The sequence below is a fragment of the Lampetra fluviatilis genome, chromosome 36 (genome assembly GCF_964198595.1).
Source record: "Lampetra fluviatilis chromosome 36, kcLamFluv1.1, whole genome shotgun sequence".
In the NCBI taxonomy this organism is placed as follows: domain Eukaryota; kingdom Metazoa; phylum Chordata; class Hyperoartia; order Petromyzontiformes; family Petromyzontidae; genus Lampetra; species Lampetra fluviatilis.
Window position 1 is genome coordinate 11,514,850 of NC_136310.1, and position 109,849 is coordinate 11,624,698.

Genomic DNA, 109,849 nt, shown 5'->3' on the forward strand with positions numbered 1-109,849 from the left:
ACTCGGTCTGCTGTTGTTGTCGTTGTCATATCCTCAAATCTTGAACTCAATTTAAACCCACTTCCAAATGTGGTATCGACTGCAAACTTGGTATACTTGTCATACTGATGACAATACTATAGTCTATCGTTAAAAATGTAAACATATTTTTAAACATTCATTTTTATATGTTATGCTTCAGCTTTGGTCTAATTGTCCACACCCCTTACGTTATGGAAAGCTTCGCGGCCACTTCCTGGAGTCGTGGAGTTCTGCCATTAAGAGTACGGTACATTTCATTAAAGCGTGTTTTTAAAAACGTATTTTTAAATATTACTTATTAAAAGCATTTCTCGAGCCGTAAAAAAATACCTACATCGATACCCAACACGCAGACACACGCGTACCCAAATCGCGTACAAATACTCTCCCACACACTGAAACCCACTGTTCACAAATAGACGAAATCAGAAATCCTTTTTTAATACTGTTAAGCAAGCAATTATTAAGGCCGGCATGGCACACGCTTCACATGCGCACGCGAATAAATTACACTTTCTCAGAAACATTAACATCGCCAAGCAAGGCAAACGCACTCAAACAATTACCTACACGCACTCTCAACACGTTCGCAAAAATAAATGCGTGCAAAGATCACACTCGCATCACTTTATCAAACATTCGTCAGCATTAATAACGTAAATATCCAACTTCAGCCCTGCAGGAGACTCGGCGTTGTGCAACGGCGGCATCCACGTTGGGTCAGGGTCGTTGTCCTGGCAGCCGATTGGCTGGCGGAGCGGGACGCGCAACGGATTGCAAATCGCGATGCCCGGTGGGATTGAACGCAGAGTTCATATCATCATGGCACGGCGTTGAAGTAGAAAGCCATCGGAACAACAAAAACAAAATAAATACCATCCCACGTTCGGCAGGCCATTCTCTAGCAGTCGATGTCCAGCTTCCTTGCTGAGTTGTCTGATGGTGAGACGGCTCGCGCACAGACGCGTGGCCACGGGGGTTGTGCATTTGTCGCTTGTTGCAGAGGTCCACGGCTCGAATCCAGCGGTCGCCCCCGGTTACTACTACGGTTGTGTACTAACCGTAAGGACACCCCGCGCCGTCGAAGAGCACGACGACGACAAGGACAAAGATACTCGGCGGCGCGTGCTTCACAGTGGACGCGAGAGGAGGATGACGTTTGTTGTGTGCCTGTGCAGAGTCCAAATTTACCAAATTCGAAAATGGCTCGCAAATTGTACGCACATCAGCAATCGTCGCTACCACGTCCCGGGTCAGCCTTGCGAATGAGGCTCATCCTGGCCCCCTGAGATCTCACCCAGTTAAAGAAACGTTTACTTGCGAAACTTGATCCATTAAAGTCTCCAATAGATATTGCTTCCAATCTCGTGACAAGATTTTGCCAAGTACAATTGAAAATAGCAATAAATATTAATAGAACAGGGGCCGGTACAAACTGGTAACGAATAAAACCTTAAATGCTCGAAAAAATAATAATTGTTCACATTTGATTTTTGGGGTTAGACCACGTAAAGGATCTGGCAAATGTGTCGTCAAGTCCCTCCACCACCCGAAGGCCAAACAAATGAAGTTGTCCCCTATAGTGGGAGAATTTTTAACGCCACACCGATTACGATTGTCTCAGCTCACTCACCGATCAGACACACGACGTTTCAATTGAAGCCACGTCCAGTATCATCGGACAGGACCCAGGAAGTCAGCATTTGACACCCGGGCAAGTCAGACCCCCCCATGCGCAAAGATGACAATGATGTGGACAATGGCGGTGATAATGTTGACACGACGATGATTATGATCAGAATGACGATCGTGAAAACATTTTAATGGGCGGCAATGATAGTGACAATGATTAAACTGTTGACGACGGTGGCGGTGCTGGTGACAGTAATTTATGGTGGTGATGATGATGATGTAAATAATGGTGATGAAGATAATGACAACCCAGACGATGACAACAGCATGGGGTTAGTTACGTTGATGAGCACGCTGGACTCGCAATACAGAGGTCGCCGATTCCATTTGATCTCCCGGGGCGGCAGTCGAAACAATTGCCAAGTTTTTTTAATCCCACCCAACCGCCACTGCCTCTGCTCACCCAGCAGTTTGCCGACGCATGGGTCCGTGTGGCGGTGGCGTAAAATGTGGGTACTTCTACCTATTCCAAGGAGTCTGGCGAGTGTGGAAGAGGAGGCCCAATACACCCTCCTCTGTAATAGTGGTGGGGCAGTCCGGGACAGGCCTGCAATAAACGCGTCGTGGAAGCGAATTCACCGAAACTCCTCAAGCACTGGCCCGGGTGAGGTTCCCCAAACACATCTGCTACCGACAAAGCAGCCGGATGGACCGAATGGGGGGCCCCTCGCTCCCCCCACCCCCCTCTCATTTGTTAACATATCGCTCGTGTCCCTAGAACGCCCTCTGGTGGGGAAGCCCCTTCTCCCAGCAGGGTGACGAGATCAAGCGATTGCGGGGCTGCGCCTCATTACCCCCAACATACTCATCAGGAGGACATCGTCATATCGGGGGGGAGGGGGGGGCGGGGTAGGAGTCCAGTGATGAAATTACTCCGGGTCAATCTGTGATGAGCCACAGCAGCCCCCAACCCCACCAGTGTTTCAGTTTCTAGCGAGAGCGCTTTTTTCCAAAGCACGCTCCCTCAACGCCGACACGTCACTCGCTGCCACCGATCAAGTGGCTGGTGGCATTGACGACGTTGATGATGATGGTGACAATGATGGTGGCGGTGATGATGGCGGTGATGATGATGGCGGTGATGATGAAGGCGACGACGATGATGGCGATGCTGACGATACAGACGATAACGCAGGGCTACACCTCTCCCCCAGTCGTCACCCACCCCGCCCACATCCGTCATCGCGGCTCACGACTGCATCAGCACGAACACGTCCCCCGGGTTCTGCTCGGCCAGCTTAAGCAGCAGCGCCACTCCCGGGTCTTCCCCACCGGCCACAGTCGCCACGTCCGCCACCTGCTGCTCCTCCTCCTCCTGCTGCTGCTGGTGCTGCTGAAACTGCTGCTGCAGCTGAAGCAGCTGCTGCTCGTGCTCGTGCTGCTCATGGCCCATCTCCTCCACCTCCTCCACGGCCACCTCGCCACCCTCGCCGCTCACGTCGTTGAGCAGGTCCACGGCGAGCGCCAGGCTCTGGCTGGCACTCAGTGCAGACGGAGTGATGGTGTAGGTCAGCAGCGACGGCTGCCCGGCGACGGGGACGGTGAGCGCCGTGCCGGGCGGGAGATGCTGCTGCAGCTGGAGCTGCAACTGCTGCTGCTGCAAGGAGTCGGCGGTGGCGGCGTTCTCCTGGTCACCGGCAGCGGTGGTGCGCAGCCGCCGCAACTGAGGGCAGTAGTCGGTGACACGGCCGTGGACCTCCATGTGCCGCCGCAGGTGGGCCTGGTGCGGGGGAGAAGACGGGGAAGACAGGGCTGTGAAAATGTGTTCATCAGCTGACACCGCGGCGAGTGGACAGGACAGGGATTGTTGACAGGGTAAGAATTGTTGTTGACAGGGACTGTTGACGGGGCAGGGATTGATGTTGACAGGGATTGTTGACGGGGCAGGGATTGATGACGGGACAACACCGTGGCGCTCCTGATTGATGTTGAATCTAACGATGATGGCAATGGTAATAGCAACAATGGTGATGATGAAGCTGAAGATAATGATGCTAACGAAGATGATGGTGACAACAACAGTGATGCCAATGAAGCCGACGAGAATATTGATTACACTGACGAAGCTGATGATGATGATGCTACTGCCGATAACGATGTTTCCGATGGCAACGTTAGTGGCGAGACTACTGACGATGGTGATGACGATGATGCCAATCGCGAAGTGACGATGAAGATGGCTGTGACATTGTTACCCCCCTCATCATCGCCCCCCCCTCGCACACACCCACCCCCGCCCCCCCCCCACACCTGACGAGTGAACTTGTATTCGCACAGAGAGCAGTTGAACTTGCGCTGCCCCGTGTGCCGGCGGAGGTGAGCACGCAGCTGGTCGCTCGCTGACGCATGGAGAGACGCAACAGGTGGGGAGAGAAGGGGCAGGGAAAGAGAGTGGAGGGAGATGAGAGAGAGAGTGGAGGGAGATGAGAGTGAAAGACAGAAGGGAGATGAAAGATGGAAAGGGCAGAGAGAGGAGAGAAGGGGAAAAGGAGGTGGGGGGGAGATAGGGGAGAGACATGCGAGAGGAGATTGAAGAGAGGGGGAAGATGGGAGAGAGAGTGTGGAGAGACTTGAGAGAGAGACGAAAGAGACAAAACAGAATGTAAACGGGGAGAGAGGAAATACAAGAGGGACGAGAGAAGGGGGGGGGGAGGGTGAGAGAAGAGAAATAAAAAATGAGGGAGAGAGATGGGAAAGAGAGTGGGAAAAGTGGTGAGTGGAGTGGAGAGAGAGGGGGGTGGATAGGAGATATAGGAGAATGGAGAGAGAGGGTGCAGAGGGAGCGGACAGTTCAGAGGACAGGAGAGAAAGAGGGGAGAGTGTGAAGAGTGATAACTCAAAGGAGAGAATGGAGAGCGGAGGAGAGAGAGAAACACACAAGTGAAGTTGACATCCAAACTTGTGGCACCATACTCATAGCTTCTCACAGTATCATTACCACCACCATCACCACGACCTGGCTGGTGGACTGTCCTTTAAGCAGGCAAGTCTCAACGTCATCAGCCATGATCCACTGCTGGGTGAAGGCCTCCCCAAGCCGCTGCTATCTCTCAAAGTCCTGAGAAGTATTCATAGATTTGGTACGGAGGTGGGGAACTCGTTCCTTAACACAGGAGTAAGGAACGAGTTCAGATTAATCCGACAATGGGGAAGCACATTTACAACTGGATGTGGTGTGCCGTGGCGGGTGGGTGAGGAGGGGGTGAGGAGGAGGTGAGGAGGGGGTGGGGAGGGGGTGAGGAGGGGGTGGGGAGGGAGTGCAGAGCTGGTGGGTGAGGGCGGTGGGGTGCGTACACTTGAAGGGCTTGAAGCAGAGTGTGCAGGAGAGCAGCGGCCCGTCCGAGTGCACGCTCTGCATGTGACGCACAAGCGAGCCGCGGTCAGCGAAGCCTCGGCCGCAGCGCTCACACGGGACCGGGCGCTCGCCCGTGTGCGTGCGCTCGTGCTTCGCCATCGTTCCTGCACGCGGCAACGGGGGGTTGGGGGGGGGGGGGTCGTGGAGGGAACGGGGAGTGCGGGGAGGAGGGAGAGGAGCGGGATTGGGAGGAGGATAGGAGCTCGGTGATTGTTTGGTATTGTATTGGGCCAGGAAATCACCGGAACAGGGTTGGTAGTGCGCTGGTTTGTGTGTACGTTTTGTACATTGAACTTCTTTCGTAGCCAACCGTACTCATCGGAGGTGCAGGGCTAATCGGTGGTGCGGTTCATGGCAACGACAGGGCCATCACTTGGCTGATACCGGGCCGGTATCAGAATCTTTGATAATTTTTAGACTTAAAGAGGAATCCGATGAGCTATGAAGCTCTTTTATCACAAATGTCCCCGTACAGGGCAACAAAAACACGACGAAAGGAGCACGAAACAGAGAAAATGGCGGGCAATTAACTAAATATGAATGGTAAAATCATTCAATACGTCAGATTTATCAAGGTAGAGCAAGGCAGCAAAAACAACTAAATAATCCCAAACCACACCAAGATAAAACGCAGTAGACCCTCAATAATAAGGCACATTTACATTGAACAATCAAGACATGGGTAATGACTGCTCCTGGGTTAGTACGGAGCCAGTAGAAAGCCGGTACTCGAGTGGAAGACGGCCGATACTGTGCTGGAAGTGGGCAGATACTGGGCTGGTAGAGGGCCGGTACTGGTCTATTTAAAGACCTGCACGTACCACGTGACATAAAGTCCTTGCCACAGATGGAGCAGGAGAAGGGGCGCTCCCCCGTGTGCTTGCGCCGGTGAATCATGAGCCCCGTGCGCTGCCCGTAGCGCTGCCCGCAGAACTCGCACACAAATGTGCGCTCGTCCCTGTTGGGGTACAACACACGCGTACACAATACACACAGAGATACACACACACACAGAGATACACACAGAGATACACACACACACAGATACACACAGAGATACACACACGCAGGTAGACACTCATAGGTGTACATACAATAATAATGGCCGCCATTCGCCACCAAATGACGGGGACACATCACCATAGTACGTGTGCCAGGCTATGTGCACTTTGTGGCGAGTGTCGAAGGCTCGCCGATAGGAGGTCACGGGACTGCCTCCAACTGCCCAGTAGCAGCCTCCTCCACAAAGGCCGATCTCAACACTGCTGGTACCGGTCGTCGTCCAGTCCACTCGGCTCCACCTCCTCCCCCTGCACCGCATCAGCCCACCTGTTCTCCAGCCCGAGCCGTGCCCGTTTGCTGCTGGCACGAGGTCACGGGAACAGGTCCAGGTGTTGTGGGTTACCTGCCCGAGATGACCCGACAGACGCACACGCCACCAAGAGCACGCCGCTCACTTGTGCTGGGTCTTGATGTGCATGTGGAGACCCTGCCGGGTGCCCAGCGTCACGCCGCACATGTCGCACATGCACAGCCCCTCGTTCCGGTGCTTCAACGACTTGTGCATCTCCAGCTGCCTCTGGCTCGCGTAGCTCTTGCTGCACTCGGTGCACTGGCGCACACAAGACGAAAGGATCCCCCGTGTAGCCTTGAACAGACCGTTGGGTCAAGTGCTGTTACGCGGGCGCCTACGAAGACTGGTAAGAGCACGCGAGGTGGTGAGTGTGTGTGCGCACGTGTGTGTGTTGAACTTCTTTCGCACCGTACGTAGCCAACCGTGCTGTAATCGGAGGTGCGGGGGAAGGACACTAAACACAAAAATTCATAAGACGTTTGAAAAATAATACAATAGGTGTTAAGATATTCAAACACCAAATAGGAACCTTTTGCAAGGAATCATGTCTGTATTAACCACACAGTACTTGTGAACATGCAAACAAACATGCTCTGATAATTATACACGCATTGTCTTTGAAACTGATTGGCCGACACCAGATAGGGCCTTCTTTAAGGCCCAGTCTCACCACGAGCTATACATGCTCTGCTACGTGCATCGCCTTGGCGTGGTGTTGGCCACCCACCCCCTCGTGTGCCGTGCCGGCCTTCATCGGTGCACGCTAACATCACTTGTTCCCGAGTCTGTTAAGGCTATATGGGTGATCTTTGCTAATGCATGTGTGCGTGTATTTAAGTGTTCGAGTAGCGCACGACACGGATACTTCACGTACGCGCGCATGCTTATGAGCGTGTGCAGCACATGCTGACTGCAAGACACTGGGGGGCAGCACAAGACCTCGTGTAGAAAGCGTTCGCTCAAAGCACACAAGAAGGCGTTCCCTGACCATGCAGTCCCATCCCTCACCACCGCACTCTCGCCCGCTCATATAGCTTGGCGATGGTTCATATAAACCCCCGCTGAGGTGCCAAATATACAACCAACATCGACCCGGGCCTCCCATGAATCGTGCTACTTGTGTGCGCCCACCACCACTCCGAATCCCTCCCGCCTCTCCCCGCCCACTGTGAAGACAAACGCCGCCCCCTCCTCCACGCAGCAGCGTCGAGGCCCCGACGTCGCCTCTCCCTCCCGATCCTCATCTCTCCAGACCACTCTGCTCCCCCGTTCCTCCGTTCCTCCTCATATAATTCCCATACCTCGACCCTCCTCGCGCAACTGTAGTGACTGGGAATGTCACTGTGTGGTGCCGGCCTGCGAGGCCACGGCGGGATGTATACTGCTGTGTGTACACCTCGGACACGGGGTGTAGTACCAGCCCTAGTTGGGGCTTGGGTGAACGCTGGTTCAGCGTGGTGGCACCACGCACAGCGTGCGGTGCGGGCGCCCGTTGAGAGAGCGTCAGCCAGCTGGGATTACATTGGGGGCACGATACTTTGGCTGACCTGGGGACATGTTACCGGATGATACTGGAGGGGGGCCACCGGTGGAGGGGGTCAATGGGTGGTCACATGGTCCGAGAAGAACTCTCGAGAGCCTTCGGGCAAGGGAGCGAGAGAGATTGAGAAGGTGGGCGGGGCGAGAGGCGGAGCCAGCCCCCGCCCGATCCCATATAAGGGGGGGGGCCCTGTGAGGGGCTCGGGGTTCTTACTGTTGGAGAGGCAGGAGATCCACGTCAAGCTTGAAGAAGCCTCCAGCCACGTGGTCCAGGACCCAGCTTGTGGTCCGGACTGGGATGGTGGAACCGTGTCTAGTTCCGCCGTAGCGTGGTGAGTTGGGTGGTCACCACCACGAGAATACGTTGTGTCAATAGCCTGGAGTATGTTGTGTTAATAGCCTGGAGTGTGTTGTGTTAATAGCCTGGAGTATGTTGTGCTAAGAGTTTAATAAAACGTGTTGCTCCCAATACAACGTCTGCGACTCAGTCGTGCCTCGCAGCTGAAAGGGCCTGGGTTCGATTGCTGACTCAAGGGCCGCGTTTCTCCGTGTGGAGTTGGTACGCTCTCCCCCTGTTCAGCAACGGCTTTCCCCTCCAGGTGATCCCCAGCGGGTTTCCTCCAACAGCCCAACGCAAAAAAAACCTCCGATACCTCCCCACCCACCCCCCTTTCATCACCTGATGCCGTTTCTCTTCGGCCTTGCCGGGGGGCGAGGAGGCCACGGGAGGCCACGCGGTCTCTTCGGCGCCGCTGGGGTCCGACTTTGGCCACTTCTGTCGCAAAGGGGGGGGCGGAGGGGGGTGGGGATGGGGTGGGGGGGATCACTCATGGGACAAGCGCTGCCGCCCCCACACCGCCGAGCACCACGCGGCCAGCCCCGGCGCGTTCACAGTCGAAGCAGTTTAACGACAGATCGTTACGTGCCGTACGCGGCTCATGATCGGCTCACTGTGGGGGACCCATTTACGTGGCTGAGTGGGTGAAGGCGATGGGGGGGGGGGTAGGGAGGGGGAAGAGGGGTAGACTGAACTGGCAGACAGATACACAGAGATACACAGACACTCAGAGAGATACACACACACAGAGAGATACACAGACGCACAAAGAGATACACACACACAAAGAGATACACAGATGCACAAAGAGATACACAGACACACACAGAGATACACAGACACAGATACCGTATTTTCCCGCATATAACCCGCGGGGTATACCACTTTTTACAAACAAAACAAGACCCTGCGGGGTATATGGAGGTGCGGGCTATCCCAAAAATATTTTACACGTGTGACATGTCATAACTCGTTAAGTTTTTTCATGGTAGGACTATCCACTATGCAACACTTACCTTTTACTAAAGCACTGCTGCATAAACCACTCACACTAAAATTGCACATGTTATTACGTTTTAAATGTTTCGAATTGTTTGTACAATGAAACGACAATGTTTGAAGTGGGCGCACTTTGTTTACCGTAATACTTTCAGTGGCTGTAGGGGGGTGCGAAAGTTTCAGCTGAGGCTATGTATTGCACAATGGGAAGGGCCTGAACAAGCGTCTACCAGTCGCGGAGTCCCTTAGGCCGCTGCTATTGGCTGAGCACTATACAGTCGCGACCATGAGCTTTGTTTCAAACTTCCAATGGCTTTGTTGCCAGGAGGCAATGGCGTTGCCGGAGTGCCGCTATTGTCTGCGCAGTGCGCAATCTACCAGTGCTGAAACTGTACAGGGGTAGCAGTCTGAAACAAAACTGTACTTATCTACCAGTTATGTGTTACTTATTTATTGGATATTTACTTTTGTTACTTATTTACTGTTTTAAGTTCACTGTTTTCCGGTTAGTTTGTTTTCTTTGTGCACGTTATGATTTTAATGTTAACAATTGATAGTGGAATGTATTACAAATGTAAACTTTGTATTAATGATGGAATTAAGCTGCGGTAACGACATTAAAGATATGAATGCATGCAGGGTATATGGAGGTGCGGGCTATCTGAAATTTGTTTTACACAAAACGCAATTTTTGCGGGGTATATGCGTCTGCGGGTTACATGCGTATGCGGGCTATATGCGGGAAAATACGGTACACACACAGATAAATACACGGAAGCACACAGAGATACACAGACACACAGAGGCAGAGAGATACACAGACACAACACCAACTGCCATTTGCCACGAAGTGGCGGTGACGTCACCATGGCCCTCGTGCCAGACTATGTGCAAGGACCGCTGCCAGGAGGGCACGGGACAGACCCAGGTGCCATGGGTTGACTGATTGAAACCATTGGCCGATGCACCACCTGTGCCCCCTACTGTGCCAGCTTGCTGTGTTTTAATCTCCTGGCGCTCCGCTCGTTGTTGTGAGCGTCGCTCCTCCGCCCTCCGTTTTTTCTGGAGGGCATCTGCCTCTACCTGCCCAGTAACCTCCTCCACAGTGGTACCAGTTATTTGCAAGTCAACCGAGCTCCATATCCTCTCGTACCACATCATTCCATCTGACACAGTCATACACACAAACACACAGATACACAGACACACAGAGAGATAAACAAGCAACCACAGAGAGATACACACACAAAGACAGATACACACACACGGAGATATAGACACACAGAGAAATACACAGACTACACCGAGACATCTACGCAGACACAAACATGGGCCAACACGCAGAGAGACACACACAAGGACATGTGGATGACCGGCCCCCGTGAAAGCCTCACCTCTTCTTCCCCCACGGCAGGCTCCTCGCCGCCAGGGGTCCTCGCTCTGGGGCGTCTGGGCCTCTGCCCGCTTGACCGTTTGCTTCCCGCGGCGGCTGCCGATTCCGCCGCCTTCTTCCGCGAAGTCGTCCTCTTCCTGCATCCCGCGTCCGCCGCAGCCGCGTGCGCTTCCACCGCCGCCGAAGCCGCTGAAAAAGCCGCCAAGGCCGCCTCCGTGTCGACCATGGCCCCGCACCCGTTGGCGAACGCAAAGGCGGCTGCCCCGTCCGCGTCCGGCGTAGCCGCAGCGACGTTCATCGTGGCGCCATCGTTTTCATCGCTCAGATCTAGTAGGCGACGCGCGGGGCAGGCAGAGGAGGCGGGGGTCAGCGGCGGTTGGGGGGGTGAGGGATAGGCTAGGGGTGAGGCTAGGGGGATGGTTCACGTTTCAAGATTATTTTGTTTAAACGGGGATCTCGAGAGAGCAGAATGTGGCTTCTCGTTTGCGAGCGCTAGTGACCTGGGTCAACAAAATTGACGACAGCAGAATGAGAAAGATAAAGTGCAGGAATGAAGCAAAATAGAAACCGGCACAAATACAACCGCGTCACGTGAGAACATCGAGAATATTGCACAAACGTCAAAGTAATAAATTCCCTGCAGTGCAAGTGGGCTCCTGCTGTCGATTATCCGCAGACTAACCATAACTACAATTACAAAATTAAGTTATGGCAAACATCAAACAGATATATGATGACCATCGCACCGATATATAAACAGACAAGGAGAGGTGTCCAATACGATTGCAAGTGAAGTTATCAGAAAGAATGGACATCAAACTGTGACTTGCATCGGATTCAAACAGGAGGGGTTTGGTCGAGGTGTAGATTCAGAGCTAGAGTTTGTTGTTATGTTAGCTGCAAGCTTTGGTTTAGGCTAGCGTTAGGTCAGTGGCATGCATGGCTAGGGTTGGGGTTATGCTTAAGGTGAGGGTTATAATCAGTGCCAGAGTTATCATCCGTACGAGTGTCAGTATTTTAGAGTCAGTGCGCGTGTAAAGGTTAGACGATTGTTGGTGTTAGTTTTATGTCAGGACTATGGTCAGTGTCAAGTTAGTGTTGGTGTCAGTCCTAGTGATAGAGGAAGAGTTCGTGTCAGTGCGAGTGTGAGGTTAGGCTCAGAGCTAGGGTTGTGTTGCTGGTACCTTGAGGATTCTGCAAGGAGACATTTGGAGCTGTGGGTCCAGGCAGCTTCAGGAAAACAAGACAACAACACCAATGTACGCGCACACACACAAAGATCCCCCATATCGCCTTTAACAGTCTGTTGGGGTAGGTGCTGTTAGTGAGCATCCATTAAGGCAAACACGCACATGATGGGTAACGTGACCTTGGATCACGTCTGGCCACATTTGTCTCACTAGACATTCATAAACGGCACCAGGTACTCATGTCTCAGTCAACTTAGGAGAGGTCCAGGACAGGTTCACACCCCCACTTGCCACCGATATTGTCCACAGCAGGGAATCAAACCCCGGTGACTGGAATTGTGTGCAGTTCTGCACGTAATTAAATACTTAATTTTCTCACCATTATTCTCTCTGGCAAAGGCCACATCGTTTTTCTTAAACTCAACTGCCCTTCATCAGCCCCGCCCACTTTTACAGCCACGCCCACTAAACCAATAGCACCACCCACTGTCCAAGTAGCACCACCCACTGTCCAAGTAGCACCACCCACTGTTCAAGTAGCACCATCCACTGTCCAAGTGGCACCACCCACTGTCCAAGTGGCTCCGCCCACTGTCCAAGTAGCTCCGCCCACTGTCCAAGTAGCTCCGCCCACTGTCCAAGTAGCTCCGCCCACTGTCCAAGTGACTCCGCCCACTGTCCAAGTAGCTCCGCCCACTGTCCAAGTAGCACCACCCACTGTCCAAGTAGCTCCGCCCACTGTCAAGTGACTCCGCCCACTGTCCAAGTAGCACCACCCACTGTCCAAGTAGCTCCGCCCACTGTCCAAGTGACTCCGCCCACTGTCCAAGTAGCTCCGCCCACTGTCCAAGTAGCTCCACCCACTGTCCAAGTAGCACCACACACTGTCCAAGTGGCTCCGCCCACTGTCTAAGTAGCTCCGCCCACTGTCCAAGTAGCACCACCCACTGTCCAAGTGACTCTGCCCACTGTCCAAGTGACTCCGCCCACTGTCCAAGTAGCTCCGCCCACTGTCCAAGTAGCTCCGCCCACTGTCCAAGTAGCTCCGCCCACTGTCCAAGTAGCTCCGCCCACTGTCCAAGTGACTCCACCCACTGTCCAAGTGACTCCGCCCACTGTCCAAGTGACTCCGCCCACTGTCCAAGTGACTCCGCCCACTGTCCAAGTGACTCCGCCCACTGTCCAAGTAACTCCACCCACTGTCCAAGTGACTCCGCCCACTGTTCAAGTAACTCCGCCCACTGTTCAAGTAACTCCGCCCACTGTCCAAGTGACTCCGCCCACTGTCCAAGTGACTCCGCCCACTGTCCAAGTGACTCCGCCCACTGTCCAAGTGACTCCACCCACTGTCCAAGTAACTCCACCCACTGTCCAAGTGACTCCGCCCACTGTCCAAGTGACTCCGCCCACTGTCCAAGTAGCTCCGCCCACTGTCCAAGTGACTCCGCCCACTGTTCAAGTGACTCCACCCACTGTCCAAGTGACTCCGCCCACTGTTCAAGTAACTCCGCCCACTGTCCAAGTGACTCCGCCCACTGTTCAAGTAGCTCCACCCACTGTCCAAGTGACTCCGCCCACTGTTCAAGTAGCTCCACCCACTGTCCAAGTGACTCCGCCCACTGTTCAAGTAACTCCGCCCACTGTCCAAGTAACTCCACCCACTGTCCAAGTGACTCCGCCCACTGTCCAAGTAGCTCCGCCCACTGTCCAAGTAACTCCGCCCACTGTCCAAGTAACTCCGCCCACTGTCCAAGTAACTCCGCCCACTGTCCAAGTGACTCCGCCCACTGTCCAAGTAACTCCACCCACTGTTCAAGTAACTCCGCCCACTGTTCAAGTAGCTCCACCCACTGTCCAAGTGACTCCGCCCACTGTTCAAGTAACTCCGCCCACTGTTCAAGTAGCTCCACCCACTGTTCAAGTGACTCAGCCCACTGTTCAAGTGACTCCGCCCACTGTTCAAGTAACTCCACCCACTGTTCAAGTGACTCAGCCCACTGTTCAAGTAACTCCACCCACTGTCCAAGAAACTCCGCCCACTGTCCAAGTAACTCCACCCACTGTTCAAGTGACTCCGCGCACTGTCCAAGTGACTCCGCCCACTGTCCAAGTAGCTCCGCCCACTGTCCAAGTGACTCCGCCCACTGTTCAAGTACTCCGCCCACTGTCCAAGTAACTCCACCCACTGTCCAAGTAGCTCCGCCCACTGTCCAAGTGACTCCGCCCACTGTCCAAGTAACTCCACCCACTGTCCAAGTGACTCCGCCCACTGTCCAAGTAACTCCACCCACTGTGCAAGTGACTCCGCCCACTGTCCAAGTGACTCCGCCCACTGTCCAAGTAGCTCCGCCCACTGTCTAAGTGACCCCAACCACTGTCCAAGTGACTCCGCCCACTGTCCAAGTAACTCCGCCCACTAAGTGACCCCACCCACTGTCCAAGTGACTCCGCCCACTGTCCAAGTAGCTCCACCCACTGTCCAAGTGACTCCGCCCACTGTTCAAGTAACTCCGCCCACTGTTCAAGTAGCTCCACCCACTGTTCAAGTGACTCAGCCCACTGTTCAAGTAACTCCACCCACTGTTCAAGTAACTCCACCCACTGTCCAAGTGACTCCGCCCACTGTTCAAGTAACTCCGCCCACTGTCCAAGTAACTCCACCCACTGTCCAAGTGACTCCGCCCACTGTCCAAGTAGCTCCGCCCACTGTCCAAGTAACTCCGCCCACTGTCCAAGTAACTCCGCCCACTGTCCAAGTAACTCCGCCCACTGTCCAAGTGACTCCGCCCACTGTCCAAGTAACTCCACCCACTGTTCAAGTAACTCCGCCCACTGTTCAAGTAGCTCCACCCACTGTCCAAGTGACTCCGCCCACTGTTCAAGTGACTCAGCCCACTGTTCAAGTGACTCCGCCCACTGTTCAAGTAACTCCACCCACTGTTCAAGTGACTCAGCCCACTGTTCAAGTAACTCCACCCACTGTCCAAGAAACTCCGCCCACTGTCCAAGTAACTCCACCCACTGTTCAAGTGACTCCGCGCACTGTCCAAGTGACTCCGCCCACTGTCCAAGTAGCTCCGCCCACTGTCCAAGTGACTCCGCCCACTGTTCAAGTACTCCGCCCACTGTCCAAGTAACTCCACCCACTGTCCAAGTAGCTCCGCCCACTGTCCAAGTGACTCCGCCCACTGTCCAAGTAACTCCACCCACTGTCCAAGTGACTCCGCCCACTGTCCAAGTAACTCCACCCACTGTCCAAGTGACTCCGCCCACTGTCCAAGTGACTCCGCCCACTGTCCAAGTAGCTCCGCCCACTGTCTAAGTGACCCCAACCACTGTCCAAGTGACTCCGCCCACTGTCCAAGTAACTCCGCCCACTAAGTGACCCCACCCACTGTCCAAGTGACTCCGCCCACTGTCCAAGTAGCTCCACCCACTGTCCAAGTGACTCCGCCCACTGTTCAAGTAACTCCGCCCACTGTTCAAGTAGCTCCACCCACTGTTCAAGTGACTCAGCCCACTGTTCAAGTAACTCCACCCACTGTTCAAGTAACTCCACCCACTGTTCAAGTGACTCCGCCCACTGTTCAAGTAACTCCACCCACTGTTCAAGTGACTCAGCCCACTGTTCAAGTAACTCCACCCACTGTCCAAGAAACTCTGCCCACTGTCCAAGTAACTCCACCCACTGTTCAAGTGACTCCGCGCACTGTCCAAGTGACTCCGCCCACTGTCCAAGTAGCTCCGCCCACTGTCCAAGTGACTCCGCCCACTGTTCAAGTACTCCGCCCACTGTCCAAGTAACTCCACCCACTGTCCAAGTAGCTCCGCCCACTGTCCAAGTGACTCCGCCCACTGTCCAAGTAACTCCACCCACTGTCCAAGTGACTCCGCCCACTGTCCAAGTAACTCCACCCACTGTCCAAGTGACTCCGCCCACTGTCCAAGTGACTCCGCCCACTGTCCAAGTAGCTCCGCCCACTGTCTAAGTGACCCCAACCACTGTCCAAGTGACTCCGCCCACTGTCCAAGTAACTCCACCCACTGTCCAAGTAACTCCGCCCACTGTTCAAGTAACTCCACCCACTGTCCAAGTAACTCCACCCACTGTCCAAGTAACTCCACCCCCTGTCCAAGTAACTCCACCCCCTGTCCAAGTAACTCCACCCCCTGTCCAAGTAACTCCACCCCCTGTCCAAGTAACTCCACCCCCTGTCCAAGTAACTCCACCCACTGTTCAAGTAACTCCACCCACTGTTCAAGTAACTCCACCCCCTGTCCAAGTAACTCCGCCCACTGTTCAAGTAACTCCACCCACTGTCCAAGTAACTCCACCCACTGTCCAAGTAACTCCACCCACTGTCCAAGTAACTCCACCCACTGTTCAAGTAACTCCACCCCCTGTCCAAGTAACTCCGCCCACTGTTCAAGTAACTCCACCCCCTGTCCAAGTAACTCCGCCCACTGTCCAAGTAACTCCACCCCCTGTCCAAGTAACTCCACCCACTGTCCAAGTAACTCCACCCACTGTTCAAGTAGCTCCGCCCACTGTCCAAGTAACTCCACCCACTGTCCAAGTAACTCCACCCACTGTCCAAGTAACTCCGCCCACTGTTCAAGTAACTCCACCCACTGTTCAAGTGACTCCACCCACTGTCCAAGTAACTCCACCCCCTGTCCAAGTAACTCCACCCCCTGTCCAAGTAACTCCACCCACTGTCCAAGTAACTCCACCCACTGTCCAAGTAACTCCACCCACTGTCCAAGTAACTCCGCCCACTGTCCAAGTAACTCCGCCCACTGTTCAAGTAACTCCACCCACTGTCCAAGTCCCTCCGCCCACTGTTCAAGTAACTCCACCCACTGTTCAAGTAACTTCGCCCACTGTCCAAGTAACTCCACCCACTGTCCAAGTGACTCCGCCCACTGTTCAAGTGACTCCGCCCACTGTTCAAGTGACTCCACCCACTGTCCAAGTAACTCCACCCACTGTTCAAGTAGCTCCACCCACTGTTCAAGTAGCTCCACCCACTGTTCAAGTGACTCCGCCCACTGTCCAAGTAACTCCGCCCACTGTTCAAGTAGCTCCACCCACTGTCCAAGTAACTCCACCCACTGTCCAAGTAACTCCACCCACTGTTCAAGTGACTCCGCCCACTGTCCAAGTAGCTCCACCCACTGTCCAAGTAACTCCACCCACTGTCCAAGTAACTCCACCCACTGTTCAAGTAGCTCCACCCACTGTCCAAGTAACTCCACCCACTGTCCAAGTAGCTCCACCCACTGTTCAAGTAACTCCACCCACTGTCCAAGTAACTCCACCCACTGTTCAAGTGACTCCGCCCACTGTCCAAGTAGCTCCACCCACTGTTCAAGTAACTCCACCCACTGTTCAAGTAACTCCACCCACTGTCCAAGTAACTCCGCCCACTGTTCAAGTAGCTCCACCCACTGTCCAAGTAACTCCACCCACTGTCCAAGTAACTCCACCCACTGTTCAAGTGACTCCACCCACTGTCCAAGTAACTCCGCCCACTGTTCAAGTAACTCCACCCACTGTTCAAGTAACTCCACCCACTGTCCAAGTAACTCCGCCCACTGTTCAAGTAGCTCCACCCACTGTCCAAGTAACTCCACCCACTGTCCAAGTAACTCCACCCACTGTTCAAGTGACTCCACCCACTGTCCAAGTAACTCCGCCCACTGTTCAAGTAACTCCGCCCACTGTTCAAGTAACTCCACCCACTGTTCAAGTGACTCCACCCACTGTCCAAGTAACTCCGCCCACTGTTCAAGTAACTCCACCCACTGTTCAAGTGACTCCGCCCACTGTCCAAGTAGCTCCACCCACTGTCCAAGAAACTCCACCCACTGTCCAAGTAACTCCGCCCACTGTTCAAGTAGCTCCACCCACTGTCCAAGTAACTCCACCCACTGTCCAAGTAACTCCACCCACTGTTCAAGTGACTCCACCCACTGTCCAAGTAACTCCACCCACTGTTCAAGTAGCTCCACCCACTGTTCAAGTGACTCCGCCCACTGTTCAAGTAACTCCACCCACTGTTCAAGTGACTCCACCCACTGTCCAAGTAACTCCACCCACTGTTCAAGTAGCTCCACCCACTGTTCAAGTGACTCCGCCCACTGTCCAAGTAACTCCACCCACTGTCCAAGTAACTCCGCCCACTGTTCAAGTAGCTCCACCCACTGTCCAAGTAACTCCACCCACTGTCCAAGTAACTCCACCCACTGTTCAAGTGACTCCACCCACTGTCCAAGTAACTCCACCCACTGTTCAAGTAGCTCCACCCACTGTTCAAGTGACTCCACCCACTGTTCAAGTAACTCCACCCACTGTTCAAGTAACTCCACCCACTGTCCAAGTAGCTCCGCCCACTGTCCAAGTGACTCCACCCACTGTCCAAGTGACTCCGCCCACTGTCCAAGTGACTCCGCCCACTGTCCAAGTGACTCCGCCCACTGTCCAAGTGACTCCGCCCACTGTCCAAGTAGCTCCGCCCATTGTCCAAGTAACTCCACCCACTGTCCAAGTGACTCCGCCCACTGTTCAAGTAACTCCGCCCACTGTTCAAGTAACTCCGCCCACTGTCCAAGTGACTCCGCCCACTGTCCAAGTGACTCCGCCCACTGTCCAAGTGACTCCACCCACTGTCCAAGTAACTCCACCCACTGTCCAAGTGACTCCGCCCACTGTCCAAGTGACTCCGCCCACTGTCCAAGTACCTCCGCCCACTGTCCAAGTGACTCCGCCCACTGTTCAAGTGACTCCACCCACTGTCCAAGTGACTCCGCCCACTGTTCAAGTAACTCCGCCCACTGTCCAAGTGACTCCGCCCACTGTTCAAGTAGCTCCACCCACTGTCCAAGTGACTCCGCCCACTGTTCAAGTAGCTCCACCCACTGTCCAAGTGACTCCGCCCACTGTTCAAGTAACTCCGCCCACTGTCCAAGTATCTCCACCCACTGTCCAAGTGACTCCGCCCACTGTCCAAGTAGCTCCGCCCACTGTCCAAGTAACTCCGCCCACTGTCCAAGTAACTCCGCCCACTGTCCAAGTAACTCCGCCCACTGTCCAAGTGACTCCGCCCACTGTCCAAGTAACTCCACCCACTGTTCAAGTAACTCCGCCCACTGTTCAAGTAGCTCCACCCACTGTCCAAGTGACTCCGCCCACTGTTCAAGTAACTCCGCCCACTGTTCAAGTAGCTCCACCCACTGTTCAAGTGACTCAGCCCACTGTTCAAGTAACTCCACCCACTGTCCAAGAAACTCCGCCCACTGTCCAAGTAACTCCACCCACTGTTCAAGTGACTCCGCGCACTGTCCAAGTGACTCCGCCCACTGTCCAAGTAGCTCCGCCCACTGTCCAAGTGACTCCGCCCACTGTTCAAGTACTCCGCCCACTGTCCAAGTAACTCCACCCACTGTCCAAGTAGCTCCGCCCACTGTCCAAGTGACTCCGCCCACTGTCCAAGTAACTCCACCCACTGTCCAAGTGACTCCGCCCACTGTCCAAGTAACTCCACCCACTGTCCAAGTGACTCCGCCCACTGTCCAAGTGACTCCGCCCACTGTCCAAGTAGCTCCGCCCACTGTCTAAGTGACCCCAACCACTGTCCAAGTGACTCCGCCCACTGTCCAAGTAACTCCGCCCACTAAGTGACCCCACCCACTGTCCAAGTGACTCCGCCCACTGTCCAAGTAACTCCACCCACTGTCCAAGTGACTCCGCCCACTGTCCAAGTAGCTCCGCCCACTGTCTAAGTAACTCCACCCCCTGTCCAAGTAACTCCACCCACTGTCCAAGTAACTCCACCCACTGTTCAAGTAGCTCCGCCCACTGTCCAAGTGACTCCGCCCACTGTCCAAGTGACTCCGCCCACTGTCCAAGTAGCTCCACCCACTGTCCAAGTAACTCCACCCCCTGTCCAAGTAACTCCACCCACTGTCCAAGTAACTCCACCCACTGTTCAAGTAGCTCCGCCCACTGTTCAAGTAACTCCACCCACTGTCCAAGTAACTCCACCCACTGTTCAAGTAACTCCACCCACTGTCCAAGTAACTCCACCCCCTGTCCAAGTAACTCCACCCACTGTCCAAGTAACTCCACCCACTGTCCAAGTAGCTCCGCCCACTGTCCAAGTAACTCCACCCACTGTCCAAGTAACTCCGCCCACTCTTCAAGTAGCTCCGCCCACTGTCCAAGTAACTCCACCCACTGTCCAAGTAACTCCACCCACTGTTCAAGTAGCTCCGCCCACTGTCCAAGTAACTCCACCCACTGTCCAAGTAACTCCGCCCACTGTTCAAGTAGCTCCGCCCACTGTCCAAGTAACTCCACCCACTGTCCAAGTAACTCCACCCACTGTTCAAGTAGCTCCGCCCACTGTCCAAGTAACTCCACCCCCTGTCCAAGTAACTCCACCCACTGTCCAAGTAACTCCACCCACTGTCCAAGTAACTCCGCCCACTGTTCAAGTAACTCCACCCACTGTTCAAGTGACTCCACCCACTGTCCAAGTAACTCCACCCCCTGTCCAAGTAACTCCACCCCCTGTCCAAGTAACTCCACCCCCTGTCCAAGTAACTCCACCCCCTGTCCAAGTAACTCCACCCACTGTCCAAGTAACTCCACCCACTGTCCAAGTAACTCCGCCCACTGTTCAAGTAACTCCACCCACTGTTCAAGTGACTCCACCCACTGTCCAAGTAACTCCACCCCCTGTCCAAGTAACTCCACCCCCTGTCCAAGTAACTCCACCCCCTGTCCAAGTAACTCCACCCCCTGTCCAAGTAACTCCACCCCCTGTCCAAGTAACTCCACCCACTGTTCAAGTAACTCCACCCACTGTTCAAGTAACTCCACCCCCTGTCCAAGTAACTCCGCCCACTGTTCAAGTAACTCCACCCCCTGTCCAAGTAACTCCGCCCACTGTCCAAGTAACTCCACCCCCTGTCCAAGTAACTCCACCCACTGTCCAAGTAACTCCACCCACTGTTCAAGTAGCTCCGCCCACTGTCCAAGTAACTCCACCCACTGTTCAAGTAACTCCACCCACTGTTCAAGTGACTCCACCCACTGTCCAAGTAACTCCACCCCCTGTCCAAGTAACTCCACCCCCTGTCCAAGTAACTCCACCCCCTGTCCAAGTAACTCCACCCACTGTCCAAGTAACTCCACCCACTGTCCAAGTAACTCCGCCCACTGTTCAAGTAACTCCACCCACTGTTCAAGTGACTCCACCCACTGTCCAAGTAACTCCACCCCCTGTCCAAGTAACTCCACCCCCTGTCCAAGTAACTCCACCCACTGTCCAAGTAACTCCACCCACTGTCCAAGTAACTCCACCCACTGTCCAAGTAACTCCGCCCACTGTCCAAGTAACTCCGCCCACTGTTCAAGTAACTCCACCCACTGTCCAAGTCCCTCCGCCCACTGTTCAAGTAACTCCACCCACTGTTCAAGTAACTTCGCCCACTGTCCAAGTAACTCCACCCACTGTCCAAGTGACTCCGCCCACTGTTCAAGTAGCTCCGCCCACTGTTCAAGTGACTCCACCCACTGTCCAAGTAACTCCACCCACTGTTCAAGTAGCTCCACCCACTGTTCAAGTAGCTCCACCCACTGTTCAAGTGACTCCGCCCACTGTCCAAGTAACTCGGCCCACTGTTCAAGTAGCTCCACCCACTGTCCAAGTAACTCCACCCACTGTCCAAGTAACTCCACCCACTGTTCAAGTGACTCCGCCCACTGTCCAAGTAGCTCCACCCACTGTCCAAGTAACTCCACCCACTGTCCAAGTAACTCCGCCCACTGTTCAAGTAGCTCCACCCACTGTCCAAGTAACTCCACCCACTGTCCAAGTAGCTCCACCCACTGTTCAAGTAACTCCACCCACTGTCCAAGTAACTCCACCCACTGTTCAAGTGACTCCGCCCACTGTCCAAGTAGCTCCACCCACTGTTCAAGTAACTCCACCCACTGTCCAAGTAACTCCGCCCACTGTTCAAGTAGCTCCACCCACTGTCCAAGTAACTCCACCCACTGTCCAAGTAACTCCACCCACTGTTCAAGTGACTCCACCCACTGTCCAAGTAACTCCGCCCACTGTTCAAGTAACTCCACCCACTGTCCAAGTAACTCCACCCACTGTCCAAGTAACTCCGCCCACTGTTCAAGTAGCTCCACCCACTGTCCAAGTAACTCCACCCACTGTCCAAGTAACTCCACCCACTGTTCAAGTGACTCCACCCACTGTCCAAGTAACTCCGCCCACTGTTCAAGTAACTCCGCCCACTGTTCAAGTAACTCCACCCACTGTTCAAGTGACTCCACCCACTGTCCAAGTAACTCCGCCCACTGTTCAAGTAACTCCACCCACTGTTCAAGTGACTCCGCCCACTGTCCAAGTAGCTCCACCCACTGTCCAAGAAACTCCACCCACTGTCCAAGTAACTCCGCCCACTGTTCAAGTAGCTCCACCCACTGTCCAAGTAACTCCACCCACTGTCCAAGTAACTCCACCCACTGTTCAAGTGACTCCACCCACTGTCCAAGTAACTCCACCCACTGTTCAAGTAGCTCCACCCACTGTTCAAGTGACTCCGCCCACTGTTCAAGTAACTCCACCCACTGTTCAAGTGACTCCACCCACTGTCCAAGTAACTCCACCCACTGTTCAAGTAGCTCCACCCACTGTTCAAGTGACTCCGCCCACTGTCCAAGTAACTCCACCCACTGTCCAAGTAACTCCGCCCACTGTTCAAGTAGCTCCACCCACTGTTCAAGTAACTCCACCCACTGTCCAAGTAACTCCACCCACTGTTCAAGTGACTCCACCCACTGTCCAAGTAACTCCACCCACTGTTCAAGTAGCTCCACCCACTGTTCAAGTGACTCCACCCACTGTTCAAGTAACTCCACCCACTGTTCAAGTAGCTCCACCCACTGTTCAAGTGACTCCGCCCACTGTCCAAGTAACTCCGCCCACTGTTCATGTAGCTCCACCCACTGTTCAAGTAACTCCGCCCACTGTCCAAGTAACTCCACCCACTGTTCAAGTAGCTCCACCCACTGTTCAAGTAGCTCCACCCACTGTTCAAGTAACTCCGCCCACTGTTCAAGTAGCTCCACCCACTGTCCAAGTGACTCCGCCCAATGTCCAAGTAACTCCGCCCACTGTTCAAGTAGCTCCACCCACTGTTCAAGTGACTCCGCCCACTGTCCAAGTAACTCCGCCCACTGTCCAAGTAACTCCGCCCACTGTTCAAGTAGCTCCACCCACTGTTCAAGTAACTCCGCCCACTGTTCAAGTAGCTCCACCCACTGTTCAAGTAGCTCCACCCACTGTTCAAGTGACTCCACCCACTGTTCAAGTAGCTCCACCCACTGTTCATGTAACTCCGCCCACTGTCCAAGTGACTCCGCCCACTGTCCAAGTGACTCCGCCCACTGTCCAAGTAACTCCACCCACTGTCCAAGTGACTCCGCCCACTGTCCAAGTGACTCCGCCCACTGTTCAAGTAACTCCGCCCACTGTCCAAGTGACTCCGCCCACTGTTCAAGTGACTCCGCCCACTGTTCAAGTGACTCCGCCCACTGTCCAAGTAACTCCACCCACTGTTCATGTAACTCCGCCCACTGTCCAAGTAGCTCCGCCCACTGTCCAAGTAACTCCACCCACTGTCCAAGTAACTCCACCCACTGTCCAAGTAGCTCCGCCCACTGTCCAAGTAACTCCGCCCACTGTCCAAGTAACTCCACCCACTGTCCAAGTAGCTCCGCCCACTGTCCAAGTAACTCCGCCCACTGTCCAAGTAACTCCACCCACTGTCCAAGTAACTCCACCCACTGTCCAAGTGACTCCGCCCACTGTCCAAGTAGCTCCGCCCACTGTCCAAGTAACTCCGCCCACTGTCCAAGTAACTCCGCCCACTGTCCAAGTAACTTCGCCCACTGTCTAAGTGACCCCACCCACTGTCCAAGTGACTCCGCCCACTGTCCAAGTAACTCCGCCCACTGTCCAAGTAACTTCGCCCACTGTCCAAGTAACTCCACCCACTGTCCAAGTAACTCCGCCCACTGTCCAAGTAACTTCGCCCACTGTCTAAGTGACCCCACCCACTGTCCAAGTGACTCCGCCCACTGTCCAAGTAGCTCCGCCCACTGTCCAAGTGACTCCGCCCACTGTCCAAGTGACTCCACCCACTGTCCAAGTAGCTCCACCCACTGTCCAAGTAACTCCACCCACTGTCCAAGTAACTCCACCCACTGTTCAAGTAGCTCCACCCACTGTCCAAGTAACTCCACCCACTGTCCAAGTGACTCCGCCCACTGTTCAAGTAACTCCGCCCACTGTCCAAGTAACTCCGCCCACTGTCCAAGTAACTCCACCCACTGTCCAAGTCCCTCCGCCCACTGTTGAAGTAACTCCGCCCACTGTCCAAGTAACTCCACCCACTGTCCAAGTGACTCCGCCCACTGTTCAAGTAACTCCGCCCACTGTCCAAGTAACTCCACCCACTGTCCAAGTGACTCCGCCCACTGTCCAAGTAGCTCCGCCCACTGTCCAAGTAGCTCCGCCCACTGTCCAAGTGACTCCGCCCACTGTTCAAGTGACTCCGCCCACTGTTCAAGTGACTCCGCCCACTGTCCAAGTAACTCCACCCACTGTCCAAGTAGCTCCGCCCACTGTCCAAGTAACTCCACCCACTGTCCAAGTGACTCCGCCCACTGTTCAAGTGACTCCGCCCACTGTCCAAGTAGCTCCGCCCACTGTCCAAGTGACTCCGCCCACTGTTCAAGTGACTCCACCCACTGTCCAAGTAACTCCACCCACTGTCCAAGTGACTCCGCCCACTGTCCAAGCAGCTCCACCCACTGTCCAAGTAACTCCGCCCACTGTCCAAGCAGCTCCACCCACTGTCCAAGTAACTCCGCCCACTGTCCAAGTTGCTCCGCCCACTGTCCAAGTGACTCCGCCCACTATTACTTATGGCCAGCTAGTCTATTGTTTTGCATAGCAAGTTGTGTTAAAAAAATAAAAACACTCACGGCAAGCGAAACCTCATCGTGGCACACACGCTTCACCAACTGGGCTTCGCCAGCAATTTCCTCGGACGCCCGCGGGACCTCCCGTGATTCCCCGGAAACCGCTACTTTCCAGGCCATCCGTGTGGTCTTAGCAGGGGGCACCTCGAGTTCATCCACGGGCGCCGGCGCTTTCCTGGCTGGCCGCGGGGTCTCGGCAGGCAGCGGTGATTCTTCCCTTGGGTCCTCGGATTCTGGCACTTGCTTGACTGCAGGTGGTGCCACCTTGGCCGGGCAGGCCTCCTTTGGTTCCGCCAACACGGACACTTTCCTGGACGCCCTTGGGGTCTTCCGTAGGTCTTCTGCCGACTCCACCGGCATCGGCACTTTTCTGGCCACCTGTGGGGTCTCGGGCGAGTCGTCCGTGGACTTTGCCGTCGCTGGAACTTTCCTGGACAACCTTTGGAGCTTCGATCGGTCCTCTTTCGGCTCTGCCAGCACGGGCATTTTCTTGGACGCCTGTAGGGTCCTAGCCGGTGGGGGGTCCCCCTTCGATTCTGCCGGCGCGGGCACGTTATTGGCCGGCCATGGGTCCTCAGCAGCCGAGGAGTCCTTGTAGGGCGCCGGGATAGTCCTCGGACGTTTCTGGGGACGCCCGTGCCGAGGTGCCGGAACTCCGCGCGCTCGAGGCGGAGCCAAGCTACTCCTCGTGCCGTTACCGTCGTCGTCGTCGGTGGTGTCGTTGAATTCGCTAGGGGTAGCCCCACCTCTGTCGGACCCAACTGTGGAGTCATAAGAGCAGAATTCCGAACGAATTGGCGCTCGTGACAAATTAAACCGCGCCAACAGAGTTACCGCGTTGTATACGCACGTCTCGACTCGTTCGTCGTGCGTGACATCGGTCAGCATGCCGTAAGGACGCGGCTCCGCCGCTTCATTGCGTCCGACGTCAGCGGCTCGGCTTCTGCAGTGGAAAAGCAACCTGGCGCCTGCCGAGCCGTGTCAGGCTGACTCGGCACGGCCCTGGCACGTCTCAGTTGCTTCCAGTGGAAAACGTGTACGAGTACTAAAGAGGAGCATTGTGGGTATAGGAAGTGCAGGCAGGGCACCGTGGGCACAGGGAGTGTGGGTGGGGCACTGTGGGTGTGGGAGTGTGGGTGGGGCACTGTGGGTGTGGGAGTGTGGGTGGGGCACTGTGGGTAGAGGGAGTGTGGGTGGGGCACTGTGGGTGTAGGATGTGTGGGTGGGGCACTGTGGGTGTGGGAGTGTGGGTGGGGCACTGTGGGTGTGGGAGTGTGGGTGGGGCACTGTGGGTGTAGAAGTGTGGGTGGGGCACTGTGGGTGGGGCACTGTGGGTGTGGGATGTGTGGGTGGGGCACTGTGGGTGTGGGAGTGTGGGTGGGGCACTGTGGGTGTAGGAGTGTGGGTGGGGCACTGTGGGTGTAGGAGTGTGGGTGGGGCACTGTGGGTGTGGGAGTGTGGGTGGGGCACTGTGGGTAGAGGGAGTGTGGGTGGGGCACTGTGGGTGTAGGATGTGTGGGTGGGGCACTGTGGGTGTGGGAGTGTGGGTGGGGCACTGTGGGTGTGGGAGTGTGGGTGGGGCACTGTGGGTGTAGGAGTGTGGGTGGGGCACTGTGGGTGTAGGAGTGTGGGTGGGGCACTGTGGGTGTGGGAGTGTGGGTGGGGCACTGTGGGTAGAGGGAGTGTGGGTGGGGCACTGTGGGTGTAGGATGTGTGGGTGGGGCACTGTGGGTGTGGGAGGGGCACTGTGGGTGTGGGAGTGTGGGTGGGGCACTGTGGGTGTAGGAGTGTGGGTGGGGCACTGTGGGTGGGGCACTGTGGGTGTGGGATGTGTGGGTGGGGCACTGTGGGTGTGGGAGTGTGGGTGGGGCACTGTGGATGTAGGAGTGTGGGTGGGGCACTGTGGGTGTAGGAGTGTGGGTGGGGCACTGTGGGTGTAGGGAGTGTGGGTGGGGCACTGTGGGTGTAGGGAGTGTGGGTGGGGCACTGTGGGTGTGGGAGTGTGGGTGGGGCACTGTGGGTGTGGGAGTGTGGGTGGGGCACTGTGGGTGTGGGAGTGTGGGTGGGGCACTGTGGGTGTAGGAGTGTTGGTGGGGCACTGTGGGTGGGGCACTGTGGGTGTGGGATGTGTGGGTGGGGCACTGTGGGTGTGGGAGTGTGGCTGGGGCACTGTGGGTGTAGGGAGTGTGGGTGGGGCACTGTGGGTGTGGGAGTGTGGGTGGGGCACTGTGGGTGTGGGAGTGTGGGTGGGGCACTGTGGGTGTAGGGAGTGTGGGTGGGGCACTGTGGGTGTGGGAGTGTGGGTGGGGCACTGTGGGTGTGGGAGTGTGGGTGGGGCACTGTGGGTGTAGGAGTGTGGGTGGGGCACTGTGGGTGTAGGGAGTGTGGGTGGGGCACTGTGGGTGTAGGGAGTGTGGGTGGGGCACTGTGGGTGTGGGAGTGTGGGTGGGGCACTGTGGGTGTAGGATGTGTGGGTGGGGCACTGTGGGTAGAGGATGTGTGGGTGGGGCACCGTGTCACGGCCCTGGTACAGCTCGGTTGTTTCCAGTGGCAAGGACATAAGAATGCCAAAGAGGAGGAGCACTGTGGGTCGAGGAAGTGCGGGCAGGGGAGGGACTGTGGGCATATGGAGTGCGAGGAGGGCGGCACCGTTCACGGGCTCCATGAAGGCGGCGATGGCTCCGGTCATGCGGAGCACCTGCGCGGCGTGCAAAGTCAAGCGGTCGCGGGCAGCGTGCGCGTCGAGCCGACCCCGGTAGGCAAAGTCCAGGAGCCGGGACACGGCCAGAGGGCCCAGCGTGGGGGGCAGCTCGCACAGCCAGTGCCCGGGCACAGCTGCGCACAAAAGACAGAGGCAAAGATCCCACCCCCCGTATAGGCTTATCAGATTGTTGGAGGCCGAGCCGACCTAGGGGAGGCCCAGGACCGGTTGAGCTAATCGTCACTGGTGTTGGTTGTGAACGGGAATCGAACCCGGGTGGCCGCACACACAACACATGCACACACGCGGGTCGCCGGGTTTGTAACGCAGCATGCAAACCGCTACACTCCCGCTTCCCACGGACGCACGCACAGGCACATTCGAAGGTATGAAAAAGACATTAAAGATCCTCCGTATAGCCTTAACAGACTGTTAGGGCAAGTACTGTTAGCGAGCACCTGTGAAGGCCGGTTACAGCACACGAGGAGGTGGGTGGCCAGCACCACGCCCAGTGGCGATGTTGTTTACATACCGCACCAGGTACTCATTTGAGGAAGAGTCGTCCTAGGGGTGGCCCAGCACCGATTCAAATATTCGTCACTCGAGTTGGTGGCACTTGGGTCACTGGGTTCGTAGCGTAATGTCTAACCGTTGTGCCACCACTCCTCCAGCCGTGGACACACATACAGGCATGCATGCACAGGGAGGCAAAGTGAAAAACACATGGACAGGCACAAATACAACACGTGGGGTGAACACAAACGTGCAAGGAACACAGATTAACACAAGGCATGCCTCAACCATTACAAGCTCATGTTCATGACGCATGGCCATAATCTTGAGAAACATTTTTGCAATTAAAATTAATTATATTCTGTAAGCACTTTTTTTCAGTGCGATTTGATCAATTGCAGTGTAAAGGGGCCAAATTAAAACGGTGATTGTAATGTAATTGTAGTTTTCAGCTAACGATGCTGCATTAACTGTATTTAAAATTGAACAAGTCTGCCCAGTATTCACGTGCAATTATTTCACCATATTTCTTTTTCTGCACATGACAAGAGCTGCGAGCTATTTGAAAGTTTTCCGCATTTGAACCCAGCTCAGCGCTTTGATTGACCTCCGAGCCACCGAGCCACATCGCAAAAAGATTGACTTAACTTGACGGTCGTGTTTACTTGTGTATTGCTAGGGGCAGACCAATGCGTTGTGACATGGCGAGGGAAACCTGGTCGGAGGCGAGGAATCCACTGTCCCAGTGAGCTGGGATGAATCGTTGGCGTCTCATTCCTCGTGGCCATCTCCGCATCCCTTACAGGTTCCTCCTCTTCTGCCACAGCTGTCTCCGGGTCACTTCTCTCAGTTAATGCACTGCTGCTGTGCTCCTCAGCCGTCTGATAGCAACTTAAAACTGTCTCTCCAATCACTATCTCCACAATCTTCAGGACCGCCTGCTCTTCCTTGAGAGCGGCATCTCCCTCTTTCCACAGAACCTCCTCTCCTTCCTTCACATTCGTTTGCTCATCCCTCGTCATCGTCTCCCCTTCTTCCAGAGCTGTCGCCCCTTCCGTCGCGGCTGCGCCCCCACCGTCGTTTCCGATGGCTGCGCCAAGGCTGTCCTTCTCAGCCGACGTCTGGTCTCTCGCATCGGCCGCATCTGCCGCCTCCTCCTCCTCCTCTGTCCTCACGGCCATATCAACGCCACTTCCTTCGCTCACCGCGTGGCCATTGCTCCCGGCCGAGGTCCCCTCGTTCCCGACCATCTCCCCGTCCTCCCACGCGCGTTCCCACCGGTCTGCCCCCCCGTCGTTAGCATCGCCGCCGGCGCCACCGCCGCCGCCATCCTGCACGTCCCCACACGTCTCGATGACGGCGTCTCGAAAGAGAGGGCTGCACGCGGCCAGCACGGCGCGATGGCACGGCATCAGAACCACGAGCTCCCCGGCACCACCTCCCGTTCCCTCCGCTCCCCCACCAGCTCCCCCACTAGCTCTCCCACCAGCTCCCTCCGCTCCCCCAGCTCTCCCTCGGCCGAGCTCCCTCCCCACGCCCCTCCTCCGCCTGGTTGTGCCGCATCCCGATGATGCTGCGGTAGCAGCAGCAGGAGGAGGAGCAGGAGGAGGGACGTGGACGATGAGCGCCAGGTCGCAGAGCGAGGAGCCCGAGAGGCGTTGGGCGCTCAGCGTCGTCATGATGGAGACGCAGTGGTCGGGGCACGGGCGAACCGTCATGGTGTCGGTGGAGGGGAGGAGGAGGTGGTGAAAATGGTAGTGGTAGGGAGGAGGTGAGAATGGTGGGGGTAAGAGGAGGATATAGAGGAGCTGGAGGAAGAGGTCAGCAGAAGAGGAAGGAGAGTAAACCGCGAGTTAGTGGAGATGCAGGATAATTGGATGAAAGATTGAGGTGGAGTAGAAAGCAGAGGGGGCTTAGAGATGGAGGATAAGCGAGGGCAAGGAGGGCAGAAAGGAGAGATGTGGTGAAGGTCGAGAGGAGATGGGGAGCGTGGAGGAGATTGGGAGGGTGGAGGCGGGGGGGGTGAGGTGACTGCGAACGAGGTGGACGAGGAGAGGTGATGATGACGTTAGCAGAACGGGCAGAGTCACGCCATTCGACTGGAAGACGAGTGGACTCCAATTACCTGCAAAATCAATTGTCACAGTGTCAATCTCACAGTGCTGGTGTCACAATGTCGATGTCACAGTGCCGGTGTAACATCATCACAGTGCCGGTGTAACATCATCACAGCACGGGCACGCACACACTGTTCGTGCAACGTTGTCCCAGTGTCGAGTGCTGGTATCGCGGAACGAGAAGGCGCGCCGTGAGCGTCAGACACCGCGCGTTGTGGGGGGGGGGGGTGACAGCTCGCGGCGACCACATCCAGTGCTTAACCACCGCATTGCCACAGTGACACAGTGCCTCAGTGCCAGTGTCACAGTGACCAGTGTCACAGTGACGCTGGTGTCACAGTCTCAGTGACTCCGTGACAGACGCGTCAACGCCATTCGCGTCGCGTTTGTCACAGAGTCGGTGCCGGTCACAGAACGCTCGTGCCACGACGAACTGGCTATTGACACTTCCACGTTCGCGTGACGAGTGCGCGTCCATCCGCATTGTGTATGTCACGTCAACGTGATGCATTGCGCAACAGGAGGACAAGTCTGGCTGCTGTCCCCCTGATGGTGGCGCTTGTAATTACTGGCGAAACGTCGGGCTCAGATTGTAAATGTTGCGGCTTGGCTCTCCAACACACAACCGGTGTTGCTGTACCAGTCACGAATTGACACGTTCTATTTACGTGACAAACCTTGCTAATTGCCCCATGGCGTCGGGTGGTGGCGGGTTTCACGACACATTTATATATTTACGCGATCAAACCCCATAAATACACCTATTATCGATGATATTGGTCGCGCGAGCCGCCGCCTCCAACACCACCACCAATGTGGGTGCTAGACTCGCGTTAGGGCGGCGCGCGTTCTCACCTCGGCCACGAATCGGGCGACGCTTTCCCTTCACTCAATCACTTCGCGGCGCAACATCTCACCTCGCCGTCTAAACTACAACACTTATAAAACGTTAAGTTTATCATTTACAACGGGGGAGGGAGGGGGGTGGTGGGGGTTAAGTTCACCGCGGTCCCTGGAGCCTCCCGGCCGCCTCGGGTGCCGTTCCCTCGCTCAGCGCTCAGAGTTTAAGACGCTCGAGGTGAGAATTCAACTTGGACGTGAAGACGGAGCGGAGGGTTAAGAGAGTTTTTGTTAATCTGTTTTACACCGGAGGCGCTCTACTAGGAGGCGGGAGCCTGTGGCGCGAGGAGCCGCGAGGCCGCGGAGGAAGACTAGGCCGCATGTCCCAACAGAAAATCGTCCGGGCTGCCAGGAGGAAACGCAGCCCGGTTTTTTTAGTTCCGGTGGTGGGTGGAGCTGTGGCTGAGCTCCAGAAAAAAACAAAACCCACATAATTGCCAGCGAGCGGAGTCCAACGGGAGGGATAAACACGCGCTTCGATGATTTAGCTGCAATACATTTCCACGTGACAAGCCACTTGGTTGAGCTATTATCTGTGGCCAAGTTGCTTCTTAAAAATAAGTTAATAGTTCAGTGGGCTTCAGCTAGTAAGAAAGAATTTGTTTTTCAAGGTTATTTGTTTACCTCTCCTATACTTTGCACTCCTATCGTGTTATTGTATTGTTTGTTGTGGTAACTTTCTGACCAATCCCTACAGGATAATCTGTGAAAAAATATATATAGCCCATTGGATTCCTCCTGTATTAATACAGATTCAGATTCTAACATAATATGCCATTTCGTTGAGCTATCATTTGTGATAGCCATGTCGCTTCTGAACACTGAGTTAATCGTTCTGTGGGCTTTAGCTGGTAAGATTAAAAATAATATTTTGTTTGTATTTTTTAAAGTGATGTGTTTATCTTTGCTATATTGTGCACACCTATCGTGTTTTTGTACTGTTATTGGAACTTTCTGACCAACCCCTACTGGACAATATGTGGAAAAAAGAGCTTTATAGCTCATCGGATTTCTCCAGGATAAATAAATATTCTGATTCTGACATGATAAGCCACTTCGTTGAGCTATCATTTGTGATAGCCAGGTCGATTCTGAAAAAAATAGCTCTACAGCTCAGCGGGCCTTACCTGATAAAAATAAAAACACAGTTTAGTTTATAGTGTAGTTGTCCATGGACTACAGTATTCTATTATTGCCTTAGGCAACAATATATTCAGGAGCTACAGGCCAAAGTCGAGACCTGCTGCTGGGCACGACGGGAGGGCTTCGACAGAGAGAGAGTTGCGTCGTTGTGGCTCTTCCTCCTCCGTTGGGGGAGCGCAGACCGCATTGGGTTCACCGGCGGTGTTCACCATACCTGTCAACCCACGCGGTTTACCCAGTATTGTTTCATTGGGAAATTGGACTTTCAGGTCCATACGGCGTACAGCCGTTTCAATATGGGCAACAAAACAAATATTGTCTCTTTTTTCGTGTTTTCCCTTGTGATGGGACTTTTTAGGATGAACGTTGAGATTTTTAAAGGCAAGGGGTGACCAATACGGTCTGAATCTTTGAAGCAAGAGCACTTGCAAGTACATTAAAACCATCTTTTTGGTTTAGATATGTATTTGACACTTTGGTTGTCTGGCCACATGGTAAAGATACACTTAATGAATTTATAAATCATCTCAATTCACAAAATCCGGCCATCCAGTTCACCATGGAAATGGATTTGAATAACACGCTCCCTTTCCTAGATATTTTGCTCGGATGCGGCCTAAATGGTAAAATAAGTAATATATATTTTAAAAATGTAAACACGTTTTAATGAAATGTACCGTACACATAATGGCATAACTCCACGACTCCAGGAAGTGGCCGTGGTGATTTACAACCAACGTGAGTTGAGCGTGGACAATGAGACCCAAGGCGAAACATAACATATAAAAAAGATGGTTTAACAATATTTATTATTATTTTTAATGATATAATATAGTATTGTCATCAGTAAGACATAAGTATACCAAGTTTGCAGTCGATACCACATTGGGAAGTAGGTTAAAATTGAGTTACAAGATTTGAGGATACGACAACAACAACAGACAGAGTGAGTTAAATAAAAGCGTGCAAAAAAATAACACCGTTTACCGAAAGGGAACCCACACTGATGCCTATATGAATGCAGATTCACATCATCACCTCGCACTGAAATCCTCTCTCATCAAGATGCTCATACATCGGGCTAAAACAGTGTCAGATGGTGAAAGTCTGAGGAGAGAGATTAAACATGTTAAAGAAGCGCTACAAATGATTGGCTACACCAATGCTCAAATTAACAGAGCATTGAATGCCAAACCAAGATCGAACAGCAATACTGCTGAAAGCAATCAGGTTATTAAAACGATTAAAATACCATATATATCACTGACAAATTTGCAAGAGTTTTGCAAAAGCTAAACATCTAAGTAAGATTTGGCACGGTGCACAAAATTCCAAAACTAGTATCTTGTACTAAAGATGAATTGTCTAAGTTATCAACAGAAGGTGGCATATCGGATTAAATGCTTATGTGGCAAATGCTATATTGGACAGACGGGACGTAACATGAGCATAAGACTAAAAGAACACCAAAGAAACATTAAATACTCTCAAACACAACTGTCAGCAGTTGCAGAACATGCTTGCCAACAAGGACACTCAATTGATTTTGATAACGTTGAAGTGTTGTGTAAAACGAATTATTACTGGCCAGGACTAATTCGAGAATCCATTGAAATTGAGTGAAATACAAATAATTTTAACCGCTCTGACAGCTACAGGCTTAGTGCGGCCTGGAAGCGTATTTTTAAATAATCTTACAATTACAATTCCTTCTAGAGAAAACACATACTAATTAACTGATTACTAATCTAAAAATTACAATACCCCCCTCCTCTACTTCTGATCTCTGCACCTGATAGGTTCAGTGATGACGTCGTCCTGATGCTGCTCTATTTAAGACCGGAAGCAGGTGGATGGCTTCACTATTCTGGCAAATCGCCCGATGATGCTGGATGTAATTACCAGCGAAACGTCGTACTACTCAAATTGTAATTGTTGTGACCGGTGGGTTGAAGTTGTAACTAATTGGCGTTTTATTTACGTGACAAATCCCTTACTAATTGGTGGTGGAGGGTTACGACACATTTATACTAGCGCGATCGAACACACAATAACCTTTATTATGAATAATATTGTTCGCCAAATCCTACGTGTTAAACCAAATAAGGTTTGAATTCGTCTGTAATAGGGTAGGCACGGATATGGTATACACTACACTATAGTAGTGTTGTGTATAGTGTAGTATATAGTACACTACTATACCATAGCTTTCAACCCATGCTATTTACCCCGTATTCTTGTACAGGAAAATTTATTTTTCAGATCCATACGGCGTACAGCCGTTTAAATACAGGCAAAAACTTATTTTTTTGTCGATTTGTTTGTGTTTCTCTCTTGTGATGGGACTTTGTAGGATGAACGTTTAGATTTATAAGGGCACGGGGTGACCAATAAGGTCTGAATTGGTCTGTAATAATGTAGGGCACTGATAAGGGGTTGACAGGTGGTGTTGATGGTCCTACAGTTTGGGTTGCATGGCCACAGTCGCATTCCTGTCGATTGTTTGTCATGCATCTCTTTGAGCATGTATCTCTACGTGCCACTGTGTGCATCTATGAGTATCACTACGCGTAGATTTGTATCTACGAGTATGTATCTATTCGTGTATCTATGAGTATGTATCTCTACATGTCGCTGTGTATCTATGAGTATGTATCTCTACATGCCACTGTATATCTCGTAGTATCTCTACGTGTAGCTTTGTATCTACGAGTATGTATCTATTCGTGTATCTATGAGTATGTATCTCTACGTGTCGCTGTGTATCTATGAGTATCTCTACGTGTCGCTGTGTATCTACAGTGAGGGAAAAAAGTATTTGATCCCCTGCTGATTTTGTACGTTTGCCCATTGACAAAGAAATGATCAGTCTTTAATTTTAATGGTATGTTTATTTGAACAGTGAGAGACAAAATAACAACAACAAAATCCAGAAAAACGCATGTCAAAAATGTTATAAATTGATTTGCATTTTAATGAGGGAAATAAGTATTTGACCCCTCTGCAAAACATGACTTAGTACTTGGTGGCAAAATCCTTGTTGGCAATCACAGAGGTCAGACGTTTCTTGTAGTTGGCCACCAGGTTTGCACACATCTCAGGACGGATTTTGTCCCACTCCTCTTTGCAGATCTTCTCCAAGTCATTAAGGTTTCGAGGCTGATGTTTGGCAACTCAAACCTTCAGCTCCCTCCACAGTGGCGCCTCTACATTGACAGCTCATCCAGGAGCCTCAAAGCCGTGCTGCTCCATAATGGTAACAAGTACCCGTCTCTTCCCCTGGCTCACTCGGTGCACGTCAAAGAAGATTACAACAGCATCAAGACCTTGCTGGACGCCTTGAAGTATGATGCGTATGGCTGGGAGGTCATCGGAGACTTCAAAATGGTGGCATTCCTGATGGGTCTCCAAGGCGGTTTTACCAAGTTTCCCTGCTATCTCTGCCTTTGGGACAGCAGGGACACCAAGGCACACTACCACAGGTAGGACTGGCCACAGCGGACAGAGTTCTCTGTGGGGAAGAACGTCAAGTGGGAGCCACTGGTGAACCCCCGGAAGGTGCTGATGCCACCACTGCACATCAAATTGGGCCTTATGAAACAATTTGTCCGAGCTGTAGATAACGAGTCGGCAGCCTTCAAGTACCTTCAATACTTATTCCCAGAGGTGTGGACTCGAGTCATGTGACTTGGACTCGAGTCAGACTCGAGTCATGAATTTGATGACTTGCGACTCGACTTGGACTTGCATAACAATGACTTTGTCCCACCTATGAGATGTGGACTCGAGTCATGTGACTTGGACTCGAGTCAGACTCGAGTCATGAATTTGATGACTTGCGACTCGACTTGGACTTGCATAACAATGACTTTGTCCCACCTCTGCTTATTCCCTAAGCTGTCTGAGGCAAAGGTCAAAGCCGATGTCTTCGTCGGACCACAGATAAAGAAGATCCTGGAGTGCAATACATTTCCCAAGAAGCTCACTAGGAAGGAGAAAGCGGCTTGGAACAGCTTTGTTGCAGTGGTTCGTGGCTTCCTGGTTGAGACTCTGGTGAAGAACTACGGCACAATGGGCTGTAGGATGTCCCTCAAAGTCCATATCCTTGATGCTCATCTTGATAGATTCAAGGAGAACATGGGAGCATACTCGGAGGAGCAAGGCGAGCGCTTCCACCAGGATATACTGGACTTTGAACGCCGCTACCAAGGACAGTATAACGAGAACATGATGGGAAACTACATTTGGGGGCTGATTCGTGAAAGTGATCGACAGTATAATCGTAAATCTCGAAAAAAGATTCACTTCTAAATCTTTTGTAGTCATTTTTGCATTACTTTAGTATAAATAAAAGTTAATTTTCATTAATATGTTGTTGTTTTCTGACTTTGTGAACGAAAAGACAAAAATTCGCCCGTTTTCTCATTGAAAATAGGTAAAATTTAAAATATCACTGTCGTGGTCACAAAAGCAAAATTTGTGGGGAATAATATACATTTTCTATACTTTTTAGGAATAAGCAATTAGGAAATAACACTTACTACCCAGGAACAAAAATTGTGTTACATAGTGTAATCGTCACCGGTGTTGGTGGCCGTGAGCGGGAATCGAACTCAGGTCGTCGGGTTCATATCGCTAACCGCTGCACCACCGCTCCCCCATTCGGTCCTTCACGAGCCTCCACGCAAGCTCAGGTGCGTATCGCAGCCATCATCGCGCCCCGACTGGCAGGGCTGATGCCACCCAAGGTCACTCATGCCAAAGAGACTCATCCTGGTCTCTTGGATTCTCTCCTACTGAAAGAAAATCACACTCAATCGCTCGCTTGCTCGCTCACTCATCAACTCAATCAAACTGCACACTTACCCGCAATCTCATTCACTCACTCACCCACTCATTCACTCACTCACCCACTCATTCACTCACTCATTCACTCACTCACTCGCCCATTCATTCAATCACTCACTCACCCACTCATTCACTCACTCGCTTATTCACCCAATCCACAGAGTCTTGCGAATGAGACTGTGATGCCGCCGCCACGAAGCCGTTCAGCAGGCGCCCCATCTACGACCTCACCACCACCAAGCGACAGAGCCGACCCCGCGTCCCCCTCACCTCACATGAACACACCCGCACGCATTTTCCCCCCACCCATAGAGCTCCGAGGGGAGGTCACCTGACCGACCGGTTTTTATCCGAGAAACCCTTATCGGGATTAACTTTCACGGATTCCGGCGACCAGGGAATTGGACGACCTCCCCCGACGCTACTTTAAACCGCGGCGCTGCGACTGGCCTTAAGATGGTATGGTCGCGGCGAAGGGCACTCGACCACCGCGGTTGAAACGCATCCCCCCACACACACCCCCACGGGTCAACGAGACAGGCAGAGGAGGGACGGGGCGGCATAGTTTAGGGTGCGCAATTGATGGGGCAGGTGGTGGGGACATGCGGAGGCTCCGCGCTTAACTTCCACAGCAGGCCGTGGTGATGGAGGCCGCTGCATAATGCGCAAGAGCATGGCGCCATGCATCAGAAAGAGATTAATTAGAAGAAACGCCGCAACACGCAGCGCATCCGATTAGCATATCAAAGGTGCCCGGAACCGCCGTACGTGTGCTGATGGGCGAGCGCCCATTGTTAAAGAAAAACTGGAAGGGGAGCGACGACAGGCGGAGCAACATCCCTTTGATGTAGGGACGATAAAAAGGGGGCGAAAACGAGAGATCTGGCTCTTTTTACTCCAGCACCAGGCGACAAGCCGCTCTCCAGCCCAGCGACCCGGACGTCCGTGAGACGCATCGAGGTACGCTGCGAGCACGGGATCAACGGACCGCCGTGAGCACCTAACAGTGAGTAAGAAGGTGAAGTAGGATCATAGCCGATAAATAGGGAATAGGTCCAGGGGTAGTAGAATAGGCCAGCCTCATCGATTCATACTGATTTAACATCAATTCCCAGGTAGCAGACAATACATCATTAATAGCTGACCGTGGCCTCGTGTGATCTCGTTGAGAGGTGTGAACGTGTGTGGTGCTGTGTACACAGTGGTTCCCCACGTGTGTGAGTGCTGCGCGGAGCTGCGCATGTGGGTGCGCGTGTGTTCACTACGTGTATGATACAGGTGCGCGATCACAACGTGAGTGTTCAGTGGTGAGTGAGTGCCGCGGGGAGCTGTGTGCGTGAGTGCGCGTACGTTCGCTACGTGTCGGATACGGGTGCGCATTGGTAACGTGGTTATTCGACGTGGAGGTGAGTGCCGCACAGGGCTGTAGACGGGCACACGCTCGCAGCGTGCGAGAGCTGTACGTAGCGGTGTAAAGAGGGGGAGTATGGCGTTTGATTGATGATGCTGTGCGCACGTATGCTTGCAGCGTGGGAGCGCTGCGTGAGGCCATATGGGTAGGGGCGTCGCGTTCGAAGGCCGGCGAAACCCTAGCGGGTATTAGAGTGGTGGGGTAACGTAAACGGAATAGGGAATGCAGGCGGGGGAGACCCCGGGGGCCAACGGCCCCCACATATTGGTGTCAGAAACGGGACGATTCCCTGCGCCCCCAAGGGAGAGAGGCCCCCCAACCCAAGTTAAAATCAAATGCACATTTACGGGCAAAGGAATTCCATCATGGAAATCTTTTGCCCGCAGCATCAGGGGGGCTAAAAAGGTTAATGGGTGGTCAGATGAGGAGGCGTTGCAGCAGTTAGAGCTACATTTAGATGGGCGGGCAGCTGACTTTGTGGAAGCTTTGCCCGCAAGCGCACAAACTCAGTGGGAAGAATTAATATGCCAACTCGAACAGCGCTTCGGCACCTATGACAAAGAGGAGGCGCAGGCGGCCTTAGAGGCACGCCACCGCCAACCCGGCGAGGATCTGCGAGATTACGCCGAGGACGTACGCACGCTGACCCAGCTCGCGTACCCGGAGTACGAGGCAAAAATAATTGAGGGCCTCGCCGCCGGTAAAATCCAGCGATATTTGGCACGCACCCCGTGGTGGCAGCCAAATGTAGACGGTGCACGCCTCTCCTTTAACACCCTCGTCGAGCGCGCGCGCAAATGCGAGAAACTCTCGGATGAGCGCGCGCAGCCTCGAGGGAGGGGACGAGAGTGCGCCGTAGCGAGCCTATTCTCCGACGAGGAGGAAGAGCTCGTCATCGCAGTAAGGGGACGGGCAAGGGAGCCCCAGAGACCCAGCGAGACAACCCCGGGGTGGGTAGCCGGGTTACAGACCGGCATGGGAGATATTAACGGTAATATAACCCAAGTACGCGAGGAAGCGAATAAAAATGTGAAGACCATCCAGCCTGAGATGGGTGAACTACACTCCACAGTAGGGGGGCTGGCCGGGAAGGTATCCCAATTAGAGTCCGAGTTAGAACAACTGCGTACAGGGAGAGGGAGCGGGCAGGGGGCCCACTACGGAGCCGCCACCCCTCCCCGGACGTGATATGTGTGCGACCGTGGAGGGCATCTCATGAGGGACTGCCCTCAGCTCGCCCGTGCGAGGCAGATGCATAGGTCAAACACTAAGGGCCCCCTAGAGAGGGGACCACCGGGGGGTGAAATCGACGTAGCCCCGACACAAACAATCTGTAGTGATAATGGCGAGCGAGTGATCTCCACACAGGTTCCAGCAACAACGCCCGCGGAAACGGTGACTCCGGGCGACTGGCTACGGGAATTGGTGGCGGGGACCACGGGGGCCACGTCGCTGGTGGAAGGGGAGGTAAACGGAATGCGTACCCGAATCCTGCTGGACATGGGGGCGGTGGCCTCGCTCGTGAGCGCAGCGCACTGCAGCACGATCGGGGTCGACGTGCGTCACCTGCAGGCCCCGGACCGCGCGCTGCACACGGCGAGCGGAGCCGGAATGGGGTTGCTGGGGAGAGCCACCCTAGAGGTCCGCATAGGCAGCCAGGTGTGCACCCAGGAGTTCTACGTGTCGAGTGCGTTGTGTCACGAGTGTATCGCAGGTACCGACCTCCTAGAACAGCTGGGACTCAACGTGCAACCCCGCCAGCGATGCGCCACCATGGAGAGCAAAGGCGAGCGGATTCCGTTCCTGGGACGAGAACCGACGCGCCCCCGCTTCGCACCTGTGGCCGCTATCCTGGCGACGGCAGTCACCATTGGGCCGCTCACCGAGATGCTGGTGCCGGTGGCAACACCCCCCACCGACCCCGCGCTCCGACCATCAGGGGAAGTAATGCTAACTCCTCACCCGGAGTTGGCAAAACGGTATGGGGTCGTGGGATCCGCCACGTTGGTAAACGCAGATGGGGACCGATTGTTTATGTGGATGTTTAACCCTCACGGCACCCCAGCGATACTGCGACGGCGCACCCCGATAGCCACCGTACACCCCCTGCACACACGCCACTCTGATGACTCGGTGTTCGCACTCTGGGCTGAGGACCACGGTCGTCCTGAGGGGGACCAGGACCTGGCCTGGCGAGTCGGCCCGACTCCCCGAGCCGAGGTCGTCCCCCTGCTCGACGCGTTACATGTACCATTGGCAGATTTACCTAAGGGAGAGGCCGATCGGCTGCGCGAGTTGCTGCAGGAGTATGCCGACGTGTTCAGTGAACACGACTCGGATGTGGGTCGGACCGACCTTGTTAAGCACCAAATTGACACCGGTGCAGCCCGACCCATCAAACTCCCTGCGTACCGAGTGGGCGCACCCGAACGCACCCAGATCAAAGAGGCGGTTGGGGACATGCTTCGCGATAACATAATTCAGCCCTCGGCGAGCCCCTGGTCAGCCCCGGTGGTACTAGTAACGAAAAAGGATGGGTCAACCCGGTTCTGCGTCGATTACCGTAAACTGAACGCAGTCACGCTCGGCGACGCCTTCCCCATACCCCGCATCGACGACACTTTTGACAGCCTCGCCGGAGCGCGATATTTTTCCACCCTCGATCTCGCGTCCGGGTACTGGCAGGTGGAGATGGCGGAGGAGGATCGGCCGAAAACCGCATTCACCACCCCGATGGGACTATTCGAGTTTCGAGTACTCCCGTTCGGACTCACCAACGCGCCTGTGACGTTCCAGCGGCTGATGGAGTTGGTGATGCGGGGCTTGCAATGGCAACAGTGCTTGATTTACCTGGATGATGTGATAGTGTTCAGTATATCTTTGTCTGAGCATTGGTCCAGGTTACGAGAGGAGTTCCAGTGACTGCGAGCGGCTCATCTCAAGCTCAAGCCACGTAAGTGTTACATCGCACAACGCGAGGTGGGGTACCTCGGGCATCGCGTCAGCGAGGCAGGCATGCGCACCGATCTGGAGAAGGTACGCGCCGTAGTGGAGTGGCCACGGCCAAGGAATCTGACGGAGATCAGATCATTTTTGGGGCTCGCCACCTATTATCGTCGATTTGTAAAGGGATTCAGCGAGATTGCGCGCCCCCTCATCCAACTCACTTCCCCTAAGCACCCCTATCAGTGGACGGGGGCCTGCCAGACGGCCTTCACCACTCTCAAAGACCACCTCACCCATGCCCCCACCCTCGCTTTCCCCGATTTTACCACCGATTTTATTTTGGACACTGACGCCTGCAGCAGTGGGCTGGGCGCGGTGTTGTCACAGGTGCAGGATGGGACGGAACGAGTCATTGCGTACGCCAGCCGGACCTTGAGTGGGGCCGAGCTGAACTATTGCGTGACCTGCCAAGAGTTGTACGCCGTGATTTTTGCATGTAAGCAGTTCCGGCCGTATTTATACGGCAGGAAATGTCGCGTACGCACTGACCATTATGCTCTGCAGTTTCTTCTTACATTCAAGGAGCCGCGGGGGCAGATGGCCCGGTGGTTGGCGCAGTTGCAGGAGTACAACCTGCAAATCGAATATCGGGCTGGCCGGACGCATGCAAACGCGGACGCCCTGTCGAGGCGGCCCACGGTGTACGCCGAGACAAGGGCAGAGGAGGCCTGCCCGTGTTTCACGGGGGGATGTTGCCGGCAGGCAACGGACCCCCGAGGGGCCGCAGCCACTGACCCCCCCCCCCAGCGAGAGAGAGTGCAGTGTGCGCCACAGAGACCCTCACAGGTGGCACTGAGGATCCCGTCAACCGCCCGGCAAGCGCGGGACCCACGGCTCGGGACCCGGCGGATCACCCCGCCCCGATCGGACGGATCCAGGAGGACGTCGGCTGCGCCTTCCCGGACCTGAACGACGAGCAGCTGAGACAGACCCAGCAGCGGGATCCGGATCTGGCAGCAGTGGAGGCGGCACTGCGGGAGGAAAAGAGCGCCCTACCAGGACCCTAGAGCGGTTTGTATGCCCGGTTGTGTGTGCAGAACGGAGTGGTACGGGAGTTAACCGAGGCCGGCCAGCCGGGGTGCATCTGTGTTCCTGCCCAGGTACGACCCCAGCTGCTACGGCTGGTGCATGACCACCCACTCGGGGCCACGATGGGGAACAACGCACTCGAGAGACCCTGCGTCGCCAGTATCTCTGGCCCAAATTGGCACAAGACGTGGCCGCCTGGGTACAGGGCTGCCACGCCTGTCAGCAGTGCGGGCCGAAACCGGCACAATATCAGGTACCCCTAAGGCCGTTCCGCGTCAGCCGCACGAACCAGCTGGTCGGGATCGACCTACAAGGGCCATTCCCACGGTAACCGGTATATCCTAGTCGCAGTAGAGTATTTCACCCGCTACCCCGTGGCAGTGGCCATCCTTGATAAAACGGCCCTGGTGGTGGCCCGGGCATTCGTGGAGCATTACGTACTTAAGCACGGGATCCCAGAACGAGTCCTCACCGACCAGGGTAGCGAGTTCAAGGCCGAGCTGTTCCAGGCACTGTGCCGAGAATTCGGAATCCAGAAGGACCGAACCACAGCGTACCACCCCCAGGCGAACGGTATGGTGGAGCGCATGAATCAGACCTTAGCGGGGAAACTCAAACGTATGGCGGCCGCAAATCAACGGGATTGGGACGAACACCTCCCCTACGCACTTTTCACCTATGCCACCACCGTACACACGTCGACAAGACAAACCCCGTTTTTGATGATGTTCGGCCGTGAGACTCGTTTACCCGCAGATCTGCTGTTCGGCGTTCCTTCCCCCCAGCCGGAGGAGGGAAGCCGCCCCGTGGAACACCTGATGGAAACCCTACGAGAAGCCCGAGGCCGAGCATACCCGCAAGGGGAAGCCGCGCATCGGCGGCAAGAACAGGGCGCCCGACCCCGCATGGAACCCCCCTTATTCCTGACCGGCGCTAAGGTGTGGCTACACACCCCTCGCGTCGGGGCCGGGCAGGTGGGGAAACTGACGACCTACTGGCGAGGACCCTGGACCGTGGTGCGGCAGATCTCCCCCTGGACGGTACTAATCTATGGCGGGGAGAGGGGTCGAGAGACGGTGGTCAACGTCCGCCGCTTAAAACCATGGAAAGCGGCCCCGGCGAGAGAGAACCCCGTCGCCCGAAGACCCCGAAATCCCGGGGTACCCGCACCCCTTGTGTTGGGGGGCCTCGCACACTACATGGGCCCCGCCGGGCCCCCAAGACACCCCGATCCAGTCAGGAGACGACGCGGACGACGGCTCCTAAACCCTTCTGCTGCTGAGTTTGTGCCCCAGCCCGCAGGAGTGGAGGAGGAGGCCGCCGCAGGAGCTACAGAGGACGGAGCCACCCGCCCCGAGACCAGCCACAAGGTCCGGACGGATCCCCCGGACCCCGCAGCGTTTCCTCGTGGGCGCGGCCCAAGCAAGGTGCTCCAGTCAACCCGGGACAGGGACTGGCACCTCGGGGGGCTATGTGATGCCGCCGCCACGAAGCCGTTCAGCAGGCGCCCCATCTATGACCTCGCCACCACCAAGCGACGGAGCCGACCCCGCGTCCCCCTCACCTCACCTCACATGAACACACCCGCACGCATTTTCCCCCCACCCATAGAGCTCCGAGGGAAGGTCACCTGACCGACCGGTTTTTATCCGAGAAACCCTTATCGGGATTAACTTTCACGGTTTCCGGCGACCAGGGACTTGGACGACCTCCCCCGACGCTACTTTACACCGCGGCGCTGCGACCGGCCTTAAGATGGTATGGTCGCGGTGAAGGGCATTCGGCCACCGCGGTTGAAATGCATCCCCCCACACACACCCCCACGGGTCGACGAGACAGGCAGAGGAGGGACGGGGCGGCATAGTTTAGGGTGCGCAATTGATGGGGCAGGTGGTGGGGACATGCGGTGGCTCCGCGCTTAACTTCCACAGCAGGCCGTGGTGATGGACGCCGCTGCATAATGCGCAAGAGCACGGCGCCATGCATGAGAAAGGGATTAATTAGAAGAAACGCCGCAACACGCAGCGCATCCGATTAGCATATCAAAGGCGCCCAGAACCGCCGTACGCGTGCTGATGGGCGAGCGCCCATTGTGAAAGAAAAACTGGAAGGGGAGCGACTACAGGCGGAGCAACATCCCTTTGATGTAGGGACGATAAAAAGGGGGCGAAAACGAGAGATCTGGCTCTTTTTACTCCAGCACCAGGCGACAAGCCGCTCTCCAGCCCAGCGGCCCGGACGTCCGTGAGACGCATCGAGGTACGCTGCGAGCACGGGATCAACAGACCGCCGTGAGCACCTAACAGTGAGTAAGAAGGTGAAGTAGGATCATAGCCGATAAATAGGGAATAGGTCCAGGGGTAGTAGAATAGGCCAGCCTCGTCGATTCATACTGATTTAACATCAATTCCCAGGTAGCAGACAATAAATCATTAATAGCTGACCGTGGCCTCGTGTGATCTCGTTGAGAGGTGTGAACGTGTGGGGTGCTGTGTACACAGTGGTTCGCCACGTGAGTGAGTGCTGCGCGGAGCTGTGCGTGTGGGTGCGCGTGTGTTCACTACGTGTGTAATATCGTTGAGGACTCTTGGACGCCGGGGTTGAGGCACACGTATTTATTCCGCAACAGTTGTCACAACCGCGGACATACAACACTGGAGGGGGTATCGGCCTCCTCACCCGGCTAGCTGGGAATACACTGCTAGCTATCTCTGACCTACCTCCTAGTCCTCCACTAACGGCTAGGGGAGGCTGTCTGGCCCGACACTGGTAAGTCGGGCTACGGTACCCGGAGTCCCAGAGCACTAGCTCTGGTTCTCGGGACCACGCCGCTGGCTCGGTCCTGCGCGGCCCTGACAAGGGCGGCGACCCAGGGGAGTCCAGGGCTCTAGCTAGACGATCTTCGGTCTTCACTGGTTTAGCTTTAACATTGTTCCCCGAGCTCTCCGGCTCATCCCCTTTTATACCAAAACCCCCCGCTGAGGGGTGGGGCCAGCCCCCCAGGCTGCCCTGTGCGGACGTCGTTGAGAGCACCTCCCCGTGCACTCACGAAGCCCCGCCCACTGTGTTTGTTTCCCGTGTGATCCTATGTATACAGCCCCTCCGTAACACCCCTACACGTGTATGATACAGGTGCGCGATCACAACGTGAGTGTTCAGTGGTAAGTGAGTGCCGCGGGGAGCTGTGTGCGTGAGTGCGCGTATGTTCGCTACGTGTCGGATACGGGTGCGCATTGGTAACGTGGTTATTCGACGTGGAGGCGAGTGCCGCACAGGGCTGTAGACGGGCACACGCTCGCAGTGTGCGAGAGCTGTACGTAGCGGTGTAAAGAGGGGGAGTATGGCGTTTGATTGATGATGCTGTGCGCACGTATGCTTGCAGCGTGGGAGCGCTGCGTGAGGCCGTATGGGTAGGGGCGTCGCGTTCGAAGGCCGGCGAAACCCTAGCGGGTATTAGGGTGGTGGGGTAACGTAAACGGAATAGGGGATGCAGGCGGGGGAGACCCCGGGGGCCAACGGCCCCCACAAGACCCTATAAAGGTCACCCTGAGTTCTCGTCCAGTTAAACAAACACACGGTTGAACCAAGTGGACGTTGAGGCTTGAAATCGGTAAACAAACATCCGTGTATTTAAATCTCCCTGATTCTACGGCTCTTGCGCAGTTATCACATGGGGTGCCAAAGCTAGGAGATGTTAACTCGCTCGCCTGGTTTGCAGGAGGTCGTAGGTCCGATCCCGACCGAGACGCCTGCTGCTGTATATTTTGAATTTTCGGCATCTCTCTTCCCGTGGTCGCGTGGATGTTTCTCAAGGTCCTCCGTTTTTTCCCTCCACATTTAGAATAAAAATCACGCTTTTAGAGTATTTGTCTGCTGCTATAAATCTCCACATTGATAAGCCACTCGGTTGAGCTATCACTTGTGATAGGTCACTTCTGAAGAACAGCTACGTAGCTCAGCGGGCCTTACCTGGTAAAATAAAAGTGTTTTTGTTGATTGTGTTTTAGTTGAAATGCACCAAGGACCGCTCTTAAAGTCTCATCACCATCATAATCTTCTGAATTTTTTTTCCGAATGAGAATATTTACTTATACCGGAGAAATCCGATGATCTATAAAGTTCTTTCGACTTCTTCCCTTTAGGCGGGTGATGATGCCCTTCTGAGCGCCTCTGAAATGCCCTCCTCCCCCTCCGCCCCGTGCACACATCTCACGCGAGCGCAACACTCTCCAGCAACGATCTTGGTCGGTCTGAGCCTACAGAGCGCCTCCATCCCAATCCACGGGTCCCACCGCATGGCAAACTTCTGGCGATCGTCGCGAAGAGTGGACTGCCACTCTCCCCCCCACTCTCCGTTACAAACGCCCCCCCCCCCCCCCAGTTCACCCCATCGCCCCACACGCGTCAACCCGTCCCATTCAACCGGAGCCATTAAAGACGGAGATGCGCGTGCATTTGTAAGCGCATTGTCACATTTATTAAATAACTGTTTTAATGGGTTTAACTCGTCTTTCATAAATATGGTGGGTCTTGCCGATGAGGAGTAACACGCGACACGGAAACTGGTTTCACACCAGCCTACGTACGTTTACTGAGCGATTAACGATATATTTTGTTAATTACACACTGCTATTGTCCGCCAATTAAAACATATATCTACTATCGTATTCTCCGGATGATAAGACGCACTTTCTCCACTCCCTCTGCGTCTTATAATCCGATAGGTTGGTGTGCGTGAGTGTTGTATCATTGTGTGTGAGTGCGTGCGAGTGAGTTAAGTTTGTATAAGTGTGATTGTGAGTGCGTGTGTGTTCGCGTGTATGATAGTGTGTGTGCGACGGTGTCTGAAAATCAGCACTGGGGGAGACAAAGGCGGACGGGCGTGGTGTTGGCCACCCACCCTCCTCGTGTGCCGTGCCGGCCTTCATAGGCGATTCTCGTTAACAGCACTTGCCCCAACAGCCTGTTAGAGAGGCGACACGAGTAGCCTTTGTCTTTTGTAGGTGGCCAGATTTATATAACGGAGCACATGTTTGACGTGCATCTTACATTGAAGAGCTTCTTATAATTGGGTGGTAAGTGCGTCGTGTTGCCAACCCCAGTCTGGCAAACATCTCGTGGCAGGGACTGGCCCAGGATGACGACACCGCAGGGTCCACATCAATTCGGGGCCTCTTCTTCATTCAGTGTCTCCTGTCACCACGAGACGGCGCTGTCACGCTCACTGGATCGGCGCTTCTCGAAGTGATCGTCATCCGATAGAGAATTTCACTCCCTCAGGTCTGACTATTTTCAAGCGTGCTGCAAAACGTCAAATTATTTTGTCCAGTCGCTGGTGACCTGGTGGAGACGATCAACTCATCACGCAAACTCCGGTCATCCGCGCAGCAACAGCAGCGGCTTTTGGTTAGCCGTCGGACAAAGACGGCGGTCACCGCATCACACGGCGCTTTCAGATGCCCTTCTGCGGCCGTCTGGAATGCTCTTCCTTCCGATATTAGGAAACTACTGGATCTCTGCACTTTTAAATAATTGAAATTGACAAATTCATTTCTTTGGAACTGCTTTGTGTTTAGTTTGTTGTCCTTCCCCCGCACCTCCGATTAGCGTGGCTGGCTACGTACGGTGCGAAAGAAGTTCAACATACATGTATACATACGACTTACTACTGCACTTGGGAAGCCAGTTTAATAACTGGTGGCTCAAACCTGGACAAGCAAACAAAGCTCTCAACGGTGGTGGCTCAGTGCGCTTGACACGGCCATTATGAACTTTATATGCTAGACGGCCACCATAATTTGTTATAATCGAATCGGCGTCACCACAATCACACAGGGCTCGTTGGATCAACAGTTGGCACCGCCGGTGGAACTCCAACAAGCCATGCGCCGATTGGTTCAATAAAGTACGTAGGACAGGTGTGAACCCAGATCAATATATTTAAGCCGCGCGGCATTGTGGGAGTAACCAACCACACAGATGCCACAATACACAGAGCCTTCGATTGGCAATTAAAACATCACATTGACGCTGACAAGCCACCCAATGCAACCCATCAGCCAGTGGAGTAATCGCGTACACGAGCAGAAGACTTCTGCCTCCCCATATAAGTAAGCCGTGTTGTTTTGAGTTGGTCAACCTGATTGGCTTTGAGAAGCAATATTACCCAGCGGTCACTCATTCGCATCTGCTGCCCCGCATCGCCTGGAACTCCCCCCCCCCCGGCCAATTGGATCGTGCTGTCGACTGCCCGTCCCGCCTCTGTTCAAGCCCAGGCCGAACACCTTCCTTTCTCCTCTGCCTGTGACCGACTGCCTGCCTGGCTCGCTCTGTAAAATAACAAGCGTACGCGCCCGATGCGTCTGCGCAGAGATGTGGAGGCCACTGAGACGCCCCGTGTGAATCCGCGTTTGCCTTCGAGCGAATCACCCAGAATGCACCCATCTTATATGATATTTCGCAAGCTAAGCAGGTGACATTTTTTGTTGAGCCTGGATAGCGTTTGGATGCACAAACAGCTTGCTTGACTGGGCTACGTGGTGGTAAGCAGAGGGTAGTGAAGCAAAAGTCCCTGTTATACCATACTTCTGTGTTCTCGCATCAATGCCCCCCCCCCACCCCGGCTTTATCAGCCTGCAATGACCGGCGTGGGTGAAGTATGGTCAAATCACATCTGCGGAATAATTGCTGCTGGGTTATCCAGATGTTATTGGAAAAAGCATTCCCTTCTAAACTACGCACCCCCCCCCACCCCCCCCGTTCAATGCAATCTCCGATTGTTCCACCAACCCCAACCGGGCTTTTTCAAAATACCACGGTTTAGACGGAATCCCACAACGCCGCGCGGCACAAATACTGGGTGCGTGTGTTCACGTCTCACGCTCGGGCAAAAACATCGAATAAAATATAATTCACGTTCGTTTTAGATTTTATAATTTTTACCGTGGTCATAGTCAGGGTCAGCCGACCACCCCTGCAATATAAAGCCCCTGCCCCCCCCCCCCCCAATCTCGTGCCACCCCCAAACGAAAACCCTCACGCAAGTACCCACAAGTGTCACCCGAGCCCTGCACCCCCCTCCCCCATGCCCCATTGATTTTTAAATGCGTAATGTATACCGGCTAAATGAATAAATAACAACTGGTTAAAAACTATACATTTCATACAGACAACAACGGTCACACCGCGCAGTGGAACTCCCTCCCCTTTTAACCGCAAAGGCCCCTTTCGCGTGTGTGGCTCCCCGCTATCCGGTGCCTGGTGCGCCGTTGTTTTATATTCCGGAGGCCCAGGCCGCAACCCTGGCGATTGCCAGAAGAATGGGCGCTGTGATGGCGAGATGTTAACTCCCTCGCCTGGTATGCAGGAGGTCGTGGCTTCGATCCCGACTGACACCTGCTGCTTTATATTTGGAGTCTGCGCGTCTCTATCTCTCTCCACGTGGTCGCGTCGATTTTTCTTAGGGTCCTCGATTTTGCACTCCACATTTGGAATCAACATCACGCGTTTTAGAGTATTTCACTACTGTACCTTTCCACATTGATAAGCCACTTCGTCGAGTTGTAATTTGTGATTGCCAGATCCCTTCTGACAAAAGAGCTACACAGCTCAGTGGCGCCTTACTTGGTAAACTTTTTTAAAAGTTTTTGTTTAGTTAAATATGCGTCGGCAATTATGTTGTTAAGAATATTTAAACGCGAGGAATCAGATGAGCTATAAAGCTCTTGTTCACAGATGTCCAGCTGGTCCCTGTGTGACGTTATCCTGAAAAGGTGGAGGCCGTTGCGCGCGTGGGCGTGAAAGTCCAAAAACATTTGCCCGATACCAAATTGATCACATTTCACTCGCAAGTTACTGGGTTGGTGTAAAAACCCACCCAGTGACGCGGCAACATCGCTCCCCGACTGGCAGATCATACCTGCCAGTGTGCGACAGCAGCGCCTTCACCATGAGCATTGCCCCCCACCCCCCAGAAAAAGTAGAACGGCGCAAATTCCAATTTGCGGATAACGGGAGCCGCGGTGCTAAACTCACAAATCCGCACAATTGCGCGCTCGCGCAACCAATATTCATCACGGACAGCGGGACTGAACTTCGTCGAAATCGGCGATTCCACTCGTGCACGTGCGCGCGCGTGTACGGATGAGAGGAGTGCCACGTGTCAAGGGCGGTTTGCGGATAAAAGGAGCGGCACTGCACAGGAGGGGAGGGGGAGGGAGGGTCGCTTCTTTCTCAGGGGCGGCAGGCGTGGTCATGTGATGCGGTCCGTGCGTCGTCCCGGTGAATGCGTGTCGCCTCTGCGGCGTCACACGCAGTACTTCCAGAAGCAGGCTGCGAATAACGGGGGGGGGGGGGGGGGTCGCAAACAGGAGGCCCGTCACGGTGGAGTTTAGTGCTGCTGTAGATCAGAGCGTGTAAGTGGTGGTTTAAGTGGTGGTGATTGTGGTAGTGTAAGTCGTGGTTTTGGTGGTTAAGTGGTGGCTGTGGGGATGTAAGTCGTAGTTTAAGTGGTGGCTGTGGTGGTTTAAGTGGAGGTTTTGTGGTTGATTGTTATAGGTGTGATGGGTTTTGTGGTTGTAGTGGTGATTCTGGATGTTGTAGTTGTGGTGGTTTTTGTGGCCGTCACCTCTTTTGAGAGGGGGTCCATGTATTAATCTGACACCAGTCCGTCCAGAACCACCAACCTGAAAGAGACCACGCAAACTCACTACTCACCATTCACTACTCACCACTCGCACTCATCACTCACCCACCTCGACACACTCCACTCCCACTCGTCCATCTCGGCTACCAACGTGGGGAGGCCGAGTAACGGAGTTAGCGGCAGCAATCCCACGGCCGAGACACGGGGAGACGGAGACACGGGGACGGTAGACAGAGACACGGGGAGAGGGAGACACGGGGAGAGAGAGACACGGGGAGAGGGAGACACGGGGAGACGGAGACACGGGGACGGTAGACAGAGACACGGGGAGAGGGAGACACGGGGAGACAGAGACACGGGGAGACAGAGACACGGGGAGACAGAGACACGGGGAGACAGAGACACGGGGAGACGGAGACACGGGGAGAGAGACAGGGGAGAGAGAGACACGGGGAGAGAGAGACACAGCAAAACATGGGGAGACAGGGACACGGGGAGACAGAGAGACACGGGGAGACAGAGAGACACGGGGAGATGGAGACACGGGGAGAGAGAGACACGGAGAGAGGGAGACACGGGGAGAGAGAGACACGGGGAGAGAGAGACACGGGGAGACGGAGACACGGGGAGACGGAGACACGGAGACACGGGGAGACAGAGACACGGGGAGACAGAGACACGGGGAGAGAGACACGGGAGAGAGAGACACGGGGAGAGAGAGACACAGCGAAACACGGGGAGACAGGGACACGGGGAGACAGAGAGACACGGGGAGATGGAGACACGGGGACGGTAGACAGAGACACGGGGAGAGGGAGACACGGGGAGAGAGAGACACGGGGAGAGAGAGACACGGGGAGAGAGAGACACGGGGAGACGGAGACACGGGGACGGTAGACAGAGACACGGGGAGACGGAGACACGGGGAGACGGAGACACGGGGAGACGGAGACTCGGGAAGAGAGACACGGGGAGAGAGACACGGGGAGAGAGAGACACGGGGAGAGAGAGAGACACGGGGAGAGAGACACGGGGGGAGAGAGACACGGGGAGAGAGAGACACGGGGAGAGAGACACGGGGAGAGAGACACGGGGTGGAGAGACGCGGGGAGAGAGAGACACGGAGACACAGCGAGAGAAACACAGGCCTCTCCACAATATACCGTGCATCTCTGTGTCCCTCTGTTCTCGAGTGTCTCTGTGTCTCACTGTGTCTCTCTCTGTCTTATTGAATATGTGTGATCCAGTGTCTCTGTGTGTGTCTCTCTCTGTCTTTTTGAATCTCTGTGTGTCCTAGTGTCTCTGTGTGTGTCTCTCTCTGTCTTATTGAATCTGTGTGTCCCAGTGTCTCTGTGTGTGTCTCTCTCTGTCTTATTGAATCTGTGTGTCCCAGTGTCTCTGCGTGTCACTCTCTGTCTCATTGAATATGTGTGTCCCAGTGTATCTGTGTGTGTCTCTCTCTGTCTTATTGAATCTGTGTGTCCCAGTGTCTCTGTGTGTGTCTCTCTGTCTTATTGAATCTGTGTATCCCAGTGTCTCTGTCTGTGTCTCTCTCTGTCTTATTGAATCTGTGTGATCCAGTGTGTCTGTGTGTGTCTCTCTCTGTCTTATGAAATCTCTGTGTGTCCCAGTGTATCTGTGTGTGTCTCTCTCTCTCTGTCTTATTGAATCTGTGTGATCCAGTGTCTCTGTGTGTATATCTCTCTGTCTTATTGAATATCTGTGTGTCCCAGTGTCTCTGTGTGTGTCTCTCTCTGTCTTATTGAATCTGTGTGTGTCCCAGTGTATCTGTGTCTCTCTCTGTCTTATTGAATATCTGTGTGTCCCAGTGTCTCTGTGTCTCTCTCTGTCTTATTGAATCTGTGTGACCCAGTGTCTCTGTATGCGGAAAAAATTCCACATTCTCATGGCAGAGATCAGTCTCTAGCCTGAATGCCCATTGTAGAGAAGGTGATGATGATGGTGATGCTGCTGCTGCTGATGATGATGCTACTGCTGATGATGCTGCTGCTGATGATGATGATGCTGCTGCTGATGATGATGCTGCTGATGATGAGCTTACCCGATGTGATGGCGCCACGTCTGGGTTGAATGCCACAGGAGGAATATCAGCAGCCCATGCGTCTGTATGACGCAACAAAGACAAAGATTCCCCGTATAGTTTTCAACAGACTGTTGGGGCAAGTGCTGTTAACGAGCAGCAATGAAGGGCAGCACGGCACACGAGTGGGTGGGTGACCAGCACCACGCCCGACCGCCTTTGTTTCCCGAGTGGCGATCACATCAGGTACCCATTTGAGGTTGAGTCGACCTATGGGTGGCCCAGCACGGGTTCAGATATTCGTCACTGGTGGTGGCCGGGTTCGTCGTGCCAACCGCGAGTCCCCGCCCCGCCACGCTCGGGCTCCCGCTCGGGCTCACGTCGCTTACCTTGAGAGTGGCGAGGGGGAGCGAGGCGGATTACCTTGGCACGTGTCACAACGCAAAGGTTACCTGCTCCAGTGACGACGACGACGATGATGATATTTATTAATTTAAACTTTTAAAATCCTTTTCCCGATTAACAAAAATCTTCCCGATTGTGCTATTGGTTTTACTGTTGCCACCTGTCCCTGTTTTGACCCGGACATTCCGAGGCATTGGTGTCTGTGTCTGGGCGGGGGTGGTGGGCGCAGGAATCGATTCGTACCGAGATCTGGTACTGGTATTTTTGTTTAACTTCATCGTCCTGTGCAGAACCGGTGGAAATCCTACGACTCACTCACTCACCCACTCATCCACCCACTCACCTCACCCACTGACCCACCCACCCATTCACTCACCCACCCACCAACTCACTCAGCCATTCACCCACTGACCCACCCACCCATTCACTCACCCACCCACCAACTCACTCAGCCACTTACCCACTGACCCACCCACCCATTCACTCACCCACTCGGGTTGCACATTTCCCAGGAATTGGCTTCTCTGTGTTCGGGTGGCAGCAGCAGTTGATTCGGAACCGAGATCCACTACCGGTGTTCCCATGTTGACCGTTATCGCAAGATGCTGCACAGTCCTGATGATCATAGACCTTGGTAGTGTTTTTGCTGAGACATGTATGCGGGTTTGGTCTCCAGTTGGAAAGGTGACGCTCCTATCACTCACTCATTCATTCGCTCTCTAAGACAAAGACAATAGTCCCCCGTGTAGCCTTCAACAGATTACTGGGGCAAGTGCTGTTAACGAGCACCTATGAAGGCTGGCACGGCACGCGAGGGGGTCACATACACACACACACGATCTTACTTTATCAATCACACACACTACATACACACACTACATACACACTACATACACACACTACATAACACACTACATACACACACTACACACACTACATACACACACTACACACACACACTACATACACACACTGCATACACACCCTACATACACACACTACATACACACATGCGCTACACACATAGACACTCACTCGTGCATCTATTCACTCACGAGGGGGTGGGTGGCCAGCACCACGCCAGGCCGCCTATGTCTCCCTCGTGGCGATGTTTACACACCGCATCAGGCACGCATTTTGGAAGGCTGAGTCGACCTAGGGGAGCCGCAGGACCAGTTCAGATAATACCGGTGACGATTATAATCGTCACCGGTATTGGTCGTCGGGTTCGTAGCGCGACCGGCTCCTCTGCTGAGAAATGTCGTGTGCGGGTTTGGTCTGCAGTGAGAAAGGTGACAATCCTGTCCACTCATTCATTCACTCTCTCGCCCACGCATTCACTCACTCGCCCACGCATTCACTCACTCACCCACACGCACACTCACTCACTTGCACACTCAGTCATTCACTCTCTCGCACACTCATCCACTCACTCGCTCGCCCACCCATCCACTCACCCACGCACTCACCCACTGACTCATTCACTCTCACACACTCGCCCACTCACTCACTCGCCCACTCACTCACTCGCTCACTATCTCCTGAGGGTCGCCACCTGTCCCGGGACCTGGCATTAGTGTTCGGGTGGCAGGAAGACGTCGCCCCTTTAAACACCGAGCGAGATCCACGGCCCAGTGGGCTTCACGCGGTGACATGCAATCTCTGATCCCTTGTTGAATGCAGTCCGGGTTTTCATCTGCAGTGGAATAACCTTGCAGACCCCTATTGTCGGTGTCGTAATGTCATTCATGATCTAAAATCACGCTTAGTTGTTGCGATTGGCCCGTGCAGAATATGATCACGGATGAGCGCTGAAGAGAAACTGAACACTCCCGTTTTTAGTCTTTTTTGTCAGGTTCGTCCCCAATTGCTGTCTGAAATCTCGTAGAGCATGCACGTGTCGTGTTTACAGTATATGTATGTACGGTATGTGTCCAATTGGGTGTATGGATATATGTGACTTTGTATATGAAGAGGTTTGCGCGCTGTGCTACAAACCCGGTGTGCCGAATTCGATTCCCGCTCACGGCCAACACCAGTGAGGGTTATCTGAACTGGGCCTCCCCTAGGTCGATTCAGCCGCAAATTAGTACCTAGTGTGATGTGTAAACATCGCCACTCGGGAAATAAAGGCGGCCGGCCGTGGTGCTGGCCACACACCCCCTCGTGTGCCGTGTCGGCCTTCATAAGTGCTTGCTAACAGCACTTGCCCCAACTGTGTGTCCAGACTATACGGGGGATCTTTTTCTTTGTTGTGTATATGTATGTATGCCCTCTGTGTTATCAGAGGATAGCCCACGGAAATGGAAATCACAGAGCTATCTCAGAGATCATTTTTACTTCAAGTGACACTGGTCCATGAAGCAGTTATCACAGAGATACCTCTTAGATCCATTCACCACTGACCCATAGCCTCGTCACTGACACACGGCCTCGTGCTCGACTCATTCAATGGGGGAAAGCGACAGCGCTGATAAGGGAGGGGTGGGTGGGCTTGGAGGAGTCGTCACAAAGCGCAACGCCACTCACGTGGGTGCGTACTCGAGGTTGAGTGGCTGTGGCCGTCTGAGGCCGTGGGAGGGAGGGGCTGCCCGCTCGCCACCTGTCCCGGTTGAGCCCCTTCCACCCCAGACGTTTGGTAGCTTTCGGGATACGTCGACCCTCCTGTGACCCCCCCCCCCCACACCTGCGATACGGCCTACGTCACCGAGTATCACTCAAGCAAGGCTATTTGCAGGAAGGTCCCGCACTCACGAATCTCCTCCCGATTCCCCAGTGCAGATTGTAACGTCCCCCGGTCGAGCGGCCCACGTGTTTTGTTTGAGGCCTGAACAACGACCTGACTGTGAAGGGGGTCGTGGGGGGGGCTCACTCACCGTTCCCCACGGCTCCCCCTCGCCACGGCTCCGCCAGCAGCAGGCTCCTCCACAGCTCCACGGGCACCGAGTCCTTGCCTAGGCCCAGGCGGCCTCCCAGGGCCTCCTCAAGGCCTCCCTGAGACGCGATGATCTGGCTTAGACCCCGGCGAGGTCCCAGGACCTCTGCTAGGCTCGAGCGAGGCCCCAAAACCTCCCCGAGGCGTCGGCCGGGCTGCTCAGCAGTCGCGGCGGCCAGAAAAGCTTCATCAGGGAAGGCGTCGGACTCGGACGAGAGGCCGGGCTCGGAGTCTACGACGGCCTGTCTCTCTACAGGGAGACAGGGACACACGTGGACACGCGTATACAGCAGGCTCTGAGATGCAGCCGTGGTACAAGTGTCCAACCCTCCGCCCCCTTTCGTGGAGATGGAGCCGCGAGAATCGTGTTCGGGAGATAATAATACTACTAACATTCATACGGCACTTTTCATCAAGGATCTCAAAGCGCTGTATACATGACGTGGCAGCAGCAGACACTCAGCATGAACATAATTATAATCAAACATTTTAAGAATCCCATTTACTCTAATGAACTAAGCGTGTAGTAAACGGAAGGGTATATAAATAAAAAATGCCCACAGGCTCAGAGGGATCACTCTGATGTCTCGTGGGAGAGCGATCCGTGGCCTGGGGGCTACACGGGGACAACGCCTCGGTCACCCACAGAGCGAAGACGCCTCGTCCTGGAGACGCAGAGACAACATCAGCACCACCACGTCTCAGGGGCCTTGAGGGGGGCACGTGGGGGTGCAGCATGGCAATGATGGAGGCTGGGGCAAGATACTTTACCGCTTTATAGGTTAACCCCAAGTGATGGGGTTGTTTCGTCAGGAAATGGCGAGAGTTTGGCTACGGCTTGGCGAGGCCTTCATCGAGCTGTGGATAGATCGCGGCTCATGATGTTCGTAATTTAATGCAATGCTGCTAACTATAACCGTTGTTTTTTTTGTTACATTTGCAATCAAATTCTACGAACACTAAAATAGCGAATTTAGAGTTAATTTATTCTGTAATGCAGCGGTATTTGCTAGAATTTCTATTTGTTTTTCTTGCTGTGTGATGTCACTTTGCTTCGTTGGTTTCCTTGGAATTTTCGTCATGGCCACGTTGGTGTCCGAGGCAAATGAGACCCCAACAGTCGTGGCTTCTTCATCAACAAATAAACACAACCCAACAGGTACTCATTCTAAAGGCTGAGTCGACCTAGGGGGACGGATGCTTAGAACGGGATTTGATATCAGTCGCCACTGATGGTTGACCGTGGCAGGGAATCGAACGCAGGTCGCTGGATGTGATAACAGTTGTGTCAGCCAGAGACAAAGATCCCCCAAGTATAGCCTCAACAGAATGTTGGGGCAAGTGCTGTTAGCGAATAGCACCTATAAAGGCCGGCACGGCACACGAGGGGGTGGGTGGTCAGGACCACACCCGGCCGCCTTGTCTCCCCAGTGTTGATTTTTACACACCGCACCAGGTACTCGTTTAAGGCTGAGTCGACCTAGATAGGAGAGGCCTCGTAGTGAGTTCGAGAGACGCGTCACTGATGGTCGTGAGTGGGAGTCGAACTTGGGTAGCCGGGTTTGTGGCGCAGTGCATTAACCACTGCGCCACCGCTCCCCAATGTTAGACGTATACAACAAAGACAAAACCTCCCCGTATAGCCTTTAACAGACTGTTGGGGAAAGTGCTGTTAGCGAGTAGCAGCAGCATACATACACAGTTACGCATATACATACATCCAATCACACATTGTACATACATACACTGTAAATACAACACGTGCATAGTAACACATATACATCAGTACTACAAGCTATAACCCTGAATCGTCATTCTCACCATATCCCGAGAGTTAACCCGAGTCTACACTCTAAACCTAACCCTAGCGCCAACTCTAACCCCAGCACTAATAAGTCTATCCCCCAACCCTATCAATAGCCCAAACCCCTAAACATAACTCGGATTCTTAGCGCAGTGTGCTAACCACACGCACCACCACTCCACACGCGTTCAAAAGACACACTCATCAATAACAGTGTGGCCTCAAAAAGGAAAAGTATATCATAGACGACGTTTCGGGCAATAATATAAAGGCCACATAGGTAGGGACATGCGCGTACACAGAAAAGGATCCCCCGTATAGGCTTAACATACTTTTGTAGCAAGTGCTGTTAGCGAGCACCTGTGAAGGCCGGCACGGCACACGAGGGGGTGGGTGGACAGCACCACGCCCGGCCACCTTTGTCTCCCTGGTGGCATTGTTTACACATCGCGTAAAGTACAGTACTCATTTGGGGCTAAGTCGACCTAGGGGAGGCCCAGTACCGGTATAACCACGCATCTGTACAGGCATCTATTGCTGACCTCCGATGTGGTTTTTGAGGGTCGTGCCACGTGTTGTTCGGCACAATTTCCGACGTTTCGCGGCACGTGCCGGGGAGCCTCTTCAGGACACTGAACCAGTGAGTTCCTTTACAGCCCTAGCATCTGTCGTGATGACAACATACTAAGAAGAGGAATCCTGTATTCAGTTCCTGAAGAAGGGCGTGGAGCGAAACGTCGGACATCGTGGAGCACGACCCGAAAACACAGTGGAGAGCCACGGCACAGAGTCGAATTTCAGCCAGAGAAGAGCGGAATGATGTTGGCCCAGGCCACATCCACGTCGCCTTTACTTGCTTCTAAAGCTCTTCGTAGCGTCTTAGGATGATAGGGGACAATCCTATCGGTGCACCATGTCGTGGGGTAGACACGCCTTGTACTCCAGTGACAATCAACGACTACTCTGAGCCAGCCCTTGGCAACGTCCCGGAAAATATCGAGAGAGTAAAATCAAGCCCCGAATCAACAGATACACAACACTAACCAATAACCATATCCGTAACTCTAACCCATAATGATATCCCCAAATCGAACCCATAACCCTATCCATAACACGAACTCAATCGTATCCCTGACCCATAACCCTATCCATAACTCTAACCCACAACCCTATCCATAACTCTAACCCATAACCATGTCGCTGACTCTAACCCATAACCATAACCCTGACTCTAACCCATAACCCGATCCCTGACTCTAACCCATAACCATAACCCTGACTCTAGCGCACAACCCTATCCCTGACTCTAACCCATAACCATATACATAACTACAACCCATAACCGTATCCATAGCTCTCGCTAAGAGAGCTATGGATAGAGAGAGTGAGGGTCAGGGTGAGGGTCAGGGTGAGATTGAGGGTCAGGGTGAGATTGAGGGTCAGGGTGAGAGTGAGGGTCAAGGTGAGGGTCAGGGTGAGAGTGAGAGTCAGGGTTGGGGTGAGGGTCAGGGTGAGAGTGAGGGTGAGATTGAGGGCCAGGGTGAGGGTCAGGGTGAGAATGAGGGTCAGGGTGAGATTGAGGGTCAGGGTTGGGGTGAGGATCGCTTACCTCGCTCCAGCAGTCGCTGTCGCGGAAGAAGCAGGGGATACGCGGCCGCAGGGCAGAGGGTCAGGGTCAGAGCCAGGGCCAGGACTGGCAGGCGCATTGTGGACGAGTGGACAGCGACGGCCGTGTGCCGGGCCCAAATGCTTCCAAAGAGATCACTGGAGTCTTCTTCAGTTCTTCTCAACTCTCTCTCTCTATTATCTCTTTATCTCTCCCGTATCTTATCTCCTCTCGCTCTATCTGCTCTCTCCTCCCGTCGCGATCCGTTGCGAACAAAACTGTTCCGAACCACCCCAATTCCCTGTTCCGAACCTCGGGAACCGTCTCTTATGAACTAATCTTATCCGTTACAAAAAAATGTATCTACCCGTTGCGAACGCGTCTCTGGCTGCTCACAGGAAACCTTATCAACTTAGCAAAATGACGAAAATTTGTTCAGAACAAAGCCTCTGTTTCGAACCGATTAAAACCCGCATTCGTTGTGAACAAAAATGTGATTTGTTCTGAACTCGCTCTGCAATCCTGACCGTTTTTGTGTTTGCAGCAACGCTGTATCTGTTCCGCACTCACCCACCCCCTGCACTTCGTTCCGAACTCGTTCTCGACTGTTCTGAACCGTCTCCTGTTACACCAACCCGCAGTTGAGTGGCGTCCGGGAGGCGAGTTCGGGTTTATATCGAGGGAGAGGGAGGGGTGTGCGATGACATCACACAGAGGACTAACCACCCCCATCATCCCCCTCCCCCCACAGCCACCATCCCCAATGGCCAGCATCCCATACCGAGCCCATCATTGCCACCCTTTCCATAGCCATCAGCATCATCCACACGATCACTAATAGCATGCACCCCCATCACCAGTATCGTCACCCACATCACAACAATATATACCGACCCCATCACCACTCTCATCTACCCCATGGACAATATCAACATCCACCCAATAACATCATAGTCACCACCATCACCAACCCCATCATCAATATCATCATCATCTACCCAACAGCATAATAAATATCTTCACCCACCTCGTCATCCTCTCATCATCAACAACACCACCCTATCAAAAACAATCACCTACCTACCTCATCGCCATCACGAACGTTAATAGCCACATCATCATCATCAACATCATCTACCCAGGAACAACTCCATCATCATAATAATAATAATAAACCCAGCCCGTAACACGATCAGCCAGCCAACCCATATCTCCAAATCACTACTCACCGCATCACTCACATCAACATCACCCACCTCGTCATCATCATCATCAACAGGCAATGTTCGTGTGTGTATGTGCTGTGTGTGCTGTGTGTGGTGTGTCTGTATTGGTGGGTCTGTGTAGTGTGTGTGTGTGGTGTGTGTGGTGTGTGTAGTGTGTGTGGTGTGTGTGTGTGTGGTGTGTGTGTGTGGTGTGTGTGGTGTGTGTGTGTGTAGTGGGTGTGTAGTGAGTATGTGTGTGGTGGGGTGTGTGTGGGGTGTGTGTGTGGTGTGTGTGTGGTGTGTGGGGTGTGGTGTGTCTGTGTGGTGTGTCTGTGTGGTGTGTGTGTGTGGTGTGTGTGGTGTGGTGTGTGTGGTGTGTCTGTGGTGTGTCTGTGTGGTGTGTGTATGTGGTGTGTGTGTGGTGTGTCTGTGTGGTGGGTCTGTGTAGTGTGTGGTGTGTGTGTGTGGTGTGTGTGTGTGGTGTGTGTGGTGGGTGTGTGTGGTGGGTGTGTGTGGTGGGTGTGTGTGGTGGGTGTGTGTGGTGGGTGTGTGTGTGGGGTGTGTGTGTGTGTGGGGTGTGTGTGTGTTGGGTGTGTGTGTGTGGGGTGTGGTGTGTGTGTGTGTGGTGTGTGGTGTGTGTATGGTGTGTGGTGTGTGGTGGGTATGTGTGTGTGGGGTGTGTGTGGTGTGTGTGTGGTGTGTCTTAAAATGGGGAGACAAAGGCGGTCGGCCGTGGTGCTGGCCATCCACCCCCTCGTGAGTGAATGAGTGAATGAATGCACGAGTGAGTGTACGAATGAGTTTGGTGAATATGTGTGAGTGTATGAATGAGTTTGGTGAGTGTGAGCGAGAGAGTGTATGGATGAGTGAGTGTATGAATGAATTAGTGTGGTGAATGAGTTCGTGGTTGAATGGAATGTTCGTGAGTGCATTAGTGAATGAGTGAGTGGGCGAGTCTGAGTTTTAATCAATTAAATTGATCCGGGCCAATTAATTAGGCATCCTAAGTGTTGTTTGCTCTTCTCTGCCAAAGCAAGAGACAGGAGGAGGAGGAGGGAGCGCTCCTAGTAAGAACTCAAACTTGAGCCGCCACTTTACATAATCAAACATCGCCATTTGATATACAAACCACGCACCACTCCACGCCGTCTCGACACACACACGCGCATCATAAACATACACACACACACGTACATACAGACACGCATAAAAACACACGCACACGTACATACAGACACGTATACAAACACACACACGCGTCATAAACATACACACGCACACGTACATACAGAGACGTATACAGTGAGGGGAAAAAGTATTTGATCCCCTGCTGATTTTGTACGTTTGCCCACTGACAAATAAATGATCAGTCTATAATTTTAATGGGAGGTTTATTTTAACAGTGAGAGACAGAATAACAACAACAAAATCTAGAAAACGCATGACAAAAATGTTATAAATTGATTTGCATTTTAATGAGGGAAATAAGTATTTGACCCCTCTGCAAATCATGACTTAGTACTTGGTGGCAAAACCCTTGTTGGCAATCACAGAGGTCAGACGTTTCTTGTAGTTGGCCACCAGAGTTACACACATCTCAGGAGGGATTTTGTCCCACTCCTCTTTGCAGATCTTCTCCAAGTTATTAAGGTTTCGAGGCTGACGTTTGGCAACTCGAACCTTCAGCTCCCTTCACATATTTTCTATGGGATTAAGGTCTGGAGACTGGCTAGGCCACTCCAGGACCTTAATGTGCTTCTTCTTGAGCCACTCCTTTGTTGCCTTGGCCGTGTGTTTTGGGTCATTGTCATGCTGGAATACCCATCCACGACCCATTTTCAATGCCCTGGCTGAGGGAAGGAGGTTCTCACCCAAGATTTGACGGTACATGGCCCCGTCCATCGTCCCTTTGATGCGGTGAAGTTGTCCTGTCCCCTTGGCAGAAAAAACACCCCCAAAGCATAATGTTTCCACCTCCATGTTTGACGGTGGAGATGGTGTTCTTGGGGTCATAGGCAGCATTCCTCCTCCTCCAAACACGGCGAGTTGAGTTGATGCCAAAGAGCTCCATTTTGGTCTCATCTGACCATAACACTTTCACCCAGTTTTCCTCTGAATCATTCAGATGTTCATTAGCAAACTTTAGACGGGCATGTATACGTGCTTTCTTGAGCAGGGGGACCTTGCGGGCGCTGCAGGATTTCAGTCCTTCACGGCGTAGTGTGTTAACAACTGTTTTCTTGGTGACTATGGTCCTAGCTGCCTTGAGATCATTGACAAGATCCTCCCGTGTAGTTCTGGGCTGATTCCTCACTGTTCTCATGATCATTGCAACTCCACGATGTGAGATCTTGCATGGAGCCCCAGGCCGAGGGAGATTGACAGTTCTTTTGTGTTTTTTCCATTGGCGAATAATCGCACCAACTGTTGTCACCTTCTCACCAAGCTGCTTGGCGATGGTCTTATAGCCCATTCCAGTCTTGTGTAGGTCTACAATCTTGTCCCTGACATCCTTGGAGACCTCTTTGGTCTTGGCCATGGTGGAGAGTTTGGAATCTGATTGATTGCTTCTGTGAACAGGTGTCTTTTATATAGGTAACGAGCTGAGATTTTGAGCACTCCCTTTAAGAGTGTGCTCTTAATCTCAGCTCGTTACCTGTGTAGAGGTGTATTGGTACGGATGGGAAACAAACACAAGGGGCGTGGTTATGGCCGTACGCAGAGAAGGTGCTTACATCGACCGCCAGCACCTGCCATCCCCCACGGCCCCCCCGGGGGGGGCGATTGCTATATAAGGTGGTGAGCCGGAGGGCTCGAGGTCGAGTGTTAGCTTTAACCAGCGAAGATTGAAGACCAGCTAGAGTAGGCCCTGGAACTCCCCTGGCTGTCCTTGTCAGGACCGACCAGGGAAAGCCGGTGGCGTGGCCCCGAAAGCCCAGACCGATGTTCTTATAAGAGCCGGTCTGGAGACTCAGGGTGCCGTAAATCCCAGCTTGACCTGGGCTGGGATAGATAGCCTCCCTTAGCTCTGTAGTGGAGGACCTGGGAGTAGGCTAGCCGGGTTAGACGTTGGGTCTCCCTGTCAGACTGGTGAAGGGGCCGATACCCCTTCAAGTGTTGTGTATCCCCGTCTCTGTAAATACGTTGGTGTTAATAAATACGTGTGCCTCCAACTACGTCGTCCAAGCCTCCTGCAACTTACTACACCTGTATAAAAGACACCTGGGAGCCAGAAATCTTTCTGATTGAGAGGGGGTCAAATACTTATTTCCCTCATTAAAATGCAAATCAATTTATAAAACATTTGACATGCGTTTTTCTGGATTTTGTTGTTGTTATTCTGTCTCCCACTGTTCAAATAAACCTACCATTAAAATTATAGACTGATAATTTCTTTGTCAGTGGGCAAACGTACAAAATCAGCAGGAGATCAAATACTTTTTTCCCTCACTGTAGCCTTAATGGACTGTTGCAGCAAGAGCTGTTAGCGAGTTGCTCCGAGTGAAGGTCAGAAAGGCACGCGATGGGGGTCGGTGGCCAACACCACGCCCAGCCGCCTTTGTTTCCATAGTGGCGATCGCACCAGGTACTCATTTGAGGCTTAGTAGACCTAGGGGAGGTCCAGGACCGGTTCGGATAATCGCCACTGGTATTGGCCGTGAACGGGAATCGAACTCGGGTCGCCGGGGTCGTAGCGCAGCGCGCGAGCTGCTCCACTGCCGCTCACCACACACACGCACAGGCACAGACAAAGAACCCCCGTGTAGCCTTAACAGGCTGTTGGGGCAAGTGCTGTTAGTGAGCACCTATAAAGGCGGACACACAGACACAAAGACACACACAAACAGACACAGAGTCACACACGCACACACACATCCAGACACAGAGTCACACACGCAGACACATGCACAGACACAGACACAAAGACACACACAAACAGACACACACACACATAGACCAAGATCCCCATCTAGCTTTAACACGCTTTTGAGGCAAGTGCTGTAGGCGAGCACCTGTTTAAGGTCGGGCTTTAAGCAAGGACCATTGCCCATAACATCGCCTACACAGTGCACATATACGTGGTTTTTATTCTTCCTTTTAAGGGCATGGGGTTATTGACGAACGTGCTGCGATGTAAATCTCCACAAAGCAGTCATTCACGACCTGAAAGGGCGGCTTAAAGGCAGCGCGATCGCCAGGGTGGCTAGGAGATGTTGACTACCTCGCCTGGTATATAGGAGGTCGAGAGTTACATCCTAACCTGGACGCCTGCTCTATATTGTGAGTTTGCGGTGTCTCTCTCTCTCTCCCCGTGGTCGCTTGGAATTTTATTCGGGTCCTCCGATTTTTTCCTGCACATTTATAATCAACAACCACACGCAATCAGAGTATTTGGCTGCTATAAATTTCCACGTAATAAGCCACTTCGTTGCGCTATCATTTGTGATGACCAGGTCACTTCTAAGAAAGAGCGACACCGCTCAGTGGCGCCTTACCTGTAAAATAAAAATAATAGTTTGTTGTAGAGGTATAACGGTGTGAATCCGGCAAGCAGCCCTGGTTAATACTGTGCTGTGGTGTTCACAGTAGACTACTCCACAGCGTTTGCGAATCTAATCGATATCACTATGTAACACAATTTTTGTTCCTGGGTAGTAAGTGTTATTTCGTAATTGCGTATGCCTAAAAAGTATAGAAAATGGCTATTATTCCCCAAAAACTTTGCTTTTGTGACCAGGACAGTGATATTTTGAAATTGACCTATTTTCAATGAGAAAACGGGCAAATTTGTGTATTTTTGTTCACATAAAGTCATAAAAAAATAACATGAATCAAAATTATCATGTATTTATACTAAACTAATACAAAAATGACGAAAAAAGAAGCGAGTAGTTTTTCGAGATTTACGAATCAGCCCCCAAATGTTCTCGTTACACTATCAAAGTCCAGTATATCCTGGTGGAAACGCTCGCCTTGCTCCTGCGAGTACTCTCCCATGTTCTCCTTGAATGTATCAAGATGAGCATCAAGGATATGGACTTTGAGGGACATCCTACAGCCCATTGTGCTGTAGTTCTTCACCAGATTCTCAACCAGGAAGCCACGAACCACTGCAACAAAGCTGTTCCAAGCCGCTTTCTCCTTACTAGTGAGCTTCTTGGGAAATTCATTGCACTCCAGGATGTTCTTTATCTGTGGTCCGACGAAGACACCGGCTTTGACCTTTGCCTCAGACAGCTTAGGGAAGAAGTCTTGAAGGTATTTGAAGGCTGCCGACTCCTTATCTACAGCTCTGACAAATTGTTTCATAAGGCCCAATTTGATGTGCAGTGGTGGCATCAGCACCTGGGGGTGGGCCACCAGTGGCTCCCACTTGACATTATTCCTCCCTACAGAGAAGTCGGTCCGCTGTGGCCAGTCCCGCCTGTGATAGTGCACATTGGTGTCCCTGCTGTCCCAAAGGCAAAGATAGCAGGGAAACTTGGTAAAACCGCCTTGGAGACCCATCAGGAATGGCATAATTTTTAAGCCTCCGATGACCTCCCAGCCGTACTCATCATACTTCAAGGCGTCCAGCAAGGTCTTGATGATGGTGTAATCCTCTTTGACGTGCACCGAGTGAGCCAGGGGAAGAGACGGGTACTTGTTACCATTATGGAGCAGCACGGCTTTGAGGCTCCTGGATGAGCTGTCAATGAAGAGGTGCCACTCATTCTGGTTACAGGCGATTTCGATTGCCTCGAACAGACTGGTCACATTGTGGCAGAAGCAGAGCCCATCTTGACGAGTGAAGTTGCAAAAGGTTGGTGACGCTTCCTCTGATCTGCGACTTGCACCCTTTTATCCAATAAGTTCCACTGCTTGAGCCTAGACGTCAAAAGCTCGGCATTGGACTTGGTGAGACCAATATCTCTGATCAAGTCGTTGAGGTCTTTTTGGTTTGGATAGTATGGGTTTCTCTCCTCAGCTCCACCTCTGAAATTGTCATCTGGATCTACATCTTCCTCGCTCTCTGACTTGCTGCTCTCTTCTAAAGACGGCTGCTCTTTCTCCGGAGGAGTGGGTATGGGGAGCAGTGTGGAACCGGGGCGATGGGTGAAGGTCCGGATATGTGATAGCAGGTGCATTCTTGCCAATCCGACGTTTGGAAGGGTCCACCATGCAGAGGTAGCGGTTGCTTGAGTGGTCAGTGGGTTCCCGCCAAATTCTTGGAATAGTGAACTTCATGGCTCTCTTTTCCACTCTGTACCATCCTACAAAAATACATTTATTTCACCGATGATTAATGTGTAAGAGATTCTCGCAACATTTTTCATATTTGATATTTTTTCTTAAATCACATTGAAAATTGTTAAACATTAAAAAATTTAAAACTTTTACAATTTTTACATTTTTAACAAATTTTATAACATAAAATTTCAGAGTTTTTTTGCATTGCTCGCAGGTGAAATGAGGTGCCTAGGGTTTGTCTTGATCCCCGACAGGCATGCCGAAATATGCCTTGTTGGCCTCATACATCTTAGCAGATGCTTCCACAGAGTACTTTTTCACTCTTGTCTTGATAAATTGGCCGCAGATATAGCAAAATGCGTCTGCCGGATGCTGGCAGACTCTTGATGCCATCTCAGAAAAATGCAGATATGTATCCACTTAGGCTTAGGGCCCCTGTATTTATACTACTATTTATATTACTGGAAAGTTCTAGAATGTTCTAGAAGTTACTCCAAGTTTACTCTGTTATATAGGTCAATTTCAAAATATCAATGTCCTGGTTACAAAAGCAAAGTTTGTGGCGAATAATATCCATTTTCTGTACTTATGAGGCATAAGCAATTACGAAATAACACTACCCATGAACAAAAAATAAATTACACAGTGTATTTATCGAGCACCTTCGCTCAAGGCACATGACGTGAGCTCACATAACGGGGACAGTGTGAGTCTATGGGCAGTGTTGAATCTATTGGCAGTGTGAGTCTATGGGTAGTGAGTGGTGAGTCTATGGGCAATGTGAGTCTATGTGCAATCTTCTTGGTTCTTTCGGTAAAGTCACGTAGAAGGGAAGTAATAAAATAATAAAAATAAAACATAATAAAATTATTCTCACGACGTTTCGGCCACAACGCAAGCAGCCGTCCTCAGGTGAAAACCAGGTCCGTCGAGGCGACAGAGTCTGTCGCCGCGACAGACAGAGTCTGTCGCCTCGACGGACCTGGTTTTCACCTGAGGACGGCTGCTTGCGTTGTGGCCGAAACGTCGTGAGCATAATTTTATTATGTTTTATTGTTATTATTTTATTACTTCCCTTCTACGTGACTTTACCAAAAGAACCAAGAAGATGAATCCCTGCAGTCACGAAAGCTTTAAATCAAAATCTATGTGCAATGTTGAGTCTACGGGCAGTGTTGAGTCTACGGGAAGTGTTGAGTCTATGGACAGTGTTGAGTCTATTGTGCGGTGTTGAGTCTATGGGCAGTGTTGAGTCTATAGGCAGTGTTGAGTCTATGGGCAGTGTTGAGTCTATGGGCAGTGTTGAGTCTATGAGCAGTGTTGAGTCTATAGGCAGTGTTGAGTCTATCGGCAGTGTTGAGTCTGCTCATTGTACAGGGGGGAGTTGATTCCAGTGCATTGCTCACGGTGGATGTTAAAGATGCCCTGATGTCATCGACAAGAGTAGGCCATCGTGTGCCAGCTTCCGCGTCCCAATTTGCAAAATGACATTGTAAATGACTCACAGCTGCCGCACCATCGCGTCTTCCTGGCAGACTGACGCTCAATGTCACGTACGCACGTACGTTTGTATATACAGAGACTCCTCTACTTACAAACACTGGACTTACGAACTTTCAGAGATACGAAAAAACCTGTCCATACCTCCATTTTCTTGTTTGGACCGAGAGTCGTAAGTTCAACCAGATGGCAGTGGTGGTATCTACATCTGCAGAACGTGAAGATCCAGTGGCATCTACAGGAGATTATACAACTTTTAAAGCCATTCCCCATGTTTAGTGTACAAGCAGCACAACACGTTTGGAATCGGCAGGAGTAAAGTTGGACTTACGAACAAATCGACTTATGAACAGTACCTCTTGAATCTAACTCGTTCGTAAGTAAAGGAGTCCCTGTATGTTGAACTCCGTTTGCACCGTACGCAGCCAACCGTGCTAATCACGGTCACAAACGAGGCGCGAATTCTGGCCACTTGAGTTATCTCTCTGTCCCTCACCTGGATACTAAACTACAAACAAAAATCAACTTGAGAACGAGGAAGATCAGAACAGTTGGAGCAAAACGTCGGCCGCACGTTGGTATTGAATGCAGAGGCAAGAAGTCTCGAGCCACCGGTGAGCAGCAGGAGATCAATCGATCAGAATTTCATCCACGCATTGGGCCATGGAAAATAATACTGTTTGTGTAAACGTTGACATTTTTGTCGGGTTTATTTATTATTAAAACATGCATCATCGTCGTCGTCGTCACAATCTTCATCCCTATCATCATCACTATCATCATCACCAAGATCACCATCGTCAGCACCACTACCATTTGCCTGGGTATCATCATCATAATCATCGTCTCTACCATTGTCATACTCATCATCACCACCATCACCACCTTCATGACGCTTGGATCCTAGCTCAGAGACCTAGACACTCTGCTCGTGCCCCAGCAATCATCTCGAGGCTTTCCATGCACGCGGTCAATGGCGCATCCTTGGGATCAGGTGGTCTGACTTCATCACAAAGGTTTACTGTGACATCCCGCGCTGGTCTCCCCTTCCGTAGAGGACCTCGTCATCGTCGTCATCATCGTCATCATCATCGTCATCATCATCGTCATCATAGTCATCATCGTCATCATCATCGTCATCATCATCGTCATCATAGTCATCATCGTCATCATCATCGTCATCATCATCATCGTTATCGTCATCATCTTCATCATCATCATCGTCATCATCATCATTATCGTCATCATCAGTATCATTGTCGTCACCACCGTCACCATCATCTTCATCATCTGACACCGCCGTCTGGCCCGAATCAGGCCCAGACGGCGGTGTCAACAAGCAGTCGTTTCGGCGTCATCTCGGCCTGCGCTTGAGCGTCGAGGTCAGATGTGGAACCAAAGCCGAGCCGACGCCGACTCGCCCATCCAAGGGAGAGGGCCACGCTCACCCCCGGTGATCATTATGGGCCATCGTCGTTGCGCTTGATGATGCGGACGTGAAGCCTGACCAGGGGGAGGCCTGGCGACACGTGGAGTTGACGGCGGTCCCATTGGTTGGCGAAGCGACTCCGATCACCACCTTCATTGCTCTGCCTCTCGGCAGGTGTGGGGGTGTGTACACAGGAATTTCCTGTTTTGATGCTGCGGTTAGTCACGTGACCAGGAAGTTACGATTTAAGATTCCCTCTCAGCCACGCGGCAGGGTGTCAGCCATTACACAGAGTACAAAATGGTGGCACAAAGAGCGTCCCCGTGAAGACATATACAACTGTTCATTGTGGGACTTTAAGAAGCATTGTCTGGAAGTTCGTGTATGTTCTTATAATACTGGGAATGCTGTTATGATATTAGAATGGCCGTTATAATGCTGTAAATGCATTTATAATGCTGTTAAATTGTTATGATAAATATGAGGCCTAGTTAACAACGAAGCCTGCCACTTGCCTTATTGTGAATGTTACTTGTAATTGAATAAGTCGAGTCAGACTTGTACCCATGTAACCTTATTGCGATCTTGAGAGCAAGGATGACGAAATATCTCATCCACAGTTCAGTGTTATGTGTAGTGCTGTACATTTAGGCTGCAGTATGATGATTACACGATGTGCCCTTACTTAACATAGTAGTTTATTCTCTTGTATAGCTATTCAGTACTAATTTAGGTGCCTGGTCCATCCAGGATCTATTGTTGAGTTTCATGTTATCTAAAATAATGTTATGATGCTGTTGTGTTCATTCATTGTATTGATATTTCCAAGTATTAACATATGCTGTATTTGTGCTGTTTTTCCATCAGTTTTACCTCGTTCAATTCATTAAATACGTTTGGAGTCGGATGTTCACCCTGGCTTTGAAGGTTTATTGAATGCGAGGTTATTTACTCGGATAGTGGTGTAACGCAGCGCACAGCGAGGCCGAGACATTCATCATCATCGCCATCACTGCCCTCTCCCTTCCTGCCTCTCTCCGTGATCCCTCCTCGCCCACCACCTCCTCCTCGCTTTGAAGTCTCTTCTTCCAATAATTAGGATCTCGTGCGCACAGCTGTATCCACGCGATGTCGTGTGGGACACGGGGATGTGGACGAGGTGACAGACCGAGACACAGATAGACACAGAGAGAGACAGAGGGGTAGAGACCTGTGGAGACGGGAGACAGGGAGGGAGACAGGCGGGACCAGGCAGAGACACGGAGAGGGACACGAGGACACAGACACGCGTACGCAGGGACACGGGAAAACAAAGGAGGGAGGGAAAGAGAGACACACACGAGAGGGAGCGAGAAATAAAATGAGACGGGGAGACAAGGAGGGGAGGTGGAGAGAGGGAGAGAGACCGGGACGAGGGAGGGAAGCTGAAATTCCGGGGGGGGGGGGGCGGGGGAGTGATGCAGAGACAGAATAGCTTTGGAGATGCGGACGTAGAGTGAGCGAGAGACAGGGAGACACAGGGAGACCGGGAGAGACACGGAGGGAAGGAGCCACAGGGACACAGACAGGGGGGAGAGACAAGAGACACGGAGACAGAGGGAAGTCGACAGGGAGGCTGAGAGACACGGGGAGCTGCACGTGGAGAGGGTGGAGTTAGGGAGGGAGCGGTGGCGGGGGCGCCTGGGAACAGGTGGTGGTGGGACCGAGTTGAGTGGCCGGGGATGAGACGGGCGGTAGAAGTCTCATTTCCTGGGATAATTGAAGGGGGAGGGGGGGTAAGGCTGGATAAGGAGGTGAAGGAAGATACAAATAAGAGAGGTGGCCCAGCGGGTTCACAATGGTCGTCTCGGGAGACGCTGAGACACTGGGACACTGAGACACTGAGACATTGAGACACTGGGACACTGAGACAGTGAGACACTGAGACACTGAGACACTGGGACGCTGGGACGCTGAGACGCTGAGACACTGGGACACTGAGACACTGAGACACTGGGATACTGGGACACTGAGACGCTGAGACACTGGGACACTGGGACACTGAGACACTGGGACACTGGGACACTGAGACACGGGGACACTGAGACCCCGAGACACTGAGACACTGAGACACGGAGACACTGAGACACGGAGACACGGGGACACTGGGACACTGAGACACTGGGACACTGGGACACTGAGACACGGGGACACTGAGGCCCCGAGACACTGAGACACTGAGACACGGAGACACTGAGACACGGGGACACGGGGACACGGGGACACTGAGACACTGAGACATCGAGCCACTGAGACAGTGAGTCACAGAGACAATGAGCCACTGGGACACTGGGACACTGAGACACTGAGACACGGGGACACTGAGACAGTGAGCCACTGAGACACTGAGACACTGGGACACTGAGCCACTGAGACATTGAGACTCTGACACACTGAGACACTGGGACACTGAGACAGGGAGACACTGAGACACTGCACCGCTGAGCCGCAGAGACACGACTCGATGTTCCATTCGCCCGAGTTGTGACCAAAAAAGACGGCGGTGAAACGAAGGACTGCGCTTCACCGTCGGTTGTTTATCCGCTGAGTCTCAAGACTTCATTTTTGAGAAGGGGCCTGCGAGCTGAGACGCGTGACATAGCCGTCTCTCTAACTCCACTGCTGGATGAGGGCCCTCCCTACGCCGCGCGAGTTGCGGGGGGTTATTTCTTGACCAGACTTCCCCACGCAGGTTGCTGAAGGCGAGGAGCATAGACTTGGACCTTGAACTTCTTTCGCACCGTACGTAGCCAACCATACGATGCGGAGGTGGATGGATATTTGGTGCATTGCCCTCCGCCGTCTCGGAGTACAGCACGAACCTCGACACCACCGCTGCCCCAACTGGATGCCAAACACAAACACACGAACATCCATCTCTAGGTGATCCATCAACCCCACCCTCATATCGCCTGGGTGGCTCAGAGGTCTGAGACACTGAGCTGGTACCACGCAGATCGATGGGTTCCAATCAGGGTTCTAGTCGCCAGACTGGAGACCCATAGACTCACATACAGACCCATATACTCACATAGAGACCCATAGACTCACATAGAGACCCATAGACTCACATAGAGACCCATAGACTCACATACAGACCCATATACTCACATAGAGACCCATAGACTCACATAAAGACCCATATACTCACATAGAGACCCATAGACTCACATTGAGACCCATAGACTCACATAGAGACCCATAGACTCACATACAGACCCATATACTCACATAGAGACCCATAGACTCACATAAAGACCCATATACTCACATAGAGACCCATAGACTCACATTGAGACCCATAGACTCACATAGAGACCCATAGACTCACATAGAGACCCATAGACTCACATAGAGACCCATAGACTCACATAGAGACCCATAGACTCACATTGAGACCCATAGACTCACATAGAGATCCATAGACTCACATAGAGACCCATAGACTCACATAGACTGGGTTGTCATTAAACCGGTTTCTCAAAGCACAGACGGTCTCGGCCCGGTCACCAGTGACTGCACAAAAATCACATCACGTAAGATTAGTTTTTTTTATTATATTTCATAAAATTAGTTTATGATTTTTTTTTTCATTTCATTTCCCTACAATCCAACTCTTGGGAATTAAAGATATTGCTTTGACTGTCACATTGGGTTGATGGTTGGTTGATGGTTGTCATGCAGAGTGGCTAGGAGATTGCTGCTCCCCGCTACTGTGTGGTGGGTCAGAGGTCAGGTTAACGAATCTCAGAGGTAGCTCTGTAGCATCGACTTCCACGGGCCATTCTCTAACACTAAGGCCCGTATTCTTAGTCGCGTTTCGGCTCTGGCTCAGTCTCTAGCACTCAGGCTCAGTCTCTAGCACTCAGGCTCAGTATCTAACACTCAGGCTCGGTCTCTAGCACTCAGGCTCAGTCTCTAACACTCAGGCTCAGTCTCTAACACTCAGTCTCAGTCTCTGACACTCAGGCTCAGTCTCTAACACTCAGGCTCAGTCTCTAACACTCAGGCTCAGTCTCTAACACTCAGGCTCGGTCTCTAACACTCAGGCTCGGTCTCTAACACTCAGACTCAGTCTCTAGCTCAGTCTCTAACACTCAGGCTCAGTCTCTAACACTCAGGCTCGGTCTCTAACACTCAGGCTCAGTCTCTGGCTCGGTCTCTAACACTCAGGCTCAGTCTCTAACACTCAGGCTCAGTCTCTAACACTCAGGCTCAGTCTCTGGCTCAGTCTCTAGCACTCAGGCTCAGTCTCTGGCTCAGTCTCTAGCACTCAGGCTCAGTCTCTAACACTCAGGCTCAGTCTCTGGCTCAGGCTCTAACACTCAGGCTCAGTTTCTGGCTCAGTCTCTAGCACTCAGGCTCAGTCTCTAACACTCAGGCTCAGTATCTGGCTCAGTCTATAGCACTCAGGCTCAGTCTCTAACACTCAGGCTCGGTCTCTAACACTCAGGCTCAGTCTCTAACACTCAGGCTCAGTCTCTAACACTCAGGCTCAGGCTCTGGCTCAGTCTCTAACACTCAGGCCCAGTCTCTAATACTCAGGTCCAGTCTCTAACACTCTGGCTCAGTCTCTAGCATTCAGGCTCAGTCTCTAACACTCAGGCTCGGTCTCTAACACTCAGGCTCAGTCTCTAACACTCAGGCTCAGTCTCTGGCTCAGTCTCTAGCACTCAGGCTCAGTCTCTAGCACTCAGGCTCAGTCTCTGGCTCAGTCTCTAGCACTCAGGCTCAGTCTCTAGCACTCAGGCTCAGTCTCTGGCTCAGTCTCTAACACTCAGGCTCAGTCTCTAACACTCAGGCTCAGTCTCTAACACTCAGGCTCAGTCTCTGGCTCAGTCTCTAACACTCAGGCTCAGTCGCTAACACACAGGCTCAGTCTCTAGCACTCAGGCTCAGTCTCTAACACTCAGGCTCAGTCTCTGGCTCAGTCTCTAACACTCAGGCTCAGTCTCTAACACTCAGGCTCAGTCTCTAACACTCAGGCTCAGTCTCTAACACTCAGGCTCAGTCTCTGGCTCAGTCTCTAGCACTCAGGCTCAGTCTCTAGCACTCAGGCTCAGTCTCTGGCTCAGTCTCTAGCACTCAGGCTCAGTCTCTAGCACTCAGGCTCAGTCTCTGGTTCAGTCTCTAACACTCAGGCTCAGTCTCTAACACTCAGGCTCAGTCTCTAACACTCAGGCTCAGTCTCTGGCTCAGTCTCTAACATTCAGGCTCAGTCGCTAACACTCAGGCTCAGTCTCTAGCACTCAGGCTCAGTCTCTAACACTCAGGCTCAGTCTCTGGCTCAGTCTCTAACACTCAGGCCCAGTCTCTAACACTCAGGCTCAGTCTCTAACACTCAGGCTCAGTCTCTGGCTCAGTCTCTAACACTCAGTCTCAGTCTCTAACACTCAGGCTCAGTCTCTAACACTCAGGCTCAGTCTCTAACACTCAGGCTCAGTCTCTGGCTCAGTCTCTAACACTCAGGCTCAGTCTCTAACACTCAGGCTCAGTCTCTAACACTCAGGCTCAGTCTCTGGCTCAGTCTCTAACACTCAGGCTCAATCTCTAACACTCAGGCTCAGTCTCTAACACTCAGGCTCAGGCTCAGTCTCTAACACTCAGGCTCAGTCTCTAATACTCAGGCCCAGTCTCTAACAATCAGGCTCAGGCTCTAACACTCAGGCTCAGTCTCTAACACTCAGGCTCAGTCTCTAACACTCAGGCTCAGGCTCTGGCTCAGTCTCTAACACTCAGGCTCAGTCTCTAACACTCAGGCTCAGTCTCTAACACCCAGGCTCAGTCTCTAACACTCAGGCTCAGTTTCTAACACTCAGGATCAGTCTCTGGCTCAGTCTCTAGCACTCAGGCTCCGCTCTGCTCCGACTTGAGCCGCCCAGTGGCTTCCAAAGACTGCGGTGAGTGAGCGTCTCAGCCGTGGCTTGGGACTCAGGCTCAGTCTCTATTCCTACTTCTATTTTTATGTCACCAGGTATGGCCCCACTGATCTACGTCGCCATCTTTCCGAGGCGACCCCTGGCGATTACAAATGATAGCTCAACGAAGTGGCGAATCATCATCACGTGGACATTTATATCGGCAGCCAAAATACTCTCGAAACGATTCCCTTGTGGCAACCCATGGCTGGGACCATGCTCAGTGAGAGCCAGCTCAAGTTAAGCGCGGCTCATAAGCGGCTCACTTGAACCAGAGCCAAGTGTGAGCCGAGCCCTAGCCAAGAACCACAATGACAGGAGGGCCCGTGAGGGTCGCACTCCTTCTGTGAGATTTCCGAATGGATTCCTCGTCCCATGACCTCTCGCCGAGAGCACAATCGGGACAGAGTTAGGAGGGGAAGGGGGCGGGAGGATAGAAGGGAAGGGGTGAAACAATTAAACAAAGGGATTGGACTTAACACGAATCAGGTTTTCGAAGACAATATTATTATATCTTGATCTGAAGCTTTCGTGACTCCAGGAATCCATACTCTTTTGTTATTTCGGTAAAGTCACGTAGGTATAAAATAAAATAAATCACATCTTCTTGGTTCTTTCGGTAAAGTCACGTAGAAGGGAAGTAATAAAATAATAAAAATAAAACATAATAATTATTATTTATTATTTTATTACTTCCCTTCTACGTGACTTTACCGAAAGAACCAAGAAGATGAATCCCTGCAGTCACGAAAGCTTTAAATCGAAAAATAAATCACGTTTCGGGCGCAACACAAGCGTCCGTAATCAGGTGGGAAAACATGGTCTGCTGCTGAGGCAGACTGTTTTAAAAGGTTTGAAATGGGTGTAGCTCAAGGGTTATAAAGAAGTGGCCGGGGCTAGTGATGTTCATGTGAGAAATGAGCATGTAACTGTAAGCTAGGAGAGCGACCTCCTCGACGAGGGCACGGAAGTGGCTATGTTAATGTGAGAAATCATGTTAATGTAAAATCGAAGAGTGGTGCAATCCAAAGGCATGAGAGCATGAGAGTGCAATGCAAAGGACATGTGAGCATAAGAGATCTAAGAGAGAGGCATAGAGAGACACACACAGTCGGAAATAACAGCTGACGTAGGGCAGGTAGGATGGAAACATCACAGTCAGTTAATACTTTACCTGGTTAATAACGTCCTTCCAATGATTGCTCAGTTTGTACCCATCCTCTCGGTTGAAGGTGTGTCTGTGTTTATATATCTGGATGGCTTCATGAACAAATCTCTGAAGGTAGCCGGTAGGTTTGCAGAGTACCTCCGTCTTGGAAAAATCTATTTTGTGTGAGCCCACAGCATTAAAACGTCGTGATTTATTTTATTTGATACCTACGTGACTTTACCGAAAGAACCAAATATTATTATAATTAATGGTTTTTATTGTTATGAAATGTCTACATGTTTGTCAGAAGTGTTTCCCAACTTACCAGCGAGTGACCTGAAACAGTAGTGGCTCGGTGCGTCGCTAAATGCTCGAACAGCGCGTGGCAATGAAACTGCGATTTGTCTGTGCCTTTGTTTGGTGGTGGAGGGTCTTGCGACATAAATTGGTGGCCATATCATTACGTGCAGGCTTCATGCCCCCCCCCGCCAACTCCACCAAAATTAACCCGTAAATAAATGTATTAATTTAAGGATGATGATGTGAATAACAAAAAAATCGCTGTCTTGCAGATTTAAAAAAACAGATGAAGCCCACTGTGATAAGAGGCTCTTATCCAGAGGCGACCTGGCCACGCGTGATGGTAGCCCACCGTCGGCAGTGGCTGATCTCATCATCGTTGTCATCACCGCACGTGGGAATTAATGGTAGCAGCCAATTTATCTCAACACGCGTTGGTGCTAAATGTGGAGGTGCGCGAAACCGGAGGTGGAATCCCGCAGAACGATCCACGCGACCACTACAGGGAGAGAGAAAGAGAGCACGCGGACTTCAAATATACAACAGCAGGCATCGCCAGGGTCCGGGATCGAACCCACGCTCCTCCTGGCATAGCAGGCAAAGGAGATAAAACCTCCTTGCCACCATGACGCCCCCTGCCTATAGGACTTGGTTCATGATGGTCAACCGCGTGGCTGTCAGGGTCTTCTTATTCCGTTCTGGAGTGGCTGTCCAGCAATGAATTCCCGTCAAGGCGAATTAAAATAATTTCATTTATTCACCTCCTCTTCTGCTTCCTCCCCCGTTCACAGACATCGAAAGACAGCGACGTGCGGTGTAATGTGCATGGCACAGCATGGCAGAAAATAACCCCGCTCATGTATAATAATAATACGAGAGACAATGATCCCCTATATAGCCTTTAACAGACTGTTGGAGCAAGTGCTGTTAACGAGTAGCAGCAGCACACATACACAGTTACGCACATGCATAGATATACACAGTTAAATATACATCCAATTACACGCATACTGCACATACATATGTAAAGGTTCGATAGAGGCGCAAACACTCGTGTGGAGGCAACACTATTTATTTAACACAACTGCAACACAACTACAACACACCCTACACAGAAGGTGGTGACCACCGGCCTACTCTCGCTAACACTCGGGTACTACTTAGCGTGGCCAAGCCAGGAGCGCTTCTGCTTGGCCACAATGAGTAGAGGCTTCTTTCTTCAGAGTCTTCATGAGACGTCTTCATCCCAGGCATCAACAGCCCAGCTCTCTGCGCTGAGCCCGCTTATCAGCCTCTCCGGCGTGGCCGGCCACACCCTGACCACGCCCCCCTTCTCAAACCCACGAGAAGGCTCCACTCCCCGACCACGTGACCCCCAGGGTCCCCCAGGGCCCCTGGCCCCCTCCTGGATCCGGTCACGTGTCCAGCCGGGGTTACTCGGAGTGCCACGGCCTGACACAACCCCCGTGGCCACCCATCAACAGCCTCCATACCGAACAGGCAGTGACGTCACGTGTACAGACCCAACACAGCAGTGACGTCATGTGTGTACAGACCCAACATAGCAGTGACGTCATGTGTACACAGACCCAATACAGTAGTGACGTCATATGTCACTACACATACACTGTAAATACAACACGTGCATAGTAACACATATACATCACTACTACAAGCTATAACCCTGAATCGTCATTCTCACTATATCCCAAGAGTTAACCCGAGTCTACACTCTAAACCGAACCCTAGCGCCAACTCTAACCCCAGCACTACTAAGTCTATCCCCCAACCCTATCAATAGCCCAAACCCCTAAACATAACTCGGGTTCTTTGCGCAGTGTGCTAACCACACGCACCACCACTCCACACGTGTACATATGTAGTGTAGACGAGGTTTGTAGGAGACACGATCTCGCCTGCACACACTCTACAGTCGCTTAGCCTATACACAGCACTAGCCGTCTAACACCGATGGCGCTTATTGAGACAGCCAACAACTATCTAGCAGCACAATATCGCGTGAAGACGGCAGCAACAACGGCGACAAGACGACAGCATCGACGAGATGATCCAATCCCAGAACCGGCAGTCTCGAGCTCCCGCTCTCAGCCCCTTTTATGCTACCAGCGTGGCCTGGCTCTGCCCTGGCCACGCCTCCCTTCTCGAACCCACTGGCAGGTTCCAGGGGCTTCCAAATGGGGTCCTCCACGACCCTTGCCCCAATTCCTCTGCCCTGCGAACACACCCGTGCACACGCTCACCGGCGTGTGTACTGTCAGTCCACCACATTTGCCGCCGTTGGCCACCAGCCGGTGCTATTGCACTACACATATGTACATGCATTCAAAATTCACACATTCGTCAATAATACTGTAGCTTTAAAATAAAAAGTATATACCAGAAGAGGCAATAATATAAGCCACAGAGGTAGGGACATGTGTGTACACAAATAAAGATCCCCCATATAGCCTTAACACACTTTTGGGGCAAGACGTCCGGCACGGCACACGACGGGGTGGGTGACCAGCACCACGTCTGAACGCCTTTATCTCCCCAGTGGCGATGTTTACGCACCGCACCAGGTACTTATTTGAGGCTGAGTCGTTGCACCGACGGCGTCGACCGAGACAGCCAACTACTGTCCGGCCGCGCAATTATTGGGCGAAGGCAGCAGCGACGAAGGCGGCGAAGACGACAGCGACGACGAGATGAGTCCACTCCCAGAACCGGCAGCCCAGAGCTCTTGCTCTCCGCTGCTTTTATTCTACTCAGCGTGGCCTGATTCCGCCCTAGCCGCGCCTCCCTTCTCGAACCCACTAGAGGGTTCCAGGGGCCTCCCTTTTGGGGTCTTCCGTGACCCTTGTCCCAGTTCCTCTGGCCTTCCAGCACACCCGTGTATATGGTCGACGGTGTGTGCGCTAACTGTCCACCGCAGTTGCCGCTGCTGGACAACAGTCAGCGCTGTGTCACTACACTAGTATCAAGATGATGAAAAAAAGGCTTTGCCCTTTCAGGCAATAATACAGGAGGTTTTCAGATGTTCAAATAGTAAATAGACACCTACCTATGGCAAGGCATGAAGTTTGTATCAACCACACATCATGCTTGTGCTAAAACACGTGAACAAACATGCATTGATAAAAATGTACACATTGTCCTTGAAACTGATTGGTTAACACCAGAGACCAGGGGTGAGGGAAGGGAAGAGAAGGGACAACAGAGAAGATGTGAGGCTTTAACAGAGGAATGAAAGGTTAATGAGGACTGATGAATGTACAGGGTTAGTGTTGAGCTATGGTGCAGTGCTGAGTCTATGGGTGGTGTTGAGTCTATGGGCATTGTGAGTCTATAGGCAGTGTTGAGTCTATGGGCAGTACTGAGTCTATGGGCAGTTTGAGTCTATGGGCAGTGTTGAGTTTACGTGCAGTGTGAGTCTACAGGCAGTGTGGGTCTACGGGCAGTGTGAGTTCATGGGCAGTGTTGAGTCTATCGGCAGTTTTGAGTCTGTGGGCAGTGTCGAGTCTATGGGCAGTCTCTAACACTCAGGCTCAGTCTCTGGCTCAGTCTCTAGCACTCAGGCTCAGTCTCTAGCACTCAGGCTCAGTCTCTGGCTCAGTCTCTAGCACTCAGGCTCAGTCTCTAGCACTCAGGCTCAGTCTCTGGTTCAGTCTCTAACACTCAGGCTCAGTCTCTAACACTCAGGCTCAGTCTCTAACACTCAGGCTCAGTCTCTGGCTCAGTCTCTAACATTCAGGCTCAGTCGCTAACACTCAGGCTCAGTCTCTAGCACTCAGGCTCAGTCTCTAACACTCAGGCTCAGTCTCTGGCTCAGTCTCTAACACTCAGGCCCAGTCTCTAACACTCAGGCTCAGTCTCTAACACTCAGGCTCAGTCTCTGGCTCAGTCTCTAACACTCAGTCTCAGTCTCTAACACTCAGGCTCAGTCTCTAACACTCAGGCTCAGTCTCTAACACTCAGGCTCAGTCTCTGGCTCAGTCTCTAACACTCAGGCTCAGTCTCTAACACTCAGGCTCAGTCTCTAACACTCAGGCTCAGTCTCTGGCTCAGTCTCTAACACTCAGGCTCAATCTCTAACACTCAGGCTCAGTCTCTAACACTCAGGCTCAGGCTCAGTCTCTAACACTCAGGCTCAGTCTCTAATACTCAGGCCCAGTCTCTAACAATCAGGCTCAGGCTCTAACACTCAGGCTCAGTCTCTAACACTCAGGCTCAGTCTCTAACACTCAGGCTCAGGCTCTGGCTCAGTCTCTAACACTCAGGCTCAGTCTCTAACACTCAGGCTCAGTCTCTAACACCCAGGCTCAGTCTCTAACACTCAGGCTCAGTTTCTAACACTCAGGATCAGTCTCTGGCTCAGTCTCTAGCACTCAGGCTCCGCTCTGCTCCGACTTGAGCCGCCCAGTGGCTTCCAAAGACTGCGGTGAGTGAGCGTCTCAGCCGTGGCTTGGGACTCAGGCTCAGTCTCTATTCCTACTTCTATTTTTATGTCACCAGGTATGGCCCCACTGATCTACGTCGCCATCTTTCCGAGGCGACCCCTGGCGATTACAAATGATAGCTCAACGAAGTGGCGAATCATCATCACGTGGACATTTATATCGGCAGCCAAAATACTCTCGAAACGATTCCCTTGTGGCAACCCATGGCTGGGACCATGCTCAGTGAGAGCCAGCTCAAGTTAAGCGCGGCTCATAAGCGGCTCACTTGAACCAGAGCCAAGTGTGAGCCGAGCCCTAGCCAAGAACCACAATGACAGGAGGGCCCGTGAGGGTCGCACTCCTTCTGTGAGATTTCCGAATGGATTCCTCGTCCCATGACCTCTCGCCGAGAGCACAATCGGGACAGAGTTAGGAGGGGAAGGGGGCGGGAGGATAGAAGGGAAGGGGTGAAACAATTAAACAAAGGGATTGGACTTAACACGAATCAGGTTTTCGAAGACAATATTATTATATCTTGATCTGAAGCTTTCGTGACTCCAGGAATCCATACTCTTTTGTTATTTCGGTAAAGTCACGTAGGTATAAAATAAAATAAATCACATCTTCTTGGTTCTTTCGGTAAAGTCACGTAGAAGGGAAGTAATAAAATAATAAAAATAAAACATAATAATTATTATTTATTATTTTATTACTTCCCTTCTACGTGACTTTACCGAAAGAACCAAGAAGATGAATCCCTGCAGTCACGAAAGCTTTAAATCGAAAAATAAATCACGTTTCGGGCGCAACACAAGCGTCCGTAATCAGGTGGGAAAACATGGTCTGCTGCTGAGGCAGACTGTTTTAAAAGGTTTGAAATGGGTGTAGCTCAAGGGTTATAAAGAAGTGGCCGGGGCTAGTGATGTTCATGTGAGAAATGAGCATGTAACTGTAAGCTAGGAGAGCGACCTCCTCGACGAGGGCACGGAAGTGGCTATGTTAATGTGAGAAATCATGTTAATGTAAAATCGAAGAGTGGTGCAATCCAAAGGCATGAGAGCATGAGAGTGCAATGCAAAGGACATGTGAGCATAAGAGATCTAAGAGAGAGGCATAGAGAGACACACACAGTCGGAAATAACAGCTGACGTAGGGCAGGTAGGATGGAAACATCACAGTCAGTTAATACTTTACCTGGTTAATAACGTCCTTCCAATGATTGCTCAGTTTGTACCCATCCTCTCGGTTGAAGGTGTGTCTGTGTTTATATATCTGGATGGCTTCATGAACAAATCTCTGAAGGTAGCCGGTAGGTTTGCAGAGTACCTCCGTCTTGGAAAAATCTATTTTGTGTGAGCCCACAGCATTAAAACGTCGTGATTTATTTTATTTGATACCTACGTGACTTTACCGAAAGAACCAAATATTATTATAATTAATGGTTTTTATTGTTATGAAATGTCTACATGTTTGTCAGAAGTGTTTCCCAACTTACCAGCGAGTGACCTGAAACAGTAGTGGCTCGGTGCGTCGCTAAATGCTCGAACAGCGCGTGGCAATGAAACTGCGATTTGTCTGTGCCTTTGTTTGGTGGTGGAGGGTCTTGCGACATAAATTGGTGGCCATATCATTACGTGCAGGCTTCATGCCCCCCCCCGCCAACTCCACCAAAATTAACCCGTAAATAAATGTATTAATTTAAGGATGATGATGTGAATAACAAAAAAATCGCTGTCTTGCAGATTTAAAAAAACAGATGAAGCCCACTGTGATAAGAGGCTCTTATCCAGAGGCGACCTGGCCACGCGTGATGGTAGCCCACCGTCGGCAGTGGCTGATCTCATCATCGTTGTCATCACCGCACGTGGGAATTAATGGTAGCAGCCAATTTATCTCAACACGCGTTGGTGCTAAATGTGGAGGTGCGCGAAACCGGAGGTGGAATCCCGCAGAACGATCCACGCGACCACTACAGGGAGAGAGAAAGAGAGCACGCGGACTTCAAATATACAACAGCAGGCATCGCCAGGGTCCGGGATCGAACCCACGCTCCTCCTGGCATAGCAGGCAAAGGAGATAAAACCTCCTTGCCACCATGACGCCCCCTGCCTATAGGACTTGGTTCATGATGGTCAACCGCGTGGCTGTCAGGGTCTTCTTATTCCGTTCTGGAGTGGCTGTCCAGCAATGAATTCCCGTCAAGGCGAATTAAAATAATTTCATTTATTCACCTCCTCTTCTGCTTCCTCCCCCGTTCACAGACATCGAAAGACAGCGACGTGCGGTGTAATGTGCATGGCACAGCATGGCAGAAAATAACCCCGCTCATGTATAATAATAATACGAGAGACAATGATCCCCTATATAGCCTTTAACAGACTGTTGGAGCAAGTGCTGTTAACGAGTAGCAGCAGCACACATACACAGTTACGCACATGCATAGATATACACAGTTAAATATACATCCAATTACACGCATACTGCACATACATATGTAAAGGTTCGATAGAGGCGCAAACACTCGTGTGGAGGCAACACTATTTATTTAACACAACTGCAACACAACTACAACACACCCTACACAGAAGGTGGTGACCACCGGCCTACTCTCGCTAACACTCGGGTACTACTTAGCGTGGCCAAGCCAGGAGCGCTTCTGCTTGGCCACAATGAGTAGAGGCTTCTTTCTTCAGAGTCTTCATGAGACGTCTTCATCCCAGGCATCAACAGCCCAGCTCTCTGCGCTGAGCCCGCTTATCAGCCTCTCCGGCGTGGCCGGCCACACCCTGACCACGCCCCCCTTCTCAAACCCACGAGAAGGCTCCACTCCCCGACCACGTGACCCCCAGGGTCCCCCAGGGCCCCTGGCCCCCTCCTGGATCCGGTCACGTGTCCAGCCGGGGTTACTCGGAGTGCCACGGCCTGACACAACCCCCGTGGCCACCCATCAACAGCCTCCATACCGAACAGGCAGTGACGTCACGTGTACAGACCCAACACAGCAGTGACGTCATGTGTGTACAGACCCAACATAGCAGTGACGTCATGTGTACACAGACCCAATACAGTAGTGACGTCATATGTCACTACACATACACTGTAAATACAACACGTGCATAGTAACACATATACATCACTACTACAAGCTATAACCCTGAATCGTCATTCTCACTATATCCCAAGAGTTAACCCGAGTCTACACTCTAAACCGAACCCTAGCGCCAACTCTAACCCCAGCACTACTAAGTCTATCCCCCAACCCTATCAATAGCCCAAACCCCTAAACATAACTCGGGTTCTTTGCGCAGTGTGCTAACCACACGCACCACCACTCCACACGTGTACATATGTAGTGTAGACGAGGTTTGTAGGAGACACGATCTCGCCTGCACACACTCTACAGTCGCTTAGCCTATACACAGCACTAGCCGTCTAACACCGATGGCGCTTATTGAGACAGCCAACAACTATCTAGCAGCACAATATCGCGTGAAGACGGCAGCAACAACGGCGACAAGACGACAGCATCGACGAGATGATCCAATCCCAGAACCGGCAGTCTCGAGCTCCCGCTCTCAGCCCCTTTTATGCTACCAGCGTGGCCTGGCTCTGCCCTGGCCACGCCTCCCTTCTCGAACCCACTGGCAGGTTCCAGGGGCTTCCAAATGGGGTCCTCCACGACCCTTGCCCCAATTCCTCTGCCCTGCGAACACACCCGTGCACACGCTCACCGGCGTGTGTACTGTCAGTCCACCACATTTGCCGCCGTTGGCCACCAGCCGGTGCTATTGCACTACACATATGTACATGCATTCAAAATTCACACATTCGTCAATAATACTGTAGCTTTAAAATAAAAAGTATATACCAGAAGAGGCAATAATATAAGCCACAGAGGTAGGGACATGTGTGTACACAAATAAAGATCCCCCATATAGCCTTAACACACTTTTGGGGCAAGACGTCCGGCACGGCACACGACGGGGTGGGTGACCAGCACCACGTCTGAACGCCTTTATCTCCCCAGTGGCGATGTTTACGCACCGCACCAGGTACTTATTTGAGGCTGAGTCGTTGCACCGACGGCGTCGACCGAGACAGCCAACTACTGTCCGGCCGCGCAATTATTGGGCGAAGGCAGCAGCGACGAAGGCGGCGAAGACGACAGCGACGACGAGATGAGTCCACTCCCAGAACCGGCAGCCCAGAGCTCTTGCTCTCCGCTGCTTTTATTCTACTCAGCGTGGCCTGATTCCGCCCTAGCCGCGCCTCCCTTCTCGAACCCACTAGAGGGTTCCAGGGGCCTCCCTTTTGGGGTCTTCCGTGACCCTTGTCCCAGTTCCTCTGGCCTTCCAGCACACCCGTGTATATGGTCGACGGTGTGTGCGCTAACTGTCCACCGCAGTTGCCGCTGCTGGACAACAGTCAGCGCTGTGTCACTACACTAGTATCAAGATGATGAAAAAAAGGCTTTGCCCTTTCAGGCAATAATACAGGAGGTTTTCAGATGTTCAAATAGTAAATAGACACCTACCTATGGCAAGGCATGAAGTTTGTATCAACCACACATCATGCTTGTGCTAAAACACGTGAACAAACATGCATTGATAAAAATGTACACATTGTCCTTGAAACTGATTGGTTAACACCAGAGACCAGGGGTGAGGGAAGGGAAGAGAAGGGACAACAGAGAAGATGTGAGGCTTTAACAGAGGAATGAAAGGTTAATGAGGACTGATGAATGTACAGGGTTAGTGTTGAGCTATGGTGCAGTGCTGAGTCTATGGGTGGTGTTGAGTCTATGGGCATTGTGAGTCTATAGGCAGTGTTGAGTCTATGGGCAGTACTGAGTCTATGGGCAGTTTGAGTCTATGGGCAGTGTTGAGTTTACGTGCAGTGTGAGTCTACAGGCAGTGTGGGTCTACGGGCAGTGTGAGTTCATGGGCAGTGTTGAGTCTATCGGCAGTTTTGAGTCTGTGGGCAGTGTCGAGTCTATGGGCAGTGTTGAGTTTATGGGCAGTGTGAGTCTATGGGCAGTGTTGAGTATATATTCAGTGTTGAGCCTCTGGGCAATGTTAAGTCTATGGGCAGTATTGAGTCTATGGTGCGGTATTGAGTCTATGGTGCAGCATTGAGTCTATGATGCAGTGTTGAGTCTATGGGCAGTGTTAAGTCTGTGGACAGTGTTGAGTCTACGGGCAGTTTTAGTTTATGGGCAGTGTTGAGTCTATGGACAGTGTTGAGTCTATGGTGCATTGTTGATTCTATGGGCAGTGTGGATTTTAGGATAGTGTTGAGTCTATGGGCAGTTTCGAGTCTGTAGGCAGTTTTGAGTCTGTGGGCAGTGTTGATTCTATGGGCAGTGTTGAGTTTATGGGCAGTGTGAGTCTATGGGCAGTGTTGAGTATATATTCAGTGATAATTGGTTCTTTACCCTTCTATCTGGCAACAAAACTGACACCTTTTTACAAGGAGTCATGTTTGCATAGACCGCAATACCTGCAGTCATAAATACAAACAAAAGACATAACTCTGATAATGTGCACTGTCCTTGAAGTTGATTGGTCCACACCCGAGACAGCTTTCCTTAGAGCCTAGTCTCACATGGGTTGGACCAGAAGACGCCAAAAGGCGCACAACTCAAAGACAATGCACCATCAGAGTATGAGAGCTCGGGGCAAACATCTACACTATGGGGACCTCATTTGCCAGTAAAAATATGATAATTGGTTCTTTACCCTTCTATCTGGCAACAAAACTGACACGTTTTTACAAGGAGTCATGTTTGCATAGACCGCAATACCTGCAGTCATAAATACAAACAAAAGACATAACTCTGATAATGTGCACTGTCCTTGAAGTTGATTGGTCCACACCCGAGACAGCTTCCTTAGAGCCTAGTCTCACATGGGTTGGACCAGAAGACGCCAAAAGGCGTCTTGTTTGTATTTATGACTGCAGGTATTGCGGTCTATGTGTAATGCGGGCGAAAGCGACCTTCCGGATGTGACGTCACGAGGAGGCGGAGCCAGGTGACGTGGGTGAAAGGTAGGGGGTCCTTAAGCGGGTAAACCGGAAGGAGAAGGCAGTCGGGGTGTGAATGGAAAGGTGTGGGGCCACGCGGGCGTACGAGCCGAGGGGGCACCGTCAGAAGCGGGAGCCAACCCTGGGAACAGTAGGGAGCTACTGGGAGGTGTAAAGCTGCAGATAGAGATAGGCAGTAAGGCTGTGTGTGAGGAGCAGCGGGGTGGCTGCCAGGAGTCGCAGGAGCGACGAGAAGGCGAGACAGCACGAGGCCGTCAGAGCTGCAGCAGGAACAGCCAAGGGAGCTGTGTGAGAGTACAGCAGCGGAGCTGCTGTGGGGCTGCAAGAGCGACAAGAACAGCAGCGGGGCTGCTGATGTGGACTGGAGTGACATCGGAACCAGCACAGAGAGAATAAGAGAGACAGCCGTGTGGGGACGCAGTACGGACCGAATAAAGGACACTGAGCCAGATATCGTGGTCAAGTCTTTTATTACACTGGGGTCAGAAGTGAAACGGCATGTCTAAGCAAGTAAGGAAGAAAATTCCCCCGGCGCCAGCATCGGCTTCTTCGTCCGACGACGACGAATTCCCTCCGACCACGGATTTTGCTGGGGTGGTGGAGGAGAGCCCTGCTGAGGCGAGCACGGGGACGGGCGTGGAAGATGTCGGCGCGATGGCGGGTCCGTCAACAACATCGGACGCTGAGCAAAGATGGCAACAGGTGGCAGAACAACTGGAGACACTCAAGGACGTCCTGGCGCATCTGTGTCACCTCGTTACGCCAAGGACGACGATGGAACGAGAAGGTGCTCCACGGGCCGCCACGTTGCCTGCCCTGCCGCCGCCATTGGCCACGCGGCAAGAAGACGCCATCTTGCGCGCTCCGCGGCGCCAAACCGCCATCTTGGCCACGCCGCGGGCCGACGCCATTTTGAATTTACCTCCACAACAACCATCATTGGAAGACGGCGTGAAGAGGAGTCGGAGTCGCCACCTTACTACGGTTAAGGAATTCTCTATCGGGGGCGATTGGAGCGCTTTCGCCTGCCGATTTTTGGCGGCGGTTCGTTCAGCAAGATGGACCGATGCGGAGGCCTTGGAAGTGTTGCCGACTCTACTGGACGACGAATCTGTGCGATTTTTCCGTTCCATAACGGCCGATAAGAAGAAGACGTTATGTGGAGTTTTTGAGGAAATGGCCGACGCCTATGAGCCACCTGACGACGCGCATCGGCGATTCGCTCAACGACAACGAGCACCCGAAGAATCGCCCGTGGCGTTCAGGGGTGCGGTGTTGGAGCTGGCCATGGCAGCATATCCTGACACGCCACAGGATCTGCTCGAGCCCCTCATATTGGGAAAAATGCTGGAGCTGTCTCGGGATCTGGGGATCCCCATGCCTGTGTGTGGGCATGAGAAGCTCACGTCCCGGGCGGCAGCAAAGTGTCTGGACGCGCAGTTTAATCTCCGTCGCTGGAAGCAAGTGGCGGCATGGACGGGTGGGCCCGTCAAGGAAGGAGGCGCGATGGGGTGGGACCCCACAAGGGCGATCTATGTGCCGGATGAGCGGGGTCCACAGGAGCTGACGGCTGCCTCCTCTCCATGGCCGGGACGCGGAAGGCCGGGGCCGCGCGCTACGCCATCGGGACGGGGCCGCCGGGACGCAGGACCTGCGCTTCGGCGCAACGAGGCCGATTGCTTCCGCTGCGGCCGTAGGGGCCATTACGCCAAAGATTGCTGGGCCCGCTTCCCGGGTCCGCCGCAGCAGGAGCCCACAACACCGGACAAGCCGACCAAGGAACCTCCGAAACAGGCATGTCGGCACGCACCAGACACTCGGCAAGGCTTTACACCTCACCCACCACCTGTGTTGCGCGATCCTATTGTTGTTGTTAAAGAAAGGCCATCGACGGGGCCTTGTCATTCAGTTACGCAGTGGCGCAAATTGGCACGGAGAGTTGTTGCGGCCGCTACGGGTTCGTCCACTGTACCGGGGTCCATACAAGGTGTGGACGTGCGCATTTTGGTCGACTCGGGAGCGTCTGCGACTATTATATCGGATGTCATTTTCCATCTGTTGGGCATTCCGCCGGGGGCTGTGCGTCCGGTTTATGGGTCTTGCGTCGCTGCAAACGGGGGTAGTATGGGGATTGTGGGCCAGGTGGATGCTAAGATATCTATAGGGGATGTGTCGGCTTCGGGCGTTGTGTTAATATCGAGATCTTTGGCGGTTCCTTGCTTACTAGGCACCGATTTTTTGGCTAAGATGCCCATTTTGATTAAAATCAATGAGAATTGTATTGAATTGCCGGGGGGCCGTCGAATCTCGTTTCTGCCGTCGCCCTGGGGGCGACCTGCTTCGGCCGTACAGGTGCAGGCGCTGTCCGTCGCATCTGTGGACATCCCACCTGGTTCACAGATGCTTATACCCTTGCGGTATCGGAAGCCCCTGCCCAATCGGCTAGGAGCATTAGGGGTCTTGTTGTCACCATCCGCCACGATAACAACGGGATTGGCGTTAGTTGGGGCACAGACCATCGTCCGGCCGGATCAATTACCGGTTTTACAGGTGCTTAATGCGGGGGTGGAAAACATCCGTGTTCCGGCCGGTACGGTTGTGGCACATGCCACTACGGCGTTTGCGACGCACGATTGTCCGCATCGCCGAGGAGTGGTCGCTGGTGTTTCCGAGCCAAGGAGTTCGGATAATCGTTGGATCGCTACCTTATGTGACGAAAATTCTTCCCTGTCCGTGGGGCAACGTGATGCGCTGCGTAAATTGTTGCTGACGTATTCGGATGTATTCAGCTCCGACGATTTGGATTTGGGACGCACATCGTTGCTTTCCCATCACATTGAGACGGGCGACGCTGCCCCTATTCGGTTAAATTCGCATCGGATGAGTCCAGCGGAGCGAGAACACGTTCGGGGGGCGGTGGAAGACATGTTGGCTGCGGACATTATATCGCCATCTAACAGCCCATGGGGCGCTCCTGTGGTCTTGGTTAAGAAAAAGGATGGCAACTTGAGATTTTGTGTCGATTTCCGGAAATTGAATAAGATATCGGTGGCAGATGCGTACCCCCTGCCGCGTATGGACGACTCCCTTGACGCATTGTCGGGGGCTAAGTTCTTTTCCACACTGGACCTCTCTTCGGGATTTTGGCAGCTTCCCCTTGACGAGTCCTCACGGGAGAAAACCGCATTCCGTACGCCGCAGGGGTTATTTCAATTCAACTGCCTCCCGATGGGATTGAATGCGGCCCCTGCTACGTTTCAAAGATTGATGGAGCTCGTTTTGACGGGGTTGCAGTGGGAGACGTGTCTTATATATTTGGACGATATTATTGTGTTCAGCCGCACATTTGAGGAACATTTAACGCGGCTGGAGACAGTGTTCACGAGGATGCGCTCTGCCAATTTGAAATTCAAACCAAAGAAATGCCACCTACTGCAACGGTCCGTCCGTTATTTGGGGCACATTGTGAGTGCCGAGGGGGTGTCCACGGATCCGGAAAAGACGGCGTGTGTCCGGGATTGGCCGACTCCGGCCTCTGTGGGGGATGTTCGACGGTTTTTGGGATTTGCCTCGTATTACCGAAGATTTGTGCCGGGGTTTGCGACGATTGCGAGACCCTTGCATCTCCTTACGGGTAAAGGACGGAAATTTGTTTGGGGAGAGCCGGAAGAGGCGGCCTTTCGGAGTCTGCGCGATCTATTGGCTACGGCCCCGACATTGGATTATCTCGATTTTGATCGCCCTTTCATTCTCGATACGGACGCGAGTGACACAGGTATTGGGGCGGTATTATCACAGTCTAAAGGGGGCGTAGAGCGCGTCGTGGCGTATGGTAGCCGAGTCTTGTCGCCTGCGGAAACACGCTACTGTGTCACTCGTAGAGAACTTTTGGCGGTTGTTTTTTTCCTACGGCAATTTCGACCGTACCTTTACGGTCGTTCTTTTATTGTGCGTACGGATCATGCGGCCTTGCAATATGCACTTAAAATGGACCAGCCATCGGGACAGTGGGCACGTTGGTTGGACACGCTGCAGGAGTTTTCCTTCCAAATTCAACATCGGAAGGGAGTGCGCCATGCGAACGCTGACGCACTTTCCAGATTACCAGGGCGCGCCCCTTGTAAATGTGCGTCGGGGACGCATAGGTGTTCGCCGATTCTCAACCCCCCTCAGCCGCTCACGTTGGCCGTCGGGAAGTCGGATACTCCGATGGAACCGGGACCGACTGATGGGGTTTTGAATCTGCCGCGGTCTGTCTGGATTCGGGAACAGATGATGGACGAGTCGTTGTTGTCCATGCGGAAGCGGTCTATGAGGGACAAGGGGAGTCCGAGTTCGGCTGTGGGGCCGCGAACCGCTCTCCGAGATGGTCTGCTTATGTGGCAAGAAAGGTTCCAGGAAAGCTGGCGTGTGGTGGTACCAACGTCCTTGCGATTTGAGTTGATTAGAACTCTCCATTGTGACACACTATTGCATTTAGGGGTGCAGAAGACCTTGTTGACGTTACAACGTCATTATTTTTGGCACGGCATGGCGACAGATGTCGTAGGGCACGTGCGCGCGTGCCCTGAATGCGCCCGGCGTAAGCCGCCTAAACATCCTTACGTGCCGCCTCTCCAGTCGATTCAGGTGTCTCGAGTCAATGAATTGGTGGCACTGGACATATTGGGACCCTTCCCACCATCGGCGAGGGGAAATAAATATTTGCTGGTAGGGGTCGAGTATCTCTCCCGTTGGCCGATGGCCTGGCCGTTGCCCGATCAGTCGGCCGCGGCCATCACCGACGCCTTTTTGTTTGGGTACATTATGGACAAGGGGGCGCCGGAGAGACTCCTCACGGACCAGGGCCGAAATTTCTCTTCTAAATTGTTGGCTGAAGTGTGCGCAGGCCTTGGGACTAAGAAGATACGGACATCTCCATACCATCCGCAGACGGATGGTATGGTTGAGCGGCTGAACAGGACATTGTCTGCCATGCTTTGCCATACTGTGAGTGAACAGCAATCGGATTGGGATCTGCACATCCCCGGAGTGCTTTCGGCGTACAGGATGACGCCCCATGCGGCTACAGGATATTCGCCGTTTTACCTTATGTATGGTCGGGAAAACGTGCCTCCGGTGGATGTGCAATTGGGTACTGGGGTGAAGGGACCTCGTAAACCACTCCCTGAATACATTCAGGACATGGTTCGCCGGGTTACGGAGGCGCGGGAAAACGCCCGCGTGGCTACGGCCAAAGCCCAGGCCCGGAACGAGCGGTATGCTCGGCGGTCTGAGGGGGAGTGCCCCTGGAAGGTGGGAGACCTGGCCTGGCTCCATTGCCCGCAGGTGCGGCCGGGGACCTCTCCTAAATTGCACAAACCTTGGCATGGTCCTGTGCGCCTCATTGAGGTTCCCAATCCACAGTCGGCGCGCGTTCAGTTTGGTTCTCGCCGTTGGTTTGTTCATACGTCGCGGTTGAAACCATATGTTGCTCCCCTACGTGATGCGTCATCTCCCAATGTTGCCTTGCCGGGGTCTGTTGCTGCTGACTCTGACTCTTCCCCGCCTGCGTCCATTGATCTTGCTAGAGCGCCTGTCGTACCTGTTCCAGACAGGCCGACCGTGACACCGCGGGGGAGGAGTGGGCCTGCTCGGAGGGCGCCTGCCAAGGCTGCGGGACCTTCAAGCCCGGCGACCCTTCCGACCCCGCTGCAGGCGCATTCGCCGAATATGACCAAGACTGATTCGTCAGGGACACGAGATGTCGGTGGACTTCCAATCGCAGCAGGGGAATTACCCCCTGTCATTTCTCGTGTTCCATCGCGTCCCCGTTCTACAAGTGGGCCGCCGACCGTCCGGGACGGGCCGGCGACCCGCACTCGTTCCAAATCGCTTACGTTTCGTTGATTGTATGTTGTTATTGTTTTTGTTCTTGCCGTCGTATTTATCGCATGCTTTCGTACGTTCGTCGATGTTACTTGTGTGTTGTTCTTGTTATTATATTGCATGCTTAGTGTCCTTTAAGGGGGAAGGTCGGTTCACCGCATTACGCTTTGGTGTTGTTCAGCCGAGGTCGGCTGGGTTTTTTCTATGGGGGAGGGTGGTGTAATGCGGGCGAAAGCGACCTTCCGGATGTGACGTCACGAGGAGGCGGAGCCAGGTGACGTGGGTGAAAGGTAGGGGGTCCTTAAGCGGGTAAACCGGAAGGAGAAGGCAGTCGGGGTGTGAATGGAAAGGTGTGGGGCCACGCGGGCGTACGAGCCGAGGGGGCACCGTCAGAAGCGGGAGCCAACCCTGGGAACAGTAGGGAGCTACTGGGAGGTGTAAAGCTGCAGATAGAGATAGGCAGTAAGGCTGTGTGTGAGGAGCAGCGGGGTGGCTGCCAGGAGTCGCAGGAGCGACGAGAAGGCGAGACAGCACGAGGCCGTCAGAGCTGCAGCAGGAACAGCCAAGGGAGCTGTGTGAGAGTACAGCAGCGGAGCTGCTGTGGGGCTGCAAGAGCGACAAGAACAGCAGCGGGGCTGCTGATGTGGACTGGAGTGACATCGGAACCAGCACAGAGAGAATAAGAGAGACAGCCGTGTGGGGACGCAGTACGGACCGAATAAAGGACACTGAGCCAGATATCGTGGTCAAGTATTTTATTACATATGCAAACATGACTCCTTGTAAAAAGGTGTCAGTTTTGTTGCCAGATAGAAGGGTAAAGAACCAATTATCATATTTTTACTGGCAAATGAGGTCCCCATAGTATATATTCAGTGTTTGAGCCTCTGGGCAATGTTAAGTCTATGGGCAGTATTGAGTCTATGGTGCGGTATTGAGTCTATGGTGCAGCATTGAGTCTATGATGCAGTGTTGAGTCTATGGGCAGTGTTAAGTCTGTGGGCAGTGTTGAGTTTATGAACAGTGTTGAGTCTGTGGACAGTGTTGAGTCTATGGACAGTGTTGAGTCTATGGTGTAGTACTGATTTTATGGAAAATGTGAGTCTATCGGCATTGTGCAGTATATGGGCATTGTGAATCTATGGGCAGTGTTGAGTCTACGGGCAGTTTTAGTTTATGGGCAGTGTTGAGTCTATGGACAGTGTTGAGTCTATGGTGCATTGTTGATTCTATGGGCAGTGTGGATTTTAGGGTAGTGTTGAGTCTATGGGCAGTGTGAGTCTATGGGCAGTATTGAGTCTATGGGTCGTGTTGAGTCTATGGTGAAGTGTTGATTCTATGGGGAGTGTTGATTCTAAGGGCAGTGTTGAGTCTATGGGCAGTGTTGAGTGTTGATTCCATGGTGCAGTGTGTGAGTGTATGGGCAATGTTAGTCAATGGGCAGTGTTGAGTATATGGGCATTGTGAGTCTATGGGCAGTGTTGGGTCTATGGGCAGTGCTGAGTCTACGGACAGTGTGAGTTTACGGGCAGTGTTGAGTCTATGGGCAGTGCTGAGTCTACGGGCAGTTTGAGTCTATGGGGCAGTGTTGAGTCTATGGGCACGTGTGAAAAATAGCTTCATAGCTCATCGGATTCCTCCTGCAGTATAAATATTCTCTCTCTGATTCAGCTGTAATTCCTATACTCGGCTCCATGCAGAGTTCGACTGCCTCCAACCCGATTAACGTGGTGGGCTACATACGGCGCGAAATAAGTTCAACATACATCCAGTACATATGTAATGTACTGTTCACCGCAGTGGCAACTGCGGTGGACAGTTAGCACACACGCCATCGAGCACAGACACGGGTGTGCCGGCAGGGCGGAGGAACTGGGACAAGGGTCACGGAAGACCTCTTCGGGCGTCCCTTGGACCCCTCTGGTGGGTTCAAGAAGGGAGGCGCGGTTAGGGTGGAGCCAGGTCACACCGAGTAGAATAAAAGCAGCGGAGAGCGAGAGCTCCGGGCTGACGGTTCTGGGAGTGGACTCGTCTCGTCATCGCTGTCGTCTTCGCTGCCTTCGTCGCTGCCGCCTTCGCTCAATAATTGCGCGATCGGACAGTAGTTGGCTGTCTCGGTCGATGCCGTCGGTGCAACGCGGTCAGGGTTGTGTCTAGGCCAGGCTGTACAGCAGCGTGGTCGAGAGAAAGGAGGCCTGAGTTGGTGGCATGAACTTAATAAAAGAGAGACGGTGCCTCCTGCGACGACCTCGTCTCTGACTGAGTTTGTGTGCGCCGCACGCCACCCGCACACAAATACACGCAGAAGTTGGGGACGATGTCAACCCCAGTCACAAGTGATGATGAAATTCTCGCTTGCAACTTTCATCAGCAAGCTAAGACCAGGCCACTATGAATTTGAATGAGTCCTGGGTGTACACCCACCAACGGAGTGGAAGAATGGCAGGTGCATCTTACAGATGACAAGTCGATGGTCAGTGGGCAGATCAGCTCCGAGGTAGGTCCTGCTGTTAAGGACATGGGCCCACATCTGCTATTCCATCACTATCCATGATGTTGTTTGGATGTTGTGTGGATGCGCCGATGCCGGAACGGCATGTTGGTAATTACAAGCCCATGGGCTGCATCAAAATTTAGCAGCCTCCTACCGTTGTTATTGAGCTGATCTGGCCCATGCCTTCCAATCACTCCAGACCAGGTGCCAGCATCATGACCAACTCGGGCATTAAAGTCACCCAACAAGATGACTTTATCCCGAGGGACCATTTTAGCTATCACCTATGACAGGAGGTCATAGAAGGTACCGGACTCATCAGCCTTGCCTGTGTAGTGGGTAATAAACTGGAGGGAACTTTAACTTGGAGGTCACATGTTTATTACAGCTCACAAGTTACAATACAAGGGGTAATGGCCCATTTCGCCCGATACTCTCTGTAGCCAGCTAGCTCGCCTCTCTGGCGATCTTTAGAGCTACCCTGCTGGGGCTGGTGTCTTCTCTGACGTCTTCACTGGTTATAAGCTCGGAGCTTCACTGGTACAGCTCCAGCCTCACCCTCGCCAGCGGTGTGGCTTTGCCCAGAGGGCTCTTCTTTTCAGGGCTCCAGGTCTTCAGTCTTCAGCCGGACAATACTGACTCGAGCCGTTCAGGACCTTCGCTTATATACAGGGGCCCGGCTCCCTACTAGAAGCTTCTCGAAGGCCCTGGAGAATGACCTCATCTCCCAGCCCCCTCCCGGGGGCCTGGGGTCCCAACCGTTGGTCCCGATGCTTCCCCCCAAGGATTACCTAGGGCCAATTGCCCATCATCACTCTTGAGCAGGTCCAGCCTCACCTTCTGCTCTCTACTGGCCTGCTCTAGTACTGCCGGCGATGAGTAGTGGCGATCGTGGCCAACCATGCCACTACACCTGCATCCCTCCACGGATGTTCGTCTTCGGTGGGGGCATAAGTAACCACGACCACCACTCCTCGCCTCTGTTTGATGGGATAGGCGAGCCCAAAGTAGCCTGGGGCTTACAGCTTCCCACACCTCACCGCCAACCTACCACGTCCCCTTCATCTTTTTGTTCAGAAGAACAGCCACTCCCTGTTGTTTGGCAGTCTCCTTCCCCGAGTAGAGGACTATCCACCCATCATGGTGGCAGGAGCCAGAGCCGGTCCACCGGACCTCCTGAATACCACAGAGATCTAGGCGGTACCGGTCTAGCTCCCGACAGAGGAGTGGCAGCCTCTCCTCCGCAGTGAGCATTCAAACATTCCACGTGGCCACCCGCAGTGGTTTTTTGCTGTTTCTGGAGGAGCCTTGAGGGTAAGGATTCAATCTCCTGGCTCCGGGGTTGCCAGTCCCTCGCACCCGTCCAGAGCCCCTTTTGGCCGCTGTGGTGGCTACAAACGCCATGAGGAGAATGGCGAATGGCAATTTGCCCTCCCCCCCATGGCACTGCTCACCACAGCGTTACCGTCCGGCACCAACGAGGAGGTAGTGGATTGTTTTGCCGGACCCACACACACAGACACGCAGACCCATACCCACACACACAGACACACACCCACATACATACCCACACACACAGACACACAGACACATACCCACACAGACACACACACACACAGACACACAGACCCATACCCACACATACCCACACACACATACCCACACACATATCCACAAATATCCACAGACCCATACCCACACACACATACCAACGCACACATACCAAAGCACACACATACCCACACACACATACCCACACAAAGACAAAGATCCCCCGTATAGCCTTAACATACTGTAGGGGCAAGTGCTGTTAGCGAGCACCTATGAAGGCCGGAACGGTACACGAGGGGGTTGGTGGCCAGCAACCACGCCCGACCGCCTTTGTCTCCCCAGTGGCGATGTTTACACACCGCACCAGGTACTCATTTGAGGCTGACTCGACCTAGGGGAGGCCCAGGACCGGTTCAGATAATCGTCACTGGTGTTGACCGCGAGTGTAAATCGAACCTGGGTCGCCAGTTTCATAGCGCAGCTCCCTCACCGCTTACACTACCGCTCCCACTACAAACCCAACCACACACACATTCCCACACACAGACACATACCCACACACAAACATACCCACAGACATACCCACACACATCCACACGTCGAACCCTGGCAACCCACCACGCAAGGCTCGCACGCGAGACACCTCGCCCCGACGGCGGCCCCTACCCACGCTGTCCTTTAGCGCGCATAATCGCTGCCAACCGACATAAAGGCGGCGTAGAGCAGGCGAATTAGCGGCGTAATTAGCAAGAGAATGGATGGATAGGGCAGCTCGGGATTAGGCGCGGAGATAGGGGACTTGGGTATGTCAGTGCGGTAGATAATGTCAGGATGTGTATGCGAGAGGGGGGGGGGGAATAAGTGATGGCCGGAGTGATGGATCTCACCCGGGTGGATACACGTGCGCCCTGTCCTGTACACCGATACACGTGTGCCCCTGTACACTGATACACGTGTGCCCCTGCACACCGATACACGTGTGCCCCTGTACACGGATACACGTGTGCCCCTGCACACCGATACACGTGCGCCCCTGCACACGGATACACGTGTGCCCCTGTACACGGATACACGTGTGCCCCTGCACACCGATACACGTGTGTCCCTGCACACCGATACACGTGTGCCCCTGCACACCAATACACGTGTGCCCCTGTACACCGATACACGTGTGCCCCTGTACACCGATACACGTGTGCCCCTGCACACCGATACACGTGCGCCCCTGCACACGGATACACGTGTGCCCCTGTACACCGATACACGTGTGCCCCTGCACACCGATACACGTGTGCCCCTGTACACCGATACACGTGCGCCCCTGCACACTGATACACGTGCGCCCCTGCACACTGATACACGTGTGCCCCTGTACACCGATACACGTGTGCCCCTGCACACTGATACACGTGTGCCCCTGTACACCGATACACGTGCGCCCCTGCACACTGATACACGTGTGCCCCTGTACACCGATACACGTGCGCCCCTGCACACTGATACACGTGTGCCCCTGTACACCGATACACGTGTGCCCCTGCACACTGATACACGTGTGCCCCTGTACACCGATACACGTGCGCCCCTGCACACTGATACACGTGTGCCCCTGTACACCGATACACGTGCGCCCCTGCACACTGATACATGTGCGCCCCTGTACACCGATACACGTGTGCCCCTGCACACGGATACACGTGTGCCCCTGTACACCGATACACGTGTGCCCCTGCACACGGATACACGTGTGCCCCTGCACACGGATACACGTGTGCCCCTGTACACCGATACACGTGTGCCCCTGCACACTGATACACGTGTGCCCCTGTACACCGATACATGTGCGCCCCTGTACACCGATACACGTGTGCCCCTGTACACCGATACACGTGTGCCCCTGCACAACGATACACGTGTGCCCCTGTACAACGATACACGTGTGCCCCTGTACACCGATACACGTGTGCCCCTGCACAACGATACACGTGTATCCGTATAGTTCTAGAAGTTATATGCGGCTGTATATCAGTGGAGTTTCCATCCAGTGCCAATACAGTTCGTGGCACGGTGATAAGCAACAGTGCACCATGAACTTCACCACCCTGAGATTAACCCCCCCTCCTCCCCCAACCACTGCTAACATCAATGTCAATTAATATCACAGCTGGTGCTGGTACTCCAGCCAGAAAGTGAATGTGGTGTGTACCACTGCGGGAGACAAAGGTGGCCGGGCGTGGTGCTGGCCACCCACCCCCTCGTGTGCCGTGCCGGCCTCCATGGGTGCTGCTCCTCGCTACTCCCACGTGTATCCGCAGACACGACGGACAAAGACCTCCGCCACGTGCCCCACCCGCCCAGTTCGTGTGCCCTTTAACAGCGACACAAAGAAAACCTCACGTTCCGTCAATCACGCGCTGAGAAAGAAAGCACAGCCCATTGCTCGGAATGGAGGGCAAGTACTGTATGAAACAACGCGTATGTGATAGGCGACGTTTCGGGCAACGCCTTCCTCACAGCCGCGTGAAGAATGTGAAAGATTGTGCGGTGAAGAATAAGGGCCATCGACCGAAACGTCGTTAACGTTTTCCTAATAGGGCCACACAACTCGGTGTTCGTTAAGTACGTGGTTTGAACATCTTTCGCGCACCATATGTAGCCAACCATGCTTATCAGAGCTGCGGTTACTGACGAAGGTTTCACGAGTGCTTTGTTTGTTGTTTGCTGCACCACTGCCAATGCAGTGTCACCATATGAACCTTATGGTGGGACCCCGGGGTCCCGAATAAACGGAAATCAAAATCGTAATTATAATAATAATAGTTCAATTTATAGCGCGCGCAAATTTGCGGACGTAATGGCCGCAACTCAGAGGCGCGGAGCCAAGCTCAGAGTAGCTCGAAAGCGCGGTTATAGAGGTGAGTTTTGAAGTGTCTCTTGAAGGAGGCGATTGAGGTGATGCTGCGAATGTGCAGAGGGTTGATGGCGTTCCAGACTGTTGGGCCTGCCACCGAGAAGCGGCGCATAGACATGGCCATCCTGGATCTTGGTATCAAGAGGAGGTCGTGAGTCGCAGTGCGCAGGCATCTGCCGTGTGTTGAGCTGCAAGTTGTCAATAATGAAGAAAGGTACGGCGGGCAGGCAGATGTGAAGGCATGGTGGCAGAGGCAGGCGATCTTGTATGTGACCCTACTGGCGATGGGTAGCCAGTTGAGGGCACGGAGACAGGCGAGTGAGTCGAGACGGGGATGGGTGTGGTTAATGATGACGCATGCTAGGTTGTTTTGTAGTCTTTGAAGTTTCTTTAGGTTGCCAGCGGAGGTCCGGACTAGGACGGAGTTGCAATAGTCAAGGCGAGACCCAACTATGCAACATGCCAATGTGTTGGCAATTTCAGTGGAGATGAGAAGACGTAGGTGTCTGAGAGCCTTCAGGTGAAAGTTACATGAACTGATATGGTTGGTTTGACGGTCGAAGGATAAAGTTGAATCTAGGATGACACCGAGGTAGCTGAAGTGGTCGGTGAACCTGATGCTGTGACCGAAGATGTGTATGTGTGTTGGGAGTGCTGATGAGTTGAGACGTTGCTTGGTACCTAACACGATGGCCACTGACTTTTTCGGATTAAGGGCTAGGTTGTGTTCAGTGAACCACCGTTGCAAGGTGGTGGTACATTCCGAGAGCCTCTCGAATCCAGATGCATTGCTAGAATCGATGGCGGTGAATGGAATAGTGTCATCCGCGTATGAGTGATGCTTAACACTGAAGCTTGCGATGAGCCGGCCGATGGAGGAAGTGTAGGCTGTGAAGAGCAGGGGACCTAGTACAGAGCCCTGGGGAACCCCGCATAATGCTATTGTTTCAGGCGATGTGGACATGCCCACCCTGACTGAAGATTGCCGGTCAGAAAGGTACAAAACTATCCACTTGAGTGCTGAGCCACATATACCAAAGTCGGATTTCAGGAGGGAAGTAAGGAGCGAGTGGTTGATGTTGTCGAAGGCTGACGAAATGTCCAGACTTACAAGTGCAACAGCGGAGCCGGAATCAATGATCGTTAAAATGTCATCGAGCACTCTAGTGAGTGCTGTTTCTGTGGAGTAGTTTTGACGGTAAGCTGATTGGAAGCAGCAGTAGTTTGCGGAGGAGGTGATGTGTGGTTTTAGCTGGGCAAGGGCTAGTCGTTCAAGGAGTTTAGAGAGGTTCGAGAGATTAGTGATGGGACGATAACTAGATGGGTTATCCGGGTCGAGACTGGGTTTCTTTAACAAGGGAGAAACCAGGCCAGATTTGAGGTTGGACGGAAAACACCCCATAGAGAATGAGGCATTTGCAATGTTCCTGATCATGATGGCGAGTTCCGGAGCACATTGCTTGAACAAGGAACCTGGGAGCACGTCGAGTGGAGATAACTTCAATTGAAGTGATTCAATTAAAGAGAAAACGTATTTTGTAGACACCGGCTTTAGTGTAGTTAGAAGAGTGCCTGGGCGAGTGCTTACAATTTTAGGTACCATGAGCGGGGTACAATGGTGCGATGTGCGAGTAGACGTTCACGAGTTTGCGATGGTGATTAGCTTGTTGGTGAAGTAAGTATTAAAAGAGGTGGCAAGTTTCAGTGAGGCAAGGAGATCGCTAAGGTGAGGCCATGGTGCTACCAGGATGTAGAAGATCTTTGAGGGTTTTCCATAGAATGCGTGGTTTTCCGGTTGCTTTTTTGATGCGTTCCTCAATGTAGGAGGAACGTGAGACTAGAATCAGTTTGTTAGTTTTCCTGCAGACGACTCTGTAAGCAAGTCGATCAGCAGGTGTCTACCCGCGGGATGCAATACTTTCAAGGCGCTTCTTGGTTCGCTTAGTAATGATGGCGTCTCTTGAGAGCCAGTGAGTGTCGTGGGAAGAATCCCTAGCGGTTCGTGATTTTAATGGTGCCAATTTGTCCAGCGCCGCCCTCATGTCAGCTTCTAGTTGGAGAGCGCAGACGGTTGGATCCGATGATGGGGATAACATTGAAGGCGAATTTGCAAGGTGGCGTAAAGCAGAAAACTCGATACCCTTGAAATTACGCGAGTTGCGAGTGAATTTGATGGCGATTGGCTTGGGAATTTGGAGGGAAAAAAGTATGAGGCGGTGGTCGGAGTAACCAGTTTGGAAAACTCCCTGTGCAGTGATGCGTCGATGCTGGTCAGGTTCCAGAACCAGGTCGAGCATGCTCTCAACATTTGTCGAGGAAGCTTTGGTGGGGCCTGATTTTGTGATGACCAGGTTATGGCAGGCCAAAGTTGACTCAAGGCGACTATCGACGGAGGCTGGGGTATTGCCGGGGCAATTAAAGTCACCTGTAAGCACGAGCCTGTGAGATGGGTTAGGAATCAGATATAGGAATTCCGAAAGCTCGTTTAAGAAGGTATTGATGCTGCCATCTGGAGGGCGATAGATGGAAATGATGGAAAAGCACTCGTTAGTAGTGAGGGATGCGGACTGGACTTCGAAGGTGGCAGGAGCCATCGGTAGATAGAGCTCTTCAATTTTCAAGTGTGCATTGTAAACGACCGCTAAGCCACCACCCCGCTGGTTAGTTGCGCGAGGTTAATGAAGAACCTTAATTACTTTTTGGCGACTCCATCCCACCGCGAACACAAGCGCTGCAACCCACCTGGCGCGGATCATTCTGTCGTCACGTCGTGTCCAAGCGCAGCAGCGAAGACGAACGCGCACAAGAGCTGAACAAGCGAATGCACTCCACGCTCGAGTCTGGGCAGGATCATAAGTCTTATCCAAAGCTGCTAAAACTGCCTACACGACTTAAATCCTTCATTTGTCTTAACGGTATGCATAATACAGTGAAACTGCTCTTATCTTCATTATTATTTGTGACCTACCAATGTCTGCAGCCAGGATCAATCGATGACAATCCTATCACCTGCAGATATTTAACAGATGAGATGCGTTGCATCGTTAATTCCTCCTGTTTGATACTTCTCTTGTCCGTATGCATCTGTGCAGATCGTTTTTTTGCTGTTAAGCCATAGTCCCCACATACCGATCGTATCAATGCTGATAAGAGGAGCGGCGACCCACTACTCTGTAGAGTAACATTGGTATAAACGCTTGTTGCAATATGAACAGCGCATTGACAACGTATTCTATTGTATGCACTGTTGACAAAATCCACACTGAGAAACACGATAGTGTATTTCAATAGAGGTACTGCAGGTAAGTAGTTTTCAGTTTTAAAGGCATAGCTTAACAAGACAACACTTGCCACCATCCTTCAAACTCATTGGTGAAAAAGAGCAAAGTTTTTGTTTAAATTATAATATAATGTTCGTGCGAGAGCTGGGGGCTTATGGGACCCCGGGGTCCCGCCATAAAGTTCATATAAATTACCCCATTAAGTGCTGTTTACACCACGCACGACCGCCTTTGTCTCCCGAGTGGTGATGTTTACAAATCGCAGCAGGTACTCATTTGAGGCCGAATCGACTTAGGGGAGGCCCATGACCGTTTCAGATAATCATCACTGGCGTTGGCCATGAGCGGGAATCGAACTCGGGTCACTGGGTACGTAGTGCAGCGTGCTATCCATGACTTACCACTCGCACACATATACACTGGCACACACCACATTCACACGCTTGGGGGAAGACCAGCACTAACTATGGTACCAATGGACATTGATGTTAGCAGTGGTTGGGGGATCAAACTCAGGTGGTTATGGTCATGGTACAGTGTGCTAACCCCTGTGCCACGACCGTATCAGCACCGGATGGAAATTCCACTGATACAGCCATAAAGAACTTCTAGAACTACGTGGTCAAAACGATGTTAAATAATGTGGGAGCCAGAGGGCATCCCTGTTGCACCCAAAGGTGAACAGGAAATGGCTCGGACGCCCAGCCAAGCAACTTTACCCGGGCCTGCCCACCGTCATGAAGGTCCTTAGTGACTCTGAGCAGAGGGTCAAATGATTCCAAAAGCACGAAGAATATTTCAAAGCCCTGGCCCCTTGATGGTATCGTAGGTCTCGACCAGGTCAATCAAGCAGAGCTGAAGGTACGATTGAAATTCCCTACACCTGTATGTTGAACGTCTTTCGCACCGTACGCAGCCAACCTCTGCTGTAGCAGACATGGTATATCTGTGCAGGACTGCCCCGGTTTGAAACCATATCGGGGCTCCGCAAGCCTCTCAAAGCATGCTGCCTAGCAAGGCGATGTCGCATTATCCTTGCCAGCACTTTTCCTGGCACGCCTAGGATGAAGATGCCCTGATAGTTGTTGCAATAAATGTGATCTACCATCCACCTCACCCCCATCCCCCCAAGGGCATCCTTCCAATCCTGCAGAATCCATCCCGTGGTCCAAAAGTCGTCACCACCCTCTTCCTCGCTTGAGAGGTCATCTCTCTCGCTTTCAGCAGTCTCTGGGGATGTTTATTCTTAGGTTTTTTCGGTAAAGTCACGTAGGTAAAAAATTTAAATAAAAAATAAAAGATAAAAAATCACGACGTTTCGGAGGAAACACAAGCTTCCGTCTTCAGGTGGAACCGTCACAGCCACGATAGCTGTATCAAGTAAATGAGATTACAAGAGCTACAAGAGCTACCACTCCGTATATATAATGGTTGAGGGGGGAAGGCACACTTTTTATTATTATGGTAATAATAATTATAATGGTAATAATAATAAGTGTGCCTTTCCGGGCCCTTCCCCCCTCAATCATTATATATACGGAGTGGTAGCTCTTGTAATCTCTCATTTACTTGATACAGCTGTCGTGGCTGTGACGGTTCCACCTGAAGACGGAAGCTTGTGTTGCCTCCGAAACGTCGTGATTTTTAATTTTTTATTTTACTTTTATTAATTTAAATTTTTTACCTACGTGACTTTACCGAAAAAAACCTAAGAATATGAATCCTTGCAGTCACAAAAGCTTCAAATCTAGAATCTGGGGATGTTGTTTGGTGGCTGCTTTGATGATGGCGGTGACGAAAAATGCGCTAAGTTATGCGGCACCGGATCGATGGTTTGCAGCGCGATTTCTGTTTCGGCCTGGGGGACCAACCGGTTCACCTTCCAGACGTTCCAGCGAGTAGCTGGCTTGGATGTGATCATCAGAATTTGAAGCCCGATGCGGACGATTGCTGGTCGTCGTTGGCTTCTGGGGAATGGTTGCGAGGATTTTCCTCGTTGCGGACAGCGGGAGGCCATGGTGGTCTTTGAACACAAAGCAGAGGTCTGGATTGTACACTCCTGCCCTGCCCCCGTTTCCATTCAGCAGAGTGGAAGCTGCCTTCCCTGTTCAGGGTAGAGCGAAATATTGTACATCATGCCAAACACACGGGTAACAACCCGAAAACACGAATCTGCGGAGCTGCACTCAGTTGCTCTCTCTCTATCTTTCATTTACGATGAAGCGCAGCCATTAGACCGAATCGTTGACCCACGTGCACGATGGAGGAGGGCAGGCGACCTCGACGAGCGTGAGAGCGGCACCCAGAGGTTGGTGACACAAGGAAGAGCCTCCTAAAAGGACAGGCATCGGCTTTACAACAACAATAACAGGGTATCGCGGGCAGAGGCCACGATAACCTCTTAACCTTGACAAGAAGCTCAGACAACCTGAGGGTCACAAGATGACAAAGGTATTGTGTAGTATTGTTTTAATCAGACTGAAAGGTGCGACGGTCACACGCCACCCCACCCCACCCCCTCTCGTATCAACAGCCACGACCTCCACCCCCGACCCCTACCCCCAAACCAAGGAATGGTACAATATGCATGTTCAAGTCCTTACTATAATAATTAATATTCATAAGGGTATTCACAGTTCGGTCAGGTGGCGTGTTCAATGCGTTTCACTCCCAAAGTAAAGGTCGTGGGTTCAATTCCCAACATTATTCGGGGGGCGGCAGGTGGTGATGAACTTCATCCAGCAGTGGATTGCCAAACAGCAGAAAATTTGAATTAGCGCAGCATTAATGAATACAAGTGTCACCATTTTGTCGGAAGGAAATTATTTGTTGTCACTGCGGATACATTTCTACTGCTCATCACCATGGGAATGTGGAATTTCTACCACTGGCTCAGGGATGCAAGCACAGGTTAGCGCTGGGTCAACGTGGGTAGAGGAAATGGGTCATTCGGTCAAACTACAGGCTGTTAAAGGTCATCAGCCTCCAAAAAATAAACAAGTAAACAATGCGATTCGGGCCGTACCATTCCACTTGCATAGCGGTGGGGGTCGGGCTAATGGGTAAAGATGCTGTACCCCTTCAACCGTTTCAGGCCTCTCGCCTTAAAAGACGCAAACAAAAGTACACTCTGCTCTCCGATGGTAACTTCACACCGAGGCCGTCCTTGGCTGCCCCACACACGAGTTTAAAGTCATTCCTTAACAACAAAAGAAGCCAAATAGAACGGTCCATATTTGTCTTTGGGTCCGGCCCACCTTTGCGGTTCGGAGCTTTTCCGCCAAACCTCCTCGTCATAGACGCTCCACGACCCGACGACGACTGTCACGCTCTTATAGGGACATTTATCTACGGCGTGCCATTCGTGTCGATCGAAATTTTCTCCCGATTACGGAACCACATCTCCTCCACCGTGGCTCAAGACCTTTCACGACCGAATTCAAACATCAACAACATCAATCAACGCGGCGCCAACAACCTCCGTTGAGCATGGCAATCTTGTCGGGTGGTCAGAGGGGTTTACGGGAACGTTTGGCATTATTCACCGAGCATCAGCACGTGGCCAAACCACAAATATTTTACAAAGACCTTAAACAGACTTTTGCGCGTCACCGAAACGCCCCATGGCAGCGGCGTCACCAGAGGGTCAATTTAAAGTATTTTTCTTATTACGATGATTATTCTCCTTACCAATGAGTATTCATATCGGCATCGGGACAGACAAGTTACAGACTATATACGATTTGATGAGATAATACCTGTTAGGGATGTGTCTTCATTGCATTAGGACACGACAATGACGGTTTATATATATAAGTATACTTTCTTTTTTTATTCAACAATCCCAATGTGTTCTAAGCACTACGTAATCTCATTCGTTTCAAACAATGAACACTGTGCAACATTTAACACGAGTAAGCTGTTTTGTGTGTGTGGCGGCTGCCGAGAGAAAAATCCAGCAAAAAAAATAGATATTTGAAAATGTACAATGCACATCTTACACGACGAATCTGGAAAAATACTTGCGCCCTCTTCCATTACACGCGTTCCTTTGTAAGCGCAATGCGACCGTTTCATTCAGAACCGATTCCTCGTGTTGGCACAAACTGCTTGGCTTGTATGTACCGTACGACTGCATTGCAGGTTGACTGTGGGACGTCAAAAGGGGGTGTGAAAACCAGTGAAACAATAGTGGCCATTTGGTGGGGGGGGAAAGGTAGAAATGGTAGCCATTTTGTGGCAATAGGGAAAGAAGGCCATTTTGTGGCAATAGAGAAAAAATGGCCATTTTGTGGGAATAGAGAAACAAGAGCACCCATTTTGTGGAAAGCAGGAGACAATTGCAGCTGTTAAGTGGGGGGGGGGGGGGGGAAAGTCCGCTTTGGTGAGAGTGGGGGAAAAGTAATATTCGGAGGTGATTTGATGGAGACGGATAGAAACGGCCGGCCATATTTTGACGGTAAAGAGCAGGGAAACGATGGTGACGTTTGCAAAAAAAAATGGGTAGACGACAGCCGTGATTTGTATGAAAGTAATTGGGAAAATGGCAAGCGTTTGGTAAATACGAGAAATGAAGGACGGACGGCTGCCATGAAATTTGTGCCAACACGGGAGCGGCGTGCCCTGCATCGGGGGGCGAGTCGAGGATAAAAGCCATCAATGGACAATGGGTACCTGCCAATGGTTAAGTACAGCAAGTAGGTCTTCATAACATGCTTTGATCGCGTGGTGGTAAGCATTGTAGTGGGTGTTCTCTCGCATGTGTGGGCTTTTCTCCGCGCACTCCAAAATAGAACAAAAACAATCCGAAATAATTATCTAAACCTCCGAGGCAAAAGTATCGAGACAGATTTTCTGGGTAAATAAAACATCTCATCCTTTATTTAACCATGAAGTGAAAGCCCTCGGAAATGCACTCTGCTGATTACTATTCACCTTATCTTTTGTGACTAGCGTTTGTAATTAAACCACATAATGGACCACTGATATCCATTACTTATTACATGTTTTAAAGTAATTTCAAGAACCAGGTGAAAACTCATTCTAATTGATACTTGTTTTTATTTAACTGACATAGCCGACTTAACCAGGTGAGAGCCATCGAAATTCAGGAAGACATTCAGATGGACACACACACACGTGCACATATCTATACCAAGATAAAGACAGAGCCTGGCGTACATTGAACAGCGGTGGGTGTGACCAGCACCATGCTCAGATGTAAATATCTATGGGACCTTTTTGCCAGTATCCAAAATAATGAAAAATATTTGTTTTTACCCATATGTCTTTGTCTCCCCCATTGTAAACTTCACGCAGCACACACACTCATTTTGCATTCACAAATCTGCTCCGACAGACACACACACACTTTAACACGTAGACTTTCGCGGCCAATATTATTAATAAAGGTTTTTGGGTTAGATCGCGTTA

At 52.4% G+C, this 109,849-nt stretch overlaps 2 protein-coding genes across 5 annotated transcripts; one reads left to right on the plus strand and one right to left on the minus strand.

Annotated features, from left to right (window-relative positions):
* Positions 1-446: 446 nt before the first annotated feature.
* On the minus strand, positions 447-31,553 carry LOC144945120 (uncharacterized). 4 transcript variants are annotated; one of them, XM_078873392.1, is made up of 12 exons: positions 31,288-31,553; positions 28,882-30,291; positions 27,602-27,787; positions 24,956-25,713; positions 11,875-11,920; positions 10,692-11,017; positions 8,641-8,736; positions 6,526-6,680; positions 5,890-6,026; positions 5,008-5,172; positions 3,964-4,052; positions 447-3,433 (listed from the first exon to the last, which is right to left on the minus strand). In XM_078873392.1, exons 2-12 carry the CDS (start codon positions 29,882-29,884, stop codon positions 2,903-2,905), a joined length of 3,492 nt encoding a protein of 1,163 aa, XP_078729518.1. In that variant the 5' UTR covers positions 29,885-30,291; positions 31,288-31,553; the 3' UTR covers positions 447-2,902. The 4 variants fall into 4 exon arrangements, with proteins under 4 accessions (XP_078729518.1, XP_078729520.1, XP_078729519.1 ...); XM_078873394.1 differs by lacking the exon at positions 31,288-31,553 and adding an exon at positions 31,139-31,275 and having other exon boundaries at positions 25,097-25,713; XM_078873393.1 differs by lacking the exon at positions 31,288-31,553 and adding an exon at positions 31,139-31,275 and having other exon boundaries at positions 8,641-8,733.
* On the plus strand, positions 31,287-47,882 carry LOC144945152 (uncharacterized). The gene is made up of 3 exons (XM_078873438.1): positions 31,287-31,361; positions 38,076-41,254; positions 47,723-47,882. The coding sequence occupies exons 2-3, from the start codon at positions 39,801-39,803 to the stop codon at positions 47,880-47,882; spliced, it is 1,614 nt and encodes a 537-aa protein (XP_078729564.1). The 5' UTR covers positions 31,287-31,361; positions 38,076-39,800.
* The last annotated feature ends 61,967 nt before the right edge of the window (positions 47,883-109,849 follow it).

What these genes read in the sequence shown, in the direction of transcription:
- LOC144945152 (XM_078873438.1), top strand. Translation starts at nt 39,801, where the DNA reads ATGAGGGACTGCCCTCAGCTCGCCCGTGCGAGGCAGATGCATAGGTCA. An exon ending in TTTTCCACCCTCGATCTCGC is followed by an intron (nt 41,255 to 47,722) that starts GTCCGGGTACTG and finishes TGCCAACCCCAG; the next exon opens with TCTGGCAAACATCTCGTGGC.
- LOC144945120 (XM_078873392.1), bottom strand. Translation starts at nt 29,884, where the DNA reads ATGACGGTTCGCCCGTGCCCCGACCACTGCGTCTCCATCATGACGACG. An exon ending in CCGAAGAGAAACGGCATCAG is followed by an intron (nt 6,681 to 8,640) that starts GTGATGAAAGGG and finishes TGTGTGCGCCAG; the next exon opens with TGCACCGAGTGCAGCAAGAG. An exon ending in CACATCAAGACCCAGCACAA is followed by an intron (nt 6,027 to 6,525) that starts GTGAGCGGCGTG and finishes GTACCCCAACAG; the next exon opens with GGACGAGCGCACATTTGTGT.